The 102,559-nt window shown below is 24.4% G+C and overlaps 3 protein-coding genes and 1 long non-coding RNA gene across 4 annotated transcripts; 3 read left to right on the top strand and 1 right to left on the bottom strand.

Moving 5' to 3' along the window:
- The first annotated feature begins 323 nt into the window (after positions 1 to 323).
- LOC112592642 (ankyrin repeat and death domain-containing protein 1A-like) lies at positions 324 to 84,821 on the top strand. Its single transcript, XM_025336786.1, has 14 exons — positions 324 to 758; positions 37,395 to 37,525; positions 38,515 to 38,618; positions 54,623 to 54,721; positions 55,775 to 55,873; positions 62,762 to 62,965; positions 73,587 to 73,784; positions 79,289 to 79,387; positions 79,483 to 79,581; positions 79,705 to 79,803; positions 80,110 to 80,205; positions 80,364 to 80,580; positions 81,433 to 81,561; positions 84,625 to 84,821. Exons 2-14 carry the CDS (start codon positions 37,420 to 37,422, stop codon positions 84,702 to 84,704), a joined length of 1,629 nt encoding a protein of 542 aa, XP_025192571.1. The 5' UTR covers positions 324 to 758; positions 37,395 to 37,419; the 3' UTR covers positions 84,705 to 84,821.
- On the top strand, positions 26,394 to 27,929 carry LOC112592613 (tigger transposable element-derived protein 6-like). Its single transcript, XM_025336729.1, has one exon. It carries the CDS (start codon positions 26,400 to 26,402, stop codon positions 27,927 to 27,929), a length of 1,530 nt encoding a protein of 509 aa, XP_025192514.1. The 5' UTR covers positions 26,394 to 26,399.
- On the bottom strand, positions 33,294 to 34,599 carry LOC112592643. Its single transcript, XR_003114563.1, has 3 exons — positions 34,496 to 34,599; positions 34,069 to 34,197; positions 33,294 to 33,473 (listed from the first exon to the last, which is right to left on the bottom strand). It is a non-coding gene; the product is annotated as an uncharacterized LOC112592643 (long non-coding RNA).
- Positions 84,822 to 94,653: 9,832 nt separating the features above from the next.
- LOC112592612 lies at positions 94,654 to 100,106 on the top strand. The gene is made up of 7 exons (XM_025336728.1): positions 94,654 to 94,815; positions 96,159 to 96,167; positions 96,363 to 96,371; positions 98,008 to 98,034; positions 98,736 to 98,777; positions 98,987 to 99,057; positions 100,035 to 100,106. Exons 1-7 carry the CDS (start codon positions 94,731 to 94,733, stop codon positions 100,104 to 100,106), a joined length of 315 nt encoding a protein of 104 aa, XP_025192513.1. The 5' UTR covers positions 94,654 to 94,730.
- Positions 100,107 to 102,559: the final 2,453 nt, after the last annotated feature.

Here is a 102,559-nt window from a genome sequence, read left to right as displayed (position 1 = left end):
TGCCGTAATCTTAAAGTTTCATTTAGCCACACGGTACCGATTGCATTGAGCCGTGGTAAAAAAAAAACAGACATACAACGCTCCCGCACACACCTATATATATATATAACTTATGCGTGAAACCATTGCCTTCCGACGTCTCCAACCCCCACGGCAAACGCCACTACCAACCCCTCACCATAGCCATTTTCAACCTCCACCCACCAACCTTATCGTCGATGACTGTCTTTGTCGCTCTTCCACCATTTAATAGAGTTCGCTGATAGCGTCGGCATCAGCGCACACTCCACCCAGTACCATAGGGGCAGTGTAGGGCACGCGAGTACACCGTGCACACTACTAGTGTGCCCGTGACGAAAATCCACCGCAGTCCTTACCAATACCACTGTCATACACGTTGTGAATATCCTTGTCTTATAGTTCGCAGGATTTCAATGTAATTTCGAATACGCGCGTGACCGACAACAAAACAAAAACTCTAAGGAAAATTTGGTTAAGTAAAAAAAATTATAAATTATTTTCTAAGTATCCGCGTGCATTCGAGTTCGTGCAACAATGTTCCGAGTCCGGCGTCGATGTTAATTATTATTATTGTTATTAACTGACGACTGTGTTTTGCATAAATTCGCCTGTCACATACACGCATATATGTTTATATAATCTTAATTTAGTGCCTCAAAAATATATTATTTATATTAGCCGTGCAGGCCTTGCGTCATCACGCTGTCAACGAGTATCAGGATCGCCGCCCGACCCAAGTGAGTGATTTTGTACACACAAAATATTTTTTTATACCATACGGAAACACGTGTGGTGAATCTCGTTTGATCGATTGTTTGAACTTACAAAAGTATGGTGGTATTGTCTGAACAAGACCGTTCTCAAAAATTTGTTGAACATTTATTTAACGCCGTTTAGATACGACACCGATTATCATAATTGTATTATTGTTTTTATATAGTTTGTATAGATGAGACTTGTTGCCTTCTATCTCCTCATGTAAGTGCTGTTTGATTTTCGTAACGGAATTAATCAGTACACTTTTATGGTAAGTGGAAGTAAATGTGATTGATACGTGCACATAAATTACACATACCATTGGTTTTTTGTTAACAGGATGTAAAAAAAAAAAAATAAAAGCATGGAGTTTTATAATTTGTTACGACTAATTGATAAATACCCAAGCAGTGGAATTTGAATGGAGTCTATGAACAATAGATCATAGTATAATGTATTAGAGAGATATAGTATTATACAAAGTTAAGTTTTCATAACGAACGTAAACATTTTAAAATTATATGCCCAAAGATAACCTATAAAATAAAAGAACAAACAATTTATGAAATTGAGTTGTTTCATTGTATTAAGAGGTATACTGGTATAAAAGGTTAAAAAGCAGTTAGCGTTAGTAAAAACTCATTTTTGTACAAAAATGTAAATAATGAAAGGTAGCTAAGAGTTTTGTAAGCATTCTAATATTTTGATATAAAAATCTATAACTATCAGTCTTTATTTGTGTTAGGAAATTGGTTAATAGTAAAACAAAATAAAAAATATTTTTCAGATTTTTTATAAGAAATATTATTGGTAAAAATGATGAATAAGTTTTTCATGTCCAAAATAAATATAAGTTTAGTATGCTAAATTTTGTTATATATTTTAAGTTAAAAATAAACCTATTAAAAAAAAAAAAAAAAAAATTGTACGATAATATTAATTTAATTTTTGAAAGTAAAAAAGTTATGCTAATTGTTTACTAGAATATTAAAATTAAATGTGCCTATGTAAATGTAAATATATTGAACACGTAAATACATATTATTAAAAGGAAACCCTAGATTAAATAGGATATTTGAGCTACAAAAGATTATAAGAAAAGTAACATTGAAATTAAAAGTGTACAGTTAATTCCAAGCAGGGATTAGGTTAAAATTGTAAAATCCTAAAATTAAAAAAAAAATATTAAATAACGAGTTATGCACTATTAATTTACCTACATGATACATGATATTTATCACACAATTATTATTATTGACAAACTCGAAAGTTAATGAAGTATAGCAATATATAAGCGTAGAAAAATATTGATTAGAGCGTGTACACAATCTAAATAAACAATATTTAAAAATAGGTACAAGAGGGATATTTATACATGAGACTAAGATAGATAATAATTTGTTAATATATTAAAGGAATACAGATACATGATAAAATTAAATACTGATTAATATACATTTTTATTATTTTTATTTTTATTTAATTTTCAAAAAGATGATATGTCTGACTGAACTTGTTCATATGGGAGTCTATGAGTTCACATTTTGAACTATACATTGAAAAATAAATAGTATATTTAATAAAATTACAATTATAATACATTTTTTTGTATAACTAAAACATAATTATAATTAAATACATAATATTTATTATTATTTCTATTTAATGTAACATTATTTATAAAATAGTACAGTAAAAGAATGTAATATGAAGTAATACAAATATTAATTATTATTGAAATAATTGTTTATTATAGTAATTTAGTAATGTTGTAAACCTGTTGTACTACTGTATTTTACACCTGTAGAAGCCATAGTGCAGTTTTTTTCTAGAATTTTAAATGAGTTGCTATGTTTAATTTTTAATAGCAGTTTTTTGTACTCGTAAATAGTTGGACTAATATAATATAAGCATGTGGATTGTATTATATTTATAAGCATGGTTGATATTAAATGAAAATAATGTTTATTATTTTATTTTGAATTTTATTAATGAGTTTATTTATACGTTCTCCCCATATAAATATTCTACAATTAATTATGAATTATATTATTGATTGATACATAACTTAAACTTTCTTAAGTTTCAAGAAATTTGTTAGATTTTTTTAAATTGTTTGTTATTTTTCTTGTTTAATTTGTTATCAGTTTTATATAGCTATTTAATTTAAGGCTATTACACATTTCTATGCCTAATTATTTACAGTTTTGACTATCTTAATGAAAGCTTGACAATAATTACATATATATTTTAAGGAGTAAATTTTTTTCGTATAAACATTTTTGAATTTTTCTTAAGTTGCTATATACATTAGAAAATATCTCATCTCAAGATTGCCCCTCAATAAAAATTATTATATCATCTGCATAAAAAACTAGTTTAATGTGTGTATTAAATTCATTTTTTTGTTTTATATGTATATTAAATAGTGTAGGAGATAGAGTAGTCCCTTGGGCTACTTGATTATTATAATGATAAAGTGTTTTTAAAAATAAAAACGCTTAATGTAGTACATAAGTAAAAAATTCACTTAAGCTAAAAGATAAATTAGGATGTATGAAATTTATTTTGAATGACATCAATGGATGTGTATTAATTGAACAAATACTGTTATACAGTTGAATATTATGACTGAAATTTTGAAAATTATTCATCTAATTATAACTAAATATTTATTTATTTTGGAAACTTCTGAAAATTGAACTCATTATTAGTAGTGGACGTTTTTAAATTCCCTGTAAAAACTATACATGTAATATAATTGTTTTAACATCTTAATAATGAAAATTCTTATTAATAGTTAATCATATTCTGTAGGTGTGTATACTAGAAACTGGATCTAATTTAAAATTGAATTTCACATTAAGGAACATGCTATCGATACTAGGAAATAAAAATGTATTTATTTTTTATGTTTTTATATGATTTGTAAATATTATATACTATGCAGATTTTAGAATAAATATAAATTAATCTTAATTAAATTCATATTTGACAAACAAAAATTAATGAAATGTAAAACATAAAATATCTATAAATGTAATATTTAAGTCAAAATATAATTAAAATTATTTTGAAGTTAATATATATTCAACGATCTAAAGGATTAAAACAGATGGATTTTAGTAAAAGTATTTAATTTATGTTCAGATTTGTTTTTAAGCTTTTATCATTTTAACCTTTAAAAATAAGTATAATATAAGCGAAAATTATCTGTAAGGAAAATGAGATCTAAGACCGTTTTTATATTAATCATAGGTAACTCCTTTTTCTATTAAATATTTGTTTTTTTTTTTTTTTGTTACATATACATATTTATATTTATTAAATGTTTCTTATAATAATGGTTATACATTTTTACATAGAACAATTATTACTTAATTTATATTTCCACAATCTGTTACATACAGGTTATTGAACAATAAGTGAAATTGATGAATTAAATAACTATAGTGTAAAGGACGGATTAAAGATACCTTCCAGTGAAGGCACTTTTACCAAATGTAATATTAATATTAAAAAATGTCATAATACTTTTATATTAATAAAAGATTTTATAATAATTACCTTTATAGTACAATTTATTTAGTTATACATGTTATAATTCATTAGTATGTTTGCTTATTAACTTTTTTAATTAAAATAATATAATTAAGTATTATATAAACATAAAATACAATGTATTTAAAGTGCTAATGCCAATATTTATAAGGGACTAATGTGTATCCCCTTAAATATTTTTAAATTGACAAATAAAAGGATTGTAGTGAATTTTTTGTGACTACATTTTTAAGCTACACAAAAATAGGATTAAAATTAAGATTATAATTTATTTACTTCACTTTAAGTTAAACCGATTGTTTAAGTCGTCGTGACCCGTCTTTTAAATAAAATTATATAATATATTTGTTCTCTTGCTTTTGTCATTTTAGGTGTATGATACAATTAAAATATTGAAATTAATTGCTTAATTTATTTTTTATAACATTATTCATTAAGATTAATTATGTGAAAAATGCAATTTAATGAATAAAAATAATCACGAAAAACTTTAAGAAGTTTAAGTTTATTCAAATAAATTACTTAAGGTGATAATAATTTAAATAATTTAAATTAATATATTATGTTTTTAATTTAAAATTTAAAATCGAACCTAGATATTATTTTTCAATGGTTATGCATTTATACAAATTAATATGTTATACTGATATTTATGTAATGTAATTTTCATTGCCTTATAACTTATATGTATAAACATATTTATTTGTATAATATATGTAAATACTAAAAACTTAAATGTCAATTTTGTGTTAGCAGTGCTATGAAAATAATATAACATTATTTAGATTATTTTCTAACATTATAATAAAGAAGTTCATGATAATATGAGTCGAGCTATCATGCCATGGATTATAAATAATATAATTTCTGTAACACGGCACTTTGTATAGGCAATTTAGCACAATATGTGTATATTTTTATCAACTATGAGTTAATTAATCATTAAACATAATAATAATATTAAATTCACAAAATTGTATTAATTACCTATGTACAAAAAGTTTTTACGAATTTTTGATTTGAAAATTATTTATACTAACCTACTATAACAAACGAGGTTTTGAATAAATATGACAATGAATTAACATTTTTTTTTTTTTAACACAGTCATCATGAAATTATTGATTTTCTAAATGAGTTATACATTTTTATTAAAAGATACTTTTAGCAGCAGTGAAAATCGGGAGAAACTCAGCGATATTGATTTACATTATTTATTAGTTTTATTTAACTGATAATCTAATTTTGTAACACATTGTTATATTTCACATCAATGAAAATTATAAGATTTACAATTTTATATAAGTAATAAAGTAGTTTTTCTTATTTGCGTGAAATTAATTAGTGAATTTCTTATTATTAGATTAGTTATAAAGAAATGTTTTGATACTTTTTCGATATTAATATTAAGTGATATATTATTCAGGAACCGGAAAAGGTGATTGAATCAAAATGTGATCTATTAAATAATTTGAATTCTGGGTTTTAGTTTAGTGTATAAATACTATATAGAAATTGATGAATGTTTTGTTTATTTGATGAAAAAAACAAAATTATTCATCATAAACTAATTTGAATCAATTTATATATTATAAATGTGAAAATGAAAATCTTTGTCATACATGTTACCTGAAACTATTCATTGAATTATTTTAATTTGTTTTGTTATTTTTTTTTTCAATAAAAATTAAACTGTGGAGCAAGTTTTAAGTCTATTTCTAATTATATAAGTAAATTAAAAATAAAACTGTTTATTTTATAAATAACCTATTGGAAAATATGCAAATAAAAATATGTTCACCTCAATTATTAGTAATCATTAGAAATTTGTATTTTGATGAATAGTTGATGTAATATAACAGTATACAACTTTTTCGTTGTTTTTGGTTCACACTATTATAACTTAATGAGTTATTGGTTTTTGGTCCAAAATGAAAATAAAATCAAATTTGGGTCGTTAAAAAAAAAAAAAAAACAATATAATAAAAACAAAAATAATTCAAAAAAAAATGCTGCCTGTAGTAAGAATAACGCCAAGAGGAGCAGCTAAGTAGTGTATATATCGAAAATATCATCTATACGTCTAATCAAAAAAATCAAAAATATTATTTTTCTACACTCGTTACGCGCTTAATAATAGTATTAGACTATCAAATTTAATATGGATTTATTTTCTACTGATAACGAAGTGCATGAGGATAGATAGTATTTACATATTTGATAATGTACTTAAAAATTTAATAATTCCAATTTTCTTGACAATATCTCGGTGTGAATTGATAATGTCTATTTTATGTCTTTGTACTCAAAAGAAACAAGTTTTTAATTTCCTATTCAAAAGTTATAATGTTAAAAGTTGTTAGATATAGGTATTTTTATTTTGTTAAACATATAAACTTTAATACTTATGATATAAGTATTTACAGTATAGTATACATGTATATATATATATATTACTATACATAGTTTATGTTTAAAAGTTTAAGAGTAGTTTTCAGTCGCTTTTAATGTCAATTAGTAACTTATGTTTTCATTTTTTATTTATATAAGTAAAAGTTATTTTGATTGACAATAAATAATATTTGTTAAACTTTTTTTATCATCAAATTTATGATATAATATATTTAGTTAAATTAATTCAGTCTATACATATATTAACAAACATACCTAAGTATTTTTTTTAATATGACAAGTGATAATATAAAAGTTACAATTTATAAGTATTATATCCATCATTATTTATGTGTCATTACATTCATTTATTCAAATAATAAAATGTTAAATTGTCTAATATTTATTATGAAAATTGAAATATTTATCTATCAAAATAACTAAAGCGAGTTACTTCGGAAATATTGATTTTTAATCGTTGAAAATATTTTGTTATAAAATATTATAACTGCTAAATTATTATAAATAGAACCAAAATAATTATTCTACTTCTACCTAGAATCAAAGTCATAGTTATCAGTGATTTTGTTTGTAATGGTTGTAGAAATATTTAATTGTATTGGCATTAATTTAACACACTGTATTTTATTTAACCTGATTACTTATGTCTCATACTTTATAGTTCATATTTAAATTATTTATAACAACTTCAACTGTTGTATTATAGTAATTTAATATTTAGTCATAAACACAGCAAAGTTTGTCATAATTTTATGAGATACCATCAATGAAAAATATGTAATTAAATTATTTAAACATTTTCGTGTTTCTGTAATTAATTAATTTTTGAAATATTTTTGCTTTACAAATTTTATAAAAACTGTCGATCTTAGTTAATAATCAAATATGTACTGAAAGTAAATATTAAAATTAAAAATGTTTGTTAGTTTTTTTTTTTTTACACATTTGATTACTTAAATTAATATTTTTTTTATTGTGTAATTATGATACTTTACATTTTTTCGTATTATATATATATATATATTTAATTGTGTAATGCTAAATTTGAAAAATGTTATCCATAGGATTTTCAGTTATTTTATTAATAATAACGATGATAATAATCAATTAAATAAATAATGTTTTATAAATATGTTTCCATTTTCATAATAGTTTTTTGATACGTATCGATTCTTATGCCATTTAAATTTAACTATAGGCATGAAAAAAAAAATGCAATTTATTATCGTTTGTATAATGACTAGAAATTTTAAATTTCAGTCGAATTAGTTTTTGTTGAAGTTATGTTAAGTGGAAATTTTGTACAATTCATCATTATAAAAAATTTGTTTATATGTAAATGTTTGCAAAAATTTGCATTTTATGTAAATTTAATGTTATGATTGTCTATTTCAAATACTCAGTTTTTAGGATTTATTATAATATTGTCATATAACTATAAATAATTTATTTCAAACATTAGTTACTACTTTTTTTAGTTATTTTTTTTTTTTTTACATTTTTGACACAAAAATTATACTTTCATAATGTAGTAACGTATTTTTGACTGACGGAACGTTGCGATTTTTTGATAACTGAGCTAAGAAGAGAAAGAAAACCTGAAATGCTTCATAAGAAACTCGAGCACGTACCGAAAAGTTATTATAAGCCCCAACGGACATAGAATGATATTTACTCAAGTTTCCCAAAAGAAAAACTTTCTAGTTAACCAAAAAAAAAAAAATAAATAAACCCGCTTTATGAATTTATCATTGACAATACGCATTTATTTTATTTAAAATAAATAACAAGTTAAAATCACCTGAAAAATGCTGAACACTAATCTTTATATACATTTTCTTTTACATTGTTAAATTTTTTTATTGTATTATATATTATATAGGTATGGATAAATGGATAATTATAATGTTCGTTTTATAAACTATAATTTAAATTAGTTAATAATAAATCAATCAAAAAAAATCAAAATCAAATGTTCTAATGTTAATATAAGTTATTATACTTGGAAGTATTATTTATTAACGTATTTAAAAAATTAAAACCAATGACTAACATAAAAAATATATTACAATGAAATTTTGTATTTACTTTCATTGATATAAAATTATATATTTATATATAGATATGTGCAGTGTGTTTAGGTTTAATGGAATTTTCAAAGAAATAATAAAATTGAATATGCATTTACTTTTGTAAAACATAATAAGTAACAACCCTTATTGAATTCGAGTATATTATAGGAAAGGCAGTCCCTCTTAACAATTTTGTTCATCTTTCCGAGAAATATTTAGAAATTAAATATTATTTAATAAATATTATTTTATTAATAACATATACGAATTATGATTTATTATTTTATTTTTATAGGTTGTAAAATTAAAATAATTGTAATGTATCAGTATTTAAGATTATTATTTGGTACCTGGATTTGTAAAAGTATTATTTACCAGAAAAATATTATCTAATAGCTGTTATGAAAAACCGAAGATAATAATTATTACGATTTATGATGATGACTGAATTATGATATAATACAATAATTAATACTATATGTAGATAGTAAGTATCTACCATTATCATGGACATTTAAAAAATAAGTTTAATCAGTAGAGTCGAATTGTTTGTATACACTCGTTGTTTTGTATGATGTCTAAAATAAACATATTAGATTATTTTTCATTTTTGCAAAAAAAAAAAGAACTAAACTAGAACTTCAGAACGTCAAGGTTTTCACAATAATGCGAATGAAAATGAATTAACTACCTTTTAAAAAAAAGGCAAAAAAACGGTCTTATAATAAAAAAATGGCAAAATAATTTTTCATGGCTTTATTTTGATATTTAACGTGATAGAGATTTTTGCAAATTATATGAAAAACATACTTTAAATGTTTCTGTGGTATCGGCTAGCATGAGAAGAATCTTTATCATAACACTAGGTATTTAAAAATTATAAATAAGCCTTGAGAAAGGATGGTTAATTAAGTAAACATAAGAATTCTGCTTTACATATTCACAGTATAAAACAAGAAAGACTTACTTTAATAACCTCAAAAATAAATCCTATTTTAAGTTAAATTTTAAATAAAAGTTCTGAAGGATGTATAATTAATTAAAAAAAATTGATTTATTCTTTTTTGTCTGATCTATTTTTGGGCTAAAAAAGAGATAGCACACACAACTAAATATAATCTTTTAGTTAAATATTTATTAATGAAAAGTAGTGAATTGCTTTAAGATTGGTTTAACACTAATAGTGATAAATCTACTTATATTTGTAAAGTTATAGCTAATGAATTGTTATGTTGTGCATTAGAAAAATTAAATAAGAAATTAGATGATGACGCTACTATTAAAAAGTTTTCTTTGATGACCAGTGTTAGTAAAAATGATAATATGATTAATCTGAACTATCTATATGTATTTATTTTATTAAAAATTAGTCAATCATTTGAGACATTTCTTGGTATTTTGGATTTATCTGATACTAAGGGTCTTACAATTTGAAAATTCAATAAGTGAAAAACTAACTTAACATAATTTATTCTACCGAAATAATATTGTTAGTGGCTTTGATGGAGCATCAAATATGTCTGAAAATAAAAGTAGAGTTCGTAGAATTATAAGGAAAAAAGCTGAAAGGGAAATTCCTTATATACATTATTGAGTACATATATTAACACTTGCATTAACCAGTATGCGTAATAAATTTCCAAAAATTAAACGCACGATATTGCACCAATTTCCCAAACACGAAGAAATGCCCCACAAAGAGGAAGCTATAATTAATGATCCTGTTTTAAGAATAGCAAAAGTTATTGACATTTTTTCGGTTAAATCATAACAAAATCGTCCATGTAATCAAACACTCATGTATTGTTATTGCTACAACTTGTAAGTATATATATCAAAATATTACCGATTTAGCTTCATTAGATAGTGGGAGTTTGTTAAATCTCCGTAAAAAAAGTTATATAATAATGTATTGATTAGATGAAATACTAGGTACTATTTTTAGTTTATGCTTGTCGTTTGACATTACTATCTCCTAAATTATGCTTTTCAGTTTTATATATTCTAGTTATTAAAAGTAGGGAGTTAAAACGAGTTAAGATATTTCGGGTTATGGGTTTCGAGATTGAAACCGGTGAACATTTTTAACGGGTTTCGGGTTTCGAGATCCACACCGGGTAAATTTTTTGCGAGTTTCGGGTTTAGGTTCAACACCGTGTAAAATTTTTTTTGTGGGTTTTTGGTTTCGGGTACAAAAATCAGTAAAGTTTTTGTAACGGGGCAAAAATTAAAACCATTGATAATGAATAATATCTTTAATGTTTTCACAGTTTCAGCAAAATAAGTTCATTAATACTTATAGTGAAAGTAATGTGTTTTATAAATTTAATTATATTTTATAGATACAATAAATTGATATTTGATACAGATTACTTATTATTTATTAGTTATTAGTTATTAGTAATTAATTTCTCATTAATCATTAGTTAATTTCGCATTGATCATTTTATTTCACTTATTAGTTATTTATACTTAATCATATAACAGTAGTCAATAATATCTTTATTTCTAATTTCTTCAATTTCGGGTTACGTGTTCAAATTTTAAGACTATGCAAAATTGTATTCGAGTCTCAGGATACGGGTTTTGGATTTGAAACCAGGGAACATTTTTAGCGGGTTACGGGTTCTGTGTTAAAAACCAGGGAAACATTTTTCCGGGTTACCCGGTTTTACAACCCGGGTTAAAAACCATTTTAACTCCCTGATTAAAAGTATAACAGATAGTTTAAATCAAATTGCAGAAAGTTTAAAACAGGATATCCACAATAACACTATTATTAAAAATTCCACCGAAATTTTAAAGAGACTTAATTCGTTAAAAAATATGACAATATAAAAAATATATTAGGTGTTGTCTGGAATCAACACTGGTAACAACAATTGTCATTTTAATCATAGAAATATTAATTTATTATATTTTTGTAACCTTAAAAATTATAATACTCTTAAAGCATATATTTACTTGAATCCGATAAAAAAAAAAAAAAAAATAGTAGAATCATAATTTATTTAATGTGTAGATATATTTCGTATTATTATGCTATAAATTATTATTTTATATATTATTATTTTATAACTTTATATATTATTATAGTTATTTATTATTATAATTATTATTGTCATTATTTTATTATTTTATACGAGGTTCAAAACATTGATAAATTAGTACCATTTCAAAAAATTATTATATACCAGGGACAGTCAAACTTTTTTCAGCTGCGATCTACTAAAAATATACTTCACCTTTAAGGATCGACTTCGATAAAAAAGTTTTTATTATTATTAAGTTACTATACCAACATAATTAATTTTCGTGAGCGCAGCCTAAAAATAAATTTTAGCACGATCGACTTTAAAATCGTTTGCGATCGACTGTTTGACGCCCCCGTTATACACTAATAAAAAAGGTGTTTCAAATTTTAAACGTATATAAAAATCAATATTTAATAATCTATTACATTATATTTCAGACTTAATAAGATACAATTGCAAACTATACAAGTAAATAACTACACATTTAAAAAAAAATTCAATGCTTATTCATACAATTACACAGTTATTTAAATTTTTTTTGAAAGTTTAATTACGACTATAAAAAATAACTGTATTAAAAATTGTGAAATAATATAAAAAGTTTCTTATTGAAAATTCCAAAATAAGCTTTTCAGAGTACTATGGTAGATACATGATATAAATATATGTCAATTTCCATTTAATGTGGGTAGTTTTCAAATTTTTCGAATATTTCTTCCATTTTAGAATAATACATACAGAACTAGAAACCAAAAGCAAATATTACATAATTTGAATACCAATAGATGCTATGCATTCTAAAGATACTACATGTATTGAATATACTTCTTTCAACTTAAATTAAATATTTTATTCAATTTAGATATACTCGTATCTACGTATATGCATTGTAAATGATAAAATGATAACAATAATAATAATAATAATTATCTTATATTTATTGATTATTATTTCAATTAACAATAAAAATTAAAGATTTTATTTTTCATTGTGGTGTATACAATCTATAGTAGTCATCATGTATTTTGGACGAATCCGGAATAGAGTTTTTTGTCAGGAATAATCGATTTTGAACGATAGTTCAATTTATAGATGTGTGATTTGGTTTTAAAAATTATGTACTTTATGTGACGTGGTGGTCCAAATAACTTAGTAGATGGATTAAATAGTGACTGCTTAAAAAAATAAGTACTTATTTGATATCATTAGTGAAATGTTAACGAAAATTTAAATAAGTATTTTATCTTTTAAAAAACAAAAACCTGCATATAATTTATTTAAATTGAACTTAATAAACATTTTGTTCTTTAGATTAAATTTCCTGAAAACTTTATTTTTAGAATTCATTTATTGAAACAATAGTTTATTCAATAAACTACTTTTTTGAAAAATACATTTGAAAAAAATACTATTAACTTTGCACAAACAATAAAAAGTTGTAGATTCGTATGACATATTATAATCAGTCGGGGAAAAAATGAAATTAACGAATCGAGATTTTTTGGTTTAATAGATGGGCGTCATCGTTCAAAATCACACATTTACTATTCATAACCACATATTTTAGACCGTTCAATAGCGCACACATTTTTCTATTGCCAAAACAGGATATCTGGAAGGACTATTACTCAAAATTGCTCACATTTTATTAACGTGTAAAAATTTAACATTTATTATTACGATTGATAAATTCGTTGTAAAATGACTCAATAAATAATAAGATAAAATATAGCATGGCGTATAGTAGATAATATTTATATTGTAATACATTTACATCATAGTGTTTTCAAATTTTTTGCTAAATTAATTTCATTGCTTATGATTTTGATTAATTAAATATTATTAACTGATGTGCGGTTCTTAACGATAATGTGATTTTAGATAAACGTTTGTGTTATTGAACGATTAGATTATAGAAAAATATTTTGGATTTGAACGACGACATTTTTTGAAATTATGAGGTTATGACGACTGCTATAATAATATAATATAAATAATAGAATAATACCTTATAGAGTATAGACCCGTTAAATTCAGTATTTATAGACAGCAAAAACAATAAGATGTATTATTATTATTTTAAATTTATTCAAGTAAATTAAAAATGCTCAAAACGAATTATTTTATTTTTGAAATTTTAACATATAATAGTAATGAATGTAACCAGGTTACATGAGATGACTAATTTTTACCAACAAATCTATATGTTGTTGGTTAGTGTTTTTGTTTGTTTATTTTTCACAGATTAAATTTGATTTGAAGCTTTTTTTATTTTTGTATTATATTGTCAAACTTTACAAATGTATAGTATGTTTGGTTATATTTTCGTTCGTATATTTTAGTGTTTTATTACAACGAATTTTGAATCCATTCCAATGCTTCCATTTCCCTATTTGATAGGTATAAGTAAATAAACGTACTATTCGTAAAAATAATACACAATAAAATAATATTACGTTAAACTGCATACATGGATATACTTATTTTTGCATTATGTTCTGTAGTCAAGAATATAAATACGTTCACTACAGAATTTGTAAGACATACTTTTTTTCTTATTTCGAATAGCTATCTAAATTATAGAATAAATATGAAAAAAGTTATTAAAGAATGTATTTGAATTTTTGGATACTTTTCAAGTAATACATTCTGAATAATTATTTAATAGCAAACATTTAAAATATGGTCATTGAACAGTGAACATTTTATGAAATTTCAAAAAGGTTTATAATAAAATAAAAAATTAATATTTACTCTCCAATTAATTTATTGATAAAAATATAATAATATATATTAATATTTATTTTAAAATTATTTTCATGATAGTTGTTTCGTTTTTCTCTCTTATTTTTTACTGTTATAATTTAATTTTATATAGTAATAAAAAGTTTATTGGATTCAAGAAGCACTTATTCTTAGTACATCATAATATAGATAAAAAATGTTCTAAATATATTGCGTTTAATGTCACATTCTAACATATTGTTAGTATAACTAATAATAATAATAATAATAATAATAAAAAAAAGTATTTTTATTTTAACTTCTATGCTAGTCTATGGTAAACATCAAATCTAAAATCGATAGAATTAATTTTACATTGAGATTACAATTTTTTTTTCCTTTAAAATATGAAAACGAATTATAATATGTTATAACTTTAATGATAAGTTAATTGATCAATAAATTGGTTGTGTTGTTTTAATCAATATTAAGACAATTTCTTTTAAATATAAAAGTTACGTGTACGTGACGTAATAATAACGTGAATGTCACTTGTACACGATGTCCGATATTATGTGGGTGTTGGATTATAAATAATTTACTATATTATCATGATAATAATTATCAGTGACCTAAGAAATACATTTTCATACTCTAAGCACCGAAAAAATTTGTTTATTTACACGAATGATTAAAGTGTTTTTGGAGTAAAAGGTCTACCGCACGGTTTTAACAATTCACTGGATTATATGAAACTTATTAGCGCGAATACTTTTCAAATGCTTCTTTTGTGTGTGCCACTCGAGAAAAACCATCGTATAAGATGAAAGTTTGGTTTTGTAAGAACATGCTATTATTGTTTGTGGTAAATAATTTATGGACATGATCTATGACGCTTCAATCTTTAAAAACGTCAAACAAAGGCGTACGATTTATGGTGGCTAAAATACGTATAATATTACTGCTGCAGCGGCGACAGGGAGATGATGCATATTGGTTTAATAATTTCAAGAATATTAATTATCAGTTCCATACGACCAAAAGAAAAATTAAAAATATTACCAGAGTGAAGATAAAAATTTGTTTAAACTTTGCGCGTGCGTGTGTCCATGATTGTTGCGTGGAATGTTCTACTTGCGAACACGTTAAGTATATACAATCATGATTATATATAATGTATATAAAACGACTCTACAATTGCTCATCGAGTATAGTTTAAGATTTGTACCCTAACAGTTTTTTGTATTCGTGTGCCAGCTGGGAGCACACTCGACCTGAGCGACCGGAAACATAGTACCTATATAGCGTTTTCTGTGTACATTTATAGTGTAGTATTTACGTAGCAATGATATACCTGCACTTAAACAAAGTAATGATTTGAAGTTATTTTATTTTTTCAAAACTTTTCAACCCTGAAACTTTTGAAATATTTCATATTTTCTGTCAAATGAAAAAAAAATATATATACTCGTTAAATTCACTAACGGGATAAAACGCTTTTGGTATTAAATTCAAGTATTCACTTCCATATAATATGTATAATATGACTTACTTTTCTTCTCATCTAAAATCCTTTTAAATTTATAAATAAGTGGTTTGTTTTATAATAATTATTCCACTGTGTGTATATTTATCTTTTATTATTAGTTAATGAACTCCTAAACATGTTCAATTATCTTAGTGTTTTCACATAATACATTATTAATTGTAATTAGAGCTATTGTTACCTTTTACGAGGCCCTAGGAAAAACTCATTCAACCAATAATAACTATAGTAACCTATAGTCTGTAGGCCGTAATTCAAGGTGAAAAATTATCAACATTTTTTAAATAACTTTAACATATTAAAGACTTAAGATTTTCTAAGATGTTCACCCTAGTTACACATATGATGTTCATTAGAAATAAAAATACATTAAAAAAATATCAATTTTCAATTTTGCGTGTCTTTAACTTGCAATTTAATTTTAATTATACAAGTTATATGTTTTCAATTATCTCAAAAAAAAAATCACGTTTTCCGTAAATTTTTGATGTTTTTTCTTTAATTTTTTTTTTTTTTTGTAACTGGTAAGCCTGTAAATTTTTAAATTTTGAAAATTTTAAAACGAGGCACGTCAAAGTACTAAAAGAACACAAAGTACTACCAGAAATAGGAATTGGGTGTAAAGATTGAAATTTGAAGCAATATTTATGAAAATTATCGTGTTTTTAAACAGATAAAAAAAAAGAATAAATATAAAAATGCACAAGTTAAAATTATTACATTCTTTGCTTCTTTCGAATTTAATAAAAAATATTAAAAAACAATATAAAAATTGGTTTTGGATAGTATCTTCGAACAGATTACATAAACACTAACTTTTTAGAAATCCGAGTTTCCATATCGTGCGGCATGGTATACCCGGTAAATGTTAGTTGCGTCCTGATAATAATATACGTAAGTTGTGGCCCTTGCTCCTATTATGTATCATCAATGATATAATATATATAATCATATATATGACGATTCATCATATTATATACTATCATACAAATTTTTACTTTATTCGATTTAAGTCTTATAAATTATCAGTTATAATAAAAAATAAAAAAAACTAAAATTAATAATAATAACAAGTAATATAAAATGTATAAAAAATGTAAAACCAATATTTTTAACCATATCAATATTATAAGAGTAATATTGACAGTCCTAAGACTTTTAAAATGAGAAGGAAAATATTGGTCGAAAATATGTAACACAAGTACATTTTAAATTTTAACAAGTTGACTGATAAGCTATTTGAAATGAAATTGTTCCAGACGTTTTGAGAGTTAAATTTAATATTTGTATATTTTTCCGCCTGCGCTATCTGAAATATTATAATTTACCATTAGATATACGAGCATGGTTATGAAAATCTATTTTAGTGTTTCATATCAGTTTTTACAACAATATAAGTCGAATTAATTGGAGTTAAAAAAAAAAAGAGAGTTAAATTAAAATTTCATAGCTTATTGTAATATTTTTAGACATTTTTCAATGGATTTTTCAATGGATTTTTTTAATATTATTATTCTTAAAGAATAACCACATTAACTGTTTAAGGATATGTTCGTTTTATAATAGTAAAATACTAGATATTAATTTAATATTACAGTAGTTCACTAAATAATAAAGGTATCAAAATGGTGTTTTGTTACTATAAGAATTATATACGATTATTGTACAATAGGTGAGTTGATTCCCGAGACTTTTCTCATGTATTAGTTGATTCCCGGATCATTAAGAGGTACGTACGAGTTGATTCCCAGATTATTATATATTTTATTCAATATTTAGTAAAATATTCAGCCTATTAGCATAACCCAAGAAATACCACGAGGAGGTTGGCTGACAAGTTTCTCAAAAATGTTGTTTTTTTTTAGTTTTTTCATATTTTAAAAATCATTCAATTTTTATTTATTAATTATTTATTGAATTATATTATATTTATTATTATTAAAAACATTTAGTAGTAATTAGGTAAAACATTATTATTAAAAACATTTAGTAGTAACTAGGTAAAAAAATGTAAAAAACTTTAGTAATTTGGTAAAAATGTGTAACACATTGTTTTTATGAATTGGTATCTGGTAATGAGGTTTTTTTTTTATAAATTCGCGAATGGTCTCAGTGGACATAAGAGCGAGTTGTGTGTGACGGTCGAACTCTTTATACGGTCGTAAACTCTTTACTCGTGCAATCTATTGATAATTGATATACAACAATAGGAAAAAAACTCGTACGTACCCTTTAATGACCCGGGAATCAACTTAACGGTGTCGGTGCAGGTAAACAGGTACCCGGGAATTAACTCGTACGCAGCCGATTATTAAAGTTCTCGTATTTGACTGGTGAGAGTTAAATATAATGATCATACCAGTTAACTTGTTAACATAAAAAATAACTGGGATACAATTTACATATGCACCAAAAATACACGGGAAGCAATTTACATCAAAAAGATACATTAGGACGCAACTTAGAGTTATCTTATGATCAATATTGGTGCATCAATGACATATCTAAAATAATATAATATTCTTGGTTTAATTTCATTACAAGACCACCCCGAAAACTGATAATAAATATAATATTCATAATTTTAATTATTTATAATCAGTGTTAATTACCTTAGATAAAAAATGTGTGTTCTAATAAATGTAAAAATAAATTAAAATTTATAGTATAATTTTTTATTTTGAAGTTTACAATTTATATAATTTGTGTACAATACGTATATAATTAAATGTGATTATAAAGGTATTAGGGTGGTCAAACTTATGGAAATTTGTACATGATATAACAGTTAATTTACTTAAATGCTAAGCCATTAAGTATATAATCGACATTAAATTAGAGGATGATATGAAAATTAAAAATTAATGATTACGTTATCATGTATTTTTTTTCGGGCAAGACTCTTTTTTCGAACAAAACAAAATTTTATGTAATATATGTAAAAAAATAAAATAATTGGTGTATAATTTTTTATAAAATAAGAGCAATTGTATAATTAGATAATTTTGAAAGTATAAATTGCATAAAATGTAAAAAATTATTTAAAATATAAGAATATATTATATCTATAAATTAACATTATTTTTATGTTAATGTCAAAAACCTACTTATATGGTTTATATTTTATTTTTTTATATAATACTATATATATTACATACTATGACAAATTAACATATAAATAATATTAGTGTATAAATATTCTTATATTTTAAATAATTTTCTACATTTTATTTCTCAACATTTTATGCATTTTTACTTTAATAATTCTTAAAATTATATAATTATATAATTGCCCTAATTTTACAAAAATTGTATACCAAATATTTTATTTTTTTACATATATTATATAAGATTTTGATTTGGTCGAAAAGGGAATCGGTGTTTTTTTAAATTTGGTCGAAAAGTGAATTAGCCGAAAAGAGAAAGGTACGTTTTTGGTCGAAAACAGCTATGCCTTTTTTTTCTACGAAAAGCATGATAACTGCAGTAAAAATAGAAACCTAAGGAGAAATCATCAATTTTAATTATATTACACAATATTGTTAAGGATTAAATTATAGTCTAGAGAGGTCGGTCATATTGGTGTATGTGTGGGCATATGATTTTAAGAAGTAATTTGTGAGTATAAGCGATAGGTTTGGATGTGAAAGTTAGTAGGGGGGCCATTGATGGAAAAATTTAATGTAAAAAGGATTTTAATTTTGAGGAGTGGTTTTTTTATTAATTATTGATGATGACGTTGATGTAGTCCTTGTAAATATGGCAGCTTTTATTATTGGTTGGATGGTTTTCTCCTCACATAAAGCACATGTATCAAGAGTATCTTTTGATTTCCAAGAAACGGTTGATAGATATAGTCTTTCCATATATTACTCGCACCTTAATAGGTATAATACAATTAAATACAAAAATTGCAAGTTATTACTTTGAAATACGCTTCTAAATTATTAGTAGTGTAAATTATAAATTATTATCTGTTGTTGGTGGTGGTGAAAAATATTTAAAATTATTTTTGGATAAACTACGACAAATTAATAATTTTTAGCTCATAGGTATTTTACTTTAATACTTAATAGTATATTGAACAATTTCGCTTTATAATTGAATTTATAAAATTTAATATTTTAATATATAATTATACATTATCATTTTTGGTTGCTATTATTTAATAACTGTTGGAATTTCTTTCAACTGCTAACATTAAATTTCATTTCATATACATATATATTATATATATATATATATATTCGTTTTAAATCAATTAATTTGTTTATCTTCAGTCGATCGACATTATAAAATAAATTATAAATCTAACTATTGTGTGAGGCGTGTTGGCTAATCGGTATATTTTGAATCGCTAATGAACATTTCATCAAAATATAATAGTAATTTGAAACATTATAATTAATTGAAGTTTATATTATATTTTCAATAAATAGGTCAATTATTTTTAAACTTTTCAAGTATGGAAATAGTTCTCATTTATGCTGTTGGATTGATTTTATATGTACAACATTAGTCTAAATTATAAATAATGTATCTTTTACAAATCGGCACTAAGAAATACGCATTTTAATTAACTTCATTATTTATCATGAATAAACATAAGTATCGACTTATATTATAATAGTGATTTATTATTATTACAAATTATGACTTTTGACTGAATTTTACTTTCACATAAAATATTATGAGATTTCTTGAGGTGTATCATGTAACGCTATCAGTCTTTAAAACGATACGTTGTACATAAAAAGGAAGTTAACACTCACTAGATTTCAGTTTCAATTCATCGTAATAATGATGACAATGTCAAGCGTTTATTTTTAAAACTCATAATTATAACATTATTCTGCATATTATAATGATATACGTGACATATTTATTTGTTGTTGTGAATATTGATATTTAATACGTTGAGTAAAAAAAACACTAAACCGTGAAACTACAGTGTTATTTTTATAATTATATCTTCAATATTATTTTCATATCGCTGTTATTTTTTAGACAATTTTTGCCGTTATATATTTTAGAGTAGGTGGAAGTGATAGGTAGATCATACTGTCTCAATTGGTTTTTTTTTTGTAAATTTGAAGAATTGTATGTATTTTTATAATTTAATTCTCATTCGTCCACTCCAAATATCCCCACAAAGTCTTAAAAGATGCTATTTTCGTGATATACATATCTTATAGTAATAATTAATTAGTTATTTTTTATCAGCAAGAGCAAGTAAAATCCATTGTAAAATATTTTTGAGCAAAAATATAAATTGTATTTACTTTATGTGAATTTTTTAACATAGATTGTTTCAAAAAAAAAAAAAAAAAAGAAGAAGAAGAAGAAAACTGATATAACTGTTAAAAAACAATCTAAAAAGTTGATACAAAACTGGTTTTTAGATATTTTAAAATAAAATCTACTAAAAACAATGCAATTTCTATTAGACATAAATGTTTATGAATTGATAGATTGTGCACGTTGTGATTTTATGGGATGATTCAATACAGTTATTATTAAAATTAAAATTGTATTTGATGACACTCCATGAGCGACCTTCAATCGATATTATACGCAATTAAACACGAAATGGAAAATATAGGAAATTTAATTAAATAAATCGACATGGTTGTTACCAAGACTGTAAAACTTAATTTTGTTAATAAAAAACAATGGGTGCGTACACCGAGTCTGGTATCACAACTCGGTCGTATGTGCGTATCGTTTTGAGCAAAAGCTCATGTTAACTTATTTTATGACGTTATTCGAAACCGTTCGACGTTCGCATTAAAACGCGTTGTCACCGCCCCTTTCGTACCTACGTAATATAAAACAATACAGCATTTGCTACACGACTGGCACCTCACGTCATAAATAACGGAGCATAACCCAAGTGAAGACCGTATAAGTGAGAAAATGTATTTATAAGCAATAAGCGTTCACGCTTCAAATAAATAAATTATGTATATAATAATATAAATGTGGAAACTTGCTGTTGGTATTTAATTTTACAAAAATAACAAGAATATTATAATATGAGACATAAATAGTATAATGTTATTTCCGGCTTTAAGTCGAAGTGTGTTAGCATAAATATTGCGATGAAAACTAAATGGGTTTGCTATAAAACAATATTTTTGGCGGTTGGAACTTCAACACATGTGCCAAGATCGATGTCTATTAACAATATATTTGTTCAAAGTGTTCAAATATTTTTCAAGTTGTTATAATTAGAATTCCTTTTGTGATTTGAAGCTTTTTTTAGCTAAAAGAATTGCCATCTAGCTTAACATAATATAGGGGGATTTATTTCGGATTTTTGATTCTGAGCGGAGTGATAAATAATTATTAATTTTATTATGGTACGTTTGTGTGTGTGTTTTTTTATTTGCTATCACATTTTGGTGCAGTAAAAATGTTTTAATTTTCTAAATTGAAGGTACCCATAAAATTGGATCTAAATATTTAATTGATATTTTAGAGTTTTAAAAGTAAATTTTCTGAAATTTTCAAAATATCTATTGAGAATGGAAAAACAAAAACGAAATTTAAGAAAATAAATAATATTTATGTAAAATCAGTTTTTAATACAATCAATTTTTTATATTTTGGTATATTTAAATAAAAAATAAATAACTGCAGTGACTTGACATTTTCATCGAATATTAATATTATCAATTACTAAACAAGAAATAATTTTCAGAATATATTAGTTTTTTTTATGCTATTAAAAACTGTTAACTTTATTAATAATATGCAGAAAGCTATTTATGAAATTTTTATTATTCTCACCCTATGCTATCTTTTGTGACCAATCATTTAAGATACTCATTAATACCCAATGAATAATTAATTATTTAAACGAAGAATAACGTTTATAGTTATTTTGTAATAATTTAAAAAAATTTTTTGGGGGACTTGAAACTTTTACGTTTAATTATATTTTATACGCATAATAAAATTTTTTTTTTAAAGTAAGAAAGTGGATATCACCCTACTGAATATTAGGTGTCAAGTGACTCACTACTATAGATGTGATAAGTTTGAATTCAATGATAGATATACTTGTATCATTGTATAGGAATAACAATTCTGAGCGAGATTGGTGTATCAGCCTATATCACCTAGGTAGTAATTTATATTTTTGATGAGTTATTTTTTTTACTTACTTTTATTATTATAGTAGATTGATATAATTGTTTCCAAAAAATATTGCATTCATTTGTTATTAGTATTTAATGATTATAATAATATATACAATAGAATTTGTTTAAGATTATTTCCAAATGACCTGGTAAAAATAACGAGAAATCGTATTACACGAGAAAATCAGAAAATTGACCAAAAAAAAATTGTACATACAATTTTGAATTTTTTATTATAATTACATTTATATTGTATTATTATTACAAGTATAGTATACTAATATATACATACTTATTATTAAATTTTATTTTTATTATTTCAAATTATATATTATCTGCAATTTACATTTACATACATACTTTATTTTACATTAAAAAAATTATGAAATTTTGTTTGTGTTTTGCATTTTTAATATTTTTTGAATAGAGGAAGTATTTCAACTTAATGCAGTATTTTATCTGCATTGTCAGAAGATACAATTAATCTTCTTAGTTCGTGTATATAATCATGACACGGCTTCGGCGGTTGTCATGGTTTTGATCTACGGAAAGCTGGTCGTATGATTGTGGATGCTCGCACCGGTGTGGAGCCACACAAACAGGTTGGTTGGACAGATTCGACAAAGACGTTCTAAACCTTCAGTGGTTGGACGTAACTTGGTGATTCCAACGAAGTTAAGTCCTTGTAGAGCCATTGTAGAGTTCTTTTAGACAACATTCGGAAAATCAGACGCTGTTAGACGTGCAACCAACGTGCCACCCGAGCGGTCACTCGCGGTCATAGCTCATCCAACACGACTTATCTTCCCGGCCTTGACCTTTATGACATTGGTAGGGGAGTTGACTATATTGCGTATTTACCCGTGGTGGTGGTGATAACAATGTAGACCGGTCGTTTTGGTGCCTGTACTTAGTACTAGCGACCGTTGCGTACCGTGTCATTTATTGCAAGGAGATAACGTGTGATTAGTTGCATAAATTAAAAGCTAATCTTTATCGTATGGTATGTACACAATATCATAATGTATACTAAGTTGTGGCGCCTTATTGAATCAATAATCATATTGTACAATTTGTACATCATTGTGATTATTAATTTTATTCTACAGAACATCATTTACATAGAGCGTCTAATCCAGGAATACAAAGTATATTATCCCGAATCATTTACATGTTAACCGCTATCAAAATCAAGGGAATCGTGACAATGAGCGTATTACGCAGGAAATCGTATTATGCTAGAGCATCTAAAACAAATTCTACTATATTTAAACTATATTATATCAACTTATATGATTAAAAGTTTAATAATATATTTCTATAAATACCGTAAAATAGATCCAACACCTATTGATAAATAGATAATATTTTAAAATTATCGGAAAATATAATTGCGTTTAGTAAAATGCATAATAATATAAAATACATAAACTTTTAAAATCTCACGAATAATGTTTTCATATTATAACAAAATAATTGGTATATCATCGTTTATCGTTTAAAATAAATAATTCCGACAAAGTTAGAACTTGAAATGTCTATAAAACATAATTATCTTCATACAGTTTTTAGATTTTATCATTTCAGTATGAAAAATTTCTGAAGAATCTTGTATTAAATTTTCAAAACTAAACTGAGGTATAAAAAGAAAAGTTTTTATGAATCTTTGAACTACAAAATAGTTTATAATATTTTGCAATTTTAATGAATTTCGTCAAAACGCTAATTTCAAATACATGTATATTAATATGTATACAATTTTCAAGAATTTTAACCATGAGAATAATTTTTGTTCGACAATTTTTAAGTTTGGCCTCTCTCGATAACAAATTATTAAATCTAATTTTATATCCAAAATATCGTTATTTTTTTAAAATCGAAGCAATCTTTAGAAAACTAATCATGTTCTCATCTACAAAAAAAAAAAAAAAAAAAAATAATAAAAACACATCATTATAAAATCAATACATTCATTGCTTTACTTAGAATTTAAGATTTAGATTAATTTTAAGTTATTGCATACTTATACTACGAACCTATCATGCCGTTATATGGTAAGTCGATATTGACTTAAATGTTTGTAACAATAATTTATAGTATAAATTTATATTATTATAATAATTAAATATTTATAAATGTAATGTTTTCGGTAAAGATAATAATTATTAGTAGATAATAATAAGTAAATCTTAATTTGAAAAAAAAAAATCACAAATGTTGTGATTTTTGCACTTGACGACGTATTTTAATGAATTGTATTACCAGATAGTACAATATGTATAAATATAAAAAATCCAGATATAAATAACCGTACACTATAGAATATAATCTAAAAAGCAATTTGTTGATTCAACATCCACTCTTAAAATTATATTGTAGAATACAATGGTAGTCACATCATTTTGGTGTTTTTTTTTTTTTTTAATGAGCAATAATCTGTCACACCGGTTATTACCTTTTTAAGGTTAGTGAAATAAATTTAGAAAAAGATAGTGTTATTAGAAAAACAACTGTTGTTGGTTCAAATGGAAATATAAAAAAGAAGTCTATCATATTGGTTCTTTGTTATATGAACAAATATAACATATATAATTATTTAAATTATCAATTTTTGCTTATCTATGTGTGATTTAAATTTGTTTCTATGTCTATTGTTCATATGTTTTATTTATTTATAAGTTTCATAATGTTGTTATTAAACATATACAGTGAAACCTTCCTTAACGGACACCTCTAAATAGCGAACACATCTAAATAGCGGACGTTTTTTCGGGGACGGGAACATTTTCACTATTTATGTATAGGAAAACCTCTAAATACAGGACACTCTAAATAACGGACACTTTTATGACGTTGATATTAGTTATTTTTATCTTAAATTAAGAATTATTTTGGAATACCTGAATAAAAACCTGAATTATTAAGTCATCTTATGTGTACATTATTATACTGTATATGAAAATCTTATCTTATCCGTTCAGTCATTGAAATATTATCGCGTCAACGAAGTATTATAACTATAATGCATTGTCCTATCTCCTATGTACGTTTAGTTGTGTTTGTGATGCCAACGTTTATTGTAGTGCGAATTTATTATACGTATTGTTTATACGAACTTTATTGCGCTATGGCTAGCAAAAGAAAACGATTAACTTTAAAAGAAAAAATAGACATTCTGGAATTTCGAACATCAAATACAATGGGCGTTCGTGCATTAGCAGACAAATTTAGTGTTAGTAAAACACAAATTGCTGATATTATAGCAAATAAAGACGCTCTTTACAAAATTTGGGCTGAAAATGGAGAAGAGAAACGGAAATGGACAAAGCTACAAAAAACAGAAACCTCTATAATCGACAATGAAGTATTAAACTGGTTTTCAAAATTACAAGAAAAAAATCTTCCTGTTTCAGGACCGATGCTTCAAGAAAAAAGTAAGCAAATCGCTGAAATGCACGGATTTGATCTTAAAGGCTCTAATGGCTGGCTTGAAAAATTTCGGAAAAGAAATAATATTTCTTTTAAATCAGTTTGTGGTGAAGCAGCAAGTGTTGATGAAGAGGCCGTCAATAACTGGAAAGCAAAAATACCCGAAATTATAGCAAATTACGCAGAATGCGATATTTTTAATGCAGATGAAACGGGATTGTTTTATAGAGTTCTACCTGATAAAACCATGGCGTTTAAAAATGAGATATGTACCGGAGGAAAAATTTCAAAAGAACGTTTAACTGTACTTTTGTGTTCTAACATGTTGGGTGAGTTTGAACGGCCAGTCGTCATAGGCAAAGCTAAACGTCCACGAGCCTTCAAAAAATTGGATATTAACAACTTTCCCGTCGATTGGTATTGGAACAAAAAAGCCTGGATGACGACTGAAATAATGACTGAGTGGCTTATGAAATTTGATAACAGAATGGGTCAAAATAAAAGAAAAGTTTTACTCTTTTTAGACAACGCGGCTCCTCATCCACATTTGAAAATGAAAAATATTGAACTTGTGTTTTTTCCACCTAACATGACATCTCATTGTCAACCGCTTGACCAAGGAGTAATCCATCAGTTTAAGAAATTATATCGTACGCAGTTGTTACGTAAAGCTGTTGCCGATTTGGATGCCAATTCAAGTCAACCTATCAACGTGTTGGATGCAATTTACTGGGTGTCTTCATCTTCAAAAAACATTCAACCCGAAACAGTGAAGAAATGCTTTTTGCGGTCCGGCTTTAGGCACCGTAATAACAATGTTACAGACGTTGATGATCTACTTACACCAATAGAAGAACTTGGCAATCTTATTAAAGTGATTGACAATACAATTACGGAAAATGACTACATAACACTAGACGATTGCGTAGAGACTTACGACGCCGATATCGAAAATTCATCTGATACTACGAGCATGTCTACACAAAATGAAGAAGAAAGTGATGAAGAAAATGATGGGTCCGAAGATCAAGAAATTCCAAAAATAGGAAGTCCACGGGAGGCATTGCTAGCAGTAAAAGACATACGTAAATATATTTCTTCTATCGAGGTGCAGAATAGTTCATTGTTCTCAAACACAGTCCAATTAGAAAATGCCTTAACATACGAAATAACTACGCCTGCAATTAGTAAACAAACTAAAGTAACAGATTTTTTTCAGAAATGTTAGTTTTTATTTTTTTAAGATGTATGTATTTAATTAATGTAAAAATAAAATAAAAATTTAGGTAACTGTTTTTTTTTCATAAATGTTAGTTTTATCGTGTATTCAATTAATGTAAAAATAATATGAAATAAAATTATTGAATTTATTTATTTGTTAAAAAAAATGTTTTCCTCTAAATAGCGGACACCTCTAAATAGCGGACAAAATTTCGGCGACCGAGAGTGTCCGCTATTCAGAGGTTTCACTGTAAATATATTCGTACATCAAGTACTTGATATTTAAGTAAACTATAGAATAAAACAATTTTAAAAGTTCATATATTAGTAGGTACACTGTAAATAATAAATAAAATGTAATGGACCTTAATTTAATATCACTATTAAGTACAAAAACAAAATATACAGAAGGTACGTAGGTATAATGATATTGAAATATAGGTAAAAACAGAGGCAAAAGTAAATGTAATATTTTTTAGAGATTCCAGACATTCTGTAATGAATAGATAAAAGTTCTTAATTTGTTACGTAATTTTCAAGAGCTACGATGTGGTTTTTACCACGATATGAAAAATGGAAGGATTTTATTGAGAATGTAGGAAATAAACGAGATAGGTATTGAGAAATAAGATATTATAATATCAATAGGAGCTAAAATCACATTTATTATAATCATATTATTATTATTATTATTATTATTTTAACTTAACTTTCAACCGTAACGTCCGTAACGGTTATTTAATAATACGTAAAACATATACTTTATATAATATATAAATATTAGTTATCAAACATGTATAGTTTTTTAATAATCTATTTTAATTTATAGAATTTCGATTTTTTTTTTTAAACTAGTAAAATATACAACGGGATATATATTTGGATGTGTTGAAATCGATTAAACAATTGTTATAAGAAAAATAAAAAAAGGTACACAACGTATGCATTCGTGTCTAAAAACACCAAATAAAAATATTGTCGCCAAAGCTTAAGATCAATTAAAAAAAAAAAAAAAAAAAATTAATAAATAATAATAATAATATTAAGTTACACGTTGGCTAAGTTATATAATATTGGACTCTGCTAATTACAAAATACAAAAATTATACATATTTTTTGCATTAATTATAATTAAATGATTGTGTTGTTATTATCCTACTGTATTTCCAGTAATTTACAAACATTGTATATTTAGTGCGTGGATTGGATTGCAGGAACGGAAAATTTGTTTATATGACAATTATCTAAAAGTCACCTGTTAAGATTGATTAAGAGAGGTAAATCTGACCTATAAATTTAAAAATATTATTTCATAAACGTGTATTAGAATAATATTATAGATCTGATAGAATTATATGAGATAGTGAATGTGTAATTATGTTACAGTAGAGTCAATCGATATGTTAAAATGCGTCATATGGAGTAAATTAAATTTAAAAATGAATAACTTAATATACTATTGTTTTTAATGAGATTTTTTGACATTTTAAAAATAAAATAACACAAAATTGTGCAAATAAATCGTATTTATGATATCTGGGACGATTTCAGTTAGATAATAGATGACCATACCTATTTGTGTACGTCAACAAATAGACATATAATGTAATATTATATAATTTGAATGAACCCTACTATCTCCTTCACAAAATATCACCCTTTGTTGTGACGGCTCGAGTGTCATAACGTCCAGTTCGGAAAACTTTTCCGGTCCAGATGTTGAAGATAACTATGACGACGAACGAATCCTTTAGCTGATTCAGTTTGGGGTAGAGTAAAGTTAACCCTTAATTTCCGTCAGTGTACAGTTGTATGACCTTTGAAGTCACACCGACCACCCTGAAATTTCCAGGGCTGGTACTTATATTTTATACATATACGTATATATAATATGCGTGTGATGTGACTGTTGTTTGTAGATATTTTATTTTTTTTTTTTTGACATTTTTTACTTAATTCTCAGTATGTAATGACCGTAATAACAACTACCGATTCCTCGTCGCATCGTGTCGTCCATCACGGGCTACAATTATCAGCGAACAATAGTAAGATAGTAAGATTATAAGTATACTTATTGATAAATTATTATTATCATGTTGTGCGTTTTTCTGGAAATATAATAGCATTTAGTGATTTAATAATTCTATAATATACTCGAACTTATAAGTATTAAATAATATATTATGCACTATGCATACAAATAATAAGAATATGAGATATATTTCTCAAACCAAAATAATATTTCACACATTGTTTATTTTTGTACATATCAATATTGATTTTATCAACTGAATAAATATTAAAAAAAAAAAACAAAAAAAAAAAAAGGGTATATTTAAAATAAGTATCATGGTAAATTATAATGATATTTCATAAGTTCTTTCAAGTATAATACATTTTAAATTATTTTATAATACAATTAAAATTATTTAATTATATTTTCTGAGTAAAATTTCACACGTTACAAATCTAAAATGTTTTTATTATACCAAACTTAGCTAGAAATTATTTACATGCTTTTAGTTTATTATTCTGAAGCAATATATTTTTTGTCTATTCTAATAAACCAATAAATAACAAATTAACTATAATTTAATTTATAAAAATGTAATATAAAATAATAATAATGCACCACAATAAAATTTAGAGATATGTTCTGTCACTATTTTTCTATAAATTTAAAACGCTTATAATGAGTGAATAAACAATAAAAAAAAAAAAAAATGGTAAACATTTAGCTGCTAATTAATATTCATTTAAATTGCAAAACTATCAAGTAAATTATTCTGTTTTAAAATTAATAAAACTATGGGCTAACATTTAAAAAAAATTCACAAAAACGATTAAAATATAATATTTCAAAAAAAAGTAATGTATATTATTATACTTCTTTCTCTTTAAAATTTCATGAACACAAAACACAACGAGAGACTTTTTATAATTGTTTTCATGAGAATATATACATTTATTAGAATTCGTTAAATGTGCTGAATAAGAAAATAAATTGCATCTCTGCTGTTTAACTCAAACAACATTAAATGTGTACAACTATTGATAGTATTTACTATGTACCTACTAAAGACTTAATTTATGACAAAATATATAAATATAAATAACTTATTACAAATATTAATTATATGTTATAATTTAAAAAAACAAGAAAGGACCATTAAGACTTTGAGGATAAATGATATACATATTTATATTCTTTTATACAAATAACATTTTATCTGCACTTAAACCTCCGAATCTCTAGATGCAGCACTGGTAATTGCAATGCTATTTCAATTATTTAAACGATCGTTGATTATATTTTGGTGACTTTTTCAAGTAGAAACTTAATCAATTATCCATCAGTCTAGATTGTATTCGTAATTAGATGCAGACAGTTGAAATAAAGACTGTACAATGTTCATAATTGAAAAAAACAATTTAATTTAATTTGTTTATTACATTATAATAAAAAATAATATACTTATTCATTTTTATTTAATATTTGCTTTTTAAGCAATTAGATACACAGAGTATGTAATATTCGTTTAATTTGGACGGTTTAAAATAATGAAAATGAAGGGTTATAAATATTGGCATATTATTTTATCACTACTAGTAATATATAATTTAAAAATAGTATTTTAAAACATAGAAATTGAGTTAACTTTAATATATAATTACTGACACTATGATTAGTAATAGAATATTTAAAATAATAATAAAATAAGTAATATATTAATGAAACTAATTAAGGTTTTTACGATTTAAAACTAAAAATTATGGGCTTGTAACCATTTTTAAATAACATTTAAATTATTCAAACCAATAATGTTTTAAAAGATTGAAAACAATAGTTTTATTGAAAAATTATTATAAAAATAAATTAAGATAGTATAAAAGAAGTCAATACATGTGCATAGGTTGATTTAATTAATATGTAGTATTGCAATGATGGTAATTTAATATTGAATTACCGGGGTTGTTTATCAACATTTTTGATATTGCATTCTCTTAAAACCAAAACTGCAGCTAAAGTAGTTGAAGTATTATTTAATATAAATATTTTGTATTTTTAGAGCATCTACGATCTTCACTTTTAGAGTTAAATAAATGTAGTCATGAATTTGTTTATTGTATATTTTTTGAACTAAAAATATGTGGTCGTAACGTAAAATTGTTTTCAGGAAACAGTGACTTTCAAAAGCAAGGTGCGTTAAAAAAAGCAAATAGATATTTGTAAGATTTTTTAAGGTGTAAATTTCTGACAATAAACCAAATAAATGTACCTAATAAAATTCTTCGATTTTGCCAATTTCCAAAAAAAATGTTATGTGTATCACTCTGATTTAAAACAACAACTATTTTAAATAGTTAAGATATTCAGTCATTACAATTGATACAATTAAATATAACGTTATCAGTACCAAATGTAGGTAGATGTAAGTCAAGAATATTCCAGAAATATTATAGGTAGGTAGTATATTATCTAATAATTATAAATAAATGATATGATTATAGTTAGATATTTTAGTTTTGTTAAGTATTAAAATAGAAGTAACGACGGGTGACTTATATAAAAACCATACATAAAATGGCATTATTGTATAATTCTTTAGTTGTAATCAATTTTTAGCTTTTGATGTGTTAAATAATATACTAAATGTATTTACCTACAGAAAACATTTTTCTAAGAAGTGTAAATAAAAAACGAAGTGTAAGTTTCTATTTAAAATGTAAGGTTTTTTGAAATATTTTGTGCACGAATATTTTATGATGACAAATGTATACGTATTTTAACAATATACTATATAAAATGTATCATACAACTTATGTATCATAACTGACTTGATTTTAAAAACAAACAATAATACTGTAATATTACACATAGTACTGATGTTTATTTTTATGTTATATTATGTGATATTTATCAATAAAATAATTTTAGAAAAAAAAAAAATACACTTACCTAAAGTTGGTACAAAATAATTTTATACTTATAATTTATAAGTGTATCATTAATATTTAATATATAACTTTTACATACCTGACATATATTTGACAAACCAGGTGAATTTATATACTTAAACATTTTTTGTTTATATGTAGTTTTTCAGTATTAAAATATTTCTAGACAATTAAAAAATAAAATAAATAAATAATTTATTATTAATATAATAACTCGATAAAATATGTAATTTTATTATAATGATGAGTATAAGTAATATTCTTGTGTGCAGACAAAATAGGTGATATAGAAATAGTAGATATTTGATTATGGAAATACATGTATTCTCACAATAATAAAATATTCTTATTAGTACAACAATTATTATTTGATTTATATGAACAGTATGATCGTAGTTAAAATATGATTTGTATAATATGTTTTTAAATTCATGATTTCTGCAGCGAATGTTGTGTACATCGTGAATTATATATGTAATGTAACTTTTACTGTTCGTCCATATACTTTGTACAGCAAAATTGTACAGTTAGCGATATGTACATATATTGTTGTTCATATTGCGAAACGTATTATTCCAAGTTTTATATTCACCTATTTTAAACATACGATTAAAATTTTAATGTATTTTTTTTCATAAATTATAATTATTATGTATTAGTGAAAAAAAAGTTTTAAAATTGTTACAATTCATGCATATATGTTCTACATGGCTAATATAATTTATAAATTATTTCACAATGATTCCCGTGTAAACATATGTATTATATATCCTTCAACAATGCATATATATATATATGTGTGTAAATGTGTGTGTGTGTATTATATATTAATATACTCAATAGAACTAATAATTTATTAATATATACGTGCATTATAGATTTTCTTTGTGGTATTTGTGCTGTACATAGGTACTGTACGATATTATTAATAGTAGAATGTGAACGTCACAGGTCTGCGAATGCAATGCTATATGGTATTAAATGAACATATGCGTTTAACCAAGTAGTTTCCAATTACAAATTTAATCTGTATCCGAATGTTTGAAATTTAATAACGTGATTGTAGGTGTATGTACACGTCTTCGGATCTTTCACTGTAGGTGGTGCCAATATTAAACACGTATAACATATATATACACTACATATTAAGGATATATAATATATGTATATATTTGTAAAATATATACCTTGGATCTTGATGGTGAATATTTTTTTAACCACGTGGTCATTTGATAATGATGCATTATGATACGTTATAATGGAATCTAACGTTTCTATCATATTTGTGCTCTATTCCTATACGTAATCATCGCTTACTGCAAACACAGACAAAAATAAATAGACATTTTTCATCACGTACTATTGGTTTGCTGTTTTTACTACAGAACATTTTATTACAATTTCAATATCATTAATTCATCAGAAACTACAAATTATGGGTAACTCAACACCTTCAAAAATAACAAACCAAAAAGGATTTTTTTGCATGACCAGTGAGTGTAATCAAATTAAAAATGTAACATTTTAAGTTGGTATATCTAAACAAATGTAAAAAAAAAAAAAAATACTATCTATATTGGCATGACAATGATTTATTTCATAAACTATACTTACATTTTTAGTTTGTTTGGTGTACATTGAATTCCATGTATATATTGCATATTATACATAATTCATTTGAGATATTTGCTGTTATTATCGGATTTGGTAAAGTTACTATTTCGTATGGACAAGAGTAACAACTAACAAGAGTATATATTACATTGAGTTATTTAAATTAAGTATGTACTAAGGTTATCTATATTTTGATAAACATATTACTGCAGAAAATATTATTACATAAAAGTGAAAACATAAATTATAATCACCATAACACTTACCACGTATTCCGTGTAGAGCGACTTATCGTTAAAATTTTATAATTAAGACAAAATTAATGAATACCACTGAGCTATCTAATAATAACGTTAGTAGTAATAGTACTCGTAAGATAATATGCCAAGATCGTATAAAGTTATGGAGTGTAATGTACACAAACAGACAAAACAAAAAAAATAAAGAAACTATTTAAAAACGATAAGAGCCACAGTTTTCTTTATAAAACTCTGTATACGTTATACGTTCTTTTTTAATTTAAACAATAACTTGTCAAGGTTAATTAAAATTACGTGATCAGTATTATTTTCCAAATCAATAATTCCTTTACTATATTAATAAATTAAAAATAAATAGTAGATTATACTAATACACACATTATATTTTGTACATTTAAACGCGTATTTTACCTATACGGCTATAACTACATATTATTACATTTTAATAAATATATTTTATACTTTGATAAAATCATTATTATTATATTGTGTGTTTTTTAGCTACTTTTTAAAATATGATAAATAATGAACTTGTTTTTAAAATTCAAGTTGTTATTAAATTTTGATCGTTTAAAATGGTTTTCAATTGAGTCAATATTGTGGGTTTAAAATATTAATATTATATTAGCTAAATAAAGATGGAGTCGTATAACGTACAATAAAAATATATGTATATAACATGTTTGTATAATTTATGACACTCTTATTGCATGTATTTATTTTAATTTTTTTTTTTTTTTATATTCTTTAATATAAATCTTAAAAGAAAATCAGATTATATCTTTATTTTATTTATTTATTTATTTTTAAGTGGTTTTAAATTGTATATAATTATAAAATTCCCAAATTACATAAAATAATAATATACTATTGTCATGTAAATAATATAAACACTGTCTGAAGTAGGTATTTATAAAAAAATACTTCAAACTAAGTGTATACTTCAAAAAATAACAGTGTTAATATTAAAGTTGTATTTTAAATTTTTATATAAAACCTTTTAATATTTTATAGTATTAACATTTAGTTAAATGTATATGCATTAAAAACAATAAAACATTAACACTTTAAACGAATATTTTATTCAAAAGGATGTTAGTGCACTATTTTTTTACTATCTTTGACCTGTGCGAAATGTGGAAAATATTATAAATTAGTAGAATCAATATTAAGTTATTATATTTAATACAATATCGAATTGATAAATTATCAAATTTAAAGCTTAGTAAATTATTTTTACGTAGCCACGTTGATCTTTTTGCACTACATCAATATTTTACCTTAAATTTCCATTTTTAAATTGTATTATTTCATATAATAAAATTATAACAGTCATCATAACTTATATAACAATTGAAATATCAAATAAAAAAAAAAAAACCATATCTATAAACGTATTTAATTTTTCTAACATTAAGATTAATAATGGATCAATCCATTATTCATTCTTACTTCAAAGGTAAAATCACATGACTAAATCTGAAATATTCAGGCATTATATTGCGCATGGGCCAGAGAGAGAAAATAAATAATGGTTAATGTCTTCTGAAAAAATATTTTAATATTATCTATATATTTTTTTAAATTTGTAATTTTAAGTATTGGATAGGGTTCATTTATTTTGAAACTGTTAAAATTATTTTGTTGATCCACCTTCGATTAAATTATAAAATTTGTCTTGGATGCTGCTTAAAGCTTAAAAAAAAAAAAAAATGTCAAAATGAAACGATCAAAAAATCTTCAGCACAGGACAAGTACTTGTGATAATAGTACATAGCAGTGAAAGGGTTAATGTGTGCCGTTGGCAGGATTCTATTTGATTATAAACTGACAAATTATTGAACAGGATAATAGATGAAAAAAAATGAGCTACAATTGATTAATTGGTAGTACCTACATATTGTTTAGGTATTTATGTATGTATCTAAATAATTAGATACTATTATGATTATATTGTGTTGTTTTATTAGTCATGTTTCATAATATAAAATTAAGACCGACAATGACAAATAAGGAAATCAAATAACTCAAGACCTCAAAAAATAACTTGAAGTCTTAATGACTTTAATAGAGCCACTATTATTTTTAATTATCTTCATTGCATATAATTAATTGTATATATTTTTGTTTAGTGGAGAAAACAATTATAATTATTATTGGTTAATATTGCGAATTTAAATATATTTAAATTATAACATAATGAGCATTATATAACTATATTGTTCGTTATTTTCTATTGTATAGCAGAAACATTTAATAAAATAATTCATCATACAATATTAATAGTTCCTATATACCTATTTATAATTTTATTTTTTAAGAATCTTAAATTACAAAACACAAAATTATAATTATTTTGTTTAATAAATGTACATATTAAAATATTTAGTATTTAACTATGACAACTGGCGGTGATGCGCCCTTGATAAATATTTGCGAAAGTGTTATAATATCGGCTGAAAGGAATATAGAAGTAAAAGCAGTTTGATTTTTGATCTTTATTCTGTTAATCGTCTACGTACCTACATTTAATATTTGTTATCGTTTACATTTCAAAACTGTATATAATACGGTTTATTTGCCGAAGTGTTTAAGATATATAATACATTAATATTAAATGCTGTGTGTATTGATTTCAGATGCACTCCGGGTAATGTCGGAAATATGCTTAGGGTAGACGACTGTGTGGTGTTAAGACGAGTCTCCATGGGCGGTGGTGAAGAAAATCCAGAGCCACCAACTGAAGTAGGAAGTCGTCGGACAAGCAACGGTTTGTATTGAATTGTATACATGTAATAATAATAATATAATATGAGTATGATTTATGGTTTTTAAAGACTGTTTTACCAGATTGTATTAAACTAAAGCTAAGCGCGTGAATCAATATTTCATATCGAACAAAACGATAGTTTATTTATATATATATATATATATATGTGTGTGTGTGTGTGTGTGTGTATAATAGTTGTAACTTTGTAATAGGTATGGGCATATAGGTGTAAAATATTCGAAAGTTGTTCTTGGTGAAACTTTAAAATTCTGAACGTTGTAATTTTAATCTAACCTAACATATTATTATGAAACATTTGGATCAATATTGAACGATTTTCACTTAAATGGGTGGCGAAAAAAATCAAAATTACATTTGGTCGTTTAGCTAATATATTTTATAATAAAAAACATATACATTATAATATATTATATCGTATCATATTAATTATAAATTATATTTTGTTTGATATTTTTTGGACACCTATTTGTTATTTTATTGTGATAATTTGCGTAGGTATAATTTTGTTTGTAGGTATTTAAAAGTTAAAGTTGAAAAATTTACTTTGCAACAAATTTAAAACTATATTAGTTGTATTAATAAGCAGTTAAGAAACTTCTAAAAAACATAAAACATACGTATGTCAGTATTGGATGGTAAGAATACTATTTACAATCAAATAATGGACAGGCATATAACATATAAATTGTTGAAAATATTATATTATGTGAGCTGATAAAACTTCATTATGTCATACAGTGTAAAGAGTTTAAAATTGAACTAAAACTAAAAATAGTATATATTTATAATGGTAAGTATTCCTGTATATATTCGGTATTATTGTATTAAGCGCTCGTTATATCTGTATTTTTGTTTAAATTAAAAACTATTTTATTTATGTTCTTTGACTATAATTTCAAAAATGTACATAATTAAATAGTTTTAATTAAGCTGTACCTACTAAATTATATGTATTATATTCATTTCAGTACTTAAAAACGAACTTTTGTTGCATGAAGCTGTTATAAAAAATGACCCAGATGCTGTAAAAAGAGTAATCAAAGAACCATTAGATGTAAACTCCCGAAATAATGTGAGTATACCTAAATGCTTATTTAATATTATACATAAATTTGATGAAATATTTTTTTTTTTATACTAATTGTTCTTAAAAATAATAATAATTTATAATTTACGAATCGAAACTTAAAAAATTTATATTTAATGAACAATATAATGGTATTTGTAAATTTACTTAAGTTAATTTCCAAAAAAATATATATGTATATTATATTAAGGAATTTATGACATAATAATATCATACTAGTGTTGTAACTTATAAAATATATTGATATTTATTTATATGTATATTGTATATATACATATATTTAGAAAAACTATAATACTATTTAGTATTTTGCACATTTCTTTAAATATAGAAATTATAACTTCCAATAAGTTTAATCAACAGAAATTTGGTAAAGTTATGTAAAAACACTTTAATTTATAATTTATTATTTATTAGGTTTAATATTATTATATTAAATATAAATCCATCTTAAAATATCCAGAATATATATTGAGCATTTTAAGGTGTTAACTTCGATTCATATGTATTAAGACTATTGCCGTAAAAATAAAACATTACCTCAAATTTATATAATGAACATAAATAAATTTCTTAAAAATAACAAGAAACATTTAAAATTTAAACGATAACATGTTTGAATACTTAAATATTCAAACCTTAATTTAAGAATCCTTCAAATTTGTATATATATTATATAGTATAGTATTTATAGTAGTTTTTAAATTAAAATTGTGTTTAGCATAAAATAGATTTCAATTAAAAATATTATTTATTTATTATATAAAAATTAAACGGTAATTGAAAATGCCTATATAAGTAAATTATTATAATATACAAATTAAAAATAAATATATGTGATTAAAATTTCATATGAATTTAATACGTGTAATATAAGACGTATGATTATCATTTTTGAGGTTAAATAGTACCATTTTGTATTAAATTATTCGTTCAATATATACTTGTACCAATTGCATAATATCGTATTAAATAAATGAAAAATTTCAATATTATTTACCATCATATGAATTTCTAATGTTTATATATAGGTACGGTTGTAGCATGAATGTATTATTATTTTCGATTACTTTTTTGATACAGCGTTATTAATCTTTAAGTTTTCCAAGTACCCCGTGGTGCGTTTTCAACTGTTTTGGACGAAATGTACCGGATTTTCAATTGTTTTTATAAGTATATAAAATCATTGTATCGTGGTATACTCCGTGTTGTCAAATTCCAGTTGCCTTCAACGAAATATTTATTGAAGTTAAATTGATTTTTTTTTTTTTTGTAGTATTATTCAATAGCAATTGTTGAAATGTTTTTATGTAGTATCGTGAAAACTATCAAACCAAAATAATCATAAACTTAAAATTGTAAATCTTGCAATTATTTTTAGGGTAATATCAAATATGGGCTACCAATTTTGTTATCCTAGTTGTATATTATTTTATTTTTAACACATATTAAGTTTTTATACAGATTAAACATTCACGAAATTTTCAAAAAATAATCAACTCGATAATTAGACAAAAAATTAAAAGGCATTTATCGCATTTAATTTAACAACAATTATTTTTCATCCTGACTTAACATTTGCATTCTTCTCAGCAAAAAATAATAAATTGTAGGTTATATATTTTGCTATTTTATTTATAGTGAATAGAATGCGGTTGATTTAACCCATATGGTCATATGGGAGTATACTAAGTTATTATGAACAGTAATAATTGTTTTAAAATTACTATGTTTTACAAATCTCAAACAATATAAAAAGTTTGCCTAATAACTTACGGATAAACAAATGAATTACGAAAAAAAAACCCATATAGACTCATTCCAAACGTAAAATTAAAGTGAAACATGCTATATTAGATCTGTAAAGGCAAACTCTGACAAAATCAACACAAATCATAGTGTTATAACTATAATATCCGCACAATAAACAATTCTCTAACTATTAACTATTCAAAATGTATCTTAAAAGCATATGCTAGACAACTACTAAAAACTTTCTAAATAATTCGAAAACTCTTCTGTATATGAGGTGGAACGAAGGTGTGGGAATAATAATCAATAACATAGTAAGATATACTACGTATATATCATAATAATATCCTAGCTATTGCCATAACAAAAAAAAACAATCGATACTTATTAATAATTTATTTACTATACATGGAATAACCATGATGGTTATGTAAATTATAACTATATATACTTATATAAACTATACAAACTATACTTATAGAATATAGGTGAAGTGGAATAACATTATATTATACATAACACGTATGTCGTGTAGTTATAATGTATTAATAAATAACAATTTTAAGTAATTATGGTTACCTATTTTTTTTTTTATTTTAAAATTACATAAGCTGTATACATTATTTTACCATTATGGACGCTTTAAAATTAAAACCAATTAATTACATGAATACATGAAAATTTTTTTAACATAATATATTCATTTTTATTATCAGAATTATCTGTATTGTGATAATTTTTCATGTACCTTATAAAACGTATGTCTTATTTTATACATTTTAGTATAATATGAATAATTATGATTAAACGGCGTCTTAGATATGCAATTTTGCTACTTCACTGTGATGTGTGCTTTTTTATTATTCATCCGACTCGATCAATCTTGAAGCAACAGAGTTGTTCGTATCCAACCTGTATCTAATCTTGATGTATGTTACATTTTTACGACTATAGTTTATTCCACTCCACTGATCTAGTCACTTTACTTTTTTCACCTAAAATCACTATTTATCTGTACTTTTTTATACAATTTAACTATAATATATATGTAAATAAATAAATAAAATACTGGCTACTCGAGTACAGTATCCAATTTAGTCACACTGAGATCACATATTTATCACACGGTTGTCTGGCTGAGTGTTAATTACAAATCATTGGTGGTTATTAAAACGTCATTACACTGATAATAATTTAACACTTTGCTATTTTTTAACAATACAGTGTTTAATATTCGCCGGTTGTCGTTTACGCATCGCTATTGTTAATTTTGACTTTTTTTGTAAGACGATTGCGCATTGTTTAATTTTTGGATTATACATCATTTGCACATTATTCGTTTAAAAGGTCTTACATTATTTGTGCATAAATATTATTTAACAATAGAACTAAAAAAAGGCATATACCCAAAAGTACTAGTTGTTTTCTAACTTTGATCATAAAATTCATACATCTCCAAATTTACTCTTTTAACATCCAATGTTTAATTATTGTACAGATATTTCTGTTTTAAAATATACAATAGGTAATATTATGATAAATAATATTATAATAATATTGTATAGGTAATCAGTTAGCAATAACACAACTAAGATGCACGGTTGACTAATAGATTTTTATCTCATAAGTACAGTCGAACTTGGTTAATTTGAAGTTGAAGGGACCGGAAAAAAGTTCGAGTTATCTAAGAATTCGAATTATCTAAATTAAAAATTTTTAAAACAGTACACAATATATTAATTTTTACATATTTATTATGAATAAAATAATTTAATAAAAAATATTTACTGTGTATTTCTATATGAATTATGTAATGTAATTTTAAAGATGTATGCATCTATGTATAAATAAAAATTATGTTAGAAAATGTTTTCAAAAAGGTATTTATTTTTGTTTAAGTTTTTTTATTAATCGCAGTGTTTGTAATGAAGCGTTTTAAACAATTTATCGGTAACGATAACACTAATGAGTAATGACCTTATTTTCGATATTAAAATATAAATATAGGTATACGAAGAAAATATCACAATTTTATAATATTAATAAAACTCAAAACTTTGAGTTATCCACGAAAATATTCGAGATTTTTTTTCATTGTTTAAATAGAAAATCCTAGGGACCAGAGAAAAAGTTCGAGGTATCGACGATTTCGAAATTCGAGATAACCAAGTTCGACTGTATATCAAACGAGATGGTAGATTATTAGATAATAAAACACGTGAGACACTGTCGAGACCATACGGCTTTACGAGACATACGAGATGTGAACATTATGTTATTATACTGTAATTTTAATTTTCGAGTTTTAAGTACATGTAAGCAAATGTTTATTTGAAATGAGTCAATTCAAATATGTTGATTCAAATCGTGGAAAAGCTAGAATAATATTCCAAAGTATTTTTATACGGAAAGAAAAACACTGAAAACTTGTGAGATCATATATTTACTTATATAACCGAAATTTTATTATTTTCAATTCATTTTTACTCGAACTAATATATATTTTGTATTTCAACTATGACTGTAATGTGCCAACAGAAGTGTTAATTTTAATATAAGATGCATTATTTATACGATTATGACTAGAATTTAATTTATTTTTAATTATATTATTTGTATATATTTATTACATATGATTTATGAAAATCATTAAATTTTCAATCGAAAATTATTTTTTATACAATTCTATTGTTCAATATGTTGATGCGCAATTAATGTGTGATAATTTAATACAGGTAAAACGACTATCGAACGATTGAGAATGTTATACTTTTTTGCCCGAACGATTGAACACTTTAAACCAACAAAGAACTTACCGCTGACCCCCCAAAAAACAATACGATTGATAACGAATTTACGTGCAATATGACCATATCATTTATTTGGCTTTTGAAAAATTCAGTATACATCAAATAAATATTCTTGAAAAGAGTCATAAACTAATAATTATAATCGTATACAAATAAGCGCCTAATAATATGTAATATATAATATAAATAAAAAAATTAAAATATGTAAAACTTATAAAATTATGAAATATATATTTATAAAAATGAAATAAATATAATATTTTGCAATGACAACTTAATTACCTATATATTAGTTATAGCGGGATAGCGTAATCAAACATACTCTAAATAGACTAAATATTTTAATAAATTATTAGAACTTTTATTTCCCACATACCTAATATATTTACTATGAATATTAAGTATTTTATCCTTTTGTTTTTTGGCATTTATTTTTTTTTTTATTCTGTATCATAGCTATTTTCAATATTGTTTCTGCTTCAGTTTTAATTAGAACTTTAATAACTATATATATATTGCTGAATGAGAGCTGTAAAATTGACTATTATATCATTCTCTCGTAGCTGGTATTTAAGTAACTATTAATATTCGTCTAATTCGATAAAAGTTCAATAAATATCAACAGATTATTGTGCTCATATTATCAATTGATTATACTTGGCAAAGTTGGAAAAAATAAAAAACTAGAGCGTTTTCATTCGTGTTACCAAAAATAACGTGCTCAATCGTATTTCACCGGGTAAAATGGACAATGCGCAAACGTTGTACGGCCTTAATATTATTATATTTTATCACTCGAACACACGTTTCATAAGAATCGAAGAAAATAAGAATATTGTAATTTTTAAGGTAATTTGACATTGTGGTACTCAAAATTTTATTCTCTGACATTCTTTGTAAATAAATTGTGTACAATTCAATATGGAATAAATATGCGAAACCCGTTTTAAAATATAAGCCAACGGAGGTTAAGATAATATATACATTATACGTCTTATATTTACCATTGATGTTGCAATATAATGTATTATTGTACAGTCAAAAAGGTTGAATTTGAATATTTTAGATTATATTTTTAATCGGTTATCACAAAATATGTATGTTTATCGTATTTTATTTAAACAAAAAAATGAATTAACTAGAATTAACTATTATGATTGAATTTATAGTAAATAATTAATTTGTTTATTTATAACATTTATAATATACAAGTAATGCATGCCTGATATTATTTGATTTTTTTTATATTTAATAATACAATATATATATTTATTTATTATTTTTATTAAATTATCTATACAATTTTCAACTATAATTTCATATTTTTTTTATTTTTTAATATCTGATAACTGTTCAATTTTTTAAATAACAAGAATTTGATTGTATGAATATTTTTATTTTTTCATCATATTTGGGTTTAATTTGTATTTGCATCAAATTTGTGAAAGAACATAAAAGTAGTACAAACATTTCAAAAAAAAAAAAAAAAACCAATATGCCGTCACTTACAAACAACTTGATAGTATACATTTTTATTTGTTTAATAAACTTAAAGTTTTACTATACCTCATTTTATAGATCATTCATAGAACAAATAAACTATTGATTTTAACAAAAATGTGACTTAGATTCTGAATTAAGAATAGAGGCATAATATGTATCAATTAGTTTCATTTTTTTTTCAATTGAAAACTTTTGGATTATATATAAAACTTAAAATGTGTCGTAATATATCGTAATATCGTAATGTAAATTATTACTAAGCATAGATATTATAAGATTGAAGTACTTTGAAGAAATAATTTTTCGATTCATAATAGTTTTTTTTGAAAATGTATTAAAAACAACAGTTATGAAATAAAAAAGATTTTAAAAATTGGAATAAATACATTTATAAATTAATTATTCTAGTAAACTATTTTTTATGTAATTGGTTATAAAACACTACGTTATACCTAAATATTAATGAGCAAATTGTGACATGTGATTTACAATAAAACCACTATGTTCTGTTCAGTCTTTTATTTGACATTTAAATAATTTCACACATTATGAATTGAAAGTAGAATTTAAATGTTTAATCAATTAATTGCATTTGCAATAAGTAATGTTCAAGGTTTAAAACTATACCTATTTATTTAAAAAATAAAGGTAAACATTTATAATATTTATTTATTTAATAATTTAAAAGGCATACAAATCTACGTAGTTAAAATAAAAAAAAAAAAAATAAAAAAAATATGCTGATATTTTAAAATAAAAATTGTATTTGTAGTTTATTTTCTATTATTTTATCTTATTAGCTGTGGTTAACAAAATAATTGTTAAATTAAACAAAACATAATGAAATGATCCTGTTAAGTTAAACTTTCTTTGTATTCCTACGTAACAATGAATAATATATGTACAATATAAATAGAAGCAATAGTTTACTTTTAATAATCTACTTTGAAATTATATCGTTATATCATTAAGCAATTGTTTAATTATTACACTTGTCATGTTTCAAAAACACACAAACCAGATGAAATGATAAACTCAGCATAATAACTAATCGCAACAATATTTTGATATTTATAAACAAATGTATAATATTACAAAGTTGCAGATAGATATATGGACATTTCGATGGCAGCTAACTTTATTTAATTTTGTTTTTCTCAATGAAAAATTATGCTCAATGAGATAAACACACGTTTTCATATAAATTGTCTTGTATGTATTTGAAATATCATCGTTGTACATATTATATACTCTTTTATCATCTTAATTATTTAAATATATCATATATGTCGATACACTTGCTAAACGAGTTGATTATCGAGTGTAGGATAAGTAAAAAAAAAAAAATTAAAATCAACTATTTTAATTAAAGCAATTTGCAGTGGTTGACTGTTTCTTAATTGGACGATCAATTTCAGATAAATGATCAACGTTTAGTATGAACACAGATTATGAGTTGGTTTTTTATGCTAAGTATCTAGTGTTTCACATCATAGTAATTCAAACTACGTCCGCTACCACCGAAAACAACTTTAACGATATAAATAAATTTCTAAATTGAATTTTTGCCTGTAGTTTGAGTTTGTAAAGCTCATAATCGTATGGTTCATGATAAAATTGTTTATGTTAATACAAGAAATAAACTTTTTATTATAATGCCTCAGGAACTGGGATGAGCCTTTACTGCTATTTTTTTATAGAATAATAATAAAACGTCAAACATGACACTAAAAATAAATAAATACATCTAGTTCTATAATAATACAAAATACACTGTGTAAGCAACATTATTTATATTAAATACAGTCGAACTTGGTTAACTCAAAGTTGAAGAGATCGGAAAAAAAGCTCGAGTAATTAAAAAATTCGAGTTATCCAAATTCAAAATTTTTAAAACAATACAAAATATATTAATATTTATATATGAATTATGTATATGTAATTTAAAAAGGTATGTATGAATAAATAAAATGAGGTTGGAAAATTGGGCGTATGTAATTTGCGCCAAAAATAACAAAAAAAAAAAAATTAATACATGTCATTAGCGCCACATCTAAAAATTTATTTTGGTAATTTGCGCCACTTTTTAAGTTTGTAATTTACGGTATTAGCACCAAATAAAACTAAATAAAAAGGCATTATGTAATCTGTACCATTGTGTACCTAATAAAATTGTAATTTGCGCCGCCATTATTCACCTTATTAAAATTGTAATTAGCGCCACTAATATTAAAATTATAAATAAATGTATGTAAGTAAAACAAACTCCATGTATATTAAATAAGTAAATTTTCGTTTAGTAATAAGACACATAAAAATCAGTCATTCTATAATTTTAAATAAATGTATATAAGTAAAACAAACTCCATGTATATTAAATAAGTAAATTTTCGTTTAGTAATAAAATATATAAAAATTATATTGGACACGATTGGGTACGTATTATTGTATATCCTATGTTATATCAGTAAATTTATCTGTTGATAAATTCCAACTGCAATTGAAGTTAAAAGTGTGGCACAAATTACATATTACATTTAATTTACAGTCGTGGCGCAAAATACCAAAATTAATTTGTTTATGTGGTGCAAAATACTGTTATATTTTTATATTTTGGCGCAAATTACATACGTACCTACTTAAATGTACCTATTCGTAGTGCAAATTACAAGTAATCAAATTGGCGCAAAATACTATTATTTCAAAAAGGTATTTATTTTTGTTTAAGTTTGTTTGTAGTAAATTATTCTAAAACACTTATCGGTAACGATAACACTAATGTGTAATAACCTTATTTTTGATTATTTTGATTATTACTTTTTTATTATTAATACTAGTATAAATAAAATATTATTTGTTATATGCAATTTTAAATAATAATAATAATAAAAAAAATATATGATTAAAAAATTTAAATGTTTTCGTCGTTGAGATCTGAAGTTGTGTCGCCTGTAATTTTTAGAGTAAATACCCACTTGTTTCTGTTGTATCTGGTTCCACGTCTAAAATATTATCAGACAGAAAATCAATTTTCCAGAAATTATCCTCTTCTTTTATAACATGGCTAAAAAAATTTATCTATATTTCATTTGTTACGTTATCCATCGTTTTTTTTTTTTTTTTTTAATAATTCGTATACATCGTGCAATTTAAATGTGGTATTATTCATATGTTTTTATCCAAGACCACGCGAGTTCAATTGAGTTTAACTCGCAATGGTAAGGAGGCAACCGTAAAACTATTTTGTCGACCGTCGTGTTCTTTTGCTACTTTGTCTATCACATACTTTTCACATAATGATTTATAATTTTTGGCAAGTTTAAAGAGTTGAGATTTCACCAATGTCCACGTTGTTATCACTTCACCTTTCTTTTTAAGCCAATTTATAATTTTTTATTTTGTCCAAGCCATAGTTGGAAATTAATTTTTTTTTTTATCAAGTGGTATAAGGCATTATTCATTACTATACGGCGTTAACCTTATGTGATAAGGATAAGTGACTAGGATTTTGATTAACCAGTCGTAAAACGTGTCCCTGTTCATTTCATCATGAAAATCCGGTGTATTTTTCTTTGATTCAAAAGATAATAAACCTCCAGAAACAAAACCGTCAGACGACCCAATATGTAATACAACTAGTCGTTTGCCCTTACCTGACGGCTCTTTTTGTCTAGTAGTGGTCCTTGAAGGAATGTGTCTTGGGGAAAATAAATTACTTTGTCTACCCATGATTTTGTATTTATTTCACCAGCATTAACGTTTCATCAAGGTAATAAATTGATCTACCACTTGGCTTAAAATATTTTATTGAGTCCAAATATTTTCGACGCCAACACACGATGGCATTTCGTTCAATAAGTGCACAATTCCGAATTTTTTTACGTATTCAAAATTAAGGTGTCTTAAAACTATGCGTAAAGATGTCTTCGAAAAATTTGGTAAGTTGTCGTCTTCGTTTACGAAAAATAAAATTTTGTTTAAAGTACCTAGGTACTTCACGATTAAACCAAATATTACGTACCTTTTGTCTAATGGTATTTTTGTCAAAATCGTCTACTTTGTTGATCACTGTATTTCTAATGTTTTTTTGATTTGGCGATATAACAGTCCCTTTAGCTTTATATTCTTCCAACGTACGATCCACTGTTTTCTACCCAACACTACTCATCTTAGTGTTTTGACGATTTCTTTATATTTTAGTTTTTTATCCTCTTCTATGGTTTGTTGCTTAAACATAAATTTTTTGTAAAAATGTATGATTATTTTCTATGACGTATACCAACAAACTTAAAAAATAAAAAATGTGAAAAATTAGTAATAACTTTTTTCAATGTGTTTGTTTTATAGAACGTTTTGAATCATATCTAATGACTAGATTATGTATTTTATACTAAAAAAGTTTTGTGAAATATTATTTAATATAAATATTTATCCTTCCAGGCCGATTCCTCTTGACTGGTGAAGTATCAGCCATAATAAAAAATTGAATGACACTTAATACCAAATAGTATCGATTTAAAAGAAAATGAAAAAAAATCGCAATTTAAAAACTATATAGGTTAACGTTGAACAACACTCAAAAACAAACATGTAATGATAAATGATAAAAAAAACACTCACGTCGTTCGACATCTGTACGATGGCGAACGATACATACCGATAGAGGGAATGTGGTAGGGATGCGCGGGAATGAATACGTTTTGGTCGCCGCTTAGTCACACTCTCTCGTGGAACGGAGTATATCAAGGTTGTTGCCGATCATACGATCCTCCGGAACCTTAGGAGTGATAGAAGAGCTTAAGTTGAAGTAAATAAATAACAAATAATAATATTTATACAATATATATATATATATATATTGTTATATATATATATATATATTGTTATATATATATATATATATATTATAACGATATAAACAGAGCACCATACATAAGCATGTGTATATACAGTGAAAACTCTTTATAATGAATCTGAAGGGACCAAGAGATTTTTTTCGTTATAGAGAGTTTTCGTAATAAAAAGGGCTTAAAAAAAACAAAATTTTAATTATTTATGTATAAAGGTATGTATTTATGTAATATTATATATTAAACACATACTTATTTTTACATTATATTATATATAGTATATACGTATTATATTAAATAATAATTATTATTATACATATTAAATATAATTTAATTTTTAAACTATTACTTTATTTAAAATAATCTGTCATCTTAATTTGAACTTTTTTATTTTGCTAATATTGTTTTTGTATTTTTCTATGAATTTATCCCATGTTTTGGGATAACTTTGGATCATCTTCATGAAACAATAAGTACTTTTCTAATAATTTGGCCGCATCAAGTGTTTGTTGAATATTTGGTATTACGACTTCGTCAGGATTTGCTTCCTCTTCATTTTCCTTTTGCTCCTCTTCGCTTTTTGTCACTGCATTTAGGATTTCTTCATCAGTAAACAATATTGTTGTAACTAGGTTCTCGTCTATTCCTACATAGTGTTGTAGATCCTCAGGAGTAAAAGTATATAGAGTATTGAACTGAGTAATCTACTCACTTAGTGATATATCATCTTCTTTCTCAAACTGTTCTATTTCTTCTTCAGCATTAGCAAAACTTCGAAGTCCAGCATGACGAAAAGAATGCCGTATAGTTTCTGCTGTTACCTCTTCCCAGGCTTTACTTAAGAAGTTCACCGCATCAAGCATATTGATAGAGGGCATTGCTATCAGATTCGATAATTTCCATTAATATTTACTTTCTATAGTGGCTTTTTAAACTTTTTATAACGCTTTGGTCCATCGGCTGTAAGATACTAGATGTGTTAGCTGGAAAAAATATAATTTCTATGTTCATAAGATTAGATAGATTGGGATGAGCAGGAAAATTATCCACAAGTAACAAAACTTTTCGCCCCTTTAATTCTACATCCCATTTTCTTATTTATTCTTCAAAAAATATTGATGTCATCCACGCTGACTTATTTGCTTTATAAGTGACTGGCAACCGTTTAATATTTTAAAAAAACCGCGGGTTTTTTAATTTGCCTATTACCATAACCATTTATTTTTTCAATGCCACTCATATTGGCTGCTACAAACGCAGTGATACGTTTTTTAGAAAGTTTAATTCCCACGCATTTTTCCCCTTTGAATTTTAATGTTTTATCTGGGGTAATTTCGTAAAAAATACCTGTCTCATCAGCATTAAAAATATTATCCGGAGTGTACTTTTCATTTAATTTTGGCCACACATTAATTAATCAGCTGTTAGTAACATTCAAGTCGACATTTAGTGCTTTTTCACTTATTTTCCCATAAGTAATATTGAGAAATTGTTTAAATTTTCCAAGCCATCCTTCCGAGGTCTTGAAATCTATAATACCAAGTTGTTGAACAAAATGTTCAATTTTAGTTTTCAAAACAGACCCAGATATAGGTAAATTATTACAACGTTGTTTATGGAACCACGTTAACATGGCCTGGTCCAAGTTTTCAAATTTCAGTTTTCTTATTTGTTTACAAGAACTTCATTCTGTTTCAACTGTTGTATAATGTAAATAGTTATCAATGTTATTTGTTTTGTATTTTTTAATTATACAGCGAGGATTAAATTTTAGCAAGTAAGATTATTTTATTAAAGTAGGTTAGGCCTATGAAGTAAACATGCTGAGGCAAAAAAAAATGTGTAATATATAACGCCGCTAAACAACAGTGCAGGGGGACTCCGAGTCAGTCCAGGAAGTTCTGGTCGGTCAGTGGTCGTCGAAGTGTTCGATGAGATACGGAAGGACTACAGGGACATTTTTTTTTAAAGTGTTTTTTTTTTCTTTTTAATAAATTGTATTTTAGACCAATGATTGTATAATTTGTTTGAATAACCATACTATTCTTTCGTACTCTTTTCTTTCGATAGATGTGTATCATACCGAAAGGTGGGTATATGATACAGCCTGTAATATTTTATCCTTATTCTTTCAGATAGTAGCGACAGTAGATTGGCTGAATCCAAAATGTTTCCCGACATCACTTTTTCCTCCTTTTTCAATCGCACGTATTAAAGCGACTTTTTGATTAACATACAGTGTTTTTCTTTTACTTGCCATATCGAATGTTAGCTCACTAGTATGGTCATGCGTATAATTTTAGACATTACGTCAATAATAAAATAAATATACCTATTCAATATCGATAATAACGATATTAAAATTAGATAATGAAAGAATGTAATAGTTTATAATTTATATATGTAATAATAGATACGATAACATGTAAGTTGTAGTACTAAACATAAAATATTGTTTCGTTTTTGAGAGTGACTAATAAGTTATAGAGAATGAATTGACTAATGAGTTATATAGCAAATCAACCTTCATTATGCAATGTTTACGTAATATAGTTTTTCGTTGTAAAGAGTTTAGTTATAAAGAATTTTCACTGTATCTATATTATCAGGGAGAATGGGGAACATTGCCCTGAGGAGAACTGGACCTCGACTATGATCTTCGTTGTTGTGAAGCTGATCTACTTTTCTTTGTTGAGCTGTTGATGATTTCTGAACTGGAATCAACCATGTGGGTAACGGGAATCGCCGGACCGTTACACACGTGAATACAGAAAACGCACACACATAATTATATGTGTTACTGAAGATGAGCTGAGCACAAACGTACGAGCGTACAATAGAATTGGAATAGATTATTAATATTCAAGCGCCAATAAAGCAATATGCCGATACATGTGCAAATTAATAGAGTAATATTTTGACGCGCACGAGAACACGTTATTCATAACTACGGACAACGGAGCAGAAATAAAGACGTTGGCGGCAACGTCCACGTCGTTGTTTTTTGTTTTTTTTTATTACTCTAAGGACCGAACTCAGTCGTGGATTAAATGTCGAAGACCCAGGGCAAGATAAATTATAGGTACATTGGACAAAAGGAACGAACATAAACATAGGTAAAAGAGGGAAATATCACAATTTTATAATATTAATAAAACTTAAAACTTTGAGTTATATCCACGAAAATATTCAAGTTAAACAAGATTTTTCACATTGTTTAAATTAGAAATTCTAGGAAACCTAACCGGAGAAAAGTTCTAGATATCGACGATTTCAAGGTAAAGAAATTCGAGATAACCAAGTTTGACTGTAGTTTATTCACTTATTTTTATTTCTCTGTGTTCTAAATGGTTAAATTAATTATGATTTTAATAAAACAAGAAAATGTTGATTAAAAATAAATATTTAAACCTATGGACAACATTGCCATTTTAAAATTCTATTTTTAATTATTCGTATAATTAAACAGAATACATTAAACAATGTTATTTTCTAATATTTAATGATATGTCAAAAAATTAGGATATAGATAATTGAAATAAGAACCTAGTTCATTATAATGTTATAAAATAGCAAAAATCAAATTATATAGAGTTTTATATATTTTTCAAAAAAGCAAAGTAAGTAATAACCCCTATAGATAAATAATTTAATAAAGTAAATTATTATTTAGAATAGCAGGTAACTAACGAAAAAATTGCTATAAGTTAAAATTGTAGGTTGTTGTAACATTATAATCCTTCTAGTCAAAATTTTACTTAAAAATGCAGATTTATGGATTTTATAAACAATGAAAAACTAATAGTAGATAAAAAGATTATCTAGATAAATAATGAGTCAATAATTTATTACTAAATATATATTTAGTATCATTTTTTTTTTCATAAAATATAAATTTAAATAATCAATATAATCGAACTTTAGTTTTGAATCATAACTTATTTTTGTATCATCTAAATATTTACATATATTATACCATGGTATTAAATTAATTCGAAAAAGTTCATTAAATGGTTTTCATTTTATTGTAAATACCTATATATCGTGAATTTATTCTCATGCTGTTTATGTTTAATAGAGTTAAAAAAAAAAAAAAATAAAAAAATTCAACCTTATAGGTTTTAGTGTCTAACTTATCATGGATAATCTGGAATAAAAGTAAACTTCATAGCATTTGACATTTTTCCTTAAACCTTTGTGGTTTTAAAAGACGCGTTGGATTCTTAAAACCGTTTCATGGATGTACTGGTTTTCAGTTTATGGGCAATGATTTTATTTTTTATTTTCTTCTTTGCTTTTATTTTATTATTATTTTAAATAATAAGATCCGTTAAAAAAATTAACTAATAAAATATTACTACTAATTATAGCCAATAATGCAATACATTGTTTTTATATTATATAATTATGTAAATTATATTCATTATGAATACGTTGTATGAAAATTAATTTTTTGAATGGAACGTGAAAGTAATTTATTTACTTGTATTATACTATTATGTGAGGTAAATATTATAGATTTACATATAATTTGTCTATGCAGCATTATTAATACATTTTTTTTTAAACAATTTTTATTTTTGAAAAATAAGTGAAAAAAAATACTAAAGTTACTCGGTCAAAACACTTAATGATTTTAAATTATTTAAATGTTCAGATTCACCAAGTCCATTTAAGACGCAAGCTTAATTTTAGGGAAGTGTTTTGAAAGCTGTTAAACTAGTTGAAATTGTATTGCAATTTAGAATGGAAATATCAGTAAACATTTGTAGAATTTTATTGGTTGAGAAAATTTTTGGGTCAGATTTTTAGGTTTTACCTGAGATAAACGAAAGAGCTGCTATTGAATTAAGTGAAGGTAGAGATTTTGTACGCTATATATGTCTCAATTATCTTATTATATTTCATTGTAAAATTGTAGATAGAAATACTATAATAATTACGAGTATAAGAAAATATTGTATAGTAATAAAATTCAACAACATGTTTTCTTTTAAAATTTGTTACAAGAAATCTATCTGTTTAATATAATTGAATAAGTATTTAAGTTTAATAATAATTTATTTTTTTCCAGTATGGCAGAGCTCCTATTCATTGGGCATCTTCAAGAGGAAATACTGAAATTATGGAAATGCTTATAAATGCAAAGTGTGATATTGAAGCCAAAGACAAAGTAATTATATATATTTATATATAAATTATTTGTAGATAATAATTAAATTTTAAATGATATATTTTATTACAAATAATAATAAGCAAAAATTAAGTGCATAAATTAAAATTTTAACTATGCTTATTAACTTTATATTTAGTTATGTTTTGAATACATCAAATTTAAATTTTCATTATAAATAATAATTTATATAATCATATAGCTATTATAAAATATTAATATTTTAATTTATTTTATAACTATTTATTTTGATCGCTAATTGATTCTGATGGCACATTTGAAAATTATTTTTAATTTATAAAGGTACAAAATTAAAATAGTTATTACATTTTCTAATTGGTATCATAAAATGAACTATAAAGACTAAAATATTTATGGTATTTATTTCTTAATTTGTTATTTTTGTAGTGTTAATTTTAGTTAATTGCAAGTTTGATTAAAAAAAAAAAAAAATCAAACATTTTAACTAATTTTAAGTATAACTTTTTTTTATTGATAAAAATATAATTAAATAGTTGAAAACACGCGATACTATTTAAATAAATTATAATTATAATTATGTGCATTAACTGAAATCACTGAACTAGTTTATTAAAAATATGTACCTACTAATACAGTAGCTTAAAATTTTATAATTTGAATTTTGATTTAATGATTAAGAAATTATTTTTATTGTACCAAATATTATGTATATACAGTATGTAGAATTTTAAATGATAAATGGCACCCTTAAATTATGACTGTACACAATTTTTATAAACTTTTTTTGACATATATCCAATGTGTATATTAAAATTGTACACAAAAGCTGTGCAATATTACTGTAAGTAAAGTATAATAATAATATAATATCTGCTGTTTAATGGTAAATTTTAAACAATTGATCATGTGTGTATAATCTTACATTATATGAAAACCTTAGACTGCGATGACCCTGCTGCGAAGACTTCGCAGTGCGTGTTTGCCTCTAATATGTTATAAACACTAAATGTTTCCATCAAAACCTTATTGAACGTGTAAAATTAAATAAATTGACCGTTCAAAATGTTTTAGTACGGGATGCGTCCGATATTAATGGCTGCTTGGCATGGCCACACGGATGCTGTCCAGATGCTTATCAACTACGGAGCGAGTGTAAACACAATAAATAAGGTGAGATTCAATAGTGATGAAAATAGTTAAATGTCAACGTTAAAATGCTTTCGCATATAGAACCTATGGAATGAAATAATATTTTTACTACATAAAATAGATGCATTCAATTGAGCCACGGCCGTAATACGTATCACTGTTTTAAAAAATTCAACTTTTTCCTTCTAAATACGTAATAACAAACAAAATTCTCCTTAAAATTTTCTTTTTAACCAGGAGGTTATAAATTATTACTTTTGATTTTAATAATATCAACCGGTGTCTACCTTTTTTACCTTCCATTATTTATTTATTATTTAGATGGTTTTCGTTTCAAGCTATTTTCAGAATTGACCTTTTAGTACACGGCTTAGCATAGTTAGCATGTTTTTTTTATTTAATTTTTAGTCAGAGCCCATAATCCTGACGCATTCCAACTTGAAATAGTTTTTGTATCCAATATATTAACATTGCTATAAAAAATAATATTTTATACCGAAACTCGATATTCTCATCATATTTCACTTCCAAATAATTCAAATAACAAATAAATTATTTTAGAAAAATGTCAACTAAATTTTTTTTATTATCTGCATTTACCTGCATTTTTATAACACGTAGACATATTGTGAATGCTTAAACAAATTGCATTAAAATGAGTTTTAATCTATAAAAACATAAATTCGAAAAATGCGTTGTGAAAATGTTATTCATTCATAATTAAAATACGTGATATATTTGGAATTTAATTAACTATTTACCAAAAATCTAATTGATACAGATATTTTAATATACATTTTATTTGTTTTTAATCACTGTAATAATAGTTGCAAAAAAAAAGTATTGAACAAAACATAATTATATTTTACCGTTAAATAATTTTTAAATATTATTTTAAAGCCACGATTATCATTTTATTATTAATAATCATGTTACACTTTTTAAATATATTATTTAAGATCCTCAGCTATTTCTATATTAGGGGCAATATTCTGTCCTATTTATTTTCATGTAATTATTTTTTTTGTCTCAAACATAAAAACTGTTGTTTAAAATGCAATTGTAAAATATTCAAATCTCACTAAAATATACTTTAAAAATCCATAAGTTTGATGTTAAAACATACAATAATTATTATCTATTCATGTAAAATTATGTTGATTTTATAATAATAAATTTAAAATTATTATGATATCGTTAATTTTAAAATATTTGTCTGAATAATTAAGATATTATAAAGTAATAGGAATATGTTAATTAAACTACAATATATTTCAGTTAAAAAATCTAAAATATTAATATGATTTTTTTGACTTAAAAAAAAGTAAATTTAATTCTTTCGAAGTTTTTGCATTTATAAAAATTATATCACTCATAAAATTAAGAATGGTAATAATGTGTTTAATTGAATTAATTGTATATCTTATTTTGTTAGAGTTGAATTTATTTTAATACCGATTTTTGATCTATATTAGATCAAAAAAGATATATTATAAAAATATAATGTACTCTATGTTCAATGTTTAGTATCAATAATGTATTTTCAAATGTGTACTAAGAAAGACGCATCATAATTTTTTGTGTTGGTTATTTCCTAATTTTTCTGTACGATAAGATTTTAGAAAACATGTTATAAAAGATTATACATATTCAAATTCTATGGAAAATTTAAATTACTTTTAATGTTATCAGAGAAAATAATGATGTTAACTTTTTATAATAAAAGAAAATATCTATTTATACATAAGTAATAATAATCTCATAGTAAGCTATCGAGGCGTCTAAGTAAATTATTGTTATTTATTTATTCTTTTTTCCGGTAACATTGAGTATGTTTAATGATCATAATAAAATATTTCTCATTTCAATTATTATTGATTAGAATGAGACAAGATACAATTGATGTAAGAGAATTCTAAATTTGTATAGAATTTTTTGTGAAATTTATAAATTTATTCATCGATAATGATAATATAAAGTTTGATCATTAAGGGTTCTTATGAATCATTAGTTAATAGTTTAAGGGATATTTATTAAAGATTACTTATTTTTTATATTATTAGAGTTTGTGAATTTTTCTCAAAATTGATTCAACAAAAAGACAATGATAAGATTTGTATAGTTTGTTTATTAATACATTTTTTCATTTTTGATCGGTGATGGTTTGGTGTAAAATAAGAAATGTAATTGATAAAGACTATGATTTAGTATTTATTTATTTATTTTTTGTTTTAATGTGAGTCATCTATTTAGAATTCTAGATGTTTCTCAATATCATAAAATCATGAAATGATTTTTCAGATATTATTAGTCTTCTGTTGATGTTGGTTAGAGGGAAGTCACGATAACATAATTTAAAGATTCTATGGGACAAGTTCAATTTTTATACTCCATTTTAAAATTTAAAATTCAGTTGGTTAAGATTATTTTTTAATTGAAAATGAATAACGTGATAAGATCATCATTTTTGTGTATTGCTGAGTGCTTATATTTGAATAGAGTTGATTATTTATAGAACGATTTTTCATTATATTTTGGATAACGTTATGAAGAAACTTATGAGACTTATAATGTATGAAGAGAATGTAAGAAAAAGTTTAACAATTTTAAATGTATTATTGTATATTTTGAAAACACATGTAAAATAATAATGATTTAAAATAATTAATATATTAATGAAATATCATTTAGTTTTTTTCCTTATGAAAGTTAACCTCAATAAAGAGTATAGTATAACGGTACTTTGATATGTTTATCTTAGAGTGTCAATGTATATTCTTAGTGGATGTGAATTTAAAAGTGGTTCAAGTGTCATTATCTTTTCAAGCTTTAGAATATTTGTTAATTTTATTCATTTAAGTAAACTCCTCTTCATTTTAATAGTGATGACAGACGAGTTTTCTTTATGTTATCAATACTATTTTTATAAAAAAAAAAAATGACAACGACTCTTTTTAAAACATTTCATATTTTAATCTTAAGTTTTCAAAAATGCTTAACTACCTAAAGTTTGTTATTATCAAAATTTATTTATTATTAAGTAATATATGATAGTATAAATGTATAAGCTATCTGCAATAAAAAACGATTTTTATTGATTTAATGAATTTTTTTAGATTCTAAGTGAACTATCTATGTATTAGCTCGATGATGTGTATTTTTTAAATTTTTGCTGTCATTAGATTTTGAAACAATAACTTCAATTATCAATTTTTGTATTTTCTGATAGAAAAATTAAATCTATATGGCTATTTAGAAAGTAAAAAATAAAAATTTCCAATGCTTAAAAAAAAAAAAAAAAATAATAACTAGAAAAAATACTGAAAACTTTTGTGACGAAATTAAATTTATATTTTCCTTAAATTTAAGTATGTAAGTATAAATAACTATATAGATGTATTTTAAAAATATTTAAATGAAATTTTTTTTCAAAGAATATACAATTCTTAAAATAATAAAGATTTTATGTTATTTATAAAGATTTTAATATTCAGTTTTTTTTTTTTTTTATTAATTGAATATAACTTTGGTGTGTTAGTATTGATAAATAAAAATTAATAATAGCTAGTTTTATAATATGAAATAATATTATAATATTTATTATATACCTAATATAAACGATTTGTTGCTGTTAAAAATTAGTTGAACTTACTAAATTATTAATAGTAAAATAAATCATCATGAAAATATATTTCTTTTGTTCGTAAAATCTTTTCTTTCTTAAATGTGTCAACTAAATCATTGCAAAAAAATGTATTATTTTCATATTTTTTTTATTCACGTGTCTAAAGTGGATAAGAATTATTTCCGTCTTTCATACTTGAGACGCATAACAAATTTATTTTTCGTAGGGTCAACAATAATATTTATTCATCAATAATAAACATTTTTTTTTAATGTTTTACTCAAAAGAAAAAAAAACTATTGACAACTGGAGCTAATCAAATTGTTGTTGACATTTTAATTTTAAAAATATAAATATAATTTTATATATACACATTTTAATTATGTATTATTATATTCATGATGTATGTATGTGAAATGTCTTCTCCGATTTAAAATTATTTTGTTATATTATTCTATACTATACTACAATAATATTTTTATTTGTTATAAAGATCTGAATTTTTCATGATCTATTTAAAGGAGAATAATGTATCAAAAGCTTAATAATATCTTATAATTAACGTGTTAATTCGAAATGCGTATGTACTTATTTTAAACAGCAGTAATATATATTATTATATGTACGATTAGCTAACAACTCTTTATGTTCACTTAATACTACTGAATAATAATAAAAGGTTCCGTTGTAGCTATAAGAAATAGAAGAATACAACTTTAATTTGATAATTTAAAGATATAACAATGTCACTGCAATTATTTTCATTAAATACTATTCTATATATTTTTCAACATTTTTAATCTTTGAATTTTTCTATTATACTTAAAGACCATAACATTTTAAAATATTTATAATTTATATGTCATTTAAGGAGTGTCTTAAAGCCATATTAACTTCTATTTTTTCAAACGCACTAGATTAAATATTACTACACCTATTTTATAATTGATATAAAAGCACTATAAACGATGCACTTAAAGATCAATAATTCAAAAAATACTTAGTCAAGTAATGATTTAGATATATCAAAAATAAACTGAAAAGTTAGGTATTTAACATTTAATAGTAACATTGGGTGATAATCATTAAAAAAAAAAACAAGTATAGTCCTTATAAGTAGATATGTAAACATCCTAGAAATCAGAACTTGAATAATTATTTATGGATACAAGTGGGATGAGTCTTCTTGCAAGTGAATAATTCTGTATTATATTTCTGCAAGTATACCAAATATTTTTTTATGGCGTGTATTTCACATACGCATACATCGTAGTTTTTTATATTAATACAGAAATAATAACAATTTTACGCGAGTGAAAAATATCCATATCAGACTATATTATTATAAACGTATCGTTTTTGACGAATACATTATAGATTGATGGAACTAACCAAATACCGTACAAGCCATCAAAACTTTACAGGGTGTAAAATGTTAGACGATGAACATAATGCAGACTTACATAATTTTGCAATGTTTCCATGATAAAATTATACATTTTCAATAAAAAAGGTAAATTGTCGTATATTTATGTAATATTAATACTGTAATAAAGTCAAACGCATATATTATTATTTTATATTCTCGTGGATACGAAATGAACATGCGCGTGATGTTCTGATGACGAACTCGTAAAGCCGAAATGTTATAGTTTTTATAATACATATTAAAATATAAAAATATGTCATATATAATACAATGCTGCAATTTTTTTTCTTTCCACTACGTTGCGTAATAATGATATCAACATGGTACATGGTATTATTGTTGTAATGTTTAAAAACGCGGTTGATTCACACTACTAGTATGTAAATAAGAAATAGTGGCCACTGCATAATCATCATAAATTCCACTTAAAGTTAGAAGTTGCATAATTAACATTTTTATATAGTGAGGTAAATAGATACTACAGACATTAAGACAGTGACCTTTAATTTATGTCCGTCTTTTATATTAGAACACGATTCTACGTAGTATGTTTATAAGGAAAATTATGTTTACGACTTCAGTTTTCTTTTTCTGTTGTCTATTACACGTATATAATTCTAAGTTTAAAACCACAAATGATGTGACATCACTTGAGTAAAAACCATTAAAGCAGCACTGATAATGGTCTATACTTACATAAAGTCGAATCGTCGACCCACCTTCGTAGATACGTAGGTATAGGTATTTAATTTATCACACAAAACTACGATTAATTATTAACAACGTACAGTCAATGTTTCCAGAAGTGTTTAATTTAAATTTCATTCATAAACAATACACTCATGCGGATAATTGTTGGATTTGTATACATTCATATAGAAATGTTAATATTTGTAGAATTTTGCATGCTAATCTTTAATCAATCTATTATACATCAAAAAATGTATTCAAGAATAAAATGAAATTAAGTAAGTACAAATTTTGAGGTAGTAAGGTTTCATTACATACTTTAGCATCATATATAATAAATTTGTTTTTCTCATTAAATGCGCACAGTTGTTGTGTGCTTATTATTTTATAATAACCAAGTTGTATATGGTACATTAATAATTATTCTCCCAAATTATAAACTTTCTCACCTAAAATATCAAATTTATTAATAAATTTGAATTAAACTGATTTTTTAAACCAGTCAAGTGATCTATTTATAAATATAACTCATATGTATATAATGTATATATATATATACTCGTACAACTTTAACCCTACATAACTATAAATAAATGTTTATAAAATAACTAACCAAAAATAATTTGTTGACTATATGTTTATTATTACTATTATAATTTAATTTGATGTTTACAACATTTAAAATTTTTAATATACCACGCCTACATTATACAATAATATACATCGACAGGTTAATTTTACACGTCCACCAGGCACCGAGGTGCTGCTCATATTTACTCACAAGATATATTAATCATAATTCAGTTTGTGCTTGGAATTATTATAAGATTAGATAATAAATTATTAGATTTACAAAATAGTCGATTGAGTTAATGGCGATTGAGCATAAATTAAAACCAGACCCAGATTACATCACCCATTACTCTGGTATTCGTAGACATCGTGGTGCGCGATAATGTAACCTTGGTTGATACATAAATCCGACATAGTGATGCATAATATAGAATGCATATATAATACAACAATCTATAAAATATAAATATTTTTTTTACACTTTGCTCTTAAATTTTAACAATAATTTATTTTTAAAATCTGAAGTTTGAATTTTGGGCATTGATATTTGAGAAACTTTTTAAAATATTTGATTTCAAAATTTTTTCCTTAGAAGCAATACACGTTGCTCATGTGTGCGGCAAGAAACAACCGTCTGTCAGTGGTAAACTTCCTGTTGGACACCATTGAGGACGTCGGACTGGATGCATTCGATACGGACCATCAGACAGCTCTGCATCACGCGGCGATCGCAGGTCACACTCACGTGGTGCGGAGGCTAGTGCACGCCGGAGCCAACACGAGCACCACGAACAAGGTAAAATTGTTGTCTTTACACAATAGAAGAATTTTGAATATTTTGAAAATTGTTGATACAATTTGTATTCAATTATATCTCGTCATATCTCTTAGATCCGCCCAACCATGTCGTGTTAAAAACTATATTTGTATAAGTAATCTAATTTTTGAAAACAAGATTTGCCAAAAAAATTCTTGTTTTATTTCCTTATTTATTTATTTTTTGTTTTCCTCGATTATTTAAAATGGACGTTTTTAACTTTGATCTCTCTAAAAAACTAGATCCAATTTTTACCTAATACTAATCTCAAAGTTTGAAACCAAATCAATAATAAATGAGGAAAATATTTGTATGATAAACGTTTCAAATAAATGGATCAGTTCAGATCTTTCTTCTAATTTGTATCTATAATCCTATAAATAGTGTGTGTGTGTGTGTATGTGTGTGTGTGTGTGTGTGTGTGTAACATAGCCATAATCAATCAATACAATTTGAAAAATATTTGAAATGTCATAGAGTTAAATAATTTCGTTTCTTATATAAATATAATTTGAGATATTTGTAAATCGAATTCTCTGATGAGTGTAATTAGGTTTAATACAGATCATACGATACTCGAATGCATAACAATTATTATTATTGTATTTTGTATTGTACAAAAAATACATTGGATATTACTAAAATAATGTTTATTATTTTAAAAATATTCTCATGGATTATATTTTACATAATTACGGTCCGTAAATGAACTACTTGTATTAAAAAAAAAAATAGTAATCGCAAATGGTATAAAAAATATATGCACCACAGTATTGTCTAGATTCTACGTACGGCTATGACGGTTCGAATCATGATTACATCTCAATTCAGCGGCCCTTTGCATGAACTTATCTACGTAATTTTATCGTAACTGATGAGATCGATATATTTTATTCTAAACCCTGGTCACTAAATTTAATGATTCGCGTATAAAAGTCATAGGATGGATAGATATTAAAATAACTTATTCGATCGAAAAAAAATAATAGCTATGAGCACGCTATATGGAGGCGAATGAGGCGATTATACGATAAGTCTGTAAAATAGGTAACGTGAAGGAATTATTGAATGACAAAAGTCACTTGATATCATTTTATAAAGCTCAAACGACATGATTTAGCTGAAAAAAAAAAATAAAAAAAAAAAATGTTAACAATGATAATAATACTTTTAACAGAAAAGTTTAGATGTGTTGTTGCCGTGACCCTACGAGTGTAATATTATTATAATACATGCTGTTAGTGATGGCGTAATGTACAAAAAAGTATTGGTTTGTTATACTTAAGTCTCGCTTGTAAAACATATTCATGAAAACATTTCTATTATAAACATATACTACTTCAAGAGATTCACTATAATACATTTAATTTCATATTTTATATTATATATTATATTGGAATTCTTGATCATAAACCACGTATGTTATATGCATTATCCTGATTATATCTTTTATCATGTTCAAATAAATATTCTGTATCATGAATTTGTAATCATTCTTCTGGATAAGTTTGAAATTGATTTTAATTGAAAAATGTCTTGGCAGACTCACCGTGCCACATATTTTCCTATAAGACTTAGTATAATACGCTATTTATGTATATAATATGAAGTCATACATATTTTATATTTATTACGATAAAGTAATTACTATTCATTATATGTATATAAAAAAAACTTCTCCATCATATAAGTTGTACAGAATCCAAATATTATTTAAAATTAACATAAATACGTAAAATACACAATTATGCATAAAATAGCATTGATAAACTGTATGTAAATGGTAATGTCACAGTGTTAAAATTATGTATAAACGAATGTTAGATATCGTACTAAACAATAATTTACACAACGTTTAATTTAATTTCCGGACGTTCTGTGATATAAATAAAAAATGAAATTAAATGCACTTGCATCCGAAATACTGTAATACTTTACTTCCTTTAATGTTAAACATATTATTTTTTTATTTTTTTTTAAATAACCCATGTATTTAAATTAGAAAAAAATGTTAATTTTGTGTCATATAAGTAATTTTATTGTTAGTAGGGTAGAAAAAAAAAAAAAATTATAATAATAAAAAAGCAAGTTATCTTCAAACCAATTCTTTTTTTTAAATTCTGTTAACATTTTTAATTTATAATATATGATAGAAATACTAATTATGAAATTTAAATGTCATAGAAAGTTCTGAAATGTAAATTTTTGTTTAATATTTTAGTAGAACATACAATACAATTCATATAATTTGTACAATAATCACATGGTTTTTAAAGTTATCAACATAGTTTAATATAGTATAGTCTCAGTTGGTGCGAATTACATCAACTTTGCTGTAACATGTACGTATAACATTTACATTAATATTTCATTAAAATTTTTCTACACGATAAATTTTACATTAATGGTTATATTAAACCCCCATATTTATTTTTAATTTGTTAAAATTCGATTTGCAGATGTATTTACAAAACAAGTTAACATTTGAACTGAAATTTAGTTCTATAATTATGATAAAAAATGAATTAAGTTTTTATCTTTTCTCTTTAAAAATACAAAAATACTTGATGCTTATAAAATTTTTTACGTATATATACTATCACAATTAATGAATTAGTAATGTAAAGCAAAATACACATCAGTAATACTGGCCGTACCGTTAAGAATATAATATGTTAAGTTATTATTGTACTTGATTTAATATTAATTTAACTTACACAATTAAAATGTAATTCCGCCATTGAGATCATAATTTAATATTTTTATTTAGTACGAATAATCATAAAACGTAGAAAATCGGAATTATTTAGTATATTATAAAGGAACCTTTCAGACGTTTTTAAGACTCTAATTTAATTTATAAAACTATTAAAAATTGAAATATTATAAAATTCATCACATAAATAAGTAATAACTACATCATAATGTAATGTTATACATAATTTATGGTGTCAATTTAGTTATTGATTAATGAGTAAATATTATACTATACACAATTAATTATGAAGAAATAAATTATAGTTTCAGTAATAATTAATATACAAAATATAATATACAACAAGCAAAAATATAATAGATATATTCGATTGATTAATGTTTTGTTTCTCGTCTGTTTCAGTCCAATGTACAATTACAAGGTTATGCTTGACAATAAAATTTTTTTTTTGCGTATAGCACTTATGTCCGAGAGTAGGCCTGAGATCCTAATTCGGACGCCTATTTGGCAGAATTTTTAGTTGGGTATCCGTAGGTTTCTGCATGCCTGGTTGGAAGATGGCGGCCTTGTCACCTAGACAGTTGCCTGCTCAGAGAGCAATGCCGCCTGTAGCCAGAATTCGAACCAGCGACGGTGCGCGTAACAATCGGCGGCTTAGTCCACTCGGCTACTCCGTCCATGATGATAAAATAACCGCAAGAGTTACATGTTTTTTAAAGTACTTATCTATGAATAAGTAATCATGTATACAATCAGAATTCAATTTTAATTCAAAAACGTTTCACAATAATACACTAGTATTGGTTATATGGTTATATATATATATTGTACCACTGCGTCTCTGCGTACCTACCTAATATATATTTTAGTTTGTTGCGAAACATAAATTGATAAATAATAACATGGTATATAACTCATATAAATTTAATATTATAAAATAATAAAATCAAATTTTGTTGTGTTTTATTAAACACATTTTGGATGTGAGATACAATACACAATTATAATTGTATTAAAATGCTGTATTGAAGGTCATTGGATCATATCGTATTTGTTCATTTTATAATATGCATTATTTAATATCATGTAGATGTTATCTGACATATTGTGACAATATAACCCATACAAAAATTTAGCCATACAAAAAAAAAAAAAAAAAATCGACGTATAGATTTTTATTTATTTCTACATGTTTCGGTTTCCGTTTTTGGTTTTATTTTATTAGCTAATTTTATATTCATATAGAAAATGTAAAACTCAAGTGCTAACTTAGTTGATTTTTTTGATTTATTGAATAATGACGTAGTTAATTATTGTTTATACGTATTACGTGAAAATGTTATTATCTATCATTACTAGAATCTTATTAGGAGTTTCACTTATACGTTGACAAAAATAGAAAACACAAAAGTAGCCCAACATATTAAGTTATAATAATGTAATACCATTTCTCTAGAGTCTGGAGCAGCGATTCTCAACATTTTTTTCGTTCAGTACCCCAAAACTTAATATTTTTCTACATCGTACCTCTCATTTTAATTTTTTAATTTTTTCACGTGACTATTTTAGAATATTTAAATAAAAAATAATAAAAAATTCTATGTTACATTCTATACTTCATATCTATTCGTTAAGTTGACGGTCAAATTTTAATTTACGATACAAATTTTCATATTTAATAACATATAATGAATATTTTTGAAACGAATAGTTTAAATAAACAAATTGTAATTCAACATTTTCTGCGTTATTCAATTTTTTTTCACGTACCCTTTAAAATCATCTCGCGTATCTCAAGTTGAGAACCGTTACTTTAGAATTTAGAGTTTTTTTATTATTAAAATTCATTAGTGGTTTTAAAGATAATATTATATTCAATAAATATACTGCATTATTTTAAAATTAATATACATGACCATATAATTTTATGACATTTTAATTTTACTTTATTAAGTTTATTTTTAGTATCATTATTTTTTCTTGTTTTTTTTATCATATTTATGTTGTATAAATAATTTTTATAAATTTTTTAATGTTTGATAAATATAATAAGTTTGACCTGAAATTTAAAAAACTTAAATTAATTATAAAAATGTATAACGTTAATGCAGTTATATAATTAAATAAATTTACACATTGACTTATTTTTAATTATTGACTTAATTATTTATGATGCCATTTGTGTATTACCTCATATATATAAATATTTTTTATAAAATTATTTAATACTGCTCACTCTATAATTAATCTATAATTAATAAATTAAAATTTGAAATTCTGTTTTTTAAGTGAATTAAATTAAGAAAATTAATTTCAAAATAATAGTTTTACAAGACAATTTTATCAAGTACAAATTATAATTATTACTATTAATGACATTGAAAAAAAACGAAAAATATTTAAAAAAAAAATATTTGAATATGAGAATTTTAATTTTACAATACTCATAATGCAATATATATTTTTATAACATACAGTTTGAATAAGGTACTAAAAAAAAAATATCATTTCACTGCTAATACTAAATTAGTAAAGCATTCTGAATTCAAAATGCTTTGACTACCCTTAAGTTTAAGAAAAAATATTTTTATTATGTCATATTATTAGTATTTCAAACATTTTTTCATACACATTTTATTATAAAAAGCATATTTTCATTACACTCAATAGTTTAAAAAAATGCTACATTATACATAATATTTTCTGTAAGTATAAAACTTACAGGAGTATCATAATGATTAACGATTGTAGTCTATTAAGTAGAATTGTTTCCTGTTGAAACTTCTAATGGGTTATTTTTATAATTATTTTCTGAGATATTTTTACAAAGTCAAGAAGTCGGATTTTGTGCATCTCAAACGTGATTGTGAACAATATAACATCGAGAGGACACAACAATGCTATTTTATTACCTATATGTATATGTATAAAGATCACTATAAATTATACTACAACTAACACCAATTGTATAGTCCGTTTAACTAAAACAAAAGATGTATTTCTCTAAATCATTTGTCTCCGGTACAGTTAGACATGGGAATAAATGGTGGAAAATAGAATCTTAGAAATGAGGTGAAAGTAATATGACCTATCGTGATAACTAATGACTAACACCTTTTTGATTGCTAGTTGTATAAAATAAAGGTTGACTAATAATTATTATAAATCTTGTAACAGAAAACGCCTACCATACCACGACACAAGAAAATAGAGAATTACTAGAACAATGTACGTCCTTATTTTGGGTGTCACTCTTGTAATGCGAACCTGACAATTTTGAGGTTGTATGACGTCATGCAAATGTAAATGCTCACCTAAAAATTACATCTCTATAGACTGTAGTATAGTATCTATATTCACGACAGCGACGACCAGTTTCGCGATAAATTAAGTAGGTATTTAATAATCGATTTTAGAGCTTATCACTTGTAGCGGTGGAGGTGGGGGAGGGAGGTAGTACAAAGAATAACAAAATAAGAATCTATAATATAATAATAATAATCTCAACTCTTAAACTTTTAAATTATAAAATAAGTTTTAAATCTTGATTAGAAAATATTTTATTACCAATATTATTTTATTATCACAATTTTTTTAAATAAACAAAAGCTAAAATTTGATCTGAAAATGTTTAAAAAAAAACTTTATGAAACATCCATGTAGTATATTGTCATTCTAAAAGAAAGTTTGTAAATAAAAGTTATTTTATAATTATATTTGAATTTTAAAACTTAGAAAAACTAATTAAATGCATTTAATATATTCAGTTTATCAAAGAAAAAATATCCACGCATAGTACATTGATTCATAAATTTAATATTGTACATAGGTACCTTTAAATACGTATATATATATATATATTTATTTATTAAGTATATGCTTTGCTTCTTAAAAATGCCAACAAATCGAAATACTTTTAACATTTATATGAACGACTTAAGAAGAACTTTATATTACTTATACTAATTAAACACAATAATATTATATCATTATTTAAATTTCTTTTGAGAATGTTTATAATGACATTAGAAGAAACAATTTAAAATGGTCGTTCTATTTTATATTCTGTATCTATACCAAGCAAAATTTCATTAAACTATGTTAGTAATTATACATTTTTTTTTTTTCTTAACGCTGCAAGATTTTTGTATATATTAACCAATTTAACAATTTATTCAAACTTTGAACAATTCAATAAACACTTACTATTAGTGAATTAAATTTATAGTTGTGACAAACTTTATCAGTCTTAATAATTAATTATAATAATAGAAAAAAATAACCTTGAAATATCAATTTTGGTATTTTGGTGTACACACAAAATAACTACAAATAATTAATATCACAACTAGAACTTTTAAAAGTGCTTAAAACCCAAAATACTAAATATATTTTGTGTGACTGTGTCATATAATTACAGGTAATCATCAACTAGGTATCATTGTGTCACAACACTGTCATCATCATTCATAAGAAATAAAAATAGATATTATCTTTATATTTAACTATTATAAAGGTCAAATATGTATACATAGTTATACATAGTAGCACTTAACTACGTTATAATTTAAAGGTATAGGTTCATTTTTACGAGTTGTGAGTTATGACATAATTATATTTAATTATCATTTCCATTCCTATTTTGATAAGGCTGAGCCACATAAAACATTTTTTTAATATTACAATAAAGTTACCTACCATAACTTTGTATTTTTTTTCTTATGGCCAAGCATATAATATATATATATATATGTATTTACTAATCCCTAATAGTTTTCTATAGCCATAAAAAAAAAATAAATAATACTTGTTTGTTTAGGTAAATTATTTATGGAAGTTAAATATTGATATATAATAATTAAAAGAGAACATATAGAATTAACGTAAGTATAATACAGTCGTAAAATACTTTTAGGTGAACTTACCAATTGCATATCGTATCAAAAATAGCAATAATTATTATATTATCTAAATTATATTTGTGTGGTCTGGTGTGGCGTGGTGGTTGGCCTCAGTCACTATGTGTTCTTATTTACCATCATGTATGCTTCAGAAAATTGTTCCTTGTTCACAGAACTTTAATACCATAAATTATAATATATTATCTTGTTATGTAATAACTGCGTATATTCAATTTATGGTAAAATTTTGAAATTTACCAAACTAATATAAACATATTTAATCTATTTTATTTCATATTCAAAATAAATAAATAAATAAATAATAGAATTTTTTTTTTTTATTATTATTAGTATATGTTAACTAATTTTTATTTACCTTAATTTAATCATTACAAATTATTATTTAATTTACTTCCTTAAAAAATGTTTTCGCCCATCATGGCTCGAGTAATTATTATAAAATATAGAAATAAAATTCAATAATTAATAAATTATTTTTAAAATGGACTACCTACGACGATATGTATAAAAAAACTGTAAACTTTCTTTGCTGGAATATAACAAATTGTTATAAAATTTAAAATTCATCTTTTACCATTACGATTAATAAATACATTCTAACATTCGTTATTATTACCAAAAGAGATTGTGATAGTAACATTTTACATGGAAAATATTTTGTCAAAAGATTATGACGATCTTGAATTACAAAATAATTGATGATAAAATTATCTAAGTTTTAGTGATGAAATTTTATGATTTTTATCTATCTATCGTTATGTAATACCTGACAAAAAATTGTATTTAAAAAAACATTTTATTAACTTTAAATCGTAAAAATATACATGCATATACAGTGAATCATTAAGGAAAAGAGAATTGCTATAATGCTCACAACCAACCCTTAGTTACATTATAAGTTAAATTTAATAATAATTTTTCCTACTATTTGTTTATCAAAATCATATCTAATAGAAAAATTTAATTTAATGAGTTCCATTTTTTTTTTTTAATTCGACAACTTAACTTTTACCTGATACTATTCATATACAGTAAGCATAAACGTAAACAGTAGATTATATATCGTGGTAATATTTCAGAAATAATGAAACATATATAATTATAATATGTGAGTGTATTGAGTGTAATTGGCTGTCAATCATTGTCATGAGCGATGACAGTTTTTCGTGACCGACTCGCTGACACTATTATGGTCAGAATAGTTTCTTTACAACATAGATAAATGTTTCATTAACTTTCTTCAAACTTCATAAATGGGTTTTCGAATCCTAATTTATATAATTTTAAGTAAACTAGTGATGTAATACCATTGATTATAAATACTAGTATTTATAACCAATGATAATATAAACGCACGGTGAAAAACATGTATTCACTTAGTTATAAAAATTGAATTAATGATATTAAAAATAATGGTTGCTGAATAACTCTAATACATATTTCCAACGTTAAGTATATAGATAAATTCATATTTTAATAATAAAATTACGCAATATGCTTGAAATAGACAACAAATAAATAATTACTCATTTACACAAAACATAATATATTCAAAACATTTGTGAAATATTGGTATTATTGAAACAAAGTGTATCACAGTACCATCCGTACCTAGTTTAATGTAAATAGGATCTCAAAACTATAAGTGAGCAACATTTTATGGACATTCACCACAATGATTTAAATTTAAACAATAAATCAACGATTTTATAGTCATAGTGACTTTAATAAAACACATTCGCGCATTTCTAATACACAACAATTATTAAAATAATTACTTTATGATTATACAAAAACCCATTTTGTATATTCTAAATTATGTTTAAAATCTAAAAATACGTCAATTTTTTCAAATAATAGAGCAGTAAATTAAACTACTTAACCGATGACCATTTGGCCTTGTAATGAACAAATAAATTACAGTTTTAGACTTTTAGTGCTTTGAAATCTGTTAATGTAATGAAATAATTGTATTAAAATACTAAATCACTTAATGAAATAATTTATTTAAACAATATAAAACATAGAAATATAAAATGAATTATTATTTATTACTAAACAACAACAATTCTGCAAAATAATAAAATATGTTTATTATAAAAAACATATGTCTACACTAGGCTATAGATTTTATAAATAGAAACTCTCTTTAATACGTTTTAAGGATTACCTTTTAAAAATACAAAGCTGAAATATAACTGCTTCAAACATGTGGAAAATATGATTTTGCCGTTTAAATTATTTATATTATGTATATCTATGAAACGTTTAAATAAAAATGAAAATTGATAATATAATCTGAAAAAATTAGCCATCGAAATGTTTAATAGAAATTAATAATACGTAGACCTTATTATGAATACTTAATAATATTATATTTGTTGCGTATTGAAGTCAGAGATATTCAAAGAAAGAAACGTATATTGTTATAAACTATGATAATTGTATAATGACAGAACGTTCAAATGTTATAATATCTATATTCTATATGTTACTAATGATTGTAATCGTCAAATAAATTGTTATTTAAATTAAAAGTTTTGTTCAGGGGCATTATGACACGATAGACGAGAAATAAGAAGATAAATGGAGATATTATAGATCTTTACACCGCCTGTCGCCTTCATATGCCGATGTTCATGGTTCATTTTTATTTTGTTTTTCCAATATTACACATATTAAACAGCATACCTACCATTCTTTACAATAATAGCAAGAAGTTATCACACAATCATGTTCGCGTAACTTTTATGAATAATTTAAAGTTTGTAATAGATTTTAAGAGATAATGATTTATCGATATTAAAATAATTAACACCAAATCGATACAAAGTATTAATACATTTTACGTATATACTATTATGAGGTTATTATTATTATTTTTTTTTATATTGAAATAAAAGAATCTAATTTTAAAATTATGTTTTATTTCATGTTACCCGCAAACAACAATATTTAATAGCAAGGGCGAACACCACTACATTCCGCGTGCGAAAAAGGCCACGTCGATGTGGTCGAATTTTTACTCGGGCACGGTGCCGACATGTTGGCAAAGGATGAAGAACAAAATAGTCCACTGCACGTGGCAGTCGAAAACAAACAAACGCTCGTTGTGCAAATGTTGTTGGAAGCAGGAAATCCGACAAACTTGGAAAACAGTGTAAGGAATTGGTTTTTCATTTTCTATACACGTTATATAATACGATAAATACTGGACCAAAACCTACAATTTTGACATGTATACCTATAATATATTTATTATCTATATGATATACTCCGTTAATATATACGATAGTGACAATATCAAACCAATATGTATTATTAATTATAATACGAACATTATGACTCGCGTGGTCGCCGAAAACTGCTAAACAAATAAAATAAAATAGATTATATCATTATTGTTTATTACCTTTACTAATACTTACCGGTTATCGATTTCCTCGCTTGTATAAAGAACATCCGACAGCAAGACGTGCATTATCTTAAACGCGGTTTTGGTTGAATCTGTGTACTGATATTATACTTTACAATAGTATTATTATAAATTTCCTTCACTTCGGATTATAACTCACTGTCCTCACTGAGCATATTAGGTATTCAAATTGTTGATAATTCTTTAAAAATAATTTGCAATATTTGTATAAATTATTATTATTATCACTTTACACACGTGAAAACGTGTACAAACTATATTTAGTTATAGCTTATGCTGCCCATAGCGTAGCATATCTGAATCTATATGATGATAAGATTTTATTTTTCTTAGCATCGTCATAATTCAACGTCATATTGTTATCACCGTCCTATGGGTTTTCGGTGTTGGCATTCTCGTAGAGGTATAATATAGAGTATTGCCCCGAGGACCGTCTTTAAGTTATTCTGTCATCTATTCGAATATGACTCTCGTTTCATAACATACGAGTCGATATCAAAAATCTAAAATATAATATATAGTGCTTTGACTTGATGCAAAACGACAAAAATATATTTTAAGCAGTCTAGTTAGTGTGGTATTCCCAGGCATCGCGTCATGGACACAAAAATGTTGCGTATTATACATTATACATTATACATATTACATATTACATATAATTATTTTTCTTCTTATTTTTATGATTTTATTGCATTGGTCGATTGTCGTGCGATATTATTCTTTAAATTTATTTTTTATAAAACAATGAATTACTGGTATAATTCTATGAAATGAGGGTCTCTGGTCTCGTCAAAAATAAAATAAATTACTCACAACAATAAATAGGTACATATTTTTATTCTTTAAATATCAAACACTTAAACCCTAAAACATTGTGTTTATGAAAATAATAAACATTTGACATAGTGAATATTAAAAAACTTAAATGTAAACTGTTTAATGTTAAACATTCATTTTTTTCAAGTAGGTATAGGACATAGGTAAAATAGGTATGCAATATCACATATCTTTTAAAGTGTTTTATTACTTCTGAACACATATAATATACAATACAAATAAGATAATTTGCATTTAATTACTTAAATATACCGTAGTTCTCTGAACATGTTTGATAATTTTATACAATAATAAAGTATTTACTTTTAAATATTCTCATTGTATTTTAAAACGCAAAAGAAAACATAAATTACTTTTGTTATTGTTTTAAAATGATAATAAATTATGAAATAAAATATAATATTTGAAATACTTATTGTTCATAAATCTATTTTTATGTAGTTATAAAATATATAATTCTAACAATTGGTAATTTAGTATAGTTTAAAAAAAAAAAATTGTAATTCCAAATCAACAGTCAAACATACAAATCTATTGATATGTAAAGGAATCGCTAGATATGCTGACCCTCTTTTTCTTTTTCAACGATGTAATTATTTAAAATCTGTTTTTTTAACTATGTTTATAAACAGTACTCAAATTATTGAAATTTTTTTATACTACATAAGAAGCATCCTTTGGCGATAAACTTCTGTTTATCAAATAAGACATTCCTCTCTTTTTTATAGTGATGATTAAAATTGGTCTTGGTCTTTCGGTCTTGCAAGACTACGACCAAGACCAAGACCAAGATTAGGTTTGCAAGAACAAGACCAAACCAATACCGAAGCTGCAAGACCAAGACCAAAACAAGACTATCACTGCAAGACTCTTGCAGTCTTGCAAATTTATTTTTTCCCCGAAAACACATTAGTGTATCTAGATTTCATTAACTAATAATGTATAACTAGAATAATAAGAAATTATTTTTATTGTTATTAAATTTGATCAGTATTTGAGGAAATGGCGAATTATTGAAAAAAAGATTAGAAATAATTGGAATTAATATTACAAAATAACATTGTTGTTTCATACTAATTAGCAATTACTGAAAAATAATGCACTATTCTAAATTTATAAATGATTTAAGTTGTTTTTTTTTTTTTTTTTTAATAAAATTTTAAAACTAAATAATAAAAAAAAACTTATATTTAAAAGATGTTGTCTACCAAAAATATTGAATGCTGGAAATTAAACGGTTGTCAAAATTTTAAAATTATTAAAATTTTAATTTAACATTATTATTAATATTATAATTTACCTCATTTTTAACACATTTTAATTATTGTGGGTTGTACAAAATAGTTTTATTTATTAATGTGGGTATGCACTTTATCTTAAATACAATGTTACTACTTAACTTAGTTGACATTAAGATAATTAAAAACTTTTTGTAAAAATAAAATGTACCTAATAAGATTTACACAAATGGTCTATAGCTAATATATTATATTAAAAGAAACTTAAAAATTTAGTACTACTATACTGGACACTGGTGAATAAAAGAACAATAAAAGTTTAATAATAAATATTATCATTATAACAAATATAAATATATAATCTTTAAGCAATTTGATATTTGGAACAAACCATACAGTTTTTTTTAATATTATTATTTGTTAAAGTGAACATTAAAAAAACAACAATTTAATTTTTATAAACATTATATTGGTCAATAATTAGTAATTAGTAATAACCTATTAATATTTATTATAAATGTAATAAGAACTTACAAAGTTAATTATACTGGTTAATTGATTCGTCAAATACAAATACGAGTAAAATAATATACCTAAGCATTATTTAAAATGCAAAGTTTTAAACGAGTATAATAAAAATTAAATTGTTATTGTTAAATTTTTTTATGTAATGTTTGATTTATGAATAAACCATATAATATATTGGACTTAAGTTTCACCTTCATAGCAAAAAACCTACACACGGCTATAACAGGTGTTTTTTTTTCTTATATATTTTGTGAAAATACCTAGTAAGAGTCTTGAGCAAGACCAAGACTGAGTCTGCAAGACTAAGACCAAGACCAATATTAAGTTGTATACCCAAGACCAAGACCAAGATTTTGAAAGTCTTGTTCTTGGTCTTGTTTTGATCATCACTACTTTTTTACTGTAAACTTTTTAATGAATTGTGGATAGTTTGCTTGAAAATATTTATGTACGTATACTTAATTTAAAATTTGAATGATTTTTCATAAGTATAAATAATATTAAAATAAATATTTTAACAATAGCTTTAATGTCATTAAACTTGGACTATTTTTACTATTAATAAATAATAAAATTTATTAACATTTTTGATTCATAATTATAATTTATAACTTATAGTACAAAAAGTTAAATAAATCGAAAATCGAAATATGATTTAGAGAATTCAAAATATTCAAAAAAATGTCTGCCGCCAAATAATATTTAATAGGAAAGTGAGGCTCCCAATTTAAAGATTAAGGTTTTTATTTCGGCAATGATATTTCTTAAATAAAAGAAAAAAAAATAATTTTAAAGTTTAATGTATTAATCGTGTAATTTTAAAAAACGATACAGTTTTGTAATTAATTAAATATCATCTTAGTATCTATAGGGAGTATAAAAAAAAACTCTAAAAATCAGATTTAACAAAAACAATTATTTGAAATATATATATGTTGAGCATACATAGCGATATAGTCAGTTTTTGAATATTGTACTATTGATTTATTTAAACGTAATGACATGAATTTGAAAATATTAATTTTGAATAAAATTTGTTGATAGCGTATTACTATTTACTAATATAAAAATTATTATTTTTAATTAATATCTGTATGTATTCAAGTTAATTCAATTTTAACATAAAAATACATATTTTTTTCAGCTTACGCGTTTATAAAAAATGTAGGTTTTAATAAATATTGTACAAATCGTGACAATAAAATGGATCAATATAAAAGACGTAATATATTTAAAGAAAATATCGATGTGTGTTTTCGTTGATATTATCATAAATAGGTACATTGGGAAAATTAGTCTTAAGTATAACAACTTAAATTATGTTGGTCTCACCAATGTAATGATGATGCATTCTACATTATTAAAGAACTAATAACGACAAAGGCATATAAATAATGTTTCCGATAAAGGTTTTATCTAATTTTATGTTATGTGTGGTAATATTTTTCACTCCATAATTTATATTTGATGGCTATTAAGAGATAAGTATGGGATAAAACAAAACAAAATAAAACCTACATAATGCATAAATCAAAAAAAGAAACGTCGATAAACAAGTCACATTGAGCCCTCGGCTTTAAATCTTACAGTTATTGTTTTAGTCTAACCTGTATAAATATAATAAATGTATGCATAAAATTTCATAAAATGGGATTATTGTTTAATTTTTTTAACAAAATGATTAACCGACTTAAGTTATACATCTACACTTTTTATATTTTTGCTTTTAATACGGACTTTTTGTTTTTTACACCAGTTTTATTTTAAATAATAAGACGATGTTTCAATAATAGTTTAAAAATATAAATATCTTCATAGTGATAATTATACAGTTAATATAAATAACTAACCTCTTTTACGTGTAAGATATTATATACTATAAATTGTATCTTTCATCCATGTTTTACTGATTGTTAAAAAAAAAAAAAAACATGAAGTTAAATTACTTAAACTATAGCACACGCAAAATTAAATTATAACCATTTATTTGAATAAAAAAATTAAAAACATTTATGGTTCATTATAATAATTATTATAATTAGCAAATACAAAATGTATATTAAAAATTTTTGAAAACTATTAGAGTTAGTATAAACATTATTTAAACTGAGAAAATGAGAAGTTTTGAATTATGAAACATGAAATGTTTAATACAATTATTTATTAAATAATATACGCCATAATTATGTGGATTCTAATTTAAAAAAAAGAAGTTTATATCGCCATAGGATATTTCTAGAGTATTAAAAAATTTCAAGGAATTGAAGAAAAAGTAATAATAATTTCAAAAATCGAATGCATCCGAATTGTATGCAAAAAAAAAAGTTCGAATTGCATGCCGCTTTTTAGATGAGACTCATGATGTAAATGATTTATAAACTACATACATTTATTATTTTTACATTTAAAAGTTAACTTGAAGACTCATTTTTATTTAAATTTTAACGTAGAAAAAATGTACAATATACATAACTGAATTACTACTTTTTATGTAAAAAATTTAAATTATATCACACTATATATTTTAATTAGCTAATATATGCGTAGAACTATGTCTTATGGTCTATTTGTATAATACATATATTAAATGCGAGTGTTAATTTAAATGCATTTGGATGTATTTAGAAAGGACTAACTGCGTTGCACATAGCCAGTAGCCATGGATGTCGAGGAATAGTGGAAATGCTATTATCAGCCGATTGTGACATCGACAGACAGAGCAAAGTAAATAAAATCTGCACGGGAAAACGAAATATAAAATCGTCGTGTTTTCGTGTTTTATGATAACTATCAAACAAATGTGTTAAAAATGTTAACAGAATGGAAACACTTCTCTGCACATGGCATGTTTGTCTAACAACGTAGTGATTGCAGAAATATTGATTTCTAAAGGTGCAGATCTCAATGCCTTGAACATGGTAAGTAAACGAGCTATCGAGCATGTAGCATGCATGCACAATGCACATTATCGTCGATAAAATATTATTGTTTGACTATACGAAAATATGAATATAAAATGTGATTCTTTTGGCGTGTTTTAGAGGTTACAGTCTCCGATTCATATAGCCGCCGAACAGGGATATTCAGAAATCTGTAAGCTCCTATTGAGTGCCGGTGCCAACATCGAACAACGTGAACAGGTCAATATTTATATTTTGGTTCATTAATCACCTAACCCAAACAGTTCACCTAAAAATTGATCTGATCTATTATTAATATATCGCTATGTCATATTATTAATAGTGATTTATAAATGCAATTGAGAGTACTAAAATATTATTAAGAATTGGTTTTATTTTAAACCAACTCCGAAAATTTACCTTAACGAGCTTAATAAAAATACATAGCAGTAACATTAAACATTATTAATGAATATGTTCATAACTAGCTACTGCCTAGCTAGTATTTTGTAATTTATGTTTCATTATATTTTCAATTTGACTCAGGGAGGCAAAACACCATTATACATAGCAGCTAGAGGAAGTTTCACAGCTATCGTGGATATGATTATAAAAACCGCTCGTTTAGAGTACACACCCAAGGTGCGTAATTTTTATAAAGGTATAAATTCAAACATTCAAATCCATTCAATTTATTTATATAACACAGTGAAGAATACATTAATCGTCGTGATTAACTGTATATTTCATTTTTATCAATAATAAATCTAACTGTTAAACTCGTGTTTGTATGCGCATAGAAACGAACTAGACCGAAAACGCCAGAAGAACGGAGAAAATGGAAGTGCAATCCGGACTTAGACGTTTCGATAGCACTACAAGAAACTGACGCAAATCTAGAAGCTATATTACGAAAATTATCCCATAAACAACTGAGTCCCGGCGAATGGAAAAAACTGGCTCATTTGTGGGCATTTACAGACGAACAGATCAAAGCGATCGAACACCAATATATAGGTAATATTCACTAGGTTTAGTTAATTTTAATTTTTTTTCATGGAATTTAAATTTTTTTATGTAAGTACTACATTATAAAAGAAAAATAATAAATACTAGAATTTTTTACTGAATGAAATTAGACTTATTGATTGTAAAATCAACAGGCTTTAAAATATTATTTTTCTTATCACATACACACGCACACACACACAGTTCGATATCGGAATTTGTGTTTCTTTTCCCTTTGTTGATACGAGTGTTCCCGCGATGTCTCTATTTATCTTTCACTGTGTAAATAGCTGGAGTAATTGGTCCGGAAAATAAAGTAATTGAGTACTTAAATATATTATGTAGATGTATACTACGAGTTGTATGACTGAATACCGATTTGTGTTATCTCAAAAATTTCGAATGCAGTATTTTAAGAAGCGTTTTAACTTATGGAAACAAATTAATGATTTCGATATAATAGTAATATAAATATATTTCATCTTATAATCGAGTTTTTGGAAACTCCGATAAGACACCCCAGGTATCGTTAAAATATAAAATAGATCTATACAAGAACTTACTTATTATTACCTTTTTCGTGAAGTTATTACAGATAACGTCACAAGACTTGAAGGTTTATTTTAGAAATAAATGCTTATCCAGCATGTTATTTATATGGGGATATGTACTGATTCAAAATGAATTAATATTCGCGTACGTCGAATCTCATTTTGCAGCAATTTTTTTCCCGAAAACCCAAACCATATAACAAAATATTTATGCTTATTTAATTCACTGTTAACGTGTATCATTTCGTGATATACTATATTGCTTATAAGCTAGCACAAATCCTCAATGACGTAAATATTTTGCTTACAGGTCCGTCCAGTTACAAACAACACGGTTATAGAGTGTTGAGAATTTGGGTCGATAGTTTAGGCCCCGATCTTGACCCCATAGAAGAACTCATCGATAGTCTAAATACCATCGAAAAGAATACGCTAGCAGGTAACATTATTTGTTGAAAAAAAATTAACATCAATTTTAATACGGAAACACGGTTGTGGTTATGGTGAGGGCGTTTGTTTTTCTAAAAATGACAATAATTTGAGTTACTTATTATAATGTACAAATATTTTTTGTTCGACTTCGGAGTTTTAATATGTTTTTCACGTAACACATTTTAAATTATTCAATTTTATTTTTCAAAAACTATTTTGCTTATATTTTTATTTTTAGACCATAACATCTAAATTTAAAATAGTCTATCCATACACTCGTATAATATACGAAATAATACGATGTCGATGTTATGATTTATGGCATTGTTTATGAATACATATTGATATTGGGAATAGGAATCCCTTATAAATACAACAAATTTAATTAATTTATACTAATCTATAAAACACATACATACATTCTAAATCCATACACATTAGGTATTCACCCATCCTTACTGCATATTGTATGCAGTAAACCATGTATTATGAACTTTGATACCCTAGTCAGTTATATTCTTCTCGTTGAAATATTGTATTTGATCGGTTATTACAGCGCCTTATACGCCGTATACTCGTATTTGATACATTTTAGTATTTTATTCATAAAGACTATTTCCCCTGAGTATTTACTAATTTAAAGCTCTTGGATAAACGAGTATCCGTCGGTTAGTACATTGCTTAAAGTTACTATCACTACTTAGCAATTTTCGAAAAGCACTGAAGTAAAAAATAATTAAATAAATAAGTTTAGGTATAAAAATAAATAATATATTAGGTATAGCACACCTAATATTTGTATGGTTCTAAAATTTAATAGTCAAGCAATAAACTACAACTTAAAAGTTATTTTCATTAAATATAAATACCTATATTAAAATATTATATGTAATATACATATTATTATTGAGTGCATTCAGGTATTATACAAATATTAAAAATAAATTTACAAAAAATCCTGTTTTTCTATGATACAAATTATTTCATATATAAATGTCAATAATTATTATTATAAATAACCCAAGTACAAGTATGAAAAAAAAATAATAATAATATTAACTAGATTTAATTAAAGTACAAACTACATTATACAATATACCTAAATTCCTCTTCAGTGTTCTCCATAAATAATAATTTTTTTCTTTTTTTCGAAAAAACGTAGGAATTCCAATTGGATGATTCGTTTAACCTCTGCATGCGTGATGGTCAGATTATATAGAATGGTTACACAAAATGCGCTACTAAATGATAAAATACAATGTAAGATAACATCATGTTAACTAATAGCATTTGCTGCAGAATTAGTATTGCGATTAATAAAAAAAAAAAAAAAATGAAAAAAATACTGTGATATTATACTGGGATCACATTTTTGTACCATTTAATGAAATATTGAAATGTGTAATCGTGACAAAATATAAATTAACACGTACAAATAACACCGCTTTGACACTTAACATAATTGTTTGAATTATAATTCCGCGTGATCTTCTTATAAATAATGATAAAAATCACGTCATATTAAAAAGTGATTAGATGTGTATATTATAATATCAATTAGCCAAATGCTTTTAAATGGTAAACCAAAAGGGAGAAGGGAAATTTAAAAAATCATGATTACGTATGGTATTGATAATCATGATATAGCAAAGTTTTATACAAAGGTTCAATTAAACATAATATTACCTAATATAATCGATTAATATAAATCAGTTATTATTTCTAAATCAATAAAAACTCTAATGCAACTAATATCATTTCTTTTAAAAATCTTGTCGCGAAAATTCAGCATCAAGCTATCAAAAGTAATTGAATGTTTTAAATTCAAAAGTATCTGTTACATTTAAGAGGTATTATATAGTGATTTTAAAATATTAGTTGTTGATGTTCATTTATTATTATTTGTAATTCTAATAATAGTTAATAATTATAGTAAACATTTGATCTAATATTATAAATAATGTTTATTTTTATATTTCTAAGTCATACTTAAGAACTATTACTTATTTAATATAAACATTTAAGAAAATAAGAAAATAGAAACTATTCGTATGAATTTTGAATTATGAACATTAAAATTTTCTATAAAATCATTCATTAATTAATTTACGTCATAATTTGGTAGGTTTTAATTTGAAAAAACGAAGCTTGTATCGCCATAGGATATTGCAGCTAAGTGTTTTAAACACTTTCTAGAAATTTAAGACAAGATAATACATTTAAAAAAATGGCTGCGTCTGTATTACATGCTATGTACCTAAAAGTTTATTTGTCACGTGGACATGTGGTTATTAGAGCAATTTAATAATATAATTAGGAAAATTAAAAATGCAGAAAAATTTACATATATGACGTTGCTAATAATAAAAAAAATATTATTTTAAATTTCTAATTTATAACGTTGAACATGATATTATAGGTATTTTTATTATTATTATATAAATATATAACTATAATTTTTTGTTTTTTTTTTTGTTGAACTTAAGCCGGTCGATTAGGGCCATTAGCTGTTGTAGGGGTAAGGTTGGTACGGTAGGTTGTTTTTTATGATTGTTGTTACGGTTGATAGTAAACACGTGAATGTGTGGCAAGGTTTTTAACCACTATGATCCCGAGTGGTCACCCATCCGGGAGCTAGTAGCTGTGACCGTTACTTACTCTCAGTTACATTCCGCGACTGATAGCAGCCAACGCGCCACGCCAAGCCAAATAATTATAATTTATTGTATAATGAAATTGTGATAAATTCTATGTCTGGAATGTTAAATAAATTCCATCAAATTTTAATTAATTAACCTAAACTATCTAAACTACAATCGTTTTACTAAATGTCTAATATTCATAGGGTCACCTTTCCAAATATTTATATATTTTATTGTAATGTAATGTAACAATAGCCGTTCCTCTAATGAAAAAGTAAGTTAAATTAATTTGTTTCGTAAAATTTTAAATTAATTAAAATTAAATTAATTTTTGTGGTTGGCATCATTATTGTTTTGATTTTTTTTTCTTTTAATATATTACTTTTTTTTTTCCATTGTTTTTGTATAAATATGATTGTTGTGTTTAGATGCAATTTGCAAGAAGTTAATGCGGCAGAAGGAAAAAAATGTGAAAAAACCTGAAGAAAAAACCTGTGTTATTTCTTGAAGTCATGTCACGCACATTTTTGTGTTTGATTTTCAGTTTTTATTTGTTTATTTTTCTTCGGACGTCTTTATAAACAGTGTATTCACAGTTTTTGAATAATTGTTCAACGTTTATAATATTTTGGCATTAATATTAAATTATATATATTTATATTTAATATGTAAGGTATTATATATCATTGTTCTCTTAATTGTATAGTGTTATAATATAATAACATGATTTTTGATATAACTGATAACTAATATTAAATAAGCTTTATATAATGTAATACAAGTATAACAAGTGTTTCACGATCTTAAACATACTAATTATGTCATTAACCTGTCCTTGAATAACAACCATATCGTTGTTAGAATATTCCTTATACATTTATAAATGCATTTTACGTTTGAAATGTGTATTTTGAACCAACCAATGTTGCTCAATAATTACGTGCGATAAATATTCATAGTTTTCCTCCCAAAATACATTATTACTTAGAATTTGTATCTTCAAAAAAGAGTTCCAAATTTATTTTGCTCCAATTCAAGTATCCCTCAGAAGTTGATTTCTAAGGGGAGGATAATTTATTATTTTAAAATAATTATAAAGAATACGTAAATAACGCCAATTTTTCACACTAAAATTGAAAAATTCTATAAATTATTTTTCCTATTTTACTATTATATTTTTTAAAATACAATTAAACAGATTTTTAATTTTTCTTTTTATTCAGTACGTCAACAAAAACAACTAATATTTTATTATATTAAAGATTTTTAAAACTGGTAATTTATGTCACGTTAACCACATTTTGTGTCGATAAAATAATTTACCATTTATTATTTACACATAATTTATTTTATTTGATATGTTTATACAATGCATATTAGTAAAGCCACCTTATGTTTAATATTTTGCAACCGATTTCTTTAAACATTACGTTTTAGTACATTTTAATGTAAATACTCTTGAATTGTTGCTTTAATTTTCATGAAACATTTTTCGCAATATAAAGTGATTTGTTACTTAATTTTAATTAAGTAACTAACAATTGTAGACTATAACTGTCACTTACTATTACAACCAGTTAAAAATTGCCAAGTTACAGTATCTATAAACTTGTTACTTGCACCTAGTTCCAACATAATTGAATAACTTTCCTGTCTCTGAATGCATATTAGAAATTAAAATAAAGAGATGTTTCATACATAAAGTATGACTTTTGACATTACTATGTTAAGTAAAATATATATTTTACTTATAATATCATACTCAATATCATTAGTTTCTCTAATCAGCAATGACTTTTTAACATTACAAGTTTACTCCTCAACCGTCTGGAACAAAAAGGTAAAACGCGCTCAATCGATGGGATAGCCATGTCATACCAAGAGGTATTTTGTTATCGCATACTATTAGAACGTACATTTTATATTATAAATTATTATGCACTAGCTGTTCAAATACCTATACAGAGTAGGTAGTACTCGTACCTTTAAATATTAATGTTCAAAACAAAACAAAATATTAAATATTAAATGAAAAACATTTTTTTTATTAAATCCATCAATTAGATACAAGAAAATCGTATGAATTCCTCACATTGTGGGTAAAAGCAAAATGAGACACGCGAAAATTTCAGTGTTCTGCGCATAAGCTAATGTAATTAAATGAAATTGATATTAAATTATAACTTTGAAATTAATTTGTAAATTTTTTTTTATTTATTTAAAATATATATGTATTAATTTTATATTTTATTATTGTAAATTAACTTTGATCATTAGTACCATCAGCGCTTAGTTTACTTATTTATAAGCGGGTACGTTATACAATTTATAGATTATTATGTTATTATAATGTATTTCCATTTTTAAATAAATAACTATTTTAGAAACTTTAATATTAAATAATAGATGTAGTACTTTAATTTTTTTTTTTTTATTATATTTTGTTATTTTTATTTTATATTTTTTATAGAAACCAAAAAAAAAAAAAAAATTAATAGCTTAAATAATTATGTTTATTAGATTGTATATACCTAACCAGAATAATTAGATATCGCACGTAAATAAACATATAGTTTGAACTCTTATTTTCATATGATAAAAACTAAAAATCATTTATTTAGTTTTGAGAAATATTGAATTAATCCCATTGGCAATACTTAGCACAAATATTAAATATTAATCATTAAATGGACCTAACAGTTTTTACTAAAATAACTTAATACTTTATTCGTTTAAGCGTCTTCGCTATTCTATTGAAAAATATATTATAATATATACCTTCATCGTTATTATTGTAAAATTCCAATTTTATATTTGTCTAATATTAAACCGTGTGTACACTAATTTAGGAAATACTGAATTTCTCGGCCGGATCATATTGGAATAAATTGATTTTTTTTTTTAAAGCTAATGATATTTCAAAACACATTTATAGATACATTTCAAAATTTTTATCATTCCAGTATGTGCATGCGTATAAATGATTTTTTTTTTTTAATATCAATTCCTATTTTGAACACCATATTCGGATATGCATAATTTTGAAAGATAACTTTAATATATCAACTATGGTTCTAAATAAAAATTTTATTTAATAAAAGGCATTTCAATTTTAATATTTATTACATCTTTACGATTCATTTAAGTATTCGAAAAGTAGTAATAAAAAATTATAAATTGTTTAATCACTTTAATGCATTTTAGAAATATAATATTTATTAAAATTGAAATGCTTTTATTCAGTAATTTTTTTATTTAGAACCATAGTTGAAACATCAATTACATAATAAAATTAGGTCTAAATCCGAATACTATTTTAAAAATAAGTGTTGCTATTTAAAAATCCATGTTATATTATGCATACCTATATCGAAATGATAGGTAAATGTTTTAAAATGTATCTATAAATGTGTATTTATATATCACTAGATTGTAATAAAAAAAAAATTCGATTTATTCCGATATAATTCGGGAGATAAATTCAGTGTTTCATAATCTTGCTAACACACTATATATATTTAATTTTTAATGTTTAATTATTTTATACATTAAATTATTTTTTTTATGTCCATTGTCTATTATTTATAATAAGTCTACCCTTCTTAACTTGAACGATTTATGGATTGTATATTATCTTTTGATAAATAGATTTGAAATTTATATTCCAGGGTTTTTAATCGTTCTTACGTAGGTATATAATTAATATTATAATATTATTTAGCCTCATCTACCATTTATAAATGAGTAATTTGTAAATATTATTTATTATTAATTATTATTAATAATTGTCAATCTTTATAGAAATGTTAATATCTGTGTGTAGAAATTAATTACTTTTATATATTATATATTTATAAAAAATATTCTTATAAGTTTGCAACATTGTTTTATTAGATTTATTTTTATCGTTTTAAGATTAAGAATAATTTAATGTAAAATACAATTTTTCTGTTATCTGTCTTTTATATAATATTTTGTTTTCTATGAAAATTGTAGGACTCGACTGGCAATTCTTGTTATATTTTGTATGTCGTTACTATTGTATTATTTCTTATAATCAAAGAAAAATAAAATAATTTAATTATATTCATGAATTGACATAAATAATGGTTATCAGCAATGACAAAACAAGTAAAGTGCTTGTTTATATTATCTAGGGTTGAAAAAAAAAGTTTTATCGTTATTCGTATTAACTTTAAGCTGTGTCACTTCAAAACACAACAAATAGAAACGAATTTAAATTCATATTTATTACGTTTAATAGTGTGCGTGTAGACACTATCAATGTTATTTTTGATATTATTATTTTATCCATGATTTGAGGTAAATGGTTTTCAGTTACGGTCATTGATTTTCAATAACAATATAATATTTTATGTACCTAGTACATTCCTATACTACTATACACATCTTATATTATGATTTATTATATTAATATTATGATATGAGTACCAAATATCGGTCGCTTTAAAATAATTAAGAACTTAATTTTTAAAATCAAAATACATAACGATAAAGAAGTGCAATTCGGTTAAAATAACATTGTGTTATTGTGTATTTACATGTGCTTTGTATACAAATATTGGCCCGCTGCAGCCAGCTATACTTGTTGTAAACTTCAACTGATAAATGAGTGAATAAATGATGTATACACGTGTATGAACATATGAACCGGTTGTAGGATTGCTATATAAGCAATATTTAATATTATTTATTGTTTTATGTGTTATACATATGTATTGTATTGAATCATTTTAAATATTCCTGTGCATTAAATATACGCTATGTATAATGGAACATTATAACATAAACCAAAAAAAAAAAAAAAAAAAAAAAAATATATCACAGATTTTTATTTTTAACCATATTATTAGTCAAAAAAATACTTTTAAATTTACTAATTGTTTTAATATGTAAAAAATATAACTTAGTTATTTTAAATTATGTTATAATCAGTGCGGAGTTATTTAGTACAACAAAAATAAAATAAATATAATATTATTATATTAACATCATAATTAAATGTTGTTAATTTTTTGTGAAATTCTGGGCATATTAATATAAAATTACGCTTAAAAAAGAAAAATAAACTTTTAATTTGCAAGAAATTGTACGGCAAAGGAATATTTCTACAACCAGCTCATTAAAAAGTAAAAACCAATCATATACCACTGGTATTAATCTACTCCATACTACTGATAAACATAATTATTTTTGTTGTTATAAATATGTCAGAATACTTTATAAAAAGGTGATCAATGTCTATGAAATCAATAAACCACATGTTAAAATAAAAAACTGATTTTTAATATGAGAAAATGTAATACATACTATTGTAAATTCATTGCATACATTATGTATCATTTACATTTTATTGGAGTTAATGAGTTCTCAAATACAGATTAATTATATTTATGTGTTTAAATACTATGGTACCACTCATTTTTAAAAATCAATCTGTATAATTACTGTACCTTAATACTGTCGTTGTTTTGTAAACCTCCATGATCTAACATTAAACCAAACCACCTTTTAGACCGTATTGGAGAAAGAATTTTACCCCATAAAATGGGGTGTTTCCCAAAGGATGTGCCGCGTCACACTGGTATGCCATGAAATTTGAATTTATCCAAAGTGTGCCGTGACTTATAATAACTATAATAATGTGCCGCGATAAAAAAAAGCTTGGGAATCACTGCCATATACTCATATGGGTGATTCGCTATTCCGACGAAATGTGGAAAGTGAAAACCACACGTAAGATCAAATATGAGACATAATACAGACGACTCTACACTAACTGTAACTGCACATTGTGTTTATGAAATGACTCAAAGCTTTGGCATACAGTGATTGTAGATTTAATACAAAATGTTGTAATTGCCGATACACGAGAAAAACAATCACTTTGGCTTAGGATCAGCTGTTATAATTATGTGACTTGGTATTGAAAAAATATTTCTGTACCTCATAGATTGTGTGTTAGATTTGAATTCAATAATAAACCTTAACAAATGATCAGTAATTAATATTATTGTACAACATTCAGACCATATACTTGGTGCAAGAATTATATTCTGAATTAATTAAAAGAAAAAACGGAGATGAATAAAAAATCAACACTATTTTTTAGACAACTGAATAGATCAAGCCCACTAATAAAGATATCAAAACCATTGAGTAAACCAAATAAATATATTATGTTAAAATTATATAACGAAAATAATAAAGTCATTTAATTAATTATCTTGTATGCTGAAGCTTAAAATAAATATGTTTAACACCAGTGGAACCCATTTTTTTTTTTTTTTTTTTTTGTATTGATAATATTCACTCTCAGGTTCAAAGACGTGCTTGTCAGTTATAAATTATTTATCTATTTTTTTTTTCCTTTGTGGAAGGAGTGGGCTTATAAAAAATATGGTTGTTATAATTTGACATAAAAAATTAACCGTATAATTTTAAATTCATTTAAAATTAGACATCAATCGAAATAAAATACTGATTATACTGCTAAGTAAGTTTAAGTGTAAATTTAAGCGTCATTAATCAAATTTTGAATAAATACATTTTAATTCATCAAAAATATTAAGTTTTAATGAAACCCGTAAAAATTGTGACGAAAAAATAGATCAATATAAAAGACATCATCTATTGAAAGAATACGTTGATGTGTGTTCTTGTCTATAGAGCATAATAATATCATAAATAAGTTAAAAAAATATGTATCCTTAAGTATAAGTAAAGTCATTTGATGTGTAATACTTTGTTACCTATTTCTTTAAAAATTACGTTTTAGTAAATTTCAATGTTAATACTTTTAAATTTTAGGTTTAATTTGTATGAAACATTTTTTTACATTATCTATGCATATACAAACAAATATCTAGTAGTATTTTTAGTAAATACATTGAATCTTATTTTGAAACAATCTACTTTGCTAGATGTTTTAAAAATATATTTTTAAATTGTATTATTAGGTTTAAAGTTGTTTATTAACTTTTAATTTGTTTGTTAATATTATGAACTTTTTAACTTGCTTTGAAGAATATTTACTGACGCAATATAGTAGTAATTATATATAATTTCCTGTTATTGATACTTGAAATAAAGGTCAAAATCTAAAAAAATATATCTTACCTTGGATGTAAGAAAAATAAAATATTTCGAGAGTTCTTGTGAAATACGTAGTAAAATTATATTTAATGCTTGATATAAAAAAAATAAGCTTTTAATTTTTAAAAACTTATGAGACTAAGCAATATTATTACATCTGGCTCATTAAAGAAAAATAATATACTACTGATATTAATTTTACAGAGTAAGTACACAATACGAGTACATTTAACAATGTTTGTGATCAAAATCTCGAAATTTTTAGTGCATATTTTTGCGTATTTTGTCATTTTTGGGTTTAAAGGACATATTATTAGATTATGAGAGCATATTTTTAGCCTGTAGTGCATATTTTGAAGGTTTTTCAAAATGCATGTACTTAAGTGAATACTTTTCATGATCAATGACACAAATTATTATATTTAATTGTTTATATATAATTTCTCATAAAAAAAAGAGACTCATTTTAATATAATTGCGAATCTGTAGATAAGATTACAACAATAAAATTATATCAAATTCAGGTAAATTCTTAAACAGCTCAGGTTTTTTACAACACAAATTTCTTTCCCCTTTATACAGGCTTAGGACTGTCTCAAAAAAGGTGTAGTTAAAAATGTTTTGGTGTATACTAAGTAAATTGTTAAAATTATATAAAAAAAAGCTTATAGTATAATATGAAATTTTAAATTTTTAACATTAAAAAATATTAATAATGAAAAAAATATGTTTTTATAAATAAAAATACTAAAAAGAAACATATATCGGGTAAATTTGTTAGGCACATTTTATTTTTTTTAGTCTATGCGTGCTATATTATTTGATTAAAACTCGTAAATGATTTTTTCGACGAGTTTTTTTTTTTTTTTTTCATCAGACAGCCGTGCATAATATGTCTAATAACTATTGTATAGTTTGCAATTATACAATATTTGAACATTTTTTTTTCGATGGGAGCTGTTTGGGAATTTACCTGTTCGTATAACCTTTTTTGGCGGGAGCCGTTTGGGATTCGACGGCTCAATCTGGTATCACCGACTCAAACGTGCTGTGCACTAAAAAACAGCTTATTCATTAAGAAACAAACACCAATAATGAGCTGAAGGTAGATCTCCGGTTATAATAAAATAAAAAGAAAAGGTATGTGTGATTTTATTTCTTATTATTTGTGTAATTGTGTCAAAAAAAAAAAAAATATAAATATATAGTCATTTTAATTATTAATACTCTACGTAAGTCAAACGCAATGCAATATAATATACAATATCTTTTTAATTTTTTTTCTTAGTTCGTTTATTCGAGGCAAAAAATATATTATTATTAATGTATACAAAACCAAAATTAATGAATTACTCAATGTTTCATAAAAGAACATGCACTTATTATTTCTCTCTTGTGTCTTGGCGTGGCGCGTTTTCTGCTACCAGTTGCGGAATGCAACTAAGAGTAAGTAACGGCCACAGCTACTAGCTCTCGGATGGGTGACCATTCGGGATCATAGTGGTTAAAAACCTTGCCACACATACACGTGTTTGCTATCAACCGTAAAATACAAATTACCGTACCAACCTTACCTCCTACAGCAGTTCATAACCCCTACAAACAGCTAATGGCCCTATAGTTGCCGGGCTTAAATTCAATAAAAAAATAATTATTTCTCAAGCAACTGGAGTTGGCCATAATATAATATGTTCATCAATTTCTGAATACAAGCAAACAAGACAAATTAAATCAACAAATAAAAATAAAAATAAAAAAGAAGTTAGAGGATTTTCAAAAAAATTCTATTCGAAAGCTGTACATTATTTTTGATAGAAGAAGAAAATGCTGGCTTACAAATAGTTCTTGCCGAAATTCATCAGAAAAAGGATATACCGAATTTACTCCGAATATATTTATATCGCGTTGAAAAGAGATTTAAATATTGAATACACGAAAAGAGCTCGTAAGAATAGAGACAGATGATAAACAGACAAAAAAAATGTGGACGCTATTAGAAAATATTGATAACAAGATTGTCCAATACATTATTTAGACTAAACGTGAGTGAATTTGTTGCTTATGATGTCATGCAAAATATGGGGTCAACTATTACAACCATTACAGGTGAAATTGATTCTGGCACTGATCTTACGGAATAAATTGTTATTGTTTCTTGACTAATTAATGTTAATCATAATTATTTTTATTTATTATGAAATGAAAAACAGGAAAAAAAAATTATTTCTTTTTATTATTAACAACATTAACTAATGCGACGCTAAACAAAAATATGTAAAAATTAAAATTATTTATTATTAATATTACTGTTTATTAGGTTTCAAGAGGCTTTGAATAGGCTTTGAAGAGGTAGCCACAATTAATTATTATAATTTTCGTAAAAAATAATAAAAGTACATAATATTTATTGTGATGGGCCGTGGAGTAGGGGACTGTCCCACCCAAGCCCCAACGTACGCTTGTACTATATCGTTTCAATAAATGATGACGACTCACCACCCGAAGCATTGCTTAACGGTGTTTCCGGGTGGTGAGGGTTTCGCCGATTTAAACGAAAAAACAGGTTTGTATAAATAATATTATGTAAAAAAGTTGTTTTATTCGTTATAACTTATAATTCAAAACTGTTAATTATTATTATTTTTTTTTATTGGATTATGATATTATGTGTATTATATTATTATTATTTTTTTTAATTGTATATTAAAAAAATAAAATAAAATTTGTAATTATTATAACTAAAGGCCATTACTATCAATGTCAATTATGATTAATTAAAAAAAAAAAGAAATTATATACATAATACTGGTAGCATCAAAAAAGATGTACGAATTAATTGTTGTCCGATAAAAATATACTAAAGAAGTTAATAGTAAATTTTCATCGTAAGGGTAATATATTATTTTAAAACAATTAAAATATACGAAAAGAATTCCAATTTTTCATATTACAAATTATACAATTCTATGAAATTTGACAAATGTTAAATTATTGTCGTACACAATTTTTACTGTATTATTGACTATTGTATAAGTACCTCTATAAATTTATATAAAAAGCACCATTAACACAGTACATTATTGAAAAGGCTTCCTTATTAATGTCTACGACCGATTATATATTTTAAACTTTACTCTTACATATGTGTATCATTTAACCATTTGTGCCGCCTCACATTATATTTTTTCATTTTGATTATTAAAACAGATGTCTTTGAAATAAATACATAAAACATTTATTTATTTGTTTTAATGTATATAATCCAAAATAAATAGGCACTCTTTTACTGTATACAGTATCATAGTACCTAAGTTGAATGCGCTCATTTTAAATTTGTTCTTTGCAAAAAAAAGTTGTAATTATCTAAGTTGTTACTCGTATATCTTTGTAATTATCAAAACAAAAAAAACAAAAAACTATGATTTCATATAAAGTTTTAATAATATTAACTTTTACAATTAATATAAGCCACAGTAGTTATTCTGAAGAGCAAATTCGAAAAGGTAACGAACAACAATTATTTTATAAATATTGTACTTCTAAATAATTAAAAATTGGTGATTAAAAATTTTAAGAAAAAATTAGATTATAGATTCATTATTTTCAAATGAAACATAAGCCAGTAAACCCCAGCCTCGCGCGCCTTCAAAAATTGTGACTGACAGCTTTACTCTGTAACGTATTAACGTGAATACCCAAATATCTCATAACATGACTATGTCTCTCAGAATCAAAAATCTAGTAATCGTTTTTACAATTGACAAAAAGAACGAGGAAACGAATTATTGACGAACGAATTGAAAGTTTTAATATAATAATTATATTGCTAAATGAAGATCCCTTGTTTTTTGTCAAAATATAATTTCTGTTGTTTTAATTATTAAATTAGTTTTTTACTGTCATTATGAATGTTATTATTGTATTATTATTATAACTATTGTTATTCACACAATAATTACTATTTTATTCTAATATTTGTATTTATTTACCTATTTGTATTCAAAGAGCATATTCCGATAATTTTTTAATAAATAAATAAATAAATTATAGTTACTATGTATTATATAGTTATACATATTATATTCTCTAGTTTATTAATTTAGGAATATAAATTATATTGATTGATTTTAATATTGAATAATAGGACAGTATTAAAATACTTGAACATTTTAAATATGTATTTAAAAATCAATTAATTACAATATAATTCGGATGATACATCATTTATACAATAAGTCTACAATAGTTTTTTTTTTGTTTTTAATGGTTTAAGAACATTAAAACTCTGTGTACCTAAGTGTCTCTGCATAACCAAAGACGACTGTATGTGCACTACATAACCACATTCAAATATTTTTTTGTTTACATACAAAGATACTGTAAAATTACACAGTACAATCCATGTTTACACATAATATAGTGTTCACACTCATATACATATCACCATACTTACATATGAGTAAATAAAATAAAACACAGAATATTAAGTCATATGAAATTTAAACAAAAAATATAACTACGTGAATTGTAAAAAGTTCATAGACTTTAACATAACTTTAACCTAACAAACAACTTTAACTCGTATACATTTCACCACATTTTCATGTGAGTAAATAAAATAAAACACAGAATATTAAGTTGTATGTAATTTAAAAAAAAATATATTAATAGGTAAAAAGTACATTTACTTTAACAATTAATTAATTTTAAAGTATTCAAAATATGTAATTGATAAGTCCCACAATCAACCATAGTATTTTATATTATAACGCATAATATATGTAATACTAAACAAATTTTAAATATCAAATAATAAACTTAATGCAGATTTAATATTTGTTTTCAGAATGCGATAGTAATAGATTTTAAATCAGTAAATTATAGTTAATACATTTTACAAATTATTAATAGATATGACATAACTATGATAAAATAGGTTTATTGTATATGTACCTACATAACATACTTTATAATATTTAAATCTTTATCTTATATTAAAATTTAAGTATTCATATTTATTAAGTTAAACTTATTTTATTTTACTTTTTAGGATGCGTTGGTAAGATAATTTTTTATGGCAATATATTTTTGTTTATACATTTTGCAGTCTATTTGTATATCATAGCCAAGAAAAAATTACCTAATCTTGTGTGCTAGTCATGCTTTATGATATTTAAACTATAATTTTTAACTTTTAAAATGTACCTACATTTAAATCTTAATTACACATTATTTTCCTATTGGTGATTTCTTTTCCAAATAAAATTTTCGATTTTATATAAAGCGATGAACTAATTGTTTTTTCAATGGTGTGTTTTTTAAGATTCCAAGGGGAGCAATACGTTGTTAATTACCTTAAAAAATAAGATTGAAAATTTATATTTACATTACTTTTTCTGAAACATTTAAATTTAAATTTTTTATAGAATTCGTCAAAATCTCGAAAAATACAAATTATTTTGTGGTTAGAAATTCATAAAAAATGTTTCGGTTTATATCTAACATAATATTAGAAATGTATAATAACTAAAATTGTTTGTAAACAGTTATTGATGGAGATACTCATTATTAGTAATCATAACGATAATTACCCATCTAGCGAATAATAACGAATATTGGTCGTAACTCACTCTACATTTGGCGCTACTGCCGACCATTTTGGTGATTGCAATTTTCTGTTTTCTATGACGGCGACAACTATAGCCTACTAAAGGCTACAAATAGTAAAGCAAATTAAACTCAGTCAATCTGGTCCAGATGTTGCTCCGCGGTTCATTTGTATGCGCCATTGCAGTGCGCCCTTATATTTTTTGAAACGGAGTATACTAATTAAGTTTTATTTTTCATAAATTCTAAGTGAAGTGTTGATTGCATGGATTTTATAACAATTTCTTTTTTGTCACCACCTTTTAGTGTAATAATAACGCTTCGATTTTTAACTTTCGGAGTCGTTTCTGGTAGTAAATAAATAAATTAGCCTCATTTTGTATTTTGGGGATATCAAAAGTAAAAAACCATCAGTATTTCTCTTAACTCTAAAAACAAATAAAACTGAAAATAAAATACAAGTAAGGTAAATAATATTTTAAGTTCAATTCGATAAAATTATATAGTTAAACGAACATTCACAATTTTAGTAATTTTTTTCAAATTAAAAAATATTATTCAGCACTACTTGAAACATTTGACACATATTATTATATTTCTTACACATTTTTATATATAATGATTTTGGTAAAATCAATTTAACTTACGATTTCTATTATTATTATTAAATAGTTTATTTGAATATAATATATTATAATATATAAAGTGGAAAATTATCTTTGCTTAGAATCGTTTTTACAAATTTTTATTTTCGTTTATTCAAATTAGACATATACATTACAGTGACTTACTGACACATTGAAAATCAGGGATCGGGACTTTATGTATTTACATATTTGTTCGAAAAATAGATAGAAGAATACGGATTCGATTCATATTTATTTTTTTCTATACTTCTAAATTTATATTTTATTATGCATAAGTATGCGCATTAAATCCCGAGTCCTGCTGATAACTGATGAATTACATTTGGAATTTAATGTACATCAAGTGTTTACCTACTTATTCTATAATTTTCATGAAATAATTTTTAATTCAATATTATGTTTACTAATATTATATGTTTAATATTTGAAACAAAATAATAGACAATTTAAAACTACTTGGGTTTACATGTAAGTACCTAAACTAATTTATAGTAACAAAATTAAGTGTTATCAGATTAATTTTTGTTATTTTTATTATATATTTAATCATATGAAATAGTTGTAATTATTTTATAGTTATTACCAGGTGTGTGAATTTAAAACTATGAAAAACCTTCAAAAATTCTTTTAAAATTTCAAAAATGCAAAAAATATGCACTTAAAATGATAAAACTGTAGTATCCTCGCAAACATCGAAAAGGTACTAAACGGCAATAACTTACTAAAATTATTAATTAACCAACTTAATTTGGAAATTTGTGAATAATATATTGATATGTCACAAATAAATAGCAATATTGCCTTATTTTATCCAATCATTAACTTTAACCCGCATACAGCTTGTGTAAAATAAAAATATGTTCTCTAAAATAATTGACAGAACTTGATTAAAAATACGAAAAAATTAAATAAAAATGAAATTATGACCATAAAATTAAAAAATGTCGAATAATTCAAAACAAAAGTTTTATAAATAGATTTTTCGTTACATAATTCAAATTCATAATGAATTAAAAAAAAAAAAACAATTCCTATAAATTTCCACCTCTCATTATTACATATTTGTATACAATATATTATGTTAATATTAAAATTGTGCGATACATAATTATTCTGCGTATAATATGAGGGAGTAATAAACGTCTGATATTTTATATGTATTTATGTAGATGACTTACCATTTATAAATTACGTTCAGGGAATTAGAATTGGTAAGTAATTTAGTGAGGTTATAATTTATATCTTTAAAATATATCTGATACCTGCGCTTAAAAAAAAATATTAAACATATAATACGCTGTTACACCCTTTTCGGCGTGTATCGAATATCTTTTTAATAAATGAGTACAATATAATAATTTTTTTTTTCCATTTATTGTGTGGTAACTCATATTTGCGGATAATTATTATAAAATATTAGCTACTAATGCTGATACTAGTAAACTTGATGAATTCATAATATATTCATTAACCGAAGATAAAAAAAACACGGTGAGTTTTGTAAATTTATATTAAATGTAATACTCATCAATTAAACTGTTTTACCTAAAACAAAACTATTTATAATTTTTTTTTTTTTTTTAATAATAATTATAGCAATAGTTATTAATGTTATTATAGTTCATTTAAGATCTATCTCAATACTTAATGTTTAAGAAACTAAATTAATAGTTATTTGAAATAATTTACATTCAATTCACATTAAATCAAAACTATCAAAATGTAATATTATAAATTATTTAGTTGAAAACCTTAGAAACTAATTAGCATATTAAAAGCTATCGCTAGCATAGTATTGATTATTTTTTAAGACTTTGTAAATGAGAATGAGAACAATAATATTATAATAAATCAATTATAATTTTCAAAGCAATTTCAATATTTTTTTCTTTAAAATACGGATGATATATAGCATAATTTAAGTATAGTTCTATAAATTGTTTATTTACATCTGTGTTAACGTTTATTTTTATTAATAAACATTCCTTCAACTAACCAACTATAAAAATGATACCTGATAACGATATCATAATTCATTTTATTATTCAGTATGTGAAGTATGTCAATAATACACTCCAATTAGAAAATGAAATTAATAAAACGCTTTAGAAATAACCTTATTTAATTTAAATACTTACTGTATATTATAACCATTGAAAGTAAGACACTAGAAAAAACAAGGTATTAATCATTATCGATTATCAACAAGTTTCACACAATGAATGTTAAACAAAAGAAGATGTTGTTATCTTTAGATAGGTATTTGAATAATTAGTAACAAACAGAATTTAACTCACATTCTGCTTTTTGTAGTTCAGTATTTTTTTTTTTTTTGTTTTTTGAAATTATGCAATAATGGTTATGGATAAAATCTTCATTTTTTTTTTAATTTCATGGATTTTCAAATTTTAATAAATTATTGTTAAAATCACAAATCAAAGATTTTTTGTGTTTTATTTTGTTTCCAGCAAAGAGAAAAGTATGGCGATTCAGTACTGGAAGATCATACAATTCGTGGTATGTTATTTAATGCATTTTGATACCTAATCGCTATAGACAATTATCTTTTATATATCATAACCAAAGTTTTAAATTATTCAATTAATCAGGGTTTTGTTGGTTAAAAAAACCTGTTGCTTGTTACAACTATCGACTGTTTACCCAAAGTACATTCAGGCAAACATTTTTAATATCTTATTATAATGTTATATAGACGATATAATTAGGAAATTTTAAAAATAACTTATTGCTGTTATATATTCACAAATTATCATTGTAATAAGCAAGTTTGAGTGTAATAGTTAATTAATGATAGCCAGATAATTTTGTCTAGATAACGGGAATCCTAATTTTATTTTTGTCATTGATGAAAACATTTGTATTGTATTATTATCACGTAGAATTTGACACATATTTTTAAAAATACTGTTAAAAATAAGGAAACTAATATATAGATTATAACTATTTATAATATTTACAATTTTTGACAGAATATACATATACACGCGTACTACTATGAATGTAAAAGTTTTAAACCTAGGCGTAAGTATTATTCTTAAAATGTTTCAGGTTTTATAAGTGTTTGTACGAATTAATAATAAAGTTTGTTTTAAACGTGTTGAACTTTTATTTTTGATTGTATTTTTAAATTTATTATGTAACAAGTGAAAAAGAAAACAGAATCAAATAATACAGTTTTTTATTTCATTTATTACAGCTTCCTTGTTAAAACCAAAAGAATATTGTAAACAAAAACGTGAGTAATAGAATAAATATGTACATAAAATAAATTCAAATTTTTCTAGAATAAATTTTCCATTCTACATTTCTTTACCAAAAAAAAAGTATAAGTCTTTCAAACATTTACAATATGTGTACTGGTGGAAAGTTCTATGGTTTATACTTTTAAAATAACAAAAAAAAAAAAAAAATCGTTAAATGAATGATTACTGTTTTTATTTAAATATCAAATGTTGTCAAAATATACAAATTTAAACTTATGGCGGTAAAAGATGGGGTTTAGACGAATATCGAATTTGTAAATTTGTAAGATGGTTATATATTTAGAATAAAATGCAATAATAATGTCGAGTTTATATTAGATAATATAGCTTTTAGTTTTTGAATATCCCGTAATAAGATAAAATTAATAAGAATATCTATACGAGTACAAAATTAATTTTTAAAACTAAATCAATGTTTATTGTTCAAGTTTAATGTCATTGACGTGTGTATAGTGTGACGTAAACATTATAACATGCTTATTTATGCTCAGTCATTGAAATACATTGAAAATATACGTATTTTGTGTTCAATTAATATAACAATTATTATTTGTCTTTAATCAGTCTCAATCATTAAGTGTAATTAATTGAGAATATATTATTAGTTATTAGGTACTTAAATTGTTAGATTTTGACGAGGTTTTTTAAGTACCTAACTATCGTTAAAAAAAAAAAAATAAAAGAGAATAAAAAAAAAGCACCTTGAAAATATAAAATGTAAGCATGTATAGACTGATTTAAAGAATGGGTCGACTTTGTCAAGAACATGTCTTTAAAAGTATGAGAAATAAATATAAAAAATAATAGGTAAAAATAACTTTTATTATTTAATTTTATTAAAATCCTTAGTAGGGTAAAAAAGCCGATTCAGCATCCCCTCGCAAAACCACAAAAACCATTTCACCCGCCCGTCTTAAATATTTTTCTTAGTTATATTTATATATTATTTTTGACACTTTCTAAACTGTCCCCCCCACCGTCTAGGTATTTCACTTATTTGAATAACGACTATACTAATTAACTGGTTACTGCACTCTGGTATAGACAATTAAAAATAAATGTACTTCGAGTAATTTCTTATTAATAGCTATTACTACTACTAATTGATATGTGTTTATTTGTTAAAAACAAAAAACAAAAAAAAAAAAAAAATGTTTTCGCTTTTCGATAACGAGTGTCATTGTGCAAGTTAAATGTATAAAAGCGTGATATCTTTGCACGATTTAGTAAAGTGTTTTCTTAGTTTATGGAAACAACTTGTGTATTACTAAAATATGATCAAATGCAGAGAATGTGATAAAGTGTATACGATTTTCATCTCCACTAATCATTATCGGTACGTTAGTACTTTTCAACAGGTTACCCAACTTGCCGCCGACAACTGCTGTGATGCTTATCACAAAGTATTTTGTTACATCTTCACATGACGTCGAACCTCGATAAATAATCGGAGACCGTGGAATGTCATATTTATCCAATAACGCTATGGGCACGATTTCCGCTATCTGGCGAAAACCATAACTCATCGGCGTTTATGATCATGTACGACTTTTTGTATTTGAACCTAGCTTCCGTTTTTCGAGAAAGCTTCAAAGTCTGCGTAAATCACAAACGGATGCCGCTGCATGTTTCTCCACCCGTCAAACTTGAGTTAAAGTTCTTCCGGCATAACCGGAACATTGTAATGCAACTGAACGAAGTACATCAGC

Source organism: Melanaphis sacchari, unplaced genomic scaffold, assembly GCF_002803265.2.
Source record: "Melanaphis sacchari strain LSU unplaced genomic scaffold, SCAv2.0 Contig182_pilon_pilon, whole genome shotgun sequence".
NCBI lineage: Eukaryota > Metazoa > Arthropoda > Insecta > Hemiptera > Aphididae > Melanaphis > Melanaphis sacchari.
The sequence above is the reverse complement of the archived record's forward strand: the minus strand, read 5'-3'. Positions and strand labels throughout refer to the sequence as shown.

Excerpts from the sequence above, each read along its gene's own strand:
- LOC112592612 (XM_025336728.1), top strand. The coding sequence starts at position 94,731 with ATGATTTCATATAAAGTTTTAATAATATTAACTTTTACAATTAATATA. Across the intron at positions 98,778-98,986 it reads CGTTCAGGGAATTAGAATTG|CTACTAATGCTGATACTAGT; the intron begins GTAAGTAATTTA and ends ATAAAATATTAG. Across the intron at positions 99,058-100,034 it reads CCGAAGATAAAAAAAACACG|CAAAGAGAAAAGTATGGCGA; the intron begins GTGAGTTTTGTA and ends TTTTGTTTCCAG.
- LOC112592613 (XM_025336729.1), top strand. The coding sequence starts at position 26,400 with ATGGCTAGCAAAAGAAAACGATTAACTTTAAAAGAAAAAATAGACATT.
- LOC112592642 (XM_025336786.1), top strand. The coding sequence starts at position 37,420 with ATGCTTAGGGTAGACGACTGTGTGGTGTTAAGACGAGTCTCCATGGGC. Across the intron at positions 73,785-79,288 it reads CGACAAACTTGGAAAACAGT|AAAGGACTAACTGCGTTGCA; the intron begins GTAAGGAATTGG and ends GGATGTATTTAG. Across the intron at positions 80,581-81,432 it reads GATCGAACACCAATATATAG|GTCCGTCCAGTTACAAACAA; the intron begins GTAATATTCACT and ends TTTTGCTTACAG.